At 37.0% G+C, this 115,152-nt stretch overlaps 1 protein-coding gene across 13 annotated transcripts; it reads right to left on the bottom strand.

The window, feature by feature from the left end:
• Nucleotides 1–5,945: 5,945 nt before the first annotated feature.
• PUM2 (pumilio RNA binding family member 2) lies at nt 5,946–104,529 on the bottom strand. Of its 13 annotated transcripts, XM_053201200.1 has the most exons (23): nt 104,163–104,232; nt 81,670–81,738; nt 80,613–80,737; nt 79,654–79,727; nt 73,897–74,018; nt 68,618–68,805; nt 67,889–68,058; nt 64,469–64,739; nt 64,136–64,229; nt 57,595–57,720; nt 54,659–54,801; nt 53,334–53,463; nt 42,559–42,702; nt 42,152–42,442; nt 37,754–37,990; nt 21,651–21,918; nt 20,456–20,585; nt 18,154–18,288; nt 12,879–13,016; nt 11,951–12,076; nt 11,590–11,711; nt 10,863–11,055; nt 5,946–9,203 (listed from the first exon to the last, which is right to left on the bottom strand). In XM_053201200.1, exons 5-23 carry the CDS (start codon nt 73,985–73,987, stop codon nt 9,072–9,074), a joined length of 3,129 nt encoding a protein of 1,042 aa, XP_053057175.1. In that variant the 5' UTR covers nt 73,988–74,018; nt 79,654–79,727; nt 80,613–80,737; nt 81,670–81,738; nt 104,163–104,232; the 3' UTR covers nt 5,946–9,071. The 13 variants fall into 13 exon arrangements, with proteins under 13 accessions (XP_053057175.1, XP_053057170.1, XP_053057172.1 ...); XM_053201195.1 differs by lacking the exon at nt 80,613–80,737 and having other exon boundaries at nt 104,163–104,301; XM_053201197.1 differs by lacking the exon at nt 80,613–80,737 and having other exon boundaries at nt 18,160–18,288; nt 104,163–104,301.
• Between the last annotated feature and the right edge of the window lie 10,623 nt (nt 104,530–115,152).

Here is a 115,152-nt window from a genome sequence, read left to right as displayed (position 1 = left end):
GGTAAACCCTGTACTCATCAGAGGTTGCACACCAAACAGCCCCCAGGGCTGCATTTGGCCTGTAGAAATGTTTTGCCCTTACAGTGCTTTTCTAAAAAGAGACATCTCCATAAGGAAATCACACGTACGAATCCAGATTTCGGATTTTCTAAAAGAATCAGAAGAGCTAGTAACACTGGACCCCCATCCCGTTGTGGCAAGGACCAGCTAAAGCCACGACTCATGACATGTATGCATTTCTAGCACATTCACCACCTCCTGGGCCCTGCGGGAGTCGACTTCCAAGAGGATCTGGCATGAGACTTCAGTTGACCTCTGGCCCTGCCTCCCTGGGCAAGTCACACAAGCCCTCTAAGCCTTAGCTTTGTCATCTGTAAAAGGCATCTAAGACTAGTCCCTTCCTCACACCGTTGTGAGGGGGGATGGGATAATATATGTAGAGCACCTGACGCCTGGCACATAGCAAGTATTTTATACTTTCCAGCTATTGCTACTGTTGCCTCTGGTACCAGCTCATGATTTCAGGATCAAAATTGACCTCCGTGGAGACTGGAAAGGACCTTCCTTAACTTGGACAGCTTGTTTTCTCCCCAGGTGAAACCGCTGCCAGCTGGAAATGACCACACTGGGGGGAAATTTTTAAAAATCCCCTCTGTTCCATCTACTGATCCCCTCCTCCCACCCGCCCCATCCCCACAACTCTTAGCAACCTTTTACCTTCTTACGGTCTCCATAGTTTTGCCTTTTCCAGAACATCATATGGTTGGCATCTGGTATGCAGCCTTTTCCGATGGGCTTCTTTTCACTGAGCGATATGCATTTCAGTTTCCTCCATGTCCTTTCACGGTTTGATAGCTCATTTCTTTTTATTGCTAATATTCCATTGTCTGAATGTATCCATTTGTTTATCCACTCACCTACCGAAGGACATCTTGTTTGCTTCAAAATTTGGGCAGTTATGAATAAAGCTGCTGTAAACATCTGTGTCCCATCTTTCGTGTGGGCCTAAGTTTTCAACTCATTTTTGGGTAAATAGCTAGGTGCATAGGTCATATGGTAAGACTTCCTTACACATGACTTAGGAATTCTGCATAAATGAATATAGTTCATGGTTATAGCTTGTGTGCACTATAGTTCTGTTTTGTCTCCAAGGTTGTTTTAGTTTTGTAGAATAACCTGGGAAATTTTCACTGTTGTCCACACTCTGTAAAATTTTACATAAACTAGGAATTATATGTTCCTTAAAGATTTACAGAACTTGCCCTTTAAACAGTCTGGGCTCATGCCTTTATTTTAAGAGTGTATCTTTTTTTTTTTTTAATCTTTATTTTTATTTTTGAGAGAGACGGAGTGTGAGCAGGGAAGGGGCAGAAAGAGGGAGCCACAGAATCCGAAGCAGGCCCCCGATGTGGGCCTCGAACTCAGGAACTGTGAGATCATGACCTGAACTGAAGTTGGACACCCAACTGACTGAGCCACCCAGGTGCACCTAAGGTTATATCTTTGACTCTCCTCTTTTTCCTTTGATCCCCCCAACCTTTTTTTTTTTTTTTTTTGCCATCTTGACATTTTTAGGTGTACAGTTCAGTAGTAAGTATACTCACTCATTGTTATGCAACAGATCTCCAGAACTTTTTCATCATGCAAAGCTAAAATTCTACCCCCATTAAACAGTAGCTCTTCGTTTACTTCTCCCCCAGTCCCTGGAAACCACTGTTCTGTTTTTATAAACTACTTTAAATAACTTCATATGAGGGGAATCAGACAGTATATCTTTTTGTGGTGTCACATACTATCATGTCAAGTTCATTCATGTTGCAGCCTGTGCCAAAACCTCCTTCCTGGGGCGCCTGGGTGGCTTCGTCAGTTGAGTGCGGGCTCTTGATTTTGGCTCAGGTCATGATCCCAGGGTTGTGGGATCCATGCCCTACATGGGCATGGAGCCTGCTTGAGATTCTCTTTCCCTCTGCTCCTCTCCCTTGCGTGCGCTCCCTCTCTCTTTCCTTCTTAAGGCTGAACAATATTCCATTGTATGTATACACCACATTTTGTTTATTCATCCGTCCATTGATAGACACTTAGATTGTTTCTACCTTTTGGTCGTTGTGAATAATGCTACTATGAACACAGGCATACAAATCTCTCTTCAAAATCCTACTTCAATTTTCTTTTAATGTTTATTTTTGAGAGGGGAGAGGCAGAGAGGGGGCGAGAGGATCTGAAGCGGGTTCTGTGCTGACAGCAGCAACCCCAATGTGGGGCTTGAACTCATGAACTGTGAGATCATGACCTGAGCCAAAGTTGTACGCTTTGAGCCACCCAGGCACCCCCTACTTTCAATTCTTTTAAACATATAGACCCAGAAGAAGGATTGCTGAGTCATATGGTAATTTTTAATATTTTGAGTAATCGCCAAACTGTTTACAATAGCAGCTGCACCCTTTGACATTCCCAACAGGGCACAAGGCTTCCAGTTTATGCACATCCTAAGACTTGCTATTTTCTGTTTGACAGTAGCGATGATCAGTGATATCCCATTGTGGCTTTGATTTGTGGTTACCTAATGATTAGTGATATTCAGCATCTTTTTTCATAAACTTGTTGGACATTTGTACATCATCTTTGGAGAAATTCACTTCCTTTGCTGAGTTTTTAATCCGGTTGGGTTTTTTTTCTTCTTGGCTTGTAGTTCTTTGTATGTTCTGGATATTAACCCCTTATCAGATACATGATTTGCAAACGTTTTCCCCCATTCAGTGCCTTTCCACTTGGATTATTCCCTTTGCTGCACAGATGATTTTAAGTTTGATGCAGCCTCACTTATCTATTTTTGCTTTGTTGTTTGCACTTTTAGTGTCATATGCAAAAAATGATTGCCAACCCCAAAGCCATGAAGCTTTTCTCATGTTTTCTTCTAGGAGTTTTATAGTTTTAGGCCTTTCATTTGGGGCTTTAACCCATTTTGAGCTTTAATCCAATTTTTGTGTTTGGTGTAAGTAAGGGTCCAACTTCATTCTTTTGCAAGAGGCTATCCTTATTTTCCCAACACTATTTCCTTTCCCTATTGCATGTTCTTGGCATTCAATGTTGAAGATCATTTGACCATATATGCAAGGGTTTACTTCTGGGCTCTTTATTCTTTCCTATAGATCTGTATGTTTGTCTTTAGTACCACAAATTTCTGTGAAAAATTGAGGTATAATTGACATATAACAGTATATTAGTTTCAGGTGTATAACATGCAGTATTTGTATATATTGCAAAATGATCAATCACAATGTGTAGTTAACATCCAAACACTGTTTTGATTACTGTAGGATTTGATATCAGGCCATTGTGAGACCTTCCTTCAACTTTGTGGTTTTTGTTTTTTAAGAGTTCTTTTTAATGTTTATTTTGAGAGAGCGAGCGAGTGAACACACAAGCAGGGGAGGGTCAGAGAGAGAGAATCCCAAGCAGGCTCCGTGTCATCAGTGCAGAGCCCCTTGGCAGGGCTTGAACTCAAACCTTGAGATCACAACCTGAGCTTAGATCAAGAGTCTGACGCTTAACCGACTGGGCCACCCAGACGTCCCAAGCATGTCTCATTTTTAACCAAATCTATTCCTTTTTTGTGAAGTTTATTATTAATCCCTTCTACCATTTTTGGTAATTTTGTTATTTTACTAGCTTCTTAAATTATCTTCAGACTTTCTTGGCTATTTTTTCTCTGGTCTTTGGCCCAAATCTCCCAAGTTTTGATATATAGCACTATTACTCATTTTGAAGTTGGCCCAAATGGTTTATTCCAAATTAGTTTAGTTCTTTAACCTAGGAGTTAAGAAGTGTGTTTTAAACGTGTCTAAGATATATGTCTAAATAGATGCATTTCTAAGATACATTTTTGGCCTTTTCGAATTCTCTTCAGTGAAACCTCGTACATTCCATTCAACTGAACGTGTCCTGGAGGTCACAATGGGACTTTCAAAGTCGGGGCAGGGAAGGCTCCCAAAGATCCCCCTTCTCCTCCAGGGCGGTCCACACACTTTCCTCCTAGCCCCTGCTGTACCAGGGACCCACCAGGTGTTGAGACCCATCTTTTCAGGGCTTCTTCCTATAAAAGGCCTCAGGCGAGACTTAGGTGTGGTGGGAGCTGGCCGTGTGATGGAACTCCTAACTGGAATTCCCACTGCCGACTTTGGCCTCTCTCCAGTTTCCCACTACTTCCACAGCTTTGCCCAACTTGTGGGCAAGTCCTCTATAGCAACTGCACCTGTCACTCCACTGCTCAAGGATGTGACAACTCCTTATTATCATCCTGGAAGCTGGACCTATCAGGGCAAAGCTACTTTTAAATCAATTAGGGCACATGGGTGGCTCAGTTGGTTAAGCGATCAACTCTTGATCTCTGTTGAGGTCGTGATTTCACAGTTCCTGGGATCAAGCCCCGTGACGGGCTCAGCACCGACAGTGCAGACCCTGTTTGGGATTCTATCCCTCTACCTCGTACCTGTTTGCACTCTGAAAATAAACTTAAAAAAATTTTTTTAAATATTCCCCCAGCCCCCAACAGTTTTGTTAACTCACTAGGAGTCACTCACTGCCTCTGCACAGAACCTATCTTATCCAATTCTCACAATTTTAGGAGGGAGGTCTCACTTCTGTTACCTACACATCAGGAAACTGAGGTTTAAAAGATGAAGTCATTTGCCTAACTACGTAAAGCTAAAGATTTGGAATCTGGGAAACCTAATTCCAGAGTCCAGGCCCTGAACCATTACACTTGGATGCCCAAGAAAACTTGAATTAATCTCAACCTAGCCAATTTCTTCCTTCAACTACCAAATGGAATACAGGGTTTAAGTTCCTGGTAAATATTTAGAGAAAAACAAGTTCTGTGATTGAAACCTAGAAGAAATGAGAAATTGTCTACAGGATATGGAGGAAATGACATTCAATAAAACTTCCACCCAGTTCTGAGCTTCCTGTAGGATCTGTCCTACAGTTCTCATAGGTTCTTACCATCAAGTACTCCTCAGATTCAAGGTTCTGTGGGCAATCAGGACAGTATTCCTACTTTACAGATGGTAACACAGAAGCCTAAAGGGTTAAGTTTGCCCAAGATTACACAACCTACACTCACCCTAGGGACCGGAAAATGGAGACCCCCTTGTGCCCTGCAGCCTCCTAGAAGTGAGCTTTGGTGACACCATGCTCCCGGCCTTCTCACTTGTGTTCACAGAGGAATTTACCGTCTGGAGCATCCAAATCACATCAGCTAGGCCCTTTAAAGTTAGCTAGATAAGACAGACTGTGAACACTGCTCCTCTGGGGTTCCTCTGCCCTTCTCCCCCCGAACCCCAACCTTCCTGAAAAAAATCACTGTCAGGAGGGCAAATAGAACGACTACTGCCAAGGTCAATTTAGGAAACTTTTCTTTGGTCAGTAAGCTAGTGTGGGAGGATGTAATATTTATTTCTTCAAGGGTCTTTTAATTTCAACACTACGATGTGGGACAGGCCAACAATTCCAGAAGGATTGCTTTCAGCTCAGAACAGAACCAGACGAAGATACAATTAAAACTGGCACAATGTGCATGATGAAAATTCCTTTTCCCATGTATTTTTATGTAGACCTCCGCTCTGGATTCTATCAAATTATCTGCATGGCTTAAAATAAACAGCTATAGAAGGGAGAGGGGAATGGAAACAGTAGTAGCATTAGTTGAGAATTGGGTTCTATGTATCTATCTAAGATATTCTCAATTCTTAAAATCAGTGACCTAAGTAGTACTACCCATGGTACAGATGTGGCATTGAGTCTTAGATCAGTTAACACACACACAAGTTCACAAAGTTTATGAATCACCAGGTAAATTCCAACTCCATGCCTGAACGCAAACTGCACTTCTCCTTTAAACAACACTGTTTCTAAAAGTTCATGTGGAAAGGAAACAAACACCTATGGGTAAAGATAAGTGATTTAATTTAATCCTGAAAACAACCTTGAAGAAGTATCATTTTATCAAGTAAACAGGCTAAAAGTTTCATCCTATGAAGTGTGTAATCACTCTATGTAATTAGAGATCCTGAATACTAATCAAAGACACGAATATCATCAGAGTAATCAGTAGCCCCAGATTAGCATCCATGGGATAAAAATATTTTCTTTTCCTTAAATCAGAGTAAACTTGAATGGGCAATCTGAATTATAATTGAGGTACAGAAGGGTATTTTATCTAGAGAAAAACACAAGACCAGGTTTATTTCATACAATGTTATTCACACATTTTTCATTTTCTAATTTATACATAATATACAAAGTGAAGATAACATTATTTCATATGAACCAAGAAGAGCCAGGACTTAGACAAACTGGTCCAGAAACAATCCATTATCAAAAGGAGACACTCAAGAGTGAAGTCTAAGTGGTTCTGCCCAATTAAAGTTTCTTTATTCTGAAATGTCAGAGTTTAGCAAAACTCCATGCCAACTTATTGAATGGTGGAATCAGAGAGGTGGGCACCAAAATGGCAGACTGTAAAATTTCTAGAATAACAGATATTTTTCTAGAATAGGCCCCAAAGTATTGGGAAGATTGGGTTGTCAACCCTGGGATACATGGGAACATCAAAACCCCAAGAAGAAGGTTCAGTTTCCCAGCTATCCCCAAGACTTTCTAAGTTTGCAGGACAAAGGAAAGCCAGGAATTCAACTGTGCAAATCCAGGAAAGTCACTATCAATCTCCAACAAGGACGATTTGGATCATGATCAGCTCACGACTGTGAGTGGATACTGGGAGCAAAAGTTCGACACAGGGCCAAGACACTCTGAGGCTGGCAAAACAAAGTAGGACGGGAAAAGAGCAGCTTCGTATGGGGGGGCGGGGGGGGGAAGCACTGCCACTGTTGACTGGGACATGCTGATGAACCAGAAGGACTATGAGAGGGGACAGTGACAAGTGGTTGGATTTAATGGACTCAACATGGAATGTTGGGTTAGAAAACTAGAATAACTCAAAGTCAAACATGAAAAAGTATGCCTGGCACCCCAAACTTTATGCCATTATTTTTAGGTTCATGATAAGAACAGCTAAGTGATAAAACCTTTATATTCAATATTGTGCTCAGAAGAATGCTTTTCTTCTGCAGACTTCTAATAAAAAAATCCTTTACATGTTCAATCAAAAGAGATAGCATGGTTCATTAGTTGTTAGCACTAAACAGAAGTGGGTCAACATAAATGGTTTTATACAAAATACTGACTTCAACAAAATACAAAGCACTTTCTTTATCTTTCAGAAACTGAATATACAAAGCAAGTTTTTTTTCCAAAATATTTTCATAGGCAAAGGATTAAAAACGATTTTAATTATACACATATGGTCACAATTTTGCCTTAAAAAGATTGTTGGGAAATGTACATAAGGCCGCTTGTAAATGTACATCATGTTACTGTTATGTCCTATGTCCAGAGAAAAAAATGTTATCATACAGATTTGCTCTTACTTGGGAATAGGCTATTCAAAAATACAGTACTCTTCTGTACAAAGAAAAAAGTCACATCACATTTAATAAGATGGAAAAAGCATTGGCCTCCATGGTAACCAAAAATCTCAGTCCAATACTTTCTATTATGCACAATACCCTGACTTCTTGAAAGTGATCCAAATCCTAGTATGTCCATATTAACAGAGTCAACAACTATGTTATAAAAGAAAATGTTTCCCACAATAATAAAAAGAAAGCTGGTTCATACTTCTGAAACCATATAAAGATAAAAAATTTTTAAAAAATCACTCTCGATTTGGAGAAATAAATTTACATTATACAACACTATATGCCAGGTCAAATAGGGCAGGGACATAAATGTACACTAAAATGCAAATGTTTCCCAAAGAGATAAAACAAATTCCATTTACAGCATGAAGGTTTACAAATGTACACCTGTACAACCAAGGAAAGCATCACTACTAAATTAGCAAGGCTTTTGTAATAAACATTGAAACAAGATTTGCTTTTAAAGTGTAAACTTACATCTATTACTACACACACAATGCATATATTTATAGGAAGCAAAAAAAGCTATCTGAATATGTAGTCATGCTTAAATGTTGAGCTATCAAATTCACTTTTCAGTGGCCCCTTTTCACCTCTATCTGGTTCCTACTTTTGCAAAGTCTACTATGAAAAAGCAAAATAAAGCTCAACACTTCCTCAACATGTCCTTGTAATCCTATAAGCAAAACAATATACAAATTTCTACTCTTTCTCAGATTGCAAACCAAACTGAAAAGTTAAAATGGGACTTAACTTTTCATTTAGTGCACTTAACTGAATGGAAGTGTCACCATGATTTTTTTTCTTACCTCTTACAACAATTACATATGTAAGTATATACAATACTTCTGTACATTGCCAGAGACATTTTAGGGCAGTATTTGTATTAAAACCATATCCATTGTAAATAATGTAAGTTCTTTCATCTCAAATCATTTAATTCTTAACTTACTTGCGGAGATTTTATTTGCATGATAGTTTGTGAATTACCAAAATACAACTTAACTTTCTTTTTAAAATATTAATAATATTTATGCAGTTGATTGTTAATTGGTTATAAAAGGCTTCACACAAAGGACAAAAAAAAAAAAATAAGGACTATATTTCTATATACATCTCTATAAACCTGTTGTGCTATGGGGTCCGTAGACCTACCAGACTGCAAGCCAGTTTATTAAAAGAATACTGTACTTTTTCCTTTAAAAACTATTTTTTGTGACTTTACAAGGTAAAAATTTACAAAATATGTGACAGCTTTTTTTTTTGATAGTTACATCATATACAGGCATTCTGTGCTTTGCCAGCAATCCAATCTGATAGGTCTCCACTCAGGGCTGAATATAATTTATAATTCACCACCCCCACCCCCCAAATATACACAAGAACCTTAAAAAATTTACAAATGGATGAATAAAGTCAATAAATAGTTTTGCTTTAAAAAAAAATTTGAAGATTCATAGTTGAGTTGTGTTTTGATAATTCACAAAAGAAACATTCTTTTCACATGGTTACATCATCTTCTTTCTCTTTCCTTTACAGCATTCCATTTGGTGGTCCTCCAATAGGCCCTAGATCTGGGCTATTTTTCAAATAATATTTTTCCAACTTGGCCAGTATATGCTTCCCATATGTGTATTTGCGCAAAGTAGTAATGTGAGGTCGAATCTGAAAAATAAATAATCTGCTTAGTAAATCTAAGTGACTTTGGTTTCTGGCTTCTTAAAAAAGCACTCCTAAATCTGGGTGACTTAGAAAGAATAACTGGAATTTTAATATACAAATCCTTTAAAGAAAAGTTGTTTTCAAAAGTAGTTCATCCTACTCAATCTCTCCAATTATACTCTCAAAACTGTCCAATGAATAAACAAACCACTACTTCTAAACTGTTACATATGCAAATAGTAGACGGGGCTCCAAACATAGCAGGGAAGCATCACTAGTGAGTTATTGAGTTCTTTAAAAGTTGATGAAGGCAGAATTTTCTAGCTTAAGTTGGAGACAAAAATTCAATAGGGAAAATAGAGCAAAAGACATAAATGAGCAATCAGATGTGTGATGTGTGATTTTAAATTGTTCAAAATCTCACTAATAGTTTTTAAAATGTAAATGAAACTACTCATTAGAATCATATCATTATCTTCCACACAGACTGGCAAAAACTTTATAAATAACAACTGGTATTGATGAGATGATGGCAAAACAGGCATTCTTATTATATCTTGGATAGATGTGCAAACATGTACAGATTTTTTTAAAGCAAAACCTGGCTGTGTCTATCAACATGTAAAATGTTTACATACTTTGCCCCACAATTCCACATCTAGGAATTTATCCTACAAAACAGTTAATCACGCAAAGACATTCACATACAGCACTGCTTATGACAGTTAAAAACCTGGAAACAATCCAAATGTCATAAAGATGATAGTGGTTAATGTAATTGTTAAAAAGAAGACTGACAATTTTTCTATGTATATACTTTTAAGCAGAAATATTAAATTTTAAAAAGGTAAAAAAAAATTATGATCTACTTCTCTCTATACGACAAGAGGTCCAAAGAACTTATGTATCTGTCCCCGGTTTCTTAATGAATAAATTTACAAAAACGTGGAGTATATATATAGTATTTCTTCCAGTGGGTTTTTTTTTTTTTTTTTTTTTGTTTTGTTTTGTTTTCTTTTAAGTTTCTCTTTGGAGTGAGTGAGCAAGCGAGCACATGTATGACCAGGGAAGGGGCAGAGGGAGAGGGATAATCCCAAGCAGGCTCTGTGCTGTTACCACAGAGCCCAATGCAGGGCTGGATCCCATGAACTGTGACATCATGACCACAGCCAGAATCAAGTTTCCGAATGAGCCACACAGAACCCCCACATCTAGTGTTCATTTTAACAGTAAGTTTTCCTATGGAAATTTATGAGCTAGATTCTAGAGAGAAGACAGAGATAAAAAAACAAAACAAAACAAAAAAAAAAACCCAAATTCACTTTAGAAAACTGCATTACATTAGTGAGAAAACCTAATTAGATTTTAAAATCAATGTTCAACCCATGTATCATGGCAAATCAAATATATCTCAATAAGATGGGGATGGGCAATGCTAAAGGCATTAAATAGATGAGAAATAAATTTGATTTTATTGAGATTACTTTAAGAATTTTAATAAAAGGGTACACCATACCTACATTTGTCAAAGGTTATCCATTGATTTTAGATTTTTTTCTCCAGTTACATCACATGAGGAAATTAAAACCTAGGAAGTTAAAATTGTATCCTGAAAGTCACACAAATTGAATCATCTATTTTAAATGCTATAAGCTGTATTACCTTATGCATAATTATCTTTCTCTGGGCAGGTTCAGCCATATCAATCATCTTCTGAACCACGTAATTGGCATACTGGTCCTTCATCATGGTGTATAAGGCACTGTGAGCACCATCATTCTGGCAGCAAACTTCATCAATCAGTAAAGCTCTCTCGGCACGGGAGGCATGGGTAACACACTTTTCTACTACATTGCTAAAAATTCAAGTATATACACAAAAAATTTTGTTACTTTTTCCTTTATAGTAAATTTCCCTTGGTTTTAAAAGAACTTGCTTAACACATTGGAAGACAAAAGAGTGAAGATGGTATTCTCTTACCCTTTACTTTCAAAAACAAACAAACAAAAAAGAACTAGTATTATAGAGGAACCCATACTGGATATTCACAAGTGTAATTACATGCCTCTTAAAATTAAAATTACAAAGAGGAAACTAGAGACTAAGCCATTAGTAAGGTCTGAGACTTTCATTAACAAGCACTAAACTAATTTGCATTTATAGGTTTGGGGAGACCAATCATTTTCTGAATACAGACTTCAAAAATGGAATATACATAGGCAGATGGATTTGTCATGAGGAGTCTTCAAGAATAAAAGGAATAGTCTGTATGTGCTTTTTCCCTCTACTAAAAGAAACATTATATTTGAATGTCATATTCTACATGCATTTGTTTACTAATAAAAGAGCTGAAAGAACTGACCCTTGGAATTAGAAAATATTGCAATACCTGGCAAATTTGTGTTGACTCAGGGCTAAGACTTTTCCTCGGATTTCAGAAACAATTTTGCTTTTGTCTTCAGGTCGACCGTGTTCCAAGACATGCTGAATAACGTAATTGCCATACTGATCCTAAGTACAGATGTTTAAAAATTACTTTCCTTAAGTCACCCCTTAAAAATAATGACTATTCTTTAAAAAGATACTATTTTTCTAAAGATCCAGTAGTATATAGTCAGGAGAATACACCAAGCTTTTTTGTCTTACTGTGTGTTTTTACAGTGTGTCAATTTAGGAAAAATTACATTTTCCTATATTCTGAACCACTGTCAGAAACACATAAACATTGACAACTATTACGGAGTTCATACCTGTACCAACTGCTCTGTATGTTGGTGGAGTTCCTCTAAGATAGGTAAAGTCTGCTCTGCAGTGCAATGCTCGAGGATGCGCTGGATCACTCTGCAGCCGTAAGGATGAGTTGAAAGTACAAACACCTTAAGACAAGTGCAAGAAATACATTTACTTTATCTGGCATTTCTGGAAAGTTCTATGAGGCAGACAGGTTTTTGATGACATGCTGAATTAATCTAAAATAGAAGGGTGGGGAGTCACCTCTAATATGACTACCATCCTATTGGTAAAGACTGGAAAGTGAGGTGCTCAATTCAGGAGCTAACAGATATTTTGATCAAAAGGAACCTACCAGATATGTATTAGTTACTAATTGATATTTATTTTCTGTGTTTTACTGTACAGTCTTAAGTCTTCTTCCCTCCTTTACTTCTCCCCGAAAATCTGGAGAACACTGTTGGGTTTCTAATTCTAATAGCTGTGATCCCAAAGTAATACAATTGATGGGGTGCCTGGGTGGCTCAGTTGGTTAAGGGTGTGACTTCAGGTCACGATTTCACGGATAATGAGTGCAAGCCCTGCATTGGCCTCTGTGATGACAGCTCCAAGCCTGAAGCCTGCTTTGAATTCTGTGTCTCCCTCTCTCTGCCCCTCCCTTGCTAACACTCTCTCTCTTGCTCAGAAATAAAGATTAAAAAAAAAAAATTAAAAACAAAACAAAGTAATACAACTGAACTCTTATTTCCACATATTTCAGCTTCAAAAAAATGAAGCTATCTATTGACGCACTCTATTAAAGAGGCAGAAATCACTGTACATTCAGTTTTGTCTCCTATTTTTGTCTGTCATTACTGGGTATTATAATCTTGTGACTTAGGAAAAATGTGTTAACACTCCAATGCTAAAAGAATGCCCTGCTAATTAGAAGACAAAAATAAACCTTACTTGTCCTTTGAAAGCATCAATGATGAACTGTAGTGACTGTGGCTGAACACATTCAATACATTTTTGTACAACATGGTTTCCATTCTGATCTTTCACACATTTGAGTACATGACCATCTAGCTCCTTTACCATTTCACTCTGCAAAGAGAAGATGACATTTAAAAAATTACCTCATCAAGAAATGTTAACAGGATTAGAAAGAGTACAAAAGTATACTCAAAAATGTGTCGGCAATATTTTAGATATCAAAGTTTAAAATCCATACTCCCTGCCCCTCCAAACAGAAATTGAGATGGTTACCAAAACATTTCGTAGGACTGCAATGTAAATGACACTTGTTAAAAAATAACCTAGGGATCCTGAACCTGCCATATTTAAATGACTTTCTTCACTTTGTATACCTTCCACACAACTTTCTCAGCTGACTATAATATACATATACAAATAATTCCAAATTCTATACTTTTTCTCTGCTTAGCACTCCCTTTCCTTCAAATAATTTTTAATACCTACATGAGTCTATTAAGTGCATGGGAAAGGGTAAGGAATTGAGCACTTAAGGGCTATGTGACTTTCACATATTATCTCAATGATAGGAAGAAATCAGACATTTTAATTCTTTTTTTAATGAGCTTATATTAAAGAACTCATTTAATATAACTTTTCTTTATTATGTGATACTTTCTTCAGGGACAAATCTTTGGGAAATTTTAGATTTTTGTTCATTTAACCAGGAAAAATGACCCTTTCATGTGTATTTCTTTGCTTACTCGTAAGGTTTTCACATTTACAATCTTTCTCACCCAAAGAACTCCCAGCTACCTACTACTCCCAGTTACCTACTACCTACTGAATAACTGTAGAGAAATTCTGTTAAGCCAAAATACAACACAGATGTTTAACTATAAACTAAATAACAAAATAAAATGTTACTTAGTTTACAATCCAAACAATACCATTAATAGGTTTCTCTAAGGCTTATTCCCAGTGCTTTATATTTTTAAGTATTAAAGACATTTAAAGTCTTTATTATTTACTTATTAAGTGTAACCAACAATGTTATATTAGTTTCAGGTGTGCAACAGTGATTAAACAATCATACACATTGCACAATGTGCACCACAATAAGGTATAGTCACCATACAACGTTATTACATTATTGACTATAATCCCTATGGTGCACTTTTCATCTCTGTGACTTAAATTTTATAACCGGAAGTTTACACTTCTTAATCCCTTTCACCTATTGCCTCCCCATCCTGCTATCCACACAAGAACTTGTTCTCTGTAGTTGAGAGTCTGTTGTTCTGTTTATCAGATTCCACATATAACTGGAATCATAGGTACAGTATTTGTCCTTTCTCTGACTGATTTCACTTAGTATAATACCCTCTAGGTTGATCCATGTTACTGCAATTGACAAGATCTCATTCTTTAAAATATCTTTATTTAAAAAAAAAATTTTTTTTTTTAACGTTTATTCATTTCTGAGAGAGAGAAAGAAAGACAGAGCATGAGCAAGGGAGGGGGAGAGAAAGGGAGAGGGAGACACAGAATCCGAAGCAGGCTCCAGGCTCTGAGCTGTCATAATAGAGCCCATCACAGGGCACAGCGAGATCATGACCTGAGCAGAAGTTGAAAGCTCAACCAACTGAGCCACCCTGGCATGCCCAAAATATCTTTATCTATACCAGTTTGAGACTTAGGATCAAGCATTTGTGTAAGCATCTACAATAATCAAAATCTGTTCATCTTGTTCCATTGTGACATATCTTCAATTATTCTAAAACTCAGGATTTCCTCCAGAGTAATGCTATTTTCTCACAAATTTTCAATGGTGTGATTAATGCACACATACAAACATATTCATCCATACATGTTATGACTGTTTTTAATTCTGGGATTTATTATACAATAATATATGTGGGTGGAGAATCAAAGCTGATCTCTTTCCAAATTTACTAATTACTGATACCTTTAAAGAAACAATTATTTCCTTTACTCTATGTGTCATTGTAATACATAAGCTAGTTATATAGAAAATAGTGATCTATTTAGGGTTATAAATTTAATTCCTAAGGTCTGCTTAATTTCACGTGAAACCCACACTAATTAGTGATGCTTCACAATTTATTTTAAAAAATCTAGCAGATCAGCATTTACTCTCAAACTCTTAATATTCTTGTCTATTTCAAATAATTTTAAAAATTATTTTGATGAATTACCAAAAGATTCCCAGAGTATGACTGGAATTACATCAGTCCTTTTTTGATTTAAAATAAGACTTCTTCCATCCAAAAATTTGATATATTCCCATTTACAGGTGTTCTCTTTTCTCTTTAAAGAATCGTGAATCTTGTTAACAGAATTCTTAGGTTAATTTCCTATTGAATGAAAGTTTTAAGAACTTTATGTGTATAATTTCTAATTGGCATATAGAATGCAACTGGCTTTAAATTTTTTATCCTTTGAAGAAACTGATGTCTGGTTACAGGAAGCAGATAAGAAGGAAAAGATTGTTTTAAGGTCACAGAAATAAATTTTTAAATAAAACTGGTTTTGTTTCTGTACTTTCATATTTGCTGCTACAGTAGCTCAATATTTTACAGAGCTAACATATAAATCTGGCTCCATTTAAAAACTGGAGTACTTTCTAGTACAACCAGAATGGAAGGAAACCGTGCACCACAGTTTTCCAGATGGGTGGGTTGACTGCTTTGTTTAGCTGATGCATGCTTAATATTCTCCTATAGGCCAACATCAAAGAAGTCTGGGAAAACTCTTACCTTGTAGCATTATGATTCCTGCTGGGCACTGGCATTTTGTGAAACCTTATGGGGGAGAGTAATGCTGGGGCAGAAATGTGAATTATGTAGATGGGTGGTTTCACGTCCTCAGACCTCTCCTAGACCCCGTACAGTTCTCTTAACTGTGCCAGTCCCCAGTTGACAAGCTTTGTATCCACTTGTCCGCTCAATTTAAATATAGCTGTACATAGTTGACAGTGGCCATAGCTAAGTTACTTATTAGCAATATCTGACTTTCAACAGTAATGAAAATGGTTTTGGATTTTCTTTTATTTCCTAAAAATGAATACAATGTCAGAACTTCACATTTTATTTTATTTTTTAATTTTTTTTAATGTTTATTTATTTTTGAGACAGAGAGAGACAGAGCATGGATGGGGGAGGGGCAGAGAGAGACGGAGACACAGAATCTGAAGCGGGCTTCAGGCTCCAAGCTGTCAGCACAGAGCCCGACGCGGGGCTTGAACTCACGGACCATGAGATCATGACCTGAGCCGAAGTTGGATGCTTAACCGACTGAGCCACCCTGGAACCCCAGAACTTCAAATTTATACACTAGTACCTGGCTATTAGTATTTTACAGGAACCATAGTTCTTGGGGACTTTATATATATACATATGTACATATACATATATATTTTGTGTGTGTGTGTGACTTTTTTGTAAACTAAGTCCGATTCAACATTACAATCATTTTAGAGTTACTATAACCAATGAGAATAGCATGTTTTTTCAAATCTGTTCTGAGCCTATAGTGTTTCCTTTGTGAACATATCTCTATTTTATACATTTTGTGTAGTTACACTGTACTAAAATATTAGCTTGTTTGATATAAGGAAAGTATGTATTGAGTACCTTTTTGCTAGCCTGGCTGTTTAACCTTTTAAAAAAAAAAAGGTTTACGCTTTAAAAAAAAAAATCTTTAAACTGGTCTTTCTTGCATGTTATAAATAAAGTTGCAGCTAAAAGGGACAGGCAGAGGGGTGCCTGGGTGGCTCAGTCGGTTAAATGTCCAACTTCGGCTCAGGTCATGATCTCACAGTTCGTGAGTTCAAGCCCCGGGTTGGGCTCTGTGCTGACAGCTCGGAGACTGAAGCCTGCTTTGGATTCTGTGACTCCCTCTCTCCCTGCCCCTTCCCCGCTCATGCTCTGTCCCTCTCTGTCTCTCAAAAAATAAATAAACGTTAAAAAAAAAAAAAGTAAAAAAAAAACAAAAAAACAAAAAAAGGATAGGCAGGGAAAACTAGTTTTGAGTGTCTTAGAATAGAAACATAAGATTAAGATTTTTTTTTCTCATTAAAATGTCTTATTCATGATTTATGGAAAAAATAAAACAAAATTTTTTTACCTGTGCTTGCTTCAGCAGCATGTACACTAAAAGTGGAATGGTGGGGCACCTGGGTGGCTCAATCAGTTAAGCATTCAACTCCGGCTCAGGTCATGATCTCACAGCTTCTAAATTTGAGCCCCGTGTCGGGCTCTATGCTGACAGCTCAGAGCCTGGAGCCCAGTTCAGATTCTGTGTCTGCCTCTCCCCTGTGCTCACTTTCACACTCTCTCTCTCTCAAATATGAATAAACATTAAAATAAAAAAAAAAAAAAGTGGAATGGTACAGGGGCACCTGAGTGGCTCAGTTGGTTAAGCATCCAACTTCAGCTCAGGTCATGACCTCATGATTCATGAGTTCGAACCCCACATCAGGCTCTATGCTGACAGCTCAGAGTTTGGAGCTGGCTTCAGATTCTGTGTCTCCCTTTCTCTCTGATCCTGCCCAACTCATGCTCTCTCTCAAACACAAACATTTAAAAAAAAAAAAAAAAAGTGGAATGGTACAACGACTAGTATAGCCTCTGTGCAAGGATGACACACAAATTGTGAAGCGTTATGTTTTTATGTGAACTGGAATTAAAAAAAAAAAAGCACTGTATTGAAAAAAGAAAATTTTATTCTTGTGGTTATAAATGTAGTACAATCTGGGGCGCCTGGGTGGCACAGTTGGTTAAGTGTCCGACTTCAGCTCAGGTCATGATCTCCCAGTTCATAGGTTTGAGCCCTGCGACGGGCTCGGACAGCTCAGAGACTGGAGCCTGCTTTGGATTCTGTGTCTGTCTCTGTCTCTCTCTCAAAAATAAACAAACATTTAAAAAAAGTTAAAAAAAAAAAAAAGAAGTGGTACAATCCAAATACATTTTGGAAACAATAAAGGTATTCCTGATACTACAGGGAATCAAATAAGCAAGTGTAGCATTTTGCTTCCCACACAGCAGGCCCTCAAATTATCTTCATTTAAAGACGAAGAGATGTTGAAGAGAATGAAGAGGACAGACAGATCAAAGATCTATAGTATAATATGTAATTAAAACGTACTGTTTGAGACAGGTTATTTAAAGTATTTTATTCTAATTGGGGAAATATAAAGTAATAATTTAAAAACTGAATAAAATACAAAAAGTTTGTCTTAACTTACAATTACCTGCTGGTCAGATGAAATAGACTCCAGAGCTTTCTGGATAACACGACAGCCATACATCTGCAAGGCTAAAGGCAGAACATGCCCACGAATACGAGTGGCGAGAGCTAATTTTTGATCCAAACTCCCAAACTGATAGAAAAGAAATCAGTATTAATAAAAATAACCATTATATTAATTTTGCTAAACCTGAATAACCCACTGTTTGCGGCCTATTCATTCTATTTTTAAAATATCACAATTTGTAATCATGTAGGGAAGAGGACTTAGGTAAAAGCTAATTAAGATAAATCCAGAACTGCCTGAAACAACTGCACTACTTTTATGGGGGGGTTAAATCTCATTATCTAAAATTTCCTTTTTACTAATATATTAATCACCTGTAATTCTTTTAAAGTAAACAGCATTACATTTCATTTTAAACAAATAAAATCCCCTCATCTTTAACGTAATGAACTTCTGACCATGCATTCAGACCAAATTACATTCAGACAAACTATATTCTGATGTAACTATGAAGCAAACTTAAGTAAAACTAAAACAGAGATACTTAGTTGTAAACTGAAAATTAGATAAAATACAAAATACATGACACATCTAACAAGTGTAAATAAAGACTATACTATTACCACTAATTTCTTCATCTAAGATTTACTCTCAATGCTTTATATTTTCAAATATTAATCAGATTACTACTAAACTTCTCATTTAAAGTAGGCCCATATATTTTAAAAATATTTTTGTGATAAAATATATAGCATAAAATGTCATTTTAACCATTTTTAAGTGCATAATTCAATGGCATTAATTCATAATGTTGTGCAATTATCACTACAAACTGTTTCCAAATCATTCCCGTTGCCTCAAACAGAAACACTGCATACATTAAGCAGTAACCCCCCCCCACTCCCCCACCCCCCCCTCAGCACCTGGAAAACCCTAATCTACTTTATGCCCCTATCAATTTGGCTGTTCTAGCTATCTCCTATAAGAAAAACACTATGATGTTTGTCCTTTTACATCTGGTTTATTTTACTTAGCTTCATCCATGATGTAGCACGTAACAGAACTTTATTCCTCATGGCTGAATAACATTCTTATTGTATGCATATACCACATTTATCGATTCATCTGTTGGACATATAGGTTGTTCCCACCTTTTGGCTACTGTGAATAATGCGGAAACAAATGGTGTTTGAGTCCTTGTTTTCAATTCTTTTGGGTATACAGGAGTGGAATTGCTGGGTTGTAAGATAATTTTTATGTTTAGTTTTTTTTTTTTTTTTAAGGAACTGCCGAGGTGCCTGGGTGGCTCAGGTGGGTAAGTGTCCAGCTCTTCATTTGGGCTCAAGTCATGATCTCAAGGTCATGAGACTGAGCCTCATGCCACCTCCACTGGGCATGGAGCCTGCATGGGATTCTCTCTCTCCCCTCTGTCCCTTTCCCTGCTCACACGTGCTCTCTCTCAAAAAAAGAAAAGTTTGAAGGAACTGCCAAACTTTTTCACAACAGCTGCACCATTTTACATTACTACCAACAACGTATGAGGTTCCAATTTCTCCAAATCTCCACCAACATTTGTTATTCCCCTCGGCCCTCTAAAGCCATCCTAGTAGATGTAGCGTAGAATCTCACTGTGGTTTTGATCTGCGTTTCCCTAATGACTAAGGATGCTGAGCTTCTTTTCATGTGCTTCTTGGCTACATGTATATCTTCTGAGGAGAAATGTCTATTCAGGTCCTCTGTCCATTTTTCTTTTTTGTTTTTTCTTTTCTTTTTTGTTTTCTTTTTGAAAGTAATCTCTATACATGGGGCTCAAACCCACAACCCTGAGATCAAGAGTCACATGCTCCACCAACTGAGCCAGCCAGGTGCTCCTCCTGTCTGTTACATTATTTTAATGTTTATCTTTGAGAGAGTACAAGCTCTCTCTGTACGGGCAGAGGAAGGGGGACAGAGGATCCAAAGCGGGAACGAAGTTAACAGCATGGAGCCCAATGTGGGGCTCAAACTCACAAACCGCGAGATTATGACCTGAGCCCAAGTCAGATGCTCAACCAACTGGGCAACCCAGGTACCCCTCTCCTGTCCATTTTTTAATAGAGTTGTCTTCCTCTTGTTGAGTTTTAGGAGTTCTTTATATATTCTGGATATGAAATCTTTGTCAGATACATACTTTGCAAAATATTTTTTCCCAAGTGCATATATTTTTATATGAAAATGACTCTTACCCAACTTTCTGAACTTTTCTACACATTCAGCAATACAGTTGGATGTACAAATATGTATATGTGCTTACCTCAAAAAATTTCTGTATAACATAGTTTCCAAAAACATCTGTCATTAATTGATAGGCTGCTTGTAGAATTTCATTAAATACCATCTGTCGCTCAGCTGGAGTAGCTCTCTCTAGTTTTTGTTGTATGAATCTGTATAGGAAACATTTTATATGTCATCACAGCACATTGAAAATAAGCTCCTGCAAAATCTGTATCTGACTTGAGTATCACACACCCCCACGTATATACACATAAAATTACTTCCAGGAATAGTACTAACACATTTAATACTGTGAACAGCAAATTTAAAGCAAAAAAGGCAAAAGCTATGAAGCATTTCTTTATAATGCCTTAATTTAAACTAACTATTAGACAGACATTTGGATATATTATAATCTGCATTATAATCAATGAAGAAAACTAGATTTTACTGGTTATTCACACATTTTTCATAATAGTATTAAATATTTAAGTTTAGAGCCTAATGAAAGAAACCCTTAGAAATAAATTCATCAAACACAAATGAATTCCTAGCCATTGTGAATGACACAAGGTTCATGTGCTACTCTTAAGGAATTTTCAACTTTAGGGAGATAAAATAAAACTATAAAAGGAAATAATAATTAAATTTAATAAATGTGTTACAATTCTATTTTCCTTTTTGTGTTCTATCTTGAGAACACTAATTTACATGTACCTTAAGTACTATAAGAGAACATTATGTTTAATGTACAAAGTCACCAAATTCTTCTAAAAGAAAAGTGAAATGTTTCAACTTAAGACATATCACATCAAATACAAATCTATACAAATACAAACACAAAAGCATTTAACCTTCTTTTAAAAATTTTTTTTTAGACAAGTCTACATCAGGGACATTTACATCCACAAATGTAATTCAGAGCATTCTTTTCAAAGGAAAATTAAAGTTGAGTGTTTTCAGAATCAATGTAATAAAAATAACCCAAAAAAAGAGCACTCCTATATTTTCATTATAAAAGTATTCTCATTATAGAAAACTGGGAAACCATAAATAATTAAAAAACCTTTATTTTTATCATATGTCCTAATAGCGAAGAAGAAATCCATTACTGGGCCTTTATTCTGTAAAAATTTCCTTAAATGATCCCAGTCAAGAAAATTTTAGACTCCTCTAAGGCAGTAATTTTCAAAGCAAAAATACAGTGTTCAGTATCCTAAACCATAATCACTTACCTAGAACCGTGCTGGTCTTGAGAAAACTCAACTATGTGCCCAATCAAGTCTCTAAGTTGAAGGTTTGGGAAGCGGTTGTTTCTGAAATCTTCCAATAATCTACTTCGGCCGGAAGGCATAATATCAGACCTATTATACCGAAGCCGGGAAGGAGGAAAGAGCTGGCTGCTGGAGCTGAACAGACTGGAAGTGCTTGAAGCACTCCGGTATTTTGCTTCTGCTCCAGGCGCTGCAGAGATATATCGACCACTACCATTTGTCAGGCCTCCTACAACAAAGCAGCTGTGGTCAGCAAATATTTTTGACAAGGCCATTCCCCAAATAAGAGTTACTTACACTAAAATTCAATCAATAAAGAAATAACCACTCCACTGACCACTAATTCCTATATGTTTTAACAGGAAATTGAAACTGGAGGGAAAATCTCACACATTTACTTATTGTGTGTGACTACAGGATCTGGGGGATAAAAAAGACTAGAAAAGATGAGAAAAATAAACCTGTATTTTTTCTTGGCAGTTTAGTTTCAATCATAATCATAACACCTAATATCATATTTAAAAGTTGTATTTGTTCTTGGAAGCTTAGTTTAAAACATAATTATAGCAAGTAATGTCACACATACTAATATCAATACCAGAATACTAAAACTACCAACAAAATTTCCAGTTTATTAACAAGGTTACAAATAGCTAAGCAAACTCAGATTTGAAGCCACTGAAATACAGTTGGGCTGAAATTTACTTGCAGTGTTCATGGAACACTGAGGGCTAAATTTGTACTTTTTTGGACTGTATTTTTAAAAATGCATTAGGTAATACATATACCTCTATGTAAAGAAAAACGGATTTTTAAAAAAGTAAACTCTACACACAACATGGGGCTCAAACTCATGACCCTGAGATCAAGAGTTGCATGCTCTACTGACTGAGCCAGCCAGAAGCCACAAAAAAACCATTTCTTAAAGAAAATAAATCCATTACATCTTAAAGTATTTTAAAAATTTTAAAGCAATACTCTCCATAAAATGCTATTATTTTACTGACAAGAACTAGAAATAAAATGTATTTTTCCTAGAGCTTTAATGTTGATCATTTGAGACACATAAAAAGCCTCTTTAACTTATTATATCCCATTCCAAACAAGAAAATTAAAGGGCAGTCAATAGAAACAAACAAAAAATACAAGCAGGAAATTGTTATTACAAAAGTTCATTTAAAAGTACTTGACAGTGTCCTTTTAAAAAAGAAAAATGTATAGAAAACCGTAACGTGCAAATATAGTTGCTCAGATAAACAGAATCTACCATCAGCTTTAAGCTATTATATACCATCTCTAAGTAGAGGAGTGCTATATATACAATCCAGACCACAGGGCAGAGATGATGCCAAGGACACACTGTCAGTGCAAAGTTGTGAAGTTATACAGAGGCACTGAATGGCAAAAAGAGTTACAGGCACAAGGAAAAAAGACAACTGTAATCCTGGAGAGTGAACTGCTTTAAAACGTTCCTCTTTTACTTTCAGTCCCCAATGCCCTAGCTTTTGTTGTGATTCCCACCACCCAGAGTATTATACATATAATTCATAGGACTCTCCAGTCCCCTTTCCAGTGTAAGTGCCACAACATTATGTTCACCTACAAGCTAGATCCCTGGTACCTAAAAGAATGTCTGACAGATAGTGGGTACACATTAATATTCATGAATATTTTATATAACATTAACTGCCTAAGGTTCAATTCTAGACTATCTTTCTTAAAAATGTGTAACTTAACAGAACATTTTATACACTAAAACCACTAACATCAAATTCACATATTCATGCCAGGTCTATATAACTATACCAGTGTTCCTGTACAAAGAATCCAAAATGTGAAAGAATTCAGTGTTTTAATACTGTCTTGATTTCCTTGATACTCTTAACCCTCTAGCCCCTACTATTAGTTCTAATTATACAATTCTATCAACTGTTCACTAGCCCATTCAACTCTCTAACAATTCTTTAACCTTTATGTAGGGTAGGGATACTCTGCATATCATTCCAGTCTGTTTTTACAAACAATTATAAAGTCTCATTCAAAGGCCACTTGGAGGTCACTTTACACTAAAGCATCCTGCTAGAGTACATCCTCTCAATTCCTCAGCCTAATATTGAGTCCTTATTCTGAATCTATTACTCACACAAATTTCCTAGAAGAACCCTAATTTAATTGTTCACTTCTCCTCTTGTTCATTATTGTCTCTGCACCACTGCTTACCTTACCTCAAACATAAGGCCCAATCCTACACCTCTTTACCCTTAATGCGCTAAAGATTTTCAACACCAAATTCAAAATATATACTTACCCCCAGAAATGACTATGCCAATTTTATTTCATACCTTCTAATACCTAAAAGGAATCTCTCCCATATCTAGATATTCTTTGATTATATTCTATCAGCTCCCTAACACCAAACTCCTGATGCACTCATTGCCGACTTAAAATGCCTCATGATGTGTAACTGCCTTTAGTTTTAAGGAAACCTCAAAATTTCAGTTCTGGAAGTCTACTTAGTATTTTCATTTACAAAACAAAAAAATTCACTCAGGGCAGGGTACCTTTCTTTCTTTACAAATTAAATAAGCATTTAAAACCCAATTGTAATATACACTGAACATTTTAAATCTGGTTATCTAAATATTGAAAGCATGCCATCCAAACCTATTTTGGAATTGAGGGACATTTTACAAAACTGGCTTATGCTCTTCACAAATGTTTAAGTCATAAAAGACAGAAACAGTGCAAGATTAAAGAAAATTAAAGAGTCATGACAAATAAGCGTCATGTGAGTCCCCATATCAATCTCTTTCCTAATCCTTACTCTCTCCAGTCTCTCTCTGGCAAAGTTTGAATAAGTTGGCTAATTTATTTTTTATTGTGGTATGATATCATTGTTTCCTGACTTTGATCATTGTAGTTATATAAAAGAGTATTTCCTTATTTTCAGAAAACATACATGGATATATTTAATGGGTAACGGACAGACAGTATGTCTGCAACTTCCTTTCAAAAGTATCAAGGAAAAAAAAACTGGATATGAAGGGGAATGAATATGCAGAGAGGGGGAGAGGAAGAGAGGAAATGAACGATAAAGCAAACATGGTAAAATAACATTTTGAAAATGTGGATAAAGGGTGTGCTGTAATTTTTTTTTCCTGTATCAGTGTTACAACTTCCCCATTAAGTCTCAAATTATTCCAAAATTAATGAAAAACAACACACATATAGGCTATCTAGGTCATACCATTGCTAATGGTAGTCCATAAGCAGAGGTGTCTCTGCACCAAATGTGTTAAAGGGATAACCGTCTTCAATTCATCACTGACATCCACCCTTAGCATTTACACTTCTTAATCACTACTTGGCTAGGAATGTATTTTGGACAGGGAGATCTGTGCTATAATGTCACAGACCACTGGTCCAAATGCAGTATGCAGCTAGTCAGCCAGGACTCTTGGACAGAGCTCTTCACACAATAGTGTGCTGCCTTTTACATACTATTTGTGTAAGGATTTTTCAAGTTCACTCATGACAAGCGAGTGAAGGCAAGCATCTTACAATAATCCTAGTAGAAATAATATGATTTTATAAGTTTTCATTAATTTCCTCGAGAAGTCTATTGCGTTAGAATCCTTCCTATTATTAATCAAAAACAAAAAAGATTATAAAATTACTGGGAAAAACACAGGGCAAGAAAAACAATGGTAACAACTGTAACAATCACAAAATAAATAAACCTGATTAATCTTTTCATTCTTTTCTAAGTCCAGAAAATTTGGAATGGCAGCTGCTTAACCTATCAGACCTGTGTATTCTTTTGAAAATACAGATTCCCGGAGACTTACTCAAAACCTACTGAATTACCCTCAGTGGATAATTTTTATTAAAAAAAAAAAATATTCTGAAGGTTATTCTGAAGAAGAGTTTAGAGGCTAATGAATTAGAATTCAAGATTATTCAGGGATTCATTTTACAGCAGGTTGTTAACTACCAATTTCAAATAGAAATGGTAATCCTAGTAGATTTGGGGTCCTGAAAAGGGTACGACTACATATAGGCTACTAGACAGTGCTGGTTTCAGAAGACAAGGCTCTAGAAAACTCAGGAAATGGTAAGATGATAACCGAAGATGGCCAGTTAGTTGCAGTAGGCAAAGAATCAATGATACAGAGTGGTAGGAAAAAAGTCTAAAATGACAATCTAATTCCTCAAAGGATAATATTGGTCAGACCTTTTTGTCCTGAGTTCTGGCACCTCATTTTAAATAGGGTTTATGTGTTCAAAATAATCAGTTTTTTCCACCTACCTGAGAAAGTGCATTTAATTACTTAATATTCGTAAATAATACTGTATGCTAGACACCGAGGGTCCTTTAAAAAAGGCAGGAAACATTTATTGGGCATTCTTTATTAGACACTGAGAAGTGAACTCTGCACAAAATGCTATATACTGTGTTGAATTGTGCCTCCCCCCAAATTTGTCATTTTAAGTGACTCAGCTGGGGTAATCTGCCACAGCAACCCTGGGAAACTAACACAGATTTTGGTACTCATAGTGATGTGCTACTATAAAAAATGACTAAAAATGAAGAAATGACTTTGCAGTTGGGCAATGGGTACAGTTTGAAAGAATTTGGAGGTGTTCACAAAAAGCCTAAATTGCCTTGAAGACAGGGTTGGTAGAAACGTGGATATTAAAGGCAATTCTGATGAGGGCTCAGACAGATATAAGGCACGTATCAAAAGCGGCTACCGTCTTAGAGAATACGTATGTTGTCATGAACAATGTTTGTAGAAATATGAATGCTATAAAGATGTTCCAAGTGAGGTCTCAGAATAAAATGAGAAACATGTTATTGGAAACGGGGAAACCCAACTGAAATGTGTTAAAAAAGGAAAACTGGGTGGAAAGCAAAACTGGTGTGGAGATTTAGCTGAGATTTCCAAACAATGTGCTAAAGGTGTGGTCTGGTGTCTGGGCTGCTTATGGTGAAATAAGATTAAGATAATTTGAAGAAGGAACTGTTTTGTTTTGTTTTTTTAAGTTTATTGATTTATTTTCAGAGACAGCATGTGTGCAGAAGTAGGGGAGGGACAAAGAGAGAGAATCCCAAGCAGGGTCCACGCTGTCAGCACAGAGCCTGACACGGGGCTTGATGCCACGAACCCAGAGATGCTGACTTGAGCTGTAATCAAGAGCTGGACGCTCAACCAACTGAGCAACCCAGGCACCCCTGAAAATGGAACTGCTAAGCAAAAGAAAACCAGCACTTGATGATCTGGAAAAGTCTTAGCTTATCTAGACAGAATGCTGAGAATGCAGAGTCAATGGGTGTAGATATTCAGCCCCTTGACATTAGTGGGAGACCAACAATGTTTTCAAGAATTTCCTATCTACAGAAACACTGGCAGCCTGGCCTGAAAGCGTTAGAGATGGGATGAATTAAGAACTACTCTGAAAGCAGAGCCACAGATGCAAAGGCTACAGCGGTTGGGCAGCAGTAGATGCGAAGTACAGAGCATCATGCCACAGGTGATTATTCTCAGGCCTTGAAACAAATGGAATTTGCCCTGCTGGCTTTCAGACCTGCTTGGCACTGTAAGTCCTTCATTCCTTCCAATTTCTCCCTTTTGCAGTGGGTATGTCTATCCTATGCCAGTGCTACTACTATATTCTAGAAGCAGATGATTTATTTCTTAAGTTTCATAGGTCTATAGATGCAGAAGAATTTTGTCCCAGGATGGACCACATTAGGCATCTCACCTGACAGAGAAGATGAGATTTAGACTTGAGTCATTTAGATGAGATTTTAGACATTCAACTGACGACAGGATGGGTTACAATTCTTGGGGATGCTGGCTTGGAATTAATGTATTCTGCACGTGGGCCAAAGAGGAATTTGGGGTAACCAAAAGGCAGCCTATACTGGGTTGAACTGAGTCTCCCAAAAAAGTTTTCAATTCTTAACTCCTGGTACCTGTAATTTGATTTTATTTGGAAACAGGGTCTTTGCAAATGTAACCAAGTTCAAATGAGGTCATACTGGATTAGGTTGGGCTCCTACCCAATGAGTGGTGTCCTTGTAAGAGAAGGAAAATTAGGACACAGACACACAGAGAGAATGCCATGTAATTATGTAGGCGGCCATGGGAGTGATGCATCTATAGGCAAGGAATGCCAAGGACTGCCAGCAACCACCAGAAGCTAGGAAGGAAGGACTGCCTCTTCGGTCTTCAAAATGACATGGCCCTAAAAACACCTTAATTTTATTTCTAGCCTCAAAGTATGAGACAATAAATTTGTGTTTTAAACCACCTAGTTGTAGTTTGTTACAGGAGCCCTAGAAAACTAATACATATGCTATACTCTTAACAACAGGACAAGGGACAAGGCTATTATCTCCATTTCACATGTGACACAATAGGCTTAGCGAAGCTACCTTATTGAAAGATGAATAAATAATAATTAGACTGAGTTTTTTGGAAAACAATTATACCTGGATAATTCACTTAAAGCTTTTAATTATACCCCACTATACCTCATGAAGAACAGTATGACATTACATTCTTTTTTTTTAACTTTTAAACAATGTTTTATTTTATATTGAGAGAGTGAGAGAGAGAGAGAGAGAGAGAGAGAGAGAGAGAGAGAGAAAGAGAGGGAGAGCGTGCATGCGCCCGCGCAAGAGAAGGGCAGAGAGACAGAGACAGAATCTGAAGAAGGCTCCAGGCTCTTAGCTGTCAGCACAGAGCCTGAAGTGGGGCTTGAACTCACAACAGTGAAATCATGAACTGAGCTGAAGTCAGATGCTTAACCAACTGAGCCACCCAGGTGCCCGTCATATGACATTCTGAAATCTGGGATACACTTGACGTAAGTGACACGGGGAATAAATCACATAAAATTTTTCTAGTGATTATTAGCTATATATTTGCAATATAAAGACACAAAATTTTACTGGAAAAAGATTGAGGCTTCAATGAGTTTAAAAACTAATGAGATTCTAATTAAGAGTGTATTCTCCCAGGGTGCCTGGGTGGCTCAGTCAGTTAAGCGTCCAACTTTGGCTCAGATCATGGTCTCATGGTTGGTGAGTTCGAGCCCAGTGTTGGGTTCTGTGCTGACAGCTCAGAGCCTGGAGCCTGCTTCGGATTCCGTGTCTCTCTCTCTCTTCCCCTCCCTCATTCAAGCTCTCCTTCTCTCAAAAATAAACATTTAAAAAAAAGTGTAGTCTTCCACACCATTTTAATAGGCTAATATAAAAAGCAAACAGCATGAAAATGTCAGGTGTTACCTTAAAGTTGTACATCTTACGACCACACATAAAGCAAACATTAGATGTAAACTATAAACCAAAATAAAAATCTGTTGTTTCCATTTCTATTGCTTGCAATTTTTTCTCTAAATGCAATTAAGTAACCTGACCTTTTAGCCTCTACTTAAGCTTAACCTTCCTAAAAATATAAAGAGGGAGACCATCACAACAGAAGATATTTAATAATCTTCCCTCATTCATCAAAGAGCATTTAAACAGACTGAGGGGCACCTGGGTGGCTCAGTCGTTGAGCATCTTGACTTTGGCTCAGGTCATGATCTCATGGTTCTGGAGTTCAAGCCCTGTATCAGGCTTGCTGCAGTCAGTGCAGAGCCTGCTCCAAATCCTGCCCCCCTCTCTCTGTGCTCCCCACCCCCACTTGTACTCTCTCAAAAATAAGCCTTCAAAAAATAAATAACCAGACTGAGCTCTTAACATATGAACTATAGTCTTCAGACTAGTATTACATCATTTCTATTACTAACTCATCTTGTTGATTCCCATTATTCTAACAAAAAGGCTAGTTTCTGTTTGGTTCTAAAAATTGCCTGAACTTTAATCTTTAGTGAAAACTACTTCTGTAACTGAACATGAGGACTCTTTAAAAACTATGCCCCCAAAATCATAAGTAGCGGGGTGAATTTCACTCACTGCCTCATATGGACATGTGGGTGCTAAGTATCTTCCCCGCACATCTCAAACCACCCTCACAGATATGACCTCATTTCCTCTCTGGTTAATACTTTTGGTGACAGTTAAGAAACCAATGGATTACATCTGCATTTCTTGTAAAATATTCCTGTTGCAATTTCATGACCAGCTGACCTGAATGGGGTAAATGGAAACTGTAGGACCTGGGATTTTTCTCTTAAAATCAGGATCACTCAGTGAGTTTATGCAATGTTAAGGTTTGCTTAATAAACTTGAGTATCAGGAAGAATAACTCTGATCCTAGACAAACATTATAGGCACACTGGTTTTCTGTCTTGATGGGGCTGTTACTGTGGTGGGAAGAGGGCTGAACTGCAAACGGACTGTGAAAGATTTAACCCAGACAAAAACAAACCTAACCTAATGTCCAAAAACCAAACCAAATGTACACACACAAAAATAAAAACTCTACAACTGTCATAAGCCCTTTCAAAGTGCAGTATTCTAAACAGTATGATCCTATTAACACACTGAACAGAGAACACACTGACTGGAACAGCTAAATAATGCTTTAATAATAGAAATCCAAGTAGAATGTAAAATAATTTTTTAAACAAGTAGCAAGTGTCCCAGAATACATTCACCAATAAAACACAAAGAAACAAAACTCCTCAAATTCAATTACCCAAACATCTGTTGAGATTTCAACATTCTTATAGTTGTGGAGAAAGGTCTGGCCTTTCTTGCTTCTAATCCAAAATAGCCCAGAAGTAACCCTAATATAAAGTGTGGTAAATTTGGTACAAAAAAACCCTGAAGGAAAGATGGTAATTCTAATGGAGAGAATCATCATATTTCTATAAAACAGAATTAAAATGCAATAAGGCAACAGAATTACAATCATTACATTGTAACCTCTGGTAGCCAGGTCTACATTCAACACAAAACTACTACCTCCATGATGGTGGGTAGTTTGACTTGATGATGGGTAGTTTGACTTAACAAGTGGTTTTTTGACTTAATACAATTATCTCCAGTCAAGAAGGGTCTGGCATGTAGGTAGTCATTGTTGTCTGAATAAATTAATAGGTAAAAATTCTGATCAGACACAAAAATTATAAAAGTAGGTCAATGAGGGGGCGCCTGGGTGGCTCAGTTGATTGGGTGTCAGACTTCAGCTCAGGTCATGATCCTGTAGTCTATGAGTTCAAGCCCCACATCGGGCTCTGTGCTGACAGCTCAGAGTCTGGAGCTTGCTTCAGATTCTGTCTCCATCTCTCTCTGCTCCTCCCCCACTCTCACTGTGTGTGTGTGTGTGTGTGTGTGTGTGTGTGTGTGTGTGTCTCTCTAAAATACACACACACACAATTGTGGGGTACCTGGGTGGCTCAGTTGGTAAAGTGTCCAACTTTGGCTCAGGTCATGATCTCGCGGTTTGTGAGTTCAAGCCCTGCATCAGGCTCTGTGCTGACAGCTCAGAGCCTGGAGCCTGCTTCGGATTCTGTGTTTCCCCCTCTCTGCCCCTCCCATGCTCATGCTCTGTCTCTCTCTTTCTCAGTAAATAAAAGTTAAAAAAAAAAAAAAAAGTAGGTCAATGAAACTACTCACAAAACATAAACATTAAAAAAAAGGATTATCTCCGCATAAATTAAGTTTATTACTATCCTATTTAAAATATCACATAAAGACTTTTATCTGTTTTAATTTAAAAACCAGTAATAAAATACTTGAAGAGACTACCAAAGTAAAAATTTAATTTGGATTAAAGGCCAATTGTTAGCAAGTAAAAATGTATAAAGCAACCAATATAGTGACATTCAAACTCAGTTTTCCCATCAACTCACAACAGGCTAAGTTATATTTTACCAAAATTTTATAAATAAAGTTCACAAAAATTCTAAAGTTAGGGAGTAGGAAAAGACCCGTTATTTATTCAGAGAGACATTAGACAGAAATAGAAGCATTCTTTGAGAAGCAGTGCAACATCCTGTAATAAGCCAGAAAAATCTTGGGCTCAAGATTTTTGTTCTTTACTAACTTCATGACTATAAGCCAATTACTTAATTTCTTTGATGATAAAATTTGTATGTGTGTATTGCGTGAAAGAGAAAGAAGTCAAAGTTCACTTTACTCTATTTGGATATTTAATTGCTCCAGTCCCATTTACTGAAAAGACCACCCTTCCCCAAATATACCAGAGCGGCCCACTGGTCACAAATCAGGTAAACCTAAAGAAGTAGGTCTATTTCTGGATCCTCTGTTCTATTCCACTGGCTTATTTATCCTTGTGGCAATACCACAACTTTAGTTGCCGTAAGTTTATAATATATTTTGACATTAACTTGGATCTGTAAGATTGTCTGGACTACTCTCAGCTCTATCTTCCCATTTACGTTATTTAACGTAAATAAATTGTCAATTTCTTTAAAAAGCCTGAAAAATTATTGAGGCTGTGCTAAATCTAATCATCAACTAGAAGAAAAGTGGTTTCTTTATAATACTGAGTCTTTCCACCCCCATACAAGGTATATCCATCCATTTATTTGTCTGCTTTAACTTCTCCAGTGTTTTACAGTTTGTAAAGATCTTGACCTTTTCACATTAGATTTGTTCCTAGGCACACTGTAAGAAAACAATCACACATGAAAATATTTTCAATAACAGTCAATTTTCAATGTCACCCCATGAGACGTGTGCTTTCATTTTCAAAGATTATTTGGCTAAAGCTATAAATCTCTAGTGAAGCACATCTGCATATATCTCAAAGGTTATATTTTTGATCCTATCTTTACTTAATGGACATTGTTTGGTGTATAAACAATGCAATGATGTAAATTCTAGGTGACACCTTGGTAGATTAAAATGTTTAAGGTGCATGAAGACTTATTTGCTACCTCAGTAATAAGAAAACAAGGTAAAAACTAATTGAGTGGGGAGCTGAAATGCAAATGTGAAGGCCGACAAAAAGGAAAGCTTTAAAAGGACAGTAAACAATGATACACAATCAGCAAAATTAAAGAAAAGGCTCAATTTGGAAAACATCAAGAGGAAAAGAGTATATAAAAACATATACAAAAAGAAATCTGACTTTTCTACTTTGTCTCTCATCTATAAGCTTTTATCCCCCTCCCCCAAACTTTACACAATAGCAAGCAGAGTTGAGATAAATGGAAGGCAAGAAGGTAGGAAGGAAAAAAGGCATTAATTAGGGAGATGACAGAGGACAAAGTCAAAGGTTCATGGGAAGCCCCCAGGGATCCAGGAACTAAGAGTTAAAAAGGAAGTGTGAACTAGAATAAGGTCATGTGTAAATTATGAATTATTTCTTTTCAAGGTGCCTCTCTCCCTGTGGGTACTATTGGAAATTTCAGTGGGATAAAACTCCCCCCACCTTTTTTGTTATGGTAAGATTGGCTTCTGCATATTTAATGTCAACAGAATTCCTACAATCATTGTGATAAGTAAAAACTGTTGCCACATATTTCCAAATTGTTCACCTCCTCAAACCTGGTACTTTAAAGAAGCACTCCCAAATTACTCTGATGCTGAACCATGGACTCAGATCAAGTATTTGCTAGCTCTAATCCGGAGATTATCTTAACTGAACTAACTGGTCATAATATTCTCACTCATTAGAACCACAAAGTCAAAGATAATGTTATTAAAGGATAATGAATAAAATATAAGGGCAACAATTAATCACTGTGATCCCAAATTAGACCTAAGATCAATAAATTTGTATACAGAAATGAAACAAAATAAATTCTTCCATACAAGTAATAATTTTGGAATTTCTTCATAGAATAGTTTATACCCATCAATGAATAAAAATGACTTTTAGACACACCAGAGGGTTTGAAGCAATGCTTTAATTTACATCGCCATGAGCACCTGTAAATGTTCTGCTGCAAGCTGTATATACTGCTCTAAAGCCAGTTCCTGAGATGCCTGCCTTATGATTAACACATATTCTTATTTCATGAAGTAGATAATATATTTGGACATTCTCAAGAATAACTAATAAGAAAGAAAGGATCTAGAAGTTTAGTAATCTTATATACAACTTTAAAAGTACATAACCGACGCCACTGTGAGGTACACAGTTTCAAAGACTGATTAGAATACTGTTGTTTATATACTTTGTGTAAAACTGTTCAGTTTATTTTAGAATAGCATAACAGAAAAAGCAAGGATAGTATCAGGAGTCAGAATGGTGTTCTAGCCTCAAATCCATCATTCGCTGGTTTGGGCAAGTCTCTTGGGCTCATAAGACCTATACTTTTCTTATCTCTAATGAGCGTATCGCTCAGCCAACCTGAGTCTACCTTAACAATTAAGTCTACCTTAACAATTAAGTCTACCTTAACAATTAAGATGAAATGAAATAATGAATATGAAAGTGCTTTAGAAAACTATTCAAATGCTACTGAGTTACAGGCAACTTATTACTTAAAAGATAACAGTACTTTCAGTAAAAGCTTCAAAATAACTTACATTGTTTTCTGCTTTAAGGACCACATGCAAAACTCAGAAAAATTGCACACAGCCTTAAAACCGATTGGGTGACACTTGTTTTAATTTTTATTTAAACATTTCATTCTAAGAGAAGGAGCTGACAAAGTCTACCAAAGTTTGGCAATTTTAAGAGAGGCTGACATCTACTTAATAGGAAAAACGATCCTAACAATTTTATTCTGTTTTTAATATAAAAATATTCTGTGATTAGAAAACAGGTTATAAAATTTTCTAATCCATAACAAGCTAAAGCACTGAATTTGATTGCTGAATACATGACATTAATGAATTTTCAGAACTGACAGTCCCCTTTCAATAAACTGAATTTCATATAGTTCAAAGCTTGAATTACACTTATTCATACCCTTAAGAAAAACATCAGCTCAAAAATGAAGAGGTACAAGGAATAAGCCATTATTTTGTCAAGTCATAAATTAAATAAAAATACAGAATGTTGCTTTATATGCAGGAAGTTCCATATCAATCTAATAATGATGAGCATAAAGAGGAGAGTATCAGAAATCACTAACATGTTTTAGATCAATGTAATAGGAGAAAATAATTCACTTAATCTTGAACACTTAACTTGAAGTCCAGAATGACACTACTCTTTCCATTTCAAGATAAAAACCATTAATTTAAAATTTCTTCTTTTTCTTTGCTCTTTCCCACTTGTTTCTGACTCCCTATATTTTAAGTGCTGCTTTTAAAAAGTTGCCCTTAAGAAATAATAATAATAGTAACAAAAAGTTGTAGTCAAATGGAGCCAATCTGAAGGGTGCCAAATGGCCAAATATGGTAAAATTTTTGGATTAAAAAAAACGTATAAAATTGATGTCTCCCAGACCACAATGGACTGAAATCCCAAAAGCTATTAATTTACAGGTAACGATGATTAAAAGAACACAAGTAAGCTGTTAGTGTATCAACTCATTCTCAAAGTTAGAAAATAAAGATTCCAAGCATTATCCTGACTCCTATATGAACTATGTATTTTCAGTGTAACCTCACAACTCATGAGGGAAAATTTTTTTAGATAAAAGTTCCAGCTCATAAATGCAGAAGGTATGACAGAATTAGAGAATCACCATTTTTGCAAACTCATAAAATAGGCAACTATCGAAGGCTGCTAAGCCCATCAAATGGATCAGGCTGACAAGCTCACAATCAATGGAGACAACCAGATACATATCTCCTGATAACGTGCAACACTAAGAATACAGAACGCTATCTTGCCCAAACTAGCAAACAACCAGACCATGCCTCTAGATTTGTTTTCTAGAAACAGACATGCAAATTCATTTCCACAGGCATTTCCTAAATCAGCTGCCTTGATAACTTGATTCATGAAGAAATCCATCTGAAGGATATACAATTTAAGTATTTTCTTAGACCAGAAAGCATGTAAGTCTTGCATTGTGATTCAATCAGATGAAAGCAAAGGATAGATTACTTCTGTGAACACTATGTAAAGAGCCAATTTATGAAATCTATTAAATTATTTCACCCTGGCATGGTCTATACAGTCCTTGTTAACAACACTGCCAGTCACACTACAACTAAAACTAAAGGAAACTGGGAGATCACAAAAGAAAATCACCTACAGATAATTCCAATCAGAAGTGCGTTAAAATACCAGATTTCCAGCTGAAGCTAAACCTATGGAGTTTTAACTCTGGGTACAAAAGTATCAGGCTATAATACAGGAATGCTGGCCCAAGTGATGATTATTTCTCATAACTGATGAGAATTTCTTCCCTAAGCATCTACACAGCTGGGTTCTTTATAGTCTAAAGAAAAATATCTTGATTGCTGTTTAATTATAGAGACAGATCTAAAAATTTTATTTTTTTTAATATATTTTTTTATTTTTTGGAAGAGCACAAGCAGGGGAGGGGCAGAGAGAGGGGGACAGAAGATCTGAAGCAGGCTCTTCGGTGACAGGCTGACAGCAGCAAGCCCGATGTGGGGCTCCAACTCACGAACCACAAGATCACGACCTGAGCCAAAGTCGGACACTCAACCAACTGAGCCACCCAAGTGCCCCGAAAAATTATGTTCTAATTTTTAAGCAAGTTATGTAGAATAACTAATGCCATTTTTACAAGCTCTAAAGCACAACATAAGCAGTAACAGTTGACAGGAATCTGATCTGAAACTTACCTATAAAAAAATGACAGGACATGACAAATATAATCTTAACAAATAAAACACAAAACTATTATGAAAGTCCTATTCTTAGGTTTGTTATGTTCCAAATATTTGTGTCCATTTCAAAGTTTCAAAGGCATATCTTACATGGGGGTGGTGGAAGTGAGTGGGTCTGAGTAGAAATAACAGAAATCAGGAACTGAGCAGCCTTATGACCAAGAAGAGATGATAAATGAAGGTGTCAGGCTAAAAACTGGTAAATTTACACAAATAGTGTACAGCAGATCTTAGGACACCTCCCAAATAAATTAATCAATTGTATATATTTAATATCCACAAAAGAGCAAAGAACCAGAATTTGGGGCACAGGACCAGTCTTTCAAAATCTAGGCCACGTCACACTGACATATATTTATACGATGATCACTACAAAAGATCCCTTTGTTACGTGGACATGTATGTATTAATGAGCTGTAGGAAAAAATAGCTATACCTTAATGATGGGGGAGTCAAATATAATCACTAACTTATATTTGCTAACAACAGCAACATTACTTTTTAAATTGCAAGCTGATTTAAATCTTTCCAAGCACATAAAAAAACAAAAAAAGGAATCTGTTTTAATTAAGGCAACTAAAATTATAAAAATCCAAAATCTACTTTCAATGAAATACTTTCCTTGAAGAGATAAGGATTCATACACAGCCTGATATTCAAAATCTCTTCAAATATATGCTGCTAACTACATGAATAAATACTTCCTGGAGAGGAAAAGGGGTAACCACCAACTCAATAATCTTGGGGTGGGGGCAATTTTAATATAAAGATATAAACAAAAGTCCTAAATACTCCAAATTCAAGGATATAACAAACCTAAAACATTTTTTTCTTAAACTAACGACATATTCAAAAGTATATGGACCAAACCGATAAGATTCTCTAACTCACAACCATACTAAATTCATATACCCTGATACACCCTTTGGTAAAATGGCCAGGCATTCAAAGGCCAAAGCAAAAACCATTGTAGTAAACTATCTCAAGTTTGAGAACTATGTGACTAATGTTTTCCTTTAGATGTGCAAAAACTTTCGGTAGTGAAATTTCTTTTACTAACATGTTTCAACAGTTGACTTTTCAGATGATCTAAAACACACACAAATCAAAAGCACAGACAAGAAAAAACACACCACTGTATTTCATAAAAGGAACATAAGATACAATAGGGGTCTTTACCTTACTGTACATTAGACCCTCACTTTGAATTTTCACGAAAGTAGAACTTTTTCAAAAGGCTAGTATCTAAAAGCAAAAGCAATTTGGCATGTTTTATCCAACATTAAATATTTTACACATATTATAAACACACACACAAACACACTTACATGTATACATACAAATAAAAAGGGTTTTGTTTTTTTTTTTTTACCTAAATGCAAACTGGATGAGGATCCATGTGATGAAAGTGATGGCGGTGGCGTAAGTGAATGTCCTGGAGTTTGGCTTGGCAGAGGCATGCCTATTGGACTTGGAGAGGAGGAAAATCCCAGACTATTGTAAAATGGTTGCCCTATGGGTGCTAGGCTGCTACTAGATCTTTTGTACAAGTCAGAGCTAGTAGATAGAGACTCTCTCCTTGTGGCACTACTACTTGCAGAACTGCCAACTGAAGAAGAAATAAAAAAAACCCTAATTACATACAGTGTTAACTGAATAAAACCTATCCCCAACTCTTGCTGGGAAATAACAGAAGTGATCACAATAATTACTTTTAGAAACATTACGGGGAAGATAATTACTGTGATAACTACATAAACTAACTTTCATTAATCATAAAAGGGTATAAATGCACCCCAATAAAGTAACCAAATACTTAACAGAGCACTCATATGTTTATTATTTCACACATATTTACCATTGACACATATGATTACTGTGCTTTAATACCCTGGTATGATTTATAAACCCTACAATTGTAAGGTGTCTGCTTTAGGAGACGCTAGAGATTAAATTCCAATAACGTTAAATTTTGGTAGTGTCCTAATCTCTGGAATCAGTTTCTTAGACTTCAACTCAATGCCAAGAAAGTATTACACTGATAAATAGATTATTAATACATTTCCCTCACCATTCACATTTAATTTGGCTTCTACCTTGTGTTCAAACCATAGTCCTTTAAGTCCATATTGGCCCGAATATTAGTCAGTTGTGAAATACAGATGGTAACTAACTTCTCAGCACTTTTCAAATTACACATTCTCCCTATCCATCAGCAACTAAGTTACAAAATATATATGAAAAAGTAAACTTCCTTTTAGACAATTGATGGCTTTCATTACTGTTGTCACAACCAAAGACATGCTTTCACTTACCCCTCAGGATCTCCATCTCCCATTCCAGAGATTCTACTACTGGTCTTATGAGCCCTTGACTCAAGTGAAGACAAATCAGCCTTTTTTCCCCCCTCAAATACACAATTATCTCATATCACATACCTTCCTAAACTACATACTGAATTCCTTTTACTTAATCCCAAATTCAACCCTCTAGTCCTTTTTTTCCTTAAGCACTCTACAAAATCATTTTTAAAAAATGGCAGAACCACATTACCATGCAGCCATGCATGCTCAAAAAAGTAATCAACATATCCGGATAATCAGTCTTTACCAAGTGTTTAAAAGGGCTGTCCAAAACTCCCACATCTTAAGTCTCACTTATAGCCCACATTTTCAAGTGCTTCTTTCCTATTTCTAAACACTAGCCTTTTCTTGGTTTGTTTTTTAACTGAATATCTTTTATAGCGAAGGGAATTTCATATTAGATTTCTTAACCTGTCAGGTTTTTAAAGAACAAGCTCTATATTCGGACCAATATGGCAACATTTTTAAAGAGAATTTTAAAGTTTCTATTAGGTCTTGGTTTTCTAATCTCAAGTCAATTATAAATAGGTCATTAGAGCACAATGAAAAATTAAGAGAAAAATTAAGCAGAGAACATAATGGGTAGACCAAGTTAAGCTTATAATGCAGATAGCAAACAATTACATTGGTTTTCCCAAATTCAAGACTCTTATAAAGGAAAAACACAAGGCTCACACTACTGGATGAGGCAAAATATTAAAACACTAGTAAACCTTTAATACCAGCCAGTGTGGTTTCTGAAAGACTGATATGTTTTATAGAAAACTGCATATTTTAAGGTATCATCTAATAAGAGAACACTATGTAACTATATGCATTTTAGTAGCAAAACCAAACAAACACTCACGTGATAAGCACCTCTTCTAGAGTTGCTTTTGGCAAAATTGTAAATACATGCTACGTTAACTATGCTAATTTAAAAGGACACTGTCAAAGTGATTGTTCTAAATACAGGGCTACACTTAAAATTCCTATTTATTTCAGAAAACAATTTGACTGACAAGGAAAAAAACAACAGCTCTCTAATAAGAGCAGTAGCACTGTCATTTCCCTGGCAAATAACCAAAGAAACCATAGTTTTGACACATGAAATAGTATCTTCCTCCAAAAAGGAAAGGTCAAGCCAAACGTTTAAAAGTAATTCAGAAATAGCTTTATTTTAATCCTAAACAAGCTGGCTCCTTAACTTTTACTATATGCCTAAATTATCTGCAACAGTGCAACTGTGAAATATGAAAACAAAGGATACCTAAAAGATCTAAAAGGCTAGACCAACAGCGGAGTCACTAATCATTTATCAACTATATATAACATGTTAAATTTCAAACTTTCAATTGTAACAACACTTTCTAAGTAATGGGTCGTAGAAGGGTTGATTTAATTACCGTATTACAATGGCTAAGCTTCCTAACTGTGTTATATAAGGTGGGGTATAACACTGGTAAGTGTTAATAATTGCATCATATAGGTAAGAGAATGACAGTGTACAGGATTCTGTATGTGTATATGTGCACATAACCGTACTATCATTTTAGATTTCATACAGGTATGGAATTGCCATCATGTGAAACGGCAATGCGTAGGCTTCTTTTAAGAGTACCCTTGTGTAGCACTTGAATGAACTCTCACAAAATGTCCAAGAGGAAGGGGAAGATGATAAGACTTTTACTGGCATCCAGGGGTGGCAACTGCTAATGTCCTCTGAAGCAAGGTAAAACAGAGGTATATACAGATTGGTAGTCAAAATTAAGTAAGCAATGTTTATAAATAAGGGAGGCATGAAGAAGACCAGTTTTGGGGAAGGAGGCATCTGCAGGAAACATTTGTAGGGAACAACATGCTCATGCCAACCAGTTCCTGAATGCTGGGGGGAATGATCCTAACAACTGAGAGACAAATGAGAATTTGAAAGAAGTGGATAAGGGGGTCTACAAATCCATCCCAGACCATCAGTGACCATATATATTATTACAAAAGGGGAAATGAGGTTTATCAAAGCTCTTCTCTATTTTTCCTGGATTATTTAGAGTCTATAATCTCTAGTTTAGAAACTAGTCATTCCTACAAAGTTTATCTTTTAAGTTATATGTTCTTACAATTTTCTTCAGCATGTTGGATATTTGGAGAAAATGCTTGTCAACTGTATTAGGAACAAAAAATGAGTCCGATGGGAGTGCCTAGGTAGAGGTAAAAATACCGAACTCCAAAAGGAATGAAAAATTCAAGTAGGAAAATTAAAAGATTGAAGACTCTCCAAGTTCATTAGATTTTTCCCTCAGAAGTTCTTGTGCCCATTCTTTAGGTAGTTTGGTGTTAGGCAAGTATGGTATTTCCCTATTGCATTTCATTGTAGCACAAAAGGATTCTGCTTCTACAAGTTTATAGCAATTTTAGATCATTCCTCTTACAAATATGAATGTTGAAAGTTCAGAAGTCACTTCCTTAGAAAACCAGCAAACATACTTAATAACAACTGGCCCATGTTAGTTTTGCCATTTTCCACACCAGAAAAGAAAATAATTTAATGTGGTGGGAAAACAGACGAGAAGCAGGTATTAAAAGATTCCATGACTTTACTAAAAATAGAAAACCTCTTAAGATCTGAATACTACCCCTCATGAAGAAAAGGCTGCCAATTAATTGTACCAACAGAACTAGGGTTTCCTGAATACTCTGGAACCTTCAGAGACTGATAACACAGGTATGTCAACAGGAAGTCAATGTGGGCCTCTTCTGATTTCACCTGGTCATTTCTCAGTTACAAAATCAGTTTGTGTGGGTATTTATTTTGTGAAGCTATTTTAAATTTAAAAATTTTAAGTATTATGTATATAACTAGGCTATGGAAGAAATATTCTTTTAGAAGAATTTTTAATGATAAAGGCTAAATTATTTAGTGTAGAAGATAAGCGTATTGGTAGTTTCTTAGGGCCTCTGACCAGAATATTTCACTGTATTTTAACTTTATATATTATACCTACTAAAACCATAATGAATGACTAGCATTTAATAAGAATAAAACATCTGATAAAAACAAAAAGACTATTATTTTAAAACACTAGAAATTTAAGGTGGCAAAATATTTACTTCCTCAAACATTATTTTGTACATAAAAAGGAAGAACTAGTAATCAGCAAACAAATCTTAATAAAACAAAAATTATAATTCTTAAAGCCAGGGGAAAATGTATTATATCTGAGTAAAAGATGGGCTGCTTGAAGTGAGCTAAACATTCATAAATGCTCAAAGATTTGCAGCCGGTAGTTTTCTTCCTACAAAATTAAATAAACCGGTATTTTATTCCTGTCCTTTCTACACTATAAGCTATTACTTATCTTCATATTAAAAACAAACATATACCTCATGTCCACTTAGCAGAGTACACTCATCTTAAAAAGGCAACTTACCTGACGAACCAAATCCACTGAGGGCTGAGCCTATAGCAGCACCCAAAGAGCTACTGCTTCCAAAGCCAAGCGATGTACTTCCAGGTTGGCCAGGTCCGTGAGAAAATAAAGAACTGCTCTGGGAGCTACTAGTCAAAGAAGTGCTCCCGTAAAATGAATTGGACTGCAGATTCGTGCTCGGCGGCTGCTGCTGCTGCTGCTGCTGCGGTGGCTGAGTGCCAATTGGCCGAAAGAGACCGTTTGTGCTGCCGGTAAGACTATTTGCAGTTCCTCCAGCTGCTGCTGCTGCTGCTGGAAAATAAATTTCAGATACTTCTTGAAACCACCAAAAAGACTACTCTCTATTTTTGAAATATCTCAAACAACAGCAGAAAAATATTATCCCTGAAAACATCAGTTACACTTACCAGCTTGTGCTGCTGCTGAACTAATTAAAACGGGTGTCGGAGCCATTAAACGAACTGGAGCTCCAAGGCCAGTTCTTGCTCCGGGGCCAACCACTAAGGCACCAGTCTGATCATAATAGGCAGTTGGAGCTAGTACTTGATAGCCTAGATAATATTAAAATAAATGTTTACTAATGAAAACATTTGCTATAGAAAACATGCATATTTATTTCCCCCACATTTGTCTTTATCAACCACAAAATATAATTATATACAATATGAAATCCTTAAATAATCATATGAGAAGTTAACACATTTGAGAAGGTATTACTTACTAAATGTATGAAACTGTAATAGTGTGTAAGTAAAACTGTTTTCTCTAAATTTTAAGAGATGCCTTCCATTTACAAACCACAAAATAACAAGGTACATTCTTTGATATGTAACTATAGGCCATCAAGCACTGATATTTGAAAAATATTACCTATTAGTTCTGAGAAGAGGATGGAAAGACTAAGGGATGTGAGGTAGTTAGAACACTAGAAGAATGGTTTATTATGCAATTTTAATAAAGTTCTAAACCAAGGGACTCATTAACAGCATTCCCTCAGCTTTTCATTTGTAAGCATCCATTTAAAAATCATGATATAAAGATACCTTAAAATCATAAGGTTACACTTTTTGTAAAGGTTCTCAAGTGAAAATCTGAATAAAAATCATACCGGAATTAGTTTTATAGCCTTAAGCACAAGTCAGGTGATAATCTGCACTATTCACAACTACAGAAGCTTTTCTCAGGGGAGATTCCTTATCTTAACTACAGAACAAAAAATAACTATTTTGAAGAGAAAAGTGACTATTTTGCCAATTCTTCCAGGGATAATATATAACAAGTACCACTCCAGATGCACAGGAGAGAATTTAACTACACACAGGAGATACTTTTAAGACAGAAAAGCTTACTCCTCTCCCAGAAGTCATGTTAAGAAAGTCTATCTTACACAGGACAAGGACTCAGGTTCAACATTCAGACAACCATTTGCAAAAAGGTACTGATAATTTTAAGTTTAAATACTACCTTCACCGCCAAGACTAACAACACTTTCACATGCAAAGGTTGTTTTTAATTAAATATGGTAATTCTGACTGTTTTTGCAATTAGTTTCATTATAAATGGATATAAATTAGAAGAACCAGCTGAACAGACATATAAGGCAAAATCTAGGGGCGGGGAATACAGCGCTTCCAAGCTGACTCCTCACGGAATGAATGGGATAAATCTTGAGAAGAGATTATGAATATCCAACTGGAGATGTCAAATAGGATATACAAGTCTCAAGTTTAGGGGAGAGGGTCCAGGCTGGAGTTACAAACAATGAAATCACCAAGAAAAATTAAAAAGGGATCTATGGACAGAGTACTTCACATTAAGAGGCTGGAGACAGAAGGAACCAGGGAAGAGATGAAGAAGGAACAGTCAGGGCGGGCGCCTGGGGTGGCTCAGGTGGTTGAACATCTGACTTTGGTTCAGACCAGAATCTCGCGGTCCGGGAGTTCAAGGCCCATGTTGGTCTAAATGCTGACAGCGTAGAGCCTGGAGCCTACTTCGAATTCTGCGGCTCCCTCTTTCTCTCTCTCTCTCTCTCTCTCTCTGTCCCTCCCCTGCTCTCTCTCTCTCTCAAAAGTAAAAATTAAACAAATAAATAAATAAATAAATAGAACAGCTGTAACACTGTAGTCTCCTGCAGGCCAAAGAAAAAATAATTCCAATGAAGACTGAGTGATCAACAATGTTAAATGATGCTAAAAGCTATTAGAGGCTGAGAACTGACAAATGGCTTAGACACATGAAGTCATTATGATGAGGGATGAAAGCCAAACTGTAGTGAGTTCAGTCAAGAATGGAAGAACCACAAGCAAGTACAGACAATGCTTCTGAGGAGTTTAGATGTAAGGAGGGCCAGAGGGGAGCTAAAGAAAAGGGGATGCTGAGACTAATTTTTTCTTAATCAGAAAACGTACTTTATTAGCAAAGCACAACACTTTGTGCTTAAAATTTGTTGCTGTAAAATAAAACACATAAACACACAGAGAATGTAAACCCAAAGGTACAGTATAATGACTACAATAACAAAAATTTAACCACAATCCAAGTTAAGAAATAGAAAACTGCCCAGCACCCTACCTCTCATACGTCTCTGCTCCTCCACAATCTTCTCTTTCTCTTAGAGTTATACACTACTCTACTACCCATAAATGCCTCCCTAAGACTCATGTGGTTGGAATGATTTAAAAATTTTCATGTAGGATTCACTAGCAGTTGTATGCAGATATACATGCCCATTATTCCATTATCGTATAACAGCTCGTTGGATGGATACGAAAATGCATTTATGTGTTCTACATTTACACTGCTTCCCCCATTTAGGGACACTGCCATCAGTACTGCTTATAAACATTTTGGTACATGTATCCTGGTGTATAACGTGTGGATTTATCTCTCTACTGCAAGGTATGTATCTAAGTAGTTGATGCACTGATTATGTAAATTCACACTCCTTCTACCTTGCTATTAGAGTTCTCACTTGCATGTAACTTTAATAACACTTTATATTCTCAGACTTTTAAATCTGGCTGATCTGGAAGATATGCAGAAATATTTTGTTGTGGTTTTGAGTTTCATTTTCCCATATTAAATAGGCTGAGCATCTCTTCATATGCTACTCTTGGAAGAGGCTTTTTCAAGTCTTTTACTCATTTTCCTACCAGGCTGCCTTTTCTTAACTGGCTTATAAATATGTATGTGTATCCAAAGGTTTTCACTGTTTTAATATATTGCAATTATCTTTCTCCATCCCTAGCCTGACAATCTATTCTCTTTATGGTGAATTTTGGGGTAATAATGTCAAATATTATTTCATTTTTATAACAAAATTTCCCTGTATTTTCTAATGCCTTAAAATTCCACTTTTCACATTTCTGCCTAAAATCCAAACGAAGTTGGTTATTGAACACAAGATAGGGCAGGGGTTCAATTTCGTTTCCAAAACAACCAATTTTATTTCATCTTATTTGTAAAACAAGTCATTCCTCCCTAGTGCTTTGTTCTGTTTCTTTGTAATTAGGTGTTCGTTTCTTTGGGGATTTCATCTTTGGGGTCTCTATTGGGTCCCACTGGTTTGTCTCTCCAGGCAAGAATTTAACTGTAGCTTTAGAATTAGTCTTCCTCCGGAGTAAGTCAGAACAGAGCAAGTCTTTTTACTTATTTTTGTCCTTTAAGAGTATTGTGGCTTAACCTTGATGGACCCTTTGCATTTTCACTAAATTTTTTTCTCACCTATCAAAATATCATAGAAAGAACTTATTAGAAATTTTAGTTGGGTATGTACTGAAACTATAGGGAGAACGGACATATTTAAAATGCTGACCTGTCAAGGGGAGCCTGGGTGGTCTAGCTAGTTGGGCATCCGACTTCAGCTCAGGTCATGATGTTGCAGTTTATGAGTTCCAGCCCACACTGGGCTCTGTGCTGAAAACTCAAGAGGCTGGAGCCTGCTTCAGATTCTGTGTCTCCCTCTCTCTCTGCCCCTACTCGCGCGCTGTCTCTCTCTCTCTCTCTCTCTCTCTCTCTCTCAAAAATGAAAACATTAAAAAACATTAAACATAAAAACATTTTTAAAAAATTTCAATGCTGAGTGGACCAAAGGTAGTTATATCTCTTCAGGTCTCCTTTATACTTTTAAAAAGTTAGATTTAGTCCTAAGTACTTGCTACTACTACAAGTATCTTTAAAATTTTTCATTTTCAAACAGTATGCTGTTAAAAAATATTTCATATTTTTTTTAATGTTTACTTTTGAAGGAGAGAGAGAACGAGCAAGTGAGCAGGGAAGGGGCAGGGAGACATAGACACAACCCACAGCCCAGAGCCTGACAGGGGGCTCAAACTCACAAACTGCGAGATCATGACCTGAGCTGAAGTCGGACGCTTAACCGACTTAGCCACTCAGGCGCCCCCCTGAAAAGATTTTTAAATTGATTTTCATATCCAAAAACCTTAACAAGAACGTTAATTCTAATACTTGATCTAAAGATTCATTGACAGTTTTAGTTCTTCCTTTACAGAATTTTCTCATTTCTCTCTCATGTTATAGTACTAGCTAGGATCTCTAACATGCTAAACTGTTAATAGGAATCATTGTCTTCTTCCCCGTCTTAAAAAAAATCCAATTATTTCCCATAAAGCAGAAGTGTGTTATCCATTTGGGGGCACGGGGGGGGTGTCAATTTCCACCTTAGCATATTAAGGAAACTATCTTTGAATCCTAATTTGTTGAAGTGGCTTGTTATTAGAGTCAGTATATAAATTTGTTATGCTTTTCTTGCCTCTCTTGAGAAGTTCTTGTGATTGCTTTCTTTTAATCTTTGAACGTGCCAATGACCTCATATGACTTCCTAAACTTCTTGAATTCCTGGGATAAAACCAACTTGTTCATCATATATTATTATCCTGCTTATTATATACTGCTATATCTGGCTGTTAATATTTTAGAATTTAGTAATTAACCTGTAATTTTCCTTTTCTGTATAGTCTGACAGGTTTCATTATTTTTTCTTAAATGCTTATTCTTGAGAGAGAGAGAACCCTCGAGGGAGGGTCAGAGAGAGGCTGAGCCAGAGGATCCGAAGCAGCCTCTGTGCTGACAGCAGACAGCCCAGACATGGGGCTCGAACTCATAAACTGTGAGATCATGACCTGAGCCAAAGTTGGACACTTAACCAACTGACCCATTCAGGCGCCCCAGATGTGATTTTTAATATTTAAGTTTCTTTTTTTAATGTTTCAAGGTTTTTTTTTTAATTCTAGTTAACGTATAGTGTAATACTGGTTTTAGGAGTAAAATTTAGTGATTCATCACTTACATACAACACCCAGTGCTCATCACAAGTGTCCTCCTTAATCCCCATCACCCATTTAACCCATCCTCCCACCCACCGCCCCCCTCCAGCAAATTTGTTTTCTGTAGTTAAAATCTCTTTTATGGTTTGCTCCCTTCTTTTATGTTTCTTTCATCTATGTTCATCTGTTTTGTTTCTTACATCTACATATGCGTAAAATCATATGGTATTTGTCTTTCTCTGACTTATTTCGCTTAGCATAACACACTCTAGCTCCATCTACGTCATTGTAAATGGGAAGACTCCATCCTTTTTGATGGTTGAGTAACATTCCAGTGTGTGTGTGTGTGTGTGTATACATATATATACATACACATATATACATACACATATACACACACACATCTTCTTTACCCATTTGTCAGTCGGTGGACATTTGGGCTCTTTTCAACATTTGGCTATTGTTAATAATGCTGCTATAAACATTGGGGTGCATGTGCCACTTTGAATCTGTATTTTTTGTATCCTTTGGGTAAATAACCTAGTAGTGCAACTGCTGGATTGTAGGGTAGTTCTATTTTATTATTATTATTATATTATTATTATTATTTGAGGGAGGGGAGGGAGGAGGGAAGGAGGGAACACGCATGAGCTGGGGAGAGGGGGAAAGGAGGAGAGGTAAAATCTTAAGCAGGCTCCATACTCAGCACAAGCGCCATGCAAAGATCAATCCCATGACCCTGGGACCATGATCTGAGCCAAAGTCAAGAGTTGGATGCTGGACTGACTGACACCCCGGGGTAGTTCTATTTTTAATTTTCTGAGGAACCTCCATACTGTTCTCGAGTAGCTGCACCAGTTTGCATACCCACCAACAGTGCAAGAGGGTTCCCCTTTCTCTGCATCCTGACATCTGTTGTTTCCTGTGTTGTTAGTTTTAGCCATTCTGACAGGTGTGAGGTGATACCTCATTGTGGTTCCGCTTTGTATTTTCTTGATGATGAGTGATGTTAAGCATCTTTTCGTGTTATCTGATAGACATCTGGATGTCTTCTTTGGGAAAATGTCTATTCATGTCTTCTGCCCATTTCTTCACTGGCTTATTTGCTTTTTGGGTGTAAGGTTTGATAAGTTCTTGATAGATTTTGGATACTAACCCTTTATCAGATATATCACTTGCAAATGTCTTCTTCCATTCCAAAGGTTTTTAGTTTTGTTGACAGCTTCCTATGCTGTACAGAAGCTTTTATCCTGATGAGGTCCCAATAGTTCATTTTTACTTATGTTTCCCATGCCTTTAGAGACATGTCTAGTAACAAGTTGCTACAGCTGATGTCAAAGAGGTTGCTACCTGTGTTCTCTAGGATTTTGATGGGGTCCTATCTCACATTTAGTCTCTCATTGATTTTGAATTTCTTTTTGTGATGGTATAACAAAGTGGTCCATTTTCATTCTTCGGCAGGTTTCCCAACACCATTTGTTGAAGAGACTGTCTTTTTTCCACTAAATATTCTTTCCTGCTTTGTTGAGGATTAACTGGCCATATAATTTCGGGGTTTTCTATTGTGTTCCACTGATCTATGTGTCTGTTTTTGCCAGTACTATACTGTCTTCATGACTGCAGCTTTGTAAGATAGCTTAAAGTCTGGAATTCTGATGCCTCCAGCTTTCCTTTTCTTTTTCAAGACTGCTTTGGCTACTTGGGGTCTTTTCTGATTCCATATATACTTTAGGATTCTTTGTCCTAGCTCTGTGAAAAATATTAGTGGTATTTTGATAGGGATAGTATTAAATGTGACAGGTGTTAGTATTTAGATTATACTAGTATCATAAAATGACCTGGGAAGCATACCTTCTTTTCCTATTTTCTAGGATCTTAAAAATTGGAATTATTTCCTCCTTGAATACCTGGTATTCACCACTGAAGTTTTATGTTGGCCTAAAATCTTAAGGGAGAAATTTTGATTACTTAATTCACTTCTTTAATGTTAGCAGACCTCAGATGTTTTATATATACTCAAGTCTGTTTGGTTACATTTTTCTAGTTATTTGTCCATTTTATCTACACTAATTTGCTAATGTGAGATTGTTCCTAATAGCCACCAATGATTATTTAATTTTTCTATATTGGTATTTCTGCCTTCTTGTTTTAAATCTTTTTTGGATGAGTCTCTCAGAGGTTTATCAATTTTATTAGTATTTTCAAAGAAATAACTTTTGGGATAATTTAAATCTTTGAATTGTATGTTTGCCACCTATTTCATTCACATCAGCTCCCATCTTTATTATTTGGTTTCCTTTTACAAATTCTTTGGGTTTATTCTCTTCCTTTTATAGTTCCTAGATAGAAACTTACTTTCCAATGTATGCATTTGAGCCTATTATATTCTCCTCCTATGTTGTTTTAGGTGTAGGTGACAAGCTTAAATTTGTAGCATTTTCATAATCATTTAGTTCAAAAGCTTCTAATTTCTACTGTGTTATCTTTCTTTACTGAGAGTCTGGTAAGACACAGGGGCTTTAAAAAAAAAACAAAAAAAGACATGGTCCCTACACGCAAGGACTATACAATCTAGTAGAGGAGGTAATGTACTACGTCCTTAAATTTAAATGTTTATTTTTGTGAGAGAGAGCAAGCATGCAAGCAGGAGAGGGACAAAGTGGGGGGATGGGACATAGTATCCAAAGCGGGCTCTGCCGACAGCAGAGAGCCTGATACAGGGTTTGAACTTCTAAACCATGAGATCACCACCTGAGCCAAAGTCAAACACCTAACTGACAGAGCCACCCAGGCACCCCTCCTTAATTCTAAGATGCCACTTTGTTTTGAGACAAGACACTGATCTACTAACTTCCGTTCAAAGAGAAATAGAAAATGTTGTTCTACTTGAAGACATCTTCTAACTTTAACATGGTAAAGCAAGGGCAGAATTGAGAAATCAAATAACTAAATGAAATGCAAGGCAGACAGAAGAACTAAAGAAAGGTGCAAGAAGAGTAATTACTGATGAAGACACTGGGAAAGAAAGATCAGGAAGGCTTTATGCAAAGAATACCGAAGGATGAGAAGGAAAGCTAATTACAAAATGTTTATAAACCAGAGTTAAAAAAAATAATAATGTTAAACTCTATCTATCCCAATTTCCCTTAAAATGTGTAAAAGCGTATTTTAAGCTAAAAACCATTAGCTAGGGCTAGAGGCATAAAAAGTACAAGTATCTCTGACTGGTAGTATATGGTCTAGTGTGTTAAAGCACAGGACTATGGAAGGATACTATCAATTAAGTAGTTTGGGACTAGATCATTGAAAATACTAAGGGGCACCTCAGTGGCTCAGTCGGTTGGGTGTCCAACTTGGCTCAAGTCATGATCTCGCTGTTTCTAAGTTTGAGCCCCACATTGGAGCCTTGCCTTGAGACTGTTTTGGATCCTGTGTCTCCCTCTCTCTGCCCCTCCCCCACTTGCACTCTCAAAAATAAACATTAAAAAATTTTTTTAAGCAAAATATTAAGAACCAGAATGGTATAAAACTAACTTATATTTTTGAAAGGTTAACTGAAAGAAGAATAACAAGATGAAATGGGGGCGCCTGGGTGGCTCAGTCGGTTAAGTGTTTGACTCTGGATTTCCGCTCAGGTCATGATCTCATGGTTTGTAAGATTCAGCCCCCCTCCCCCCATGTCAGGCTTTGTACTGACAGTGCAGGGCCTGTTTAGGATTCCCTCTCTCAAGATAATCTCAAGATAAATAAAAAAAGATAAATGAACAGAAGAGATTGGAGGCAGAGTTAGTGGGAGGTTAACAAAGAGGCTGAACAAGAATAGCACAGATGAAAAAGAAAGGGAACATGAGATAGAATCAACAAGAACTGACAAATTATTGAATGCGAAGCACAGAAGAAAATCAAGAGTTGAAGAGGATTCTGAGACTGAAGCCAAAAGTTTCTAGTTCAAGAGTACAGTGAAATTAATACTAAAATAAACAGTAAGATAAGCAAATCTGGGAGAGAGTTCATTTTTTTTTTTGACACTATGAGTTTTGAGGACTGCTGGAACATACACATGGTAATGTCCAATACAAAGGCAGAAATATGTTAGATGTTCAAAAAAGAGTCCAAGATGTAGATGTAAACTCATTAGTTTACTGGAATAGGAATGATAGCTGAAATGATGAAAGCAGACGGTCTCCACCCACCCACCCACACACAAAAGAGCATCTATTGTTCCAATACTGAAACTGAAGTTCAAAGAGAAAAGTTGGCCAACATGACTCAACTAGGTTGTACGGAAATATGGCACATCTGATTCCAAAGTATCTAGTCCAAAGTAACTGTCTTCCACGTTTAAGGATTTAGACAGAGGAAAGGGAAACTGATCAAAGCAATGAAAAAGATAGGAAATCCAGGAAAACAAATTATCACAGAGGCTAGTGTCACGACAGAGAAACGTTGTAGAGAGTTGGACTTAGTCAATATGGTGAAATACACCAAAGAATTGAGAAAAATAAGGATGGAGAAGAGGAGGTCTTACTTTGCAATTGTTACTGAGTTAATATTAGAGTTACTGAAAGGAATCACGGAGGCAGGCTTAAAAGAAGTGTGAGACAAATAGAAGAACCCAGAGCCGTCTTAGTACTATCTTTCATAAACTTTCAGTTCAGTTCCCTTTTAGCCCTGCCTCCATGTCCTTCCATGCGTCTACAACTTCAGCTTCACGGCTTCAGGTAAGCAGCTTCCCCGAAGCAAGTACATAGCTGGGGTAAAAAAAGAAAATAATGAGAACACTCCCATTCTATTATCATTTGTACTTCAGAGACTATAATATTAACATGTTCTCTTTAGCCACTGGGCTAGACAAGATGATGAAATCAGACCTTAGAATCTCAGAGATAACAGAATGAATGCAATCAATATAGAAATTCTCAAAGTAACATACAGAAGCATTCAGCCACATGTAACACATACAAGAAACCCTCAATCACATATATTTTCCGATACATTAAATACGATTCCTAAATGATCTGAAAATTTAACTAAATTACAATTAAGTGGAAACTGAAACTCACATTTCATTAATAAGTAATCTATATAGTTACAGGAATAATTACTCATATACTAAGAGTGAAAAAAACGGATACTTAAGAGAGAAAGTGAGTCTTCAGGAGAGAACAGAATAGGAAATGGCGCACTATCTACTGATATTCAAATGTAGCTTTAAATTTCACTTTAAAAACATAAGTGCTTTTCTTGGTTTAGGAAAATTATTGTCCTTGCATTATTCTTAAAGTTGTAATTTTGTATCTAGTTTCATGAAAATCTACTTTACAACAAAAATCTGCTTTTTTTGGCTCCTTCTAAAAGTTGTACTGTGGTAATGGGAATAAAGTTTTATCATTTTCTTTGCATTAGGCTTTCATAGGTGTATTTTAGTATACACTTGCTATCAGGTTATAGATACCAATAGTTCATAATACTATAAATTGACTAAACACAATGAAACAGTGGAAAATTTTAGCTGCAAACTTCTCATATTAACTAAATGACCTTCTTATTCAGCAGCAACAGCACATAGAGGTTTTGTCTTAACATGACAACTCTAACCAACTGATTTTACTTCTTGAAGCATGCTTCAAGAGTTCTGGACTATGTTGAGAAAATGCTATAGTTTATGCCATATACAGAGTAAGAAAAAATGGATGTACGGAGAATTCCAGTACATGTTCACGATCGCGGTCTCACAGAAAATACAGATTTCAACTATTGGCCCCTGAGTTCTAAATAACTTATTGCAAGGTAGGCAAGACTTTAAAGATAGTTCTGATTTTTTCACTCTTCAATGTGAGCGATTACATTTAACATTTCAAACCTATGCAAATTTCTACAATTAACTAACTGTATACCTGGCATGCCGGTAGCAAGACCCTGACCAAAAGCCAAAGTTGGATTTGCTGCTGCAAGTGATTCTGCCTGCTGCCCTTGCTGGCCCTGATTGGGAGTAAGAGGGCGCTGACCTGCTCCAGCTCGGAGAACCTACAAAGGACAAATGATTTCCTTAAAAATGAAATTATAAAATAACAGATAAATAAATTTATCCCAGAGTAAATTGCCTTTGGATATTCTTCGAACATATTTATATGCAACAAAACGATGATTTGGCATGAAAAAATACAAAATACTTAAAATCAAAAACACAATCACTGGCTCATGACAACTAGAACAATCTATTAAGTAACATCTAGAGATTCTTGAAGGCCTTAACGAAAAGTTATTTTTAGTATTTGTGCTCTTTTTCTTACCAAAGAAATTTATTGGGGGGGGGGGGCGGAGGATGGCAAAATTTTAGATCATATTAATTTCACAAAGATAGATGAACAATTCAGGACAAGCAGTATTCACTGTAAATAAGCCTCACATATAGGTGTATTGGTCAAGTAGTATATTTTCATGTTTGCCCAAAGAAGATATAGATTGAAAAATAATTTATTAAATGGTGCCATGGTCTAATCTACAAGGACTGAGCCACAGGACAGCTTCAACAGAACACCAATACAGTAATAAACCACATAAAGGAAATTTAGAATAAAATTTAACTGCCAAGTAACACTACACTTGTCATTAAGTTGCTTCTTTGGTATAAATATGAAGAATTTGACAATCAGAAGTCAGAAATCACCAATAGTGTTTCTACATTTATCAAAACAGTTTATCAAAACATGAAAGCAGCAGAAATTTCAAAAACCCAAAACCAACCAAAACCATTGTAATAAACATTTTCTTTTTGAAGAAGTTAACTTTAACCAGTAGTGAAAATATTTCCTCTTTTCAATTTTCTCCAGCTTGCTTAAAAATATAAAGTACTCTGTAATCATTTTCTAGTCAGAAATGTATTAAGTTAATATTTAAAATAGTAACTTAAATACCCAGAAGAAAATGAAGTGACAATTACTTTGATAGGAACATGAGCACACCTGAAAAGGTGATGAAAAGAAAATTAAAATCTGCTAGAGATTTCAACAGTTTCTATAACAAAAATGTAGAAATGGAATACACCTAAATCTAAATTCATGTAATACCAGTTAGAAAAAAAAACCACCATGTAATCAATACTTGTATATAGGTACTACATTACATGCTGAGGAGATGAAAAGACACACATCTTGAAAACAAGGAACTCATTGAATTGCAAGGACTCTTCAGGTATGATTTAATGAAGGCAGGCCTATACCTGTTGCTGTCCAGGCTGAGCTTGTGATGCTGCTTGCTGATTTGCTGTGTTGTTTGCCGCAGCTGCAGCTTGTTGCTGAAATAAATTGGCTGGATACACCCCCCATGGAACACCATAATACTGAGGTGGAACCACTGCTGGACCTAAACCCCACACCCCACCCCGCCCCCCCAAAAAAAAAGTTACTTACATTTTATAGATAAATCAGTTACCATTAGATCATAAAAAGGAACACTGTATATGAGTTAAAGCAAATGTCCTTATAATCCCCAACCCACTTACACCTGCTATATCCTTTCTTTTTTTTCCTGATTCTAGTAGGAAAAAGTCTCGTTCAGGTTATGATTACTTCAAGAGAAACAGGAGTGACAGCAGTGGCCTCAATGGAGATGGTAAAGCTAAAGTCAAAAGGACCAATGAACTAACAGGATACTTTAACCATCTATGCAAGTTACTGAATGCCAGATTATGGGTTTGATACTGGCAAACACAGATAATATACTCAGGGAACATTAGACTTCATAAAACTGTAAGATTTACTATGTTCAATTCAAATTCTCTTAAAAGGCTATTTTCTGAATATTGAAAAAAATTACCAAAATATTACAAAACACTTTTATCTTTTTATTTGCAATCTACAACATAAAACTTTGGAACATTCTTGTACCAAGCTTGCGACAACTGTATTTGAATTGTAAACCTTGAATTTAAAAATATTTTTTAGTTAAAGTTTTTATTAAAAATATTCTTCATATTTGAAACAATTAGTCACAATTCTCACAAAGCAACTGAAAATTGCATGAAAACAAATGAAACATCACTGCTTATGTGGTTAGGAAAATGGAACTAGTGAGTAAAGACAAGAAAGAACCAGGTAATATAAAGGCACAGAGGGACATAGACATGTGAAAGCAAACTAGGAAAAACAGGATGAACTGTTCTTGCTCTAGTCTATGTTATTCAAGGTAACATCAGCTTCTATGGGAGTAAACAGCATTATGCACAATAATTTCCACGTTAAGTTGATGAGCAAGATGTCATGATTATTAATTGATAAAATAAAGATGGCCTAAAATTCCACAGATACAATTTTAATATATCTAGTATTTTAAAAAGTTAAACTCTTGGATTCACTTTGTTTTGGAGGAAAATAAAGCCCAGTACAATTGACTGAATCACTAAAGTGAAAAGCAATAAAAAACTTAAAGGTAAAGTATTATTTCTGAAAATAGTTTAAGCACCATCTACAATGAAAACTGTTCACAGGATTTATGAAGAATACATTATCAAAACAAGAGTCAAATATCTACCTAGAACCTCTCTGCCCAAAACAATAGCCAGAAGCCACCTGTGACTACTGAAGAATTAAAAAGTTAGACAGCCCGAACTGAGATGTGGTCTTAAGTATGATATACACAGGATTTAAGACTTTGCATGAAAAAAAAAGTAAAATATCTATTAATTAAAAAAATATTAATTATATTAAAATAATATTTGGTTGTGTTGGGATAAATCAAACATTTAAATTAATATCATCTGTTTTTTGCTTTTATAATGTAGATACTAGAAAATTTTAATTGCATTATCTGGCTCACATTATATTTCTATTGGACACCACTGGTCTTAGAAAGCCTGAATCCAAAATGCCTAGAATGCTTAATCTGAAAACTAACCATTTCTTAAGGTTTCCTTAAAGTCCATAGATTGTATGATACACCAGAATTTTACATACTAACATCCAGTTAAATGGCACCAAGAAAGCTCATCCCCTCCTTATGGAATTACGTTCAGATCTATACTAATACTAAAATCTACTGAATGTGATAGGTTGGTTTCAGTCTCCTAAATAAGCTATCAAACTAGAATTTGAAATTAACATTTATTTTTTCACTTCTTAAAACAGTCTTGAGTATAAAAAACAAGTCCCCTAACTCCCAGGAAAAGACTGACTGTTCTACAGTCAGGATAATAACTGCCAGAAGTGGAGTTTAAAATTGTCAAATTCATCAGTGACAATTCATATCATTGAACAAAGTTTAAAAATCATGATAGTCTAGAGTTATGAAAGTCAGTCAGTTGGCAGGCTCACTCCAGTGAACACACATTTATGGCTGACATGACCCTGTTCCTGCCTCTGTAACCAACATTAACCCATGCCTAAGACTAATTCATTTGTCTCTATAACCAACTCAACCTAAAACAACCTCTTCTTCAAAACCCTACACAGAAGATCAGCAAATTGTTTGCTTGGCTCAATAGGATGGTGCCTGACCAGCACACAACTCTCCTTACTACTTAAATAAGCAAGAAATACAGCCTTGGGTTTAAAAACATTTTTCCCCAGTATTATTGCAATATTACTGATACGTAACATTTGTATAGTTTTGGTTTTCATTGTAGACTTTGAGTGGCAGTTTCTGGTTTTGACAGTTAGTGCTTTCCAACTCCATGCCACCTTTTTGCCCCTCAGTCGGCTTGCATATTTTAACACTGCTAAATAAACTTTACTTTTTAGATACTCATTCTCTCAAGACTGCTGAAGCTCCTTACCTCATACTCTCCCTGACCTGGGTATCTATGGTACCTACCCCAGTTTACTGCATTAGAAGTAACTTTACTTTTGCACTGTCTCTGTGGGTGATGGAATTGGTCAGAAAAAAGATCTGTGGTTGGCAATGTAAGATTTCTGAAACTACAAAATTGAATTGGAAACCAACCATGTACAAAAGGAAAAAGTTCTCAAGCTTCGGCTTTTTCCTACAGCATTAAAACTGGACAAATAGTAAACTAACTCTCTGGAAACATCACTTGATTCTAGATAAGTGTTTCAGATTTTCTTAGGAACTTCAAATTGCCCACCAAATAGACAAAAATACAACTTGTAAGAAAATTAAAACTAAATCCATAATAAGCAACGAGGATGAACAATAAGTTACCTGCTAATGTTGCTGCTGCAGCCAACCCTGCTGCAGTATATGGATCAGTCCCTGGAGGAGCAGCACTAATAATATACGGATTTGGCACAAATGCAGCTGGAGCAAGGCCTGCTGAGAATACACCAGCTGTATTTTAAAAAGGGGAGAAATAATGAATGAAGATGTAAGGTATAATTTTCTTCATTAAGTAAAATAATTTCTACACTGAATTTGGAGTGGGGAAGCAGAGTGCGTATAGTGGTTCAAACTCTGATTAACTGAGTGACTTTGGGCATGTGACATCACCTGACTCTAAGATTCTTCATTTAGGAAATAGGTGTATCACCACTTATCTTAGAGGATTTTTGTGAGAGTTAAAACATGATACCAAATATGAAAGGACTGTGTAGAACTAGCAAAACAGGCACACAATAAATGTTTAGAGTTAGAACTACTATTGTTCAACAGTAGTTTCTTTTGTTTTTCTAATGCTTATTACTTATTTTTGAGAAACAGAGCACAGGCAGGGGAGGGGCAGAGAGAGGAGGAGACACAGAATCAGAAGTAGGCTCCAGGCTCAAGCTGTCAGCACAGAGCCTGAAGCCAGGCTCAAACTGATCAACTGCGAGATCATGGCCTGAGACAAAGTCGGATGGATGCCCAACTGACCCACCCACGCGCCCCAGTATTTTTTAATTTAATCTTTATTAAGCTATACTGTCAGCTAAGAATTCAATAGTGAGGAAGGCATGATCTGCCCTAACAAATCAATCCATCTAATGAGAAAAACAAATTGACAATTAGAATACAGTATAGTGGGAGCTATAGGCACAGAGAGAAGGGGTACCTAGTGAGCTTCAGAAAGTGTGGGTAGGATGATGTGGGGTTGTAGGGCAGGGCAAGACAAGACAAAATTGGAGTTACAATCAGAATGAAGACCTGTGAAGACCTTCCTGGGTCATGTTAAGAAGTTTGGACTTTACCCAGAAAGCAACAGAGTAACAATGAAGAGCTTTAGGCAGAACTGTGACTTTAAGGCCACTTCTGCATCTAATGACTGCTAACGTGAATTCGGTAAAAGGCAGGGAAGAAGATTTTTTAAATATTCGTTTGCAGTACTTATTAAAGAAAATGCTGGTATCAAGAAAGTACTGTGTATACAAGTCACTGTAAGGTATGGACTTGCTTGAGTTGTCTCTTCTGGAAAACAAGTGGAAGGTGAGGAAATAATGGGAAAGGAGGTGTTTTAAAAGTTACAAGAGCTCAGAAAAATTCAATTTACAAGATGATTAATAGGGCGCCTGGCTGGTTATGTCAGTAGAGCACATGACTTCTTGATTTCGGGGTTGAAAGTTCAAGCCCCACATGGGTGTAGAGGTTACTTAAAAATATTTAAAAATAAATGAAAACATGATTAAGGGGGAGAATAGGAGAATAAAAGCATGTGGGTATAAATGACTTAAAAGAAAGGATTCAAAAGGAACACTTACTCTAAACCTTAAAATCAAGGTTCAGAAACTCCATTCTAACTATATTATAGCAGTTTTTAAATGTTTTGAATGTGACCCATAATATGAAATATATTTCATATCAACCTAGTGACCATATATACATATACATGCCACAAACAAAAATATCAAAAAAAATTTATCTTTATAAAGTTCCATGTAACTTAGTATTTTCTACTATATTTATTAATTTCTATAATCTATTTAATTTCTAAAACTAGTGGCCATACCCCATAACACTGATTTCATGTACAGGCACAACCATTTGAAAAATGAGTTTTTAAAACTTTTATTTGAGAAAGAAAAGAATACACACATGCACACGCACAAGTGGGAGAGGGGCAGAGAGAGGATCTTAAGCAGGCTCCACACTCAGCATGGACCCCAACATGGGGCTTGATACTAGGATCATGAACCGATCCAAAATCAATAGTCAGACACTCTACAGACTAAGCTCCCCAGGAGCTCCCAAAACTCTGCTTTTAATAAAGGAAGACTAAAAGAGGGTTCAGGGGCACCTGAGTGGCCCATTAGATTAAGCATCTGACTCTTGATTTCAGTTCAGGCTATGATCTCACGGTTCGTAGGGCTCTGTCTGGGCTCTGTGCTGAAAGCGGGGAGTCGGCTTGGGATTCTCTCTCTCCTCCCTACCTCTGTGCCCCTCCCCTGCTTAGGCTCTCTCTCAAAATAAATACACTGAAAAAAAAAAAAGAGAGTTGAATAATATCCTTGCACTATTTAAAAAATCATTTGCTCAGAGTTGCATTCTTAACTAAGCCCTAGGGGAAAGGTTTCAAGATTTCCCTGTTTCCTCTATCATAAATTGTCTTTGTCACAAAGAAAATGATGGATGTTGTGGTATTCATGTCCTACTCATACCCCTACAAAATCTCAAAGCCAGGATATAATTTTTTTATATTCCATATTTTATGATTTAAATAGCTTGCTTTTAAGATCTCCAATACTAGTGGAGTTTACAAAACGGAAAGTCAAAGTCCTCATGTAATTTTCACTGATTGTTGGCTTATATTCTACTGAATTATTCAATTTTAGAGAGGATTTTAATATAGTTTTCTCCATATTTGTTATAAAACAAATATGAAATATAAAGCAGATATGAAGTAAAGTTTCAGGTATGTGGGGGAAAAAGGAATTAGTTTAGCCTAATGGATACATACTGAAACTTATTGAAAAAATGTTTTTCATGTGTTTTTATTAAGTTCATAATTTAGAAATATTTACAACTTACTAGACAGCAAACAATACACTGTGTTTACATATATATGTATATTTATGTTTGCACGTGTATACAAATGTGTGTATATATTTATGTTTATACATACACGTAGGTATATACATCATTTTCAATTTTGAAATGAACACACACACAGTCACACATTTTATATACTGTAGGCCATAATGGCACTTTAATATGTATTTTTCACTTTCCAATTAACCATAGGTCCTTTTCTATGTCAACAGGTAACCTATCAAGTCATTCTTTCTAATATACAGAAGGAACATACATGATTTAACCAGTCTATTAAGGATATATAGTCAGATGGTCCACAATCTTTTGTTATAATAATCTTATTATTCTATTAGTACGCAAGGTCTCTGCATTATCATCCTATCTTTATAAAAATTCAGTTAAGGTTCAAGCACCATGTCAAGCTCTAGGCTGGCAGATTAGAGCCTGGAGCCTGCTTTGAATTCTGTCTCCCTCTCTCACTGCCCCACCCCCACTGTGTGTGTGTGTGTGTGTCTGTGTGTGTGTGTGTGTGTGTGTGTGTGTGTGTGTGTGTGTGTCTCTCAAAAGTAAATAAACATTTAAAAATTCACTTAAATGAGGGGCGCCTAGGCGGCTCAGTCGGTTGACTGTCTGACTTCCTTCAGGTCTTGATCTCACAGTTCATGAGTTCGAGGCCTGCATCAGCCTCTGTGCTGACAGCTCATGGGCTGGAGCCTGCTTCAGATTCTGGGTCTCCCTCTCTCTCTACCCCTTCCCTGCTCAAGCACGTTCTCGTTCTCTCTCCCTCTCTCTCTCTCAAAAATAAATAAAGATTAAAAAAAAATTTTTTTAATTCACTTAAATGGGAAAATATACATCAATTCTTGGCCACTATGTCCATATTACTCCCCAGGAAAGTTGTGCCAATTTACATTCCCATCAGGAATATATGAATATGCCATTCACACTCCTGTCAAATTTGGACATTACCCAACCATTAAAAAAATTTTTTTAAGTTTATTTATTTTGAGGGGGTGGTGGGCAAGCACAAGTGGGAGAGGGGCAGGGGCATGAGAGAATCCCAAGCAGACTTCCCACTGTCACCCCAGAGCCCAACATGGGGCTTAAACTCATGAACCATGAGATCATAACCTCAGGTGAAATCAGGAGTTGGATACTTAACAGACTGAACTGCCCAGGTGCCCCTAGTAAACTGTTAAAGAGTTGTCAATCTGACAGGTAAAATAAAGCATTAAAAATATTTTGTTTTAATCTATGGTTCTTTGTCTATCAAAGAGGCAAAATGTCTTGCAAAACTTTTTCTCATTTAAAATTTTGATACATTAGGAATAGGACCCAATTATCTCGGAGCTATTTTCCAAATACATGCTTTTATCGTTAATTTGAAATCCCAATTAAGGTTAGAACCCACTCCACCGCTGCACCGCCTGGGTGGCTCAGTCAGTTGGGTGGCTGACTTCGGCTCAGGTCATGATCTCACAGTCTGTGGGTTTGAGCCCCTCGATGGGCTATGTGCTGGCAGCTCGGAGCCTGGAGCCTGCTTCCAATTCTGTGTCTCCCTGTCTCTCTCTTCCCCTCCCCTGTTTGCTCTCTGTCTCTCAAATAATAAACATTTAAAAAATTTTTTTCTTAAAATGTGGCTACAAAAGAATTTAAAACTCTATGTGGCACATATTATATTTCTGTTGTAAAGTGCTGTTCTAAAGTAGGCTATCAGACACCCAAGAAATTACTAGTCAAACCTGGATAAAAAGAGTGATGGTCAACAATAAATACATTTAACTGTGGAACAAAGGTTAAAAGGTAGGATTCTTATATCTGGGTGGCTCAGTGCATTAAGCATCTGGCTCTTGTCAGCTCACGTCATGATCTGGTTTGCGAGTCTGAGCCCTGTGTCAGGCTCTGTGCTGTGTTGAGCCTGCTTGGGATTCTCTCCCCCACCCCCACTCTCTCTCTGCCCCTCCCTTGCTCATGTGCTTCTCTTTCGCAAAATAAGTATTTTTAAAAGATGGGATCAATTTTGGTAAATTATGCTTAGAAATATTTCCATTTTATTCAGGTTTTCAAATTTAATTGCATACTCTTCCAGATGGCTTCACAAAGAAATTCTGCCTTATGGTCTCTTAAAAGACCACATAAGTCCAATGTTATTTGAAATACTCCAGGGTACTAAAAAGGGAGATATTTCTAAATTCTTTTTATGACAAATCTGACCAAAAAGATGAAAAAACAAACATACATACAAACGTAAACACTAATTTCATATACACATTATTGATGCAAATACCCTAAATAAAACACTAGCCAACTGAAAGAGCTCATTAAGAGAATTATACATTTTTATTCCATGAACACAAGAACGATTCAATTATTAGAAAATATTCATAGAAGTTAGCATTTACAAATCAAGAGCTTTCACAGATACCAATTAAAAGATATATAAAAGCCATTTACAATGATAGTAAAAGATAAAATATCTAAGAATATACTTATTAAGAAATATGCAAACTTATATGATAAAAACTTTAAAGCACTCATAAACAACACATAAGCAGATGTCAACAAAAATAAAAATACAACATGTCCTGATTAGAATACTTAATATCATAAAGATGTCAATTTTCCCAAAGTTAATTTAAAATTTTAACCCAATATTCTGGTAGTAAATAAATGAAGTCTAAAGTTTATATAAAAAAGCTTATAAGAAGAGAAAACTTCAAAAAGGAAGAGCAATAATGGGTATACTATTAGCCTGTCATATATTAAACCATACCATAAAGAAATAAATAAAAGCGTTACACCAGTCCATTAGTAGACAGGAAATCACTATGTTTCTAACAATGAGAAGGAAGGATAAAGTATTAGGAATAAAGAAAGTTGGAGGCAAAGAATGCATGCTGCTATTAGAAGTCACCTAGAAATGTGTGGTCATCTTGGATAAAAACCAAAAATAAAATTTGGGACCTAGGTGTCCTTCTTGGATTGACAAAGAACAATACAAATGTAAGGGAAGAGAAACAACTTAATAAATATCTCCCCCTTCCACTGATTATGACGTTGAGAATATTCACAACTTTTCCAACCAAGAAATAAATCAAGGTTAGCTAAAACCAGGCATAAACGTGGTTATATAAATCTACACATGTGATACAATGATGTAATACTATACATATACATTTACCAATATCATATTCTGGATTGTGGTAGTGTACTATGATTATGTAAGATGTAACCATTTAGAGAAAGCTGTGTGGGGAACCTCTCTGTACTCTCTTTGCAACTCCATGTAAATTTAGAATTACTTCAAATTGAAAAGTTAAAAATAAAAAACCCCAACATGGACAACATGTACCAATGCTTTGACTCTAGCAATAACAAAGGTATAATAATTCATGTTAAAGGCTAAAGGTCAAAGTCCAAATAACTTAATGAAGTGAAGAAAATATTTTAAGGAATTTTCTTGGAATTGATTCCCAAACCATTTTTTTAAATAAGCATTTTTACTTGACAAAAGACACAAATAACTACATTTGAATTTCCAAGTGTTTGACTCTCTTAACTTTACACTGACCTTATGTGCTGGCAGCTTTCATCATATTATACATTTTTATTTAATGATACAAAAATCAGAAACAGTTCTTCCCTAGTTAATCTTTACTCCTGCCATGTAATCTATTACTCTTTTAAGAAGACGTTTTAAAACAAGAACCCCATACAATTATAGAAAAATAAAACATTCTAATAAACACTAACACAAGAGTTGCTAACAGTCTAATCAAAATGGTAACTTATAAAGACTCACCTATATGTGGCTGCTGAGCTGCAGCTAATGCATATTGCTGCTGTTGAGCTGCAGTTAACTGCTGAACTGTTAGTGCATTAGTCCTCTGAAAGAGCTATTAGGGAAAATATTTAAAACAAAGATTAGTCTCAAAGCGTTTAATTTCTATTTAGAAAGCTGAGAATAGATTATTTTAAACACATATTTCAATCACTTTCTCAACTACAAAAACATTTTATTTATAAAACATTAAGTATTTAAGAACACTCCTATTATTCATGTCCATGCCTCACAGCACCAGAGGCTACACCGGTACATAGTTCAGAGAAGCTTCACTGAAGGGGCACGCTTTACCTGCTGCTGGGGATTGTAGTCAAAAAGGCCTACAGTAGCTCCTGAAGAGTCCATGGGTACCTGATTACCAGGATAGTCAAACTGCAAGGAATCCAGACCAACTTGTTCCATGGCATCCAGATTCTGGGTTTCAGGATTTGAAAACTCTTCAACAAGTGGTTTATTAGCTGTAGGATTAGGAAGAGGCCCCAATCCTTCTGAGGGATTAGTATTGGGGCCCAGGCGCTCAACTACTTCAGTTGGTGAGGCTTGACGACTTCCAGGAGTACGACTACATAAAGAAAACAGAAAGGCATTATGAGTAAAAGTAGTAAGTCAAATCTGAATGGAAAGTAGGAAAATCATGAAAAACAAATGGCGGCAAAATACAGAAGGCAAATCAGGCACCCCAGGTCACTAATTATTCCACTTTATTACAACCCCCCCCCCCAGTTTAATGTCTTAAGAACTGACACAGTTTCATTTTTTCATATTACTAATGATCATTTTCTCCACGGTGAATAGCATAAAGATAACTCAATTTTACAGATAAGAAATTGCCCAATATCACAATTTAGGCTCAGACTACCTGAAGCTTTTGTCTCAAATCACAGACAAAATGAGTAAGTATGAATAGCAGCCTATCAAGTGACAAACATGGGAAGTCTCAAAACCAAAATCCACCTACCATATTCCCGTCTTGCCCAAGAGTACAGAATTTTCCTGTAAAATCTTGCTTGCTATTTGGGGGAGGGCGAGGAGAGGGGACTGGACAGAAAGGATGGCCTTCATGACTTCAGAGTGTAAAATGTGGGATATAACAAAAAAGGACATGAACCAAGACAAAGGCTGACTCCGGACTCCGACTTTAAATATGATTTTGAGCAAATCACTTCATCTTCCAGGCCTCAATTCCTTAAGTGAGGAGACCAAAGACATAATCTTCTTGTACTTATTTTTCCAAATGAGGACAAAAAAGGAATTATGAAAAGCCTCTATGACCGCTCTCAAAAACCCATCTTTATCACACTAAATTGCTTCAGTTTAAGTCATCAGAAAGAAATGGAAACGTGTAACATATTTACCAAAAACTAAATGTGCCCTTCAATGAAAAGTAAACTTCCACATACAAAGAAGCAACTTCCTCTACTAACTAGTGTCTTCAATTTTCCCAAAAAATGTATTAAGATTAAATATTAAGGATCGACTCTTTTATCAACATCTTTCATGGTCTAAACTTTATTTCTATATATAATCTATTCTCATTTACCAATGTCTTTTCTTCTACAGAATTATTTTACGCAAGATCCTTTCCCACACAAGAAGTAAGTTTGTTCTTAGGAAGCTTGAGTTCATAGTATATTCAACCATAAGTACATTAAATAAATGGTAGTAACTATTTTACCTGGCTTTCATTGCCAGTTGTTAACATCTATGTAACTCTGCCCCCAACTTCAGGAGCTTCACACTGAGATAAATTTGCTAACATATACAGAGCATTTTACAAGTAATTACTTATAAGAATTTGTTTCCAGATACTTAGGTGAACTTGCATTTTATTTAAAATTCAATCACTATCCTTGCAACATTTAGAAGAAATTTCTAACTCCTTTAACCATACATAATTTTTCATGTGAATATTCCACAAAGGTTTGCTTTTCTTTCAGAATATATGGGAAGAAAAAACTAAAACTGAAAGGGTCTTCTTTAAAATCAGCTAGAAAGGGGCGCTTTGGGTGGTTCAGTCAGTTGAGCGTCCGACTTCGGCTGGGTCACGATCCCACGGTTTGTGGGTTCAAGCCCTGCATCGGTCTCTCTGCCGATAGCTCAGAGCCTGGAGCCTGCTTCGGATTCTGCACCTCCCTCTCTCTCTGCCCCGCCCCTCTCGCTCTGTCTCTCTCAAAAATGAATAAACTTAAAAAAAAATTTTTTTTTCTTTAAAGAATATTTTTTTAAAAATCAGCTGGAAAAAAAATAATAAAGCCTGGTATAGTTCTCTCCCTCCTTTCAGTTCTACACTCTAGTGGTTATATACTGATGATGTATCAATTAATGTACATATTAATGATGTGTGAGCATAGTGACTGTATGGCCACAGCCATATGTCTGACACATTTTTATACTATCAAATACAATACTGTATCTAAAATATTTTGTAAGCAATTTTAAATACATACCCCAACCTTAATGGAATAAAATTATAATTTTAATAAATGTACAAGTCCGTATTAATATGGAGAAGCATAGCCGTTCATACACACAACTCTAATATAGTGATAGATAGAGGATATAATAGAAAAGGGAATTACGCTATCAAGTGGTGCTATTTTCTTGCTATAGTTAATGGTGTATTAACACTTCAATTATAAATGCATACTCTGAAGGGCTCATAATCAACTCAGTTTTAAATATACACCCTTGCTAAATCGCAGATTAGGTAATTGCAGAAAAGCACAATCAGGATAAGGCTCTAAAACAAACTGAAAAGCATGAAATGTATTTCTCGTCAAAGAGGTTTACTGGTTTTGGATGCTTTTTTGCACTTAGAACAGATACAAATGGCACTGTTTTTAGGAAACATTGTTACTCTGCGTTTGACAATTAAAGGCAATAATAAATGTAAATGCATACCACCCACATATATGATTACACTCAGTTAAGGGAGATTCTGTGGCTCACAAGACCTCAAAGAAAACAGCTCATTTTCGGCATCTCATTAGTGAAATATAAAGTTATAGGAATTCAGTATGAAGAAACAACTCTCTAATATCTAGGTAAAGGTACACTAGCTAATTTGAGACAGGCCAGAAGAAAATATTTAATTGCCATCAAGAAACAACTAAGTTACAACTTAAAGACTTCTAAGCTTAAAACTTTCTGAGATCTCTAATATGTTCCCTACTTCCTAATTTCAGAAATATTAAGTATTAGCACAAATTCGTATTTATGAACAAGAAAGGTCACAGCTCCTAAGCTAATTATGTTTTCTCATTTCCAAGATTAAGAGTTAAATGGGGGGTGGGGGATACAATACAGGGATAGAAGAAAGAGAAAACTCCACAAAAAAGGTGCTCAAGAGCAACCCCAAGGAGTTTGCCAAGAAAAATCACAGATTAAACCTAAAATTCAGTAAATTTTAGCAGGCAGGAAAAAGTTAAAATTTAGACTACCATATTAGCAGAAAGGTAACAGCAATGTCTAACATTACTCCTTTAATGGAAGGCATGGTTTTAGAGACTATTCTATTGAATTATTTTTTTAAAAAATGGTTCATAATCAATATTCCTTATAAAAAAATTAAATCTTTTTCTGGATTAACGCAAGGTACAAAGGGAAATAAAGTAAACCAAAATTGGAAAAGTGTCTAAATCAACCACATCAGCTAACAGTAATCATCCCTAAAGAGATATGTTTTTCTTCTTGAGAAAGTTAAAGTCTTACTTAAAATCTTTGCAATCGGCATCCATTCCATTTGGCAAACCTCTGCCATTTATTTTAGAATCATCATCATCTCCTTGTTTAAGATCTCTGTTTTGGTCCTCCTCAAATGGAGAAGCCTTGCCTTTTTGATCTCCTTTCTCAGGTCCATCTGTTTCAGCATCTCTAGTGCCCTGAAGAAAAAGAATCTGTTTGATTCTGAATATGTAATAAAACACAAAAAAAGGCACCATAAGGTGACCTAAAACTACACTATAGCGCACATACACAATAAAAGCATTGAACCTTATTTTACTTTCATAATCAACTAATTTATCAAAGGCCAAAAAACTGAGCACAAAGCAGTGATTTATAACAGAAGAGCTAAGGCAACCTTAACTATAGCGGGGCTGGAAGAGCAGTAACACCACAGAAGAAGTAATATTTTACTTAATGCATAATTTTGTTCGGTTACATTCACATCAAGCACTACCATAAGTAAGCAATTTTAATCTTGCAAATTATGTTTTTTAATTCATATAATTTGATTTTTGTAACATGGCTAAGATTATATTCCCAGTGGTTCTACTATTTCATGTATTTCAAGAAGTGGCCAAAAAAAGAAAACAAGAGCTCCAATAAGTTATAAAATTTCCTTTAGCTCTTGGGAAAAAACAGAAAAATAAACTGACTTAAAGATAACCAAAAAACCACTGAGTAATTATTAAATATTTCTTTATTCAAAATACTTACAAAAGTTCCCTTCCTAAATCGAGAATCCAATTTATCAGCAGGAGAAGAACTTAATACATATTCTACCATGCTCACACCAAGGCCTCCACTTTCTGATCGCGGAGACAGTATTGCATTTACTTCACTGTTTCCATGAAAACCCTGTCCAGATCTTCTCTGTACCATAATAGGCTGGGACATTGAATGGTCTGTTTGGAAGAAAGAACACAATTACACGTTTGTACTTTTAAGCTAACCAAAATGTATTTACATTAATATACTGAAGTACAAAAACTCAGCATACCATTTGCAACTATGTGGATGGAACTGGAGGGTTATTATGCTAAGTGAAGTTAGCCAAAGACAAAAATCATGACTTCACTCATATGAGGACTTTAACAGACAAAACAGATGAACATAAGGGAAGGGAAACAAAAACAATTTAAAAACAGGGAGGGGGACAAAGCATGAGGGACTCATAAATATGGAGAACAAACAGAGGGTTACTGGAAGGGGTGCAGGAGGCGGGATGGGCTAAATGTGTAGGGGGCATTAAGGAATCTATTCCTGAAATCATTGTTGCACTGTATGTTAACTAATTTGGATGTAAATTTAAAAAATAAAATTAAATTAAAAAATAACCCAGGAAAAATAAATAAATAAAAGGTTATTGGCTCTACCTTAAAAAACAAAACAAGGGGTGCCTGGGTGGCTCGGTCGGTTAAGCGTCCGACTTCGGCTCAGGTCACGATCTCACAGTCCGTGAGTTCGAGCCCTGCGTCGGGCTCTGTGCTGACAGGTCGGAGCCTGGAGCCTGTTTCAGATTCTGTGTCTCCCTCTCTCTCTGCCCCTCCCCTGTACATGCTCTGCCTCTCTCTGTCTCAAAAATAAACGTTAAAAAAAAATTAAAAAACAAAACAAAACCCCTCAGCATATTATTTTTATAATCTTTACAAAAAGCTCTTCAGGGGTGCCTAGGTGCCTCAGGTCATGATCTCTAGTTTTTGAGTTCGAGCCCCTCGTTGGGCTCTGTGCTGACAGCTCAGAGCCTGGGGCCTGCTTCAGATTCTATGTCTCCCTCTCATGGTCTCTCTCTGCCCCTCCTCACTCCCACTCACACTCTGTCTCGCTCCCCTAAAATTAAACAAACATTAAAAAAAATTTTTTTTTTAAAGGCTCTTCATATTCACTGGCCTAGGCACATTTCTTGGGAATACAGATAGAAAGCCATTTGGTAAAAAATAAAAATAAAATAAGTAAAAGCTGATGTGAAGCCAGTCAAACCAGAAAGGTCAAGGGAGACAAACACTGACCTGAAGGCTCAGCTATCTGTAAGCATCTCACTAAAATGTTAAAGCTCTCTTTGTGATTCACACTAATTCAAAACAAAAACCTTTAAAAGTAAAACCTAGAAGAATAAAAATAACTCCTAAATTGGCAGAGGCACTCCTCAAGCTCAGTTATATACTGGACAGATTTCAGACCACAAGGCTGTACCACTATAAACACAAACAAGTAAGTTTGAAAAAATCAGTTCTGGGGCCCCTGGGTGGCTCAGTCGGTCTCTTGGTTTCAGCTCAGGTCATGATCTCATGGTTTCGTGGGTTTAAGCCCTGTATCCAACTCTGCCCTGACAGTACAGAGTCTCCTTGGGATTCTCTCTCTTCCTCTCTAACTCTCTCCTGCTCACACTGTCTCTGTCTCTCTCAAATAAATAAAACTTAAAAAAAAGAAAAAAATCAGTTAATATCACAGAATTTTCTCTTGGTGTAAAACCTGTCACCTGAAGATTATTTTTAAAAATCCCTGCTAATTTAAAACTTTCCCATTTATTTTTAACAAAAAAATATTCACCTGATATGAGTGCCCTTTCTACATTGTTTTTAGGACAAAAAGGAAAAGCAGTATTTAAGATTAGAGAACAAATAGGATACAACTATAATTAAACATTTGAGGCAACTTCTTAGATCTGCTAAAAAAAATTGTATAAGGAACCAGTGAGCTGCCTCTGGTTCATTTGTGATCATATACAATATTCAGTATTAGGTCTAGTCCTTAAAGGGCTGAACTGTAATGGAGGAACTCAGTCATCACTTCATTAACTGTATGTTTGATTGCTACTTTTGTTAAAGCATATAAAAACACTTCCATTACAGTATCTTTATCCACAAGAGATTAGTCATTATATTTTTTTCATTCAATCATTCACCCATTCATTCACTAGTTCTAATGTTGATTTACGGCCTCTTGCATATTAGGCATTGTGCTTAGAACAAACATGGCAGTACCTGCCCTCAAAGAGATTATAGGTTTAATAGAAGGTAATCATAATAGAGTAAAAGAGCAGCAGTAAAAATAATCAAGGATACTATGCAAAAATAAAGGGCATCAATCCTTCTCAATCTTAGAGTGAATCCCAGAAGAAGTGATATGAAGAGTAAAGAGTTAAAGTGAGCAAAAATATAGGAAAACATGAAGGTGGAAAAGACAGTTTCAGTTAGAGAAACCAAGCATATGGTAAAGTCTCCTACAGTCATGGAAAGAATCTTTAGATTGACAATTCCTTTAGCACATTATTCCTACAATTCCTTTATTCATATTTGTACATACTTGGCATTCAATAAATGTTTTTTTATTTTTTTTTTCAATGTTTGTTTATTTTTGAGAGACAGAAACAGAACGTGAGCGAGGGGAGGGGCAGAGAGAGAGGGAGACACAGAATCTGAAGCAGGCTCCAGGCTCTGAGCTGCCAGCACAGAGCCAGAAGCAGACTCAAACTCAGGAACCATGAGATCATGACCTGAGCTGAAGTTGGATGCTTAACCGGCTGAGACACCTGAGCGCCCCCCAATAAATGTTCTATAAACAAAATAATTTCTACATTTTTCATTCATTTCTAATATTCACATGTCTCCAGGTAAAGACTAATATTCATCTTCAGAATTTTATCCATACAGCGTAAAAAAAAATTTCAAGAGGAAATGATATAAGAAATTCAAAATATAAATCTGACACTAAAAGAAATATATAAATTTGTGGCTTAAATGTTTTACTTCTGGTACAAGCTATCCTCCAAATATAACATACCAAAAATATTTCCCAACCATCCATCTTGAAAATAATCTTTCATTACCATGTTGTGCTCAAGATGTTTTCCTTTGGAATGCTTTAAAAAAATATTTGGTTCTGGTAACTAAAGTAATTAACCACTCAACCTTTAAAACAAAAATCAAAACATGTCTACCATTCAACTTTTCGAGCACATGTAATTTTAGCAAGGAAAGTGTCTTTTGTGGGAAAAATGTGCCCCAGTCTAAATAATGGAATACTTTAAATTATGAGACCCATGTAATATGGGTTAATTCAAATCCAGAAAAAAAAAAATCCTTTGAGGGCAATTATCTTATTTACCTTCATATTCTCCAAACCTGGCATATTATATTACATACCGACGGACTTCAAAGAAAATTCCCAGTATTTTAAGAAAATTTCACTATAAATTAATAGCTAAAGTTTTCAAACTTTCTCAATTTTTACTATAAGAGTATTTATTAATCACTAAAATTATCTAGTACTACCTAACTTTTCAGCAATTATTTTAGTTGAATAAACAAATTTAAATATAAAAGACTTTTTTTTCAACATAATACTTAATTTTTTTTTAAATCTACATCCAAATTAGTTAGCATACAGTGCAACAATGATTTCAAGGGTAGATTCCTTAATGCCCCTTACCCATTTAGCCCATCCTCCATCCTACACCCCTCCAGTAACCCTGTTTGTTCTCCATATTTATGAGTCTCTTCTGTTTTGTCCCCCTCCCTGTTTTTATATTATTTTTGTTTCCTTTCCCTTGGGTTCATCTGTTTTGCTCTTAAAGTCCTCATATGAGTGAAGTCATATGATTTTTGTCTTTCTCTGACTAATTTCACTTAGCATAATACCCTCCAGTTCCATCCATGTAGCTGCAAATGGCAAGATTTCATTCTTTTTGATTGCCGAGTAATACTCCACTGTGTGTGTGTGTATATATAATATACATACTATATATGTATGTATATTTTATATACACACACACACACACACACACACACACACACACCCCACATCGTCTTTATCCATTCATCCATCAATGGACATTTGGGCCCTTCCATACTTTGGCTATTGTTGATAGTGCTGCTATAAACACTGGGGTGCATGTGTCCCTTCGAAACAGCTAGCCTGTATCCCTTGGATAAATACCTAGTAGTGCAATTGCTAGGGTAGTTCTATTTTTAATTTTTTGAGGAACCTCCATACTGTTTCCCAGAGTGGCTGCACCAGCTTGCATTCCCAATATAAAAGACTTTAAACCTTTTAATGTATTTTAATGATTTGTAGAATAAAGAAACACCTGGTAATTTACACTCAAAATTTAAGGTTAATTTGATAATTATCCAGAAATTTGTTCAGAAATTTGTTTTGATCTTAATTTGGTAATTTTGTGTAGCTTTCACAAGCTGCAATGAATTGTTATAAAAAGAGAAAACTTACTTGTAAAATACATGTTGACAGTTGCATGTGTATATATCTCAAATTTTACTAATGAGAAACATTTCAAAATATAATCAGTACTACTTTAAGAATAAGGCCATGCTCTTTAATTTACCTATCAATACAGTTACTTCCGTGAACTGTACTCCTTCATACCAGTTCCTTCTCCCTTAACAGTTTCTTGGTTTCTAAGTCTCTCTCCATTACTTGTGGATATCAAAAACATTCAAAGTCTGCTTCCTTTCTGTGGATTTACCTCACTCAGGGAGTTTACTTCCCTTCTGGGTATGGCAAACGTCTAATAAAGCTAGACTGAGCTGCAATGAGATAAATCAGTCGCTGTCCTCTAATACAATTTAAAATTGAAAATCCCCATTGTTAATGTGCCCTCTTTTAATGGAAACTCAGAATTTTATAATCAGAGTTAACTTCATTTTTTTTAAAGATTTCATCTTTAAGCAATCTCTATACCCAACAAACTCAGAACCCTGAGATCATGAGTTGCACATTCCACAGACTAAGCCAACCAGGCACCCCAGAGTTAACTTCAAATAAAACTTTGTAATATACTTCACCGTGACAAACACTTCTAATTGTTAAGTAGATCATTAGATAAGGGCTAATAAAAAAATGCGCATTAACAAAAAATGTGCATTACAATGACTTACAAAATCTTCAACAAAGACTTCACAAATTTGCTCCAAATATTGTCTGGGGGTTAACAGGGTTTTGAAAATTTCAAGTAAACTCGTAATTCTTACACATACACCAATAACTTACGAGAAGTTCCCCATGCAGTCTCTCTCCATTCATCATCCCCAAGAAATATGCCTTTTTGTCCATCTTTTGTTGAATCATCAGGTTCCCAAAACTTTTTGGTAGGCAAAAGCTATTTGGGAGGGAAAAAATGATTAATTTAAGTATCATTCTGATTACAAACTTATTCTAATTCTACATGGGTGAAAGCAAACTTACCACTGGTATGTACAAGTTAGTTTTCAATGCTAAGGAAAATTCAGGGTGAACTATTTTCTAATTTGTATTGTTAATGATAAAATAACTCCTCACTTATGTTTGGGTACTGGCTCTAATAATTCTAGACCTGAACACTAATCAAAATCCACTTTGGACTTTTCTATACTTTTTTAAAAGGTTTTACCATCATGTGATTTTCTTTACAAATTTTTTCAAAAAACTTACTAAATTTCTTATTCAATATAGATAATACAATAAAAACATCTATACAAAAAAGGAAAACTTTTCCTTTACTTCCAAATACTGCCCTTGGATCACCTCTTATCCCACAGCTTCCATGGCAGAAAATATATTTTCACTTTTACTTCACTTATGCAATGGAAGTATGTGACATATATAGCACATAAAAACTGTGTTGACACAGTGATTCACAAATTATTCAATATGTACATTTTGGCTAATTCCTAATGATACTTTATTACTCATCCAAGCCTCTCCTCTCTACTTTCCCTGACACTCAGAGAAGATGGACTGGGGAGATGTTTGAAAAGTACAGACTGTTTTGTTTTTCTGAGACACGTACGTGGCATTTTAAGTTAAGTACTCCTAAGATCTCCTCCCTCTCAGCCCATAATTAGGTACCAAGTCTTCCAGGGCTCATAATTAAACCTGTATATACTTCTATCACTAAGCTTTTACCTGTGTTTGTCTCCTTAAGGCATAGCAACCTTATTTTTAGAGAGTTCACAAACATACACACTAAATGTAATAAAATGAACGTAGTAAAACCTGAATTGAGTCTGAGAAATAAAACGGTGGGGGGGGGGGGTGAGAGGGTTGAAAGTGTGAGTAGAAGGGGAGGAAGATACAGTAAATCATGAACAAAGGCACAACCTGATAAACTGCACTGTGTGTACAACAAGGTATGAGATGGATGAACAGATGTGGGAATGTCAAAGCTAATGCTGGTAAAACTTTCTAGGTCAGATTCTCAGGAGCCTTAAAGATAAGCTAAGAAATTGCACATTTCACGAACGTAAAGGGAATTCAGAGAGGTTAAGACATTATGTTTTAGAAAACAACTCAAGTTATAAGCTTTAAGAATAATGGATAGTCTAGACTACAGGCAAGGAAATCGGTTTAACAAATTCCAACAGGGCCAAGATGGTAGAACTAAAACAGGTGGTACTAACCCAAAGAACTGAAAAAACAAAATGGTTTGAGAGACGTTTAGGACAGTCAAAATGAGTATGATTACAAGTGGGGAAGGGATTAATAAAAAGGATACAATTTTTAAATTTGGATAATAAGCTAAATGGTAGCACTATTAACTAAAACAAAAAGCCAGAAGCAGCTTTGAAGGCAGTGGGAAAAGTCCAATTTGGCATGTTCCCAATCTACAGATTTTTTTGCTAAATTAAACATATTTAATTTTAAAGGAAACCAGCTTCTACTAATTTTAGAAAGAAAAGTTTTTCCATGTTAGGATCACCCTGGGCTGCAAATGATTTTTATTTAAAGCACATTTTAAACAATAATCTGCTCTAACGAAGATCCCAGCAAAATGCAACCTCTGTTCCTTCATAAGCTTTTTTTAAAAATCACTATAAAAGGTTCATGTAAATATTCAAACAAAATGTAAAGCTGCTAATACTAAAACACTGCACTTGATATATTTAAGTAATTGAACATGTATGCATAGTAAAACCCAAGTTAATACTTTAAAATACCATTAAAAATTGGTTTCTGAGAGAATGTTTTATCCATACATCATGAAAAAAAGTTTCAATATCAAAATAATAGTAACAAAGAAACTGAGGGTAAAGTTTTAGAAACTTAATAGAAACAGTCACAGAAATGGCTGAAACTAACCTAAAGTAACAGAAATAACAATCCCTTTGACGAAGTCTTTGTGATAAAGTTCCGTGTAGTGCTTTAGTAGAGAAGCTCATAAATTACTGCTTTAAAACACAACTAGAGGGGGTGCCCGGGTGGCTCAGTCGGTTGGGCATCCAACTTCACCTCAGGTCATGATATCACAGCTCCTGAGTTTGAGCCCCACGTCAGATTCTGTGCCAACACTTGGGAGGTGGAGCCTGCTTCAGATTTTATGTCTTCCCCCTCTCTCTCTGCCCCTCCCCTGCTCGTGCTTGGTCTCTCTCAAATATAAACATTTAAAAAAAATTAAAAACAAAAACTGTATTAAGCACTTATCCAATGTGCCTACTTTTTGCCAAACACTGTGCTATGAATATCTTCATTTTGCAAACATTTATTAAGTTATCATGCACAGGAGTTAGTAAAATTAATACCTCTCCTAACAAAGGCCTATACCAACATTCTACAAACAACGTTCTGTGACAGTTTAGACACTGATTTGAAATACTTTCAGAGAAACTACTAGCTTGTGACCAAGAAAAGTTAAAATGAACTGAATACAGGGAAAGGCAACAATTCAAGATAGACCATTTAGGGAAAAAAAAAAATGTAGGCAGTACACTGGCTGGAATAGCAATAAAATTAGAGATTTGCCCCTGGAGACTCTTTTACGGTAGTAGAAAGGGGGAAGCATATTATAGAAAACAAGGGTTAAGAGATCTTAAAGATCTGCAAAATATATTATCCAGTACTACTTCATATTCGTTCCCAATTTCACAAAAACTTTAAACCAAGGTCAAGCAACTCAGTATATCTTGTTAACCTACACCTCTGTCTTTCCAACTCAGAAATGATTGGGTGAACATACAAATTCATCCCCCCAACTGTCCACCATTTTACTAGTTCTTTCCTTCAAGAAGCATTTATGGCTTGCCCTCTCCATCTTCAAAAATAGCAGTACGGGGAGCCTGGGTGGCTCAGTCGGTTGAGCGTCCGACTTCAGCCCAGGTCACAATCTTGCGGTTTGTCAGTTCGAGCCCCGTGTCAGGCTCTGTGCTTGGAGCCTAGAGCCTTCTTCATAAAAATCACAAAACCAACCAAATTAACATAATCCCAAGAAATAACAGGATGTAAAGGCTTTATGTCTACAATATGGTGTCTTAAATTAAGATGTTCATGTAAGGGGCGCCTGGGTGGCTCAGTCGGTTAAGCGGCCAACTTCAGCTCAGGTCATGATCTCGCTGTCCGTGAGTTCGAGCCCCGCGTTGGGCTCTGTGCTGACAGCTCAGAGCCTGGAGCCTGTTTCAGATTCTGTGTCTCCCTCTCTCTGACCCTCCCCCATTCATGCTCTGTCTCTCTCTGTCTCAAAAATAAATAAACGCTAAAAAACAAAAACTAAAAGAAAAAGAAAAAAGATGTTCATGTAATATCCAAACTGGGACACTTCTGAGGAAGGGGGTGCTATTAATAATTATGCCATGACACCAGATATGTATCTGGACTATCTGGTCAAATTACGATGTTAAGGTGACTCTCTTCATAATGGAAGTTCACAAAAGACAGGCATAGATGCTAATAACTAAATGTGTATGTAGAAAACAAAAGACAGGGTAATTCCCTTGAACCCCACAATGGCGCTTTTCCAGACTTTAATTTTTTCTATTAATAAAAGATATCAATACTTCTTCATTTTTTCAAATCATACCACTTCCCCCAGATCTTCTCCATTTCTAACACTTTAATCACCAGAACCATTAGATGTCATCACTTCCAATAGGAAGCAGTACTGTAAATAGTCAAGGCGCTCATCAGTTCATGCTATTCAATCACTACTATATACCATCTTGGGCCAGTTAACCATTCTGAGCTTCAATCTTCTCATCTGTAAGCATAATAATAACGATACTTTTATAGTTTCTATGAGGCTAAAATGAAATAGCATTAAGTAAACTGCTTAGAATAGTACCAAGCATATAGCAGACATAAATTAGATCTCTTTGCTACAAAAATAGGAACCTTTTAATATTTATTATAAAACATAACAAACTGGCCAGCAACATTTAACTGGCTGATTATTTTAAAGGACTATGATATTACTATTCAATACAAAAGTCTTATCTATAGTTATTTGCCTTCTTTTTCCAATTCATTTGAGAATCATAGGAGGGACATGAAACAAAGAATAGATGCCTAATACCGTCCCATCCTGCACAAGGAATCAGAACCAAAGTTACACACATGGCTAATAAATGGCAGCAATAGGATTTGAACACATCGTCTGTATAATTCTAAAGCCCATTCTCTTTACACCTACCATGGAAGATGGTTCTTTTCAATCATAGTCTAATTCATCAATATTTCTGAAAATTACCAGCATTAGACCACCACTAGATATAATAAAAAAGCTTAGGGGTGCCTGGGTGGCTCATTGGTTAACTGCCCGAATCCTGATATCAGCTCAGGTCATGATCTCACAGTTCATGGGATCGAGCCTGCATTGGGCTCTGCACTAACACTGCAGAGCCTACTTGGGATTCTCTCTCCCCCTCTCTCTGCCCCTCCCCCGCAGGCACATGCATGGCATGCTCTCTCTCAAAAATAAGTAAACATTTTAAAAAGTTTATATTATCATGATATTCACCCCATATAACGTGGGCATTCATTATGGTGGATAAAGTTTAAGAATTAAGGTAAAGATTTCTGTAGATAAAACTATGATCGTTAAACACTATTTCAAATAGCTGGCTTCTATTCCAGTTATCCCTAACAGCTCAGATCAGAGCTAGAACATTTGAGAGATATATGTAACTCATACAAAGGTTATTCCTAACACTGTCTTCAAAGAAGTCAATCTTACTCAGAGTCATAGTGATAGTGATAGATTGGAGAGAAAACAGAAGTCTCTCCCGTATCCAGCATTCCACTTCACCATACCACCTGGGATCTTAGTGCATAACATTCTTTAAATATTACTGTGTCGGAAAAGAAAGGAGGGGGCATAATTTATCATACTAAGCTTTAACTATTCCCTAAATAATATACATTAACGCAGGGATTTAAAAATTCTAGGGTTCCCTAAAGAATTTCAGGCAGGGGTATCTTTCCCCCTTTTTAAAAAATAAACAGGAACATACTGTGTGTGTATATAATAGATTTGTGCCTTTGCGCTGTAGTTTTAAAACACTATATTAATATTAATGAAGCTGAGTCCAACCGCCTATGAATTAGCTTTGTTCTTTTTAAGCCATATGACACAATACAAATCAGTAAGTCTTTTGACAAAAACATGCTATGGAAAAATATGGAAAGAATGAGTTTATGAATGGATGAATACAGATCTGTTCCCATTTCTGGATGACCAAATAGAAAAGACTGCCCTTCTGATGGTGGGTCAGTAAAGACATCATGACCTACAAAATGCAGTACATTTGAAAATAGTCCTATATGTAATGCAATATTTGTACATGAGAAATTTACAACAACTTAAGACATAATAAAGAAAATTTGATTTTTGAAGAAAAAGTCAAGAATAGGGCAATCCATTAAAAAAGGATGTCACATTAAAAAATAAACAAGCAATTTTAGAAAACTCAAGAGCCAAAAACTCAGGGCTACTTTTAATTTATTAAAATGAATGAATTCTGGGATAAAACAAAAACAAAAAACCTCACCTGTCAGGAAAGGAGGAGAAGACTGGTGAGAGAGAGACAGGCAAAGAAGGAAATCCCAGAAGGTTCCCTGCTGCCTGTGAGATGAGGAAAGATAGAAAGGCTTGTGGGAGAGAGAACCCAGAGGCAGAAACCTGAGTAGGTTTCTTAGCTATCTCTTAGAGGTAACAGAATTAGTTGGTAAACTGTTAAGAAAAAAACTTAATTAGTGAGTAACAGCTTATTTAAAAATACATTTCTACTGAATGAAGGTCATAGAAGCACTGACCTACTGTTATCTGCCCAAAAGAGCAGGCAGTCTAAACCCTAGCCACTTTCATTCTGCGTTATCTAAAATTTCCATTAAGAAGGCCTAGATTTAAGTTTAGATTAACATACTGTTCAACCCAGCTTGTCTCTTTTCCAAAAACCTCAACTATACCTCCTCCACCCCCAAATAACTAACCAAACTCTTCCAACTACTGTTTCTGATCATGACATTTTTAACTGCAAAGATGTCTTTGCATTTATCAAGTGTTATTTAGAAGGGGAGTGGGGAAATGAGCCAATCTGTAAACATATATACAATGTAGATCTAGGAAGTAAAGTGCTGGGGGTCTAAAGAGAATTAAGTTAATGGTGTGGCTTTACTTGCCCTTAAAGAAATTACTGAGTTCAAGTTTGTCACAGATCAGGCTGAAACAATGTTCAAACCTGGATTATTTTGCTTTCTAAAGACCAAAGAAAACAAGTAGCAGGGAACAAAACAGAAGCCTTTTTCAACTATTTCTTTTTATTCACCCACAGTGTAAATAATGCCTAATTAGCCACTGCAGTGAAGGTATAGGGGTTTTTTTGTTGTTGTTGTTTAACTAAAAAATTATTCCTTCTTTCAAACCTTTCTTAGGGACCAGAATTTTACCTTATACACTAGACTAACAAGTGTACTTTGGCAATACTTATGCTTAAGCACCTTAACTCACCCTTAAATCAGTCCTCTGAAAATGACAAACTCTTTGGAAAACGCTGTTCTGGAGAAGGGAAGGGTTAGCTAGCTGCAGGGTGCCCTCTTGTGGCCCAGAGGAGTGACTGGACTCTTTTTCTGCATCTGAAGAGCACAGCATTGGATGGAGTGAGTCTCATGAAGGTCGCTAATCTACCAAAGTAAAATAATCTCCGGGAGCAAGCAGTTAATTACACATCTCATGTCTGTTCACTGTTATGTTCTATTACCAAAGTCCACACTATGTTAGTACTACAGAACATGACAAAATAAAGATGTGACCACAAGGGTTTTCATAATCAATTAGTTTTCTAAATAGTCTTTAGGTATATGGAAAACTCAAGCATTTTTTTATTCCTTAATTTATGTGATGGTGTAGTTAAATGGGATGCCCCAACAAAAATCATATATTAACAGGACTGATAAATTCTATTAAATTCAGAGTGCTGTGTGCCACTTATTCAAAGCTAACAATCTACAGAAAAGATTAATATAAAACAAATTGTAACAAGTAATAAAGTATGTATAAAGATCTAGGAGAAGTCAGAAGAGGAAGTAATTAATTTTACTGCAGATAGCAATGGGACAACAGATAAGAATCTTTCTCAGTACAGTCTTGTACAGAATTAGAAGTTTATTAAGCAGTGAACAAGGAGAGATTTTTGGAAGAGAGAATAGTGAACAATCAAGTGTGGCTAAAGCAAACGTCATACATATATAAAACAGCAGGACAAGGATCAAGAAAGGTTCTTTTCTAAGCAAAGTAATTATGGTTCATTATCAAAATATAAAACATTATCTAAACCAAGTCAATCAAATCAATTAGATACAATCTCACTAAAAATTACTACTAGAGGTTTAAAAAAAAAAGGTGAAAATCACCACAACTACAGAATTGTATCATCTGAGATTTAAAAAACCCACATCATGTGGAAGACATAAACACTATTTTCAAGAATATTTATGGTTTAAAAAAAAAATCTTAAGGGCTCAAATAAAGTGAGGTATATACATTCTTAGTATTCGTAAGTATTTACCTCTCCCATTCCCCGAGATTCTAATGCAAGAGCTTGAAAATCATGATTCATTTCATCCACAGATCAAACCTGTTGAACAAAAACAAATATCAGTAGAAAGAAAAATTTAAATAGACTGTATCAAGTATTTTTATATTATATTGCTGCTATTACTGCAATTAGCATGAGCAGAGATAGACAAAAACCGATTTCTCTATGAAGATAGATTTCCCTAAATAGAGCACATAACAGCAATCTACATTAAAATTAAAGCCCTGGGGTCAAAGGTTCGTGGGTTATTCTGTGTGCCAAGAAAAACCACTAATGGCTGAGCAAAATAGAAGGTAACAAACAAAGGAAGCAAGCTCAAATACTAAAGTATATTAGCCTGTTTTTTATGTTGTTCCAATTATAACATTACTATTTTACGTTACTTTAGTTAATATTTTTCAAAATTTCTCAACACTTCCTTATTTGTAGATCTTCTACCACTGATTTAAAACTTTCCCTCAAAATATGTAAGTGATGATCCAGTTCAATCTCAAAGAAACACATAAATTAATCAGCTGTGAGAGCGATTAAATATTGAAATTTCCTTAAGAGTAACTCCTTTCACTTCGCCTTCTACTAAAACTAAAGTGTATGTTTCTTATCTTTTCATTTCTAACATTTTAAATTATCATTCATGTGACAATGTGTTGAGTCAGAAGGTCCTTTGCCTTCGAATGTTAAGTACTGCTGGAGAACACCATTCAACACTGAAGCCACTACAAATTCACAGCCTTCAGCTCTTAGGCCTTGCAATACAATCCTATTAATTTCCCCAATAGGTTCTCTCTCTTTAAGACTCCATAGTATTGGACATTACAAAGCACCCCTCCCTTGCTGTAATAATGTTCTCCGTTGCCACTTTCTCTCTCATCATTTTTCCTTCTACTTTCCAACGTGTCCAGTTGCTTTTTCTCAGCCTTCACAGATCCCCTTGTCTCTTCAACTCTAGTGTTCCTTTAGTCCTCTATCCAAGGTAGTGTCCTCTCTACCCCTTATCCTGAGCAATCTCATCCACTCTCATCGCTTTGAAAACTATATATATGCTTAGGACTCTCACTCAAACATTTGTATTTATAAGCCAAATTTCTCTCTTAAAAATGTCCAAATATCTCCTTCCCATTCCCTGGGCAAAATTCCAACTTTATTCTTCTTCCCCATTTACAGCTTAATTCTTTCCTTTCTTACACCAATATCCAATCACTAATGTCAACCTCCTACCTCACTTAAATCTAACCATTTTCCAGCTGTTTGGTTGTTTACACTACCACCATCTCTTACCTAAATGACTGTAATTGTCTTCCCATCATACACTCTAATCTCCAAATGTAATCAGTCATCTTTCTGAACTGTACTTTGTCCATGTGATTCCTACATCTTAATCCTTGACTTAAAGATAAAGCTCAAACTCCTTAAGGTGGTTTACAAGGAAATAGAATTAGATTCAAATTATAGTCTGGCAGCTTAGTAAGTAGCTCTATAACTCTGAACAAGTACCCTAAACTGTTTTCTCTCAATTTCTTCATGGGATGGTAACTGGAGCATCTGCCACATGGCTTACTGTGAATTAGAGAACAGGGTACGTAAGTATTCAAAACTTAGCTAATAAAAGGGCACCTGGCTGGTTCAGTTGGTAAAGTATGCAATTTTTTGTTAAATATTTTTCTTTATTTTGAGAGAGCACAAGTGGGGGAGGGATAGAGAGAGGGGGATAATCTGAAGTGGCCTCTACTCTGACAGCAGCTACCCCAATGTGGGGCTTGAACTCATGAATCACAAGATCATGATCTGAGGTGAAGTCAGATGCTCAACAGACTGAGTTACCCAGGTGCCCTGAGCATGCAACTCTTGATCTCAGGGTTGTAAGTTTGAGCCCCACACTGAGTGTAGACCTTACTTAAAAATAAAATCTTTAAAAAAGTCAGCTATTAAAAAAGCTCTTCAATCTTTTCATCAAATGATACTTGAAAAATAAGATATCCATAGGCAAAAAAGTGAACCTCAACACATACCTTACACTTTAATAAAAAAACTAATGGATCATACAGCTAAATGCAGTTATCTATTATTATAAGGCTTCTAGGAAAACAGAACAGCTATGTCACCTAGTGTTTATGAGGTAAGACCAACATCAAAAGCAGAGTCCATAAAAGAAAAACCAATGTGTAAAAAATCTGACTTCGTCAATAAAACAGGCTGAACAAAAGACACTGATAATAATGAAAAGACCACAGACTAGGAGAAAAATATTTGGAAATCACAGATCCAATACAGGACTTGTATCCAAATATATTAAAAAACTCTAACAAAATAACAAAAGAACAAACAACCCAATCTAAAAATGAGCAACAAATCTGAACAGATACTATTATCAAAAAACTATATGGATAGCAAATAAGCTATTTCTCTTAACCTGTTAGAAAAGCTGGATTCATTAACAGTTCTCACAAAGCGAACAGGTCGTTTCATCCTTTCATTAACTTAGGAACCTTTTACTAGATATCTTCAATGTGTTGGATTTTGTTGAGGAAAAAACGAGTTAAAATACAGTCACTGTTCTCAAAGAGTTTAAATGAGTCACAGGCACTTCCTGGTAATTAGAGGTATAGTTCTTATTAACCTAAACACTCTGGCAGATAACTACAAACTCTGGGCAAATACAAAACAATTTGAAGGCAATGGAAACCAAAAACCCAAACTGGAACATCATCTACACTTAAAAGACTGGCAAAGAGTGAGTTTTTAAATTTTTTTTTTTCAACGTTTTATTTTTTTTATTTTTGGAACAGAGAGAGACAGAGCATGAATGGGGGAGGGGCAGAGAGAGAGGGAGACATAGAATCAGAAACAGGCTCCAGGCTCTGAGCCATCAGCCCAGAGCCTGATGCGGGGGCTCGAACTCCCGGACCGCGAGATCGTGACCTGGCTGAAGTCGGACGCTTAACTGACTGCGCCACCCAGGCGCCCCGAGAGTGAGTTTTTTAAATGGCTTTTTCTCCTGAGAACAGGCCTGGGGTTGGAGGTGGGCACCAAAATTCCTACAGAGAATCTAGTCTTAAAAGCTTGAAGAACCAAAGGACAGTTTGGAGCAACCAGAGATGCTGGAAACTGAAGATGGAAGTCTCAGAAAAGAGAGAACCAAATTCCGTATATAAATTCTACTCAGATTTTTAGACAATCCCTGAACTATACATCTGTGGAGCAGACTTTGAGCAGCCTGATTAAGGCTACAGACTTATGTCTGTAATGTCTGCTACAGACTACCACAGAAGTCACAGGAATTTGGAGTTTGAGCCCCATTAAACAAAAACAAAAAACTTTCTCAACAGGAACATAACAGAACCGAGAGTACTTTCAATGTATCAATCATAAAGTCTGGAACACAATCTAAAAGTACTAGACATGTACAAACAGGAAAATGAGACCTAGACTAAAGGGAAAAATCAATTAATAAAGACCAAGCCCAAGCTAACCCAACGGTTAGAATTAGCAAGGATCTTAAAGCAACTATTGTAACTGTACACAAACAGGAAAGAAAAAATATGCTAACAAATTAAAAAATACAAAATTACAACAAAGAAAGCAAACTATAAAAATAACCAAATGGAAATTCTATAACTAAAAAATATCTTTAGGGGTGCCTGGGTGGCTCAGTTGGCTAAGCATCTGACTTCAGCTCAGGTCGTGACCTCACGGTTCAGGAGTTTGAGCCCCGCCGTCAGGCTCTGTGGTGACAGATCAGAGCCTGGACCCTGCTTCAGATTCTGTGTCTCACTCTCTGCCCCTCCCCCACTCATGCTCTGTCTCTGTTTCTCTCTCTCAAAAAATGAACATTTAAGAATATATATATTTAAAATTTTTTCACTGGATGCATCTAGTAACAGATTGGAGATAAAAGGTCAGTGAATTTCAAGACAGATCAACCGAGATTTCCAATCTAGAGAGAGGGGGAAAAAAATAATAAAGGAGAAAATGAGGTGGGAAAATTACTTGCAGAAACAACGGCCAGAAAGAAATTCTTTCAAGTTTGATGAAAGCAAAATTCATAGATTTAAGATGTTCAGTGAACCCAAGGCAAAACGAGAAAAAAGAAAATAAAACCCATACCCATAATAAAAATCAAAGAGAAAATCCTGAAAACAGCTAGAAGAAAAAGGTTACCTAAAGGGGAAAAGATAATATGAGTGCCCACTGATTTTGCACTTCAAACAATGGGGACCAGAATACAAAGGAAGAGACTGTAAAGTGCTGAAACAAGAAATAAAAATGCCAACTTAGAAATTTTTACCTGGTAGAAATATGCTTTGGCTTAAAAAAAAAAAAAAAAGATATTTTTAGATAAAAACATTTGTTAGGAACAGACTTCCACCTCAAGAAATACTTAAAAAAAATTTTTTCAAGCTAAAAGGAAATAACAGATGGAAACTCAGATCTTCAAAGAATGAAGGGCACCAGAAATGGTAAGTATGTGCTTAAGTATAAAGGACTGTTTTTTCCTCTTAATTTCTCTCAAATTCATATGCCCATTTAAAGTAAAAATGTCAACATTATAGGTTTTATTACATATGTAGATGAACCAATTTACCTGTACCTATAAGAACTCTAGCCCTATCATCAAGACACTGATTTTTTTTTTTAAGTTTATTTATTTTGAGAGAGTGAATGAGTGGGGGAAGGACATAGAGCGGAGGAGAGAGAATCCCAAGCAGGCTGTGCACTGGTGCAGTGATGCAGGGCTTGAACCCACAAACTGCAAGATGATGACCTGAGCCAAAACCGACTGAGCCACCCAGTTGCCCCCATGGCTCTTGGTTTTAAAGCAAACTCACTGAGATCAAAATATTGTTTTACACATAACATATATACATAGACATATAAAATTCTGTAGCCATATATATAATACGGATGTTACATATACTTATATACATTTTGCACATGTATATAATTATCAAGACAAATAAAGGAATCTTGGTTCAAATGTGTTCCACACTTCTCATTCACACAAAGTTCTCCATCTTAACACAAAACAATTTGTTCTAATGTCTAGTATAGTCTGCTTAAATCATCTTTGATTTCTAAATGTTTCTTTAAAATTCCCTAAATTTAGATATAGTCAATTTCATTATTCTATAAATATTTCATAGGATTTCACATATTGCTCTAAATATGTCCTTTATATTCTCTTAGATTCACATGTGATCCTTCTCTTAAACCTTGTATTTTATATTGTATCTTCTAGATCTCTCATTCCATTACAGCTTCAACTTCTTCCAAGCATTAACTGTTTCCCAAGTCTAATGGCCAATCATCTGGAAGCTACAGAATATTGCCAACATGTTATTAGGAATCATTTTCAATCATCTAAAGTGGCTTCCTAATATTATGCAGCTAAGTTTTTAAGTATGCTTCAAATTTAAATCAATATATGCTTTACAAGCTTAACAATATGTGCCTTTTAAATCAACTTATACATTAAATGCATTAAACGATATTAAGCGCTGAAGGGCTCAACGTACAAAGATCATACCAACTGCAGTCATTAAAACACTTCCAGGGGTGCCTGGGTGGCTCAGTTGGTTAAGCATCCGACTCCGGCTCAGGTCATGATCTCACAGTTTGAGTTCGAGCCCCGCGTTGGGCTCTGTGCTGGCAGCTCAGAACCTGGGCCTGCTTTGGATTCCATGTCTCCCTCTCTCTCTGCCCCTCCCCCACTGCGCGCGCTCTCTCTCTCTCCCAAAAAAAAAAATAAAATGTAAAAAAAAAAAAATTTTTTTTTAAACACTCTTCCATGGAACATCTTATTTATCTGTATCCTCTGAGAACACACTGTCCTTATTAAAGTAATTATTCCATTAGGGCCAAAACCTTAAAATTCTTACTATTTAGGATATGGAAATGGCCTTAAAGTTGATTCTTTCTTATTCTGCTTTCCTAAAGAAAGCACAATGGACACATTTTATATCAGACAATATGGTACAATAGAAATAGTATGTGATTAGGTACAGAATGTGAGTTCACATTTTGACTTTTGCAAGTTGTCTAACCTCTAAGCCTTAGCTTACTTAATCTATTGTGAAGATCAAATGAGATAATGTATCCAAAAATGTTTTGTAAACTATTAATAAAAAGTACTCAACAAATATCCATTACCAGCACCACAACAGACTACTCTAGAAAGAAATAATACTTTCTGAGGCTCTTGTGGCTGCTTTTGTTAGCATTTCCTGCCTTGCTGTCAGTTTAAGTATTACTTGACTTGAGGGGCACCTGGGTGGCCTCAGTTGGTTAAGCATCTGAGTTAGGCTCAGGTCATGATCCGCATCAGGCTCTGTGCCGACAGCTCAACAACGTGGAGCCTGGAGCCTGCTTCAGATTCTGTATCTCCCTCTCTCTCTGACTCTCCCCTGCTCATGCTCTGTCGCTCTGTCTTTCAAAAATAAATAACCTTTAAAAAAATTAAAATAACTAAATAAATATCACTTGACTTGAACATAGTGGTGCTATTTCCGACCTTTTTAATTAGGTTGCTTTTAATTTGCAGTGATCCGTAGCCTCAGATATCCAGGTATGGTAGACTAACAACAGTAAAAACATGCTTTAAGAAGGAAACTACCTGTGACACACACGCACAAAAAAACGTATTCTAAAAAGTTTCAATGAGCTCCTGGGTGGCTCAGTCTGTTAAGCATCCGACTTCGATTCAGGTCATGATGTCACAGTTTGTGAGTTGAAGTCACATATGGGGCTCTGTACTGACAGCTCGGAACCTGGAGCCTGCTTCAGAGTCTGTGTCACCCTCTCCCTTTGCCCTTCCCTACTCGCAGTGTCTCTGTGTCAAAAATGAACAAACATAAAAAAAATTTTAATTAAAAAAATAGTTACAATCCTTTTTTAGGAAAGCAATTTAACATCATACAAACAGATTCATAGCTTTTTAAAAAATTTTTTAAAACTTATTGTTGAGAGACAGAGCACAAGCAGGGGAGGGGCAGAGAGAGAGGAAGACACAGAATCCAAAGCAGGCTCCAGGTTCTGAGCTGTCAGCAAAGAGCCCCATGTTGGGCTCCAACCCATGAGTCATGAGATCATGACCTGAGCTGAAGTTGATCCGCTCAACCGAGCCACCCAGGTGTCCGAGATTCATATCTCTTGAACCAGTTTCCCCAACTTTGGGAATCAATCCTAAGAATAAATATAAATATATAAAAGCTATGTATAAACATTCTTGCAGTATTGTTGCTTGCAGATTACTGACTTCCAAAATTATAAACTGCATAATTGCCCTACAATAGTTAAGTAACACATCTATAAAATGAAATAACACATAACTATTAAAAATATTTGAGTTTGCAATTAAGAAAATGCTTAGAGAGGGGCGCCTGGGTGGCTCAGTCGAGCGTCTGTCTGACTTTGGCTCAAGTCATGATCTCACGGTCTGTGAGTTCGGGCCCCACGACGGGCTCTGTGCTGACAGCTCAGAGCCTGGAGAGTACTTCAGATTCTGTGTCTCCTTCTCTCTCTCTGCCCCTCCTCCGCTCATCTGTCTGTCCCTCTCTCTCTCAAAAATAAACATTAAAAATTTGGCGGGGGGGGGGGGGCGCCTGGGTGGCTCAGTTGGTTAAGCGTCCGACTTTGGCTCAGGTCATGATCTTGCAGTCAGTGAGCTCTAGGCCCACGTCAGGCTGTATGCTGACAGCTCTGAGCCTGGAGCCTGCTTCGGATTCTGTGTTTCCCCCTCTCTCTCAAAAATAAACATTAAAAAAAACTTTTTTAATGAAAAAAGACTGAAAGGAAATCACCTAAAATTCATACCATCCTTAAGTGATCAGAATACACCATTTTCCCCATCTATTTATCTATTTAATTACCTTTCTACAATATATCTGTATAATCTATGAATAAAAAGGGAGATTTTTATTAAGAAAAATAAAAGGAACATAGAAGCAATGTTCTCAAGACTAAAGCACTGAAGCTTTACTGAAGCCCTTCTTTGCTTACTTCCAGGCTTTATTTGTCGTCCAAATACATGAGGTCATAAGTTAAAGAACCTCCAGATAAATGTGAGAAGTCTCTTGGATCCATTCTTACTTTTGTGGTGAATTATGCCCCAGTGCAGAGGTCAATAAATTTTTTTAGTAAAAAGCCAGATGGTAAACATTTTATGCTTTGCAGGTCATATGGTCTCTGTTCTCAAATATGCCTTTGTAGCACAAGAAGCAGCCATAGATGATATCAAAGTAAATAAGCATGAATGTGTCCTAATAAAACTTTATTTATGAACAGTGAAACCTGAATTTCAAGTATTTGTGTTATATTATTCTTTTAATTTTTCTCCAACCATTTACAAATCTAAATACCAATCCTGGAGAGTGAGCCAAACAAACATAGGCAGTGGGCTAGATCTGGAGTGTAGGCCAGTTTGCCGACCTCTGCTCTAGTGGATTTACTTTCTTGACTGCTCCACAAAAAAATCAAATGCAGATAATTCACTCTAAAATATGAGCAAGCCAAAAGTTAAGCATCAGAGCTTTGCCTTCAACCTTTTCATTCATACTATTTCCCAGGCATATTTTGTTCTTAAAATGAATGGTATTTCAGGTTACATTTAAATGAAGGGAATTAGATAGGGGAAGAGGAAAAGCCTTTAAAAAAAAAACAAAAAAAAAAAATCAAACTCAGCTTTTCAGTTTAGGGTGTTACCATTTATCTCAATCACGAAGAGAGGACAAAGTGGGCAAAACAACAGAACAGAAACACTGTTAAATTCTCAAACCAATAATCTCCATTTTAATAATAATAAAGTTGAGGGGGCAGGGGTCACATGTATACCAGTAAGTGGGACTCCAAAATTTTTGCAAAATGCCAATCTACTATGTCCTACACATAGTTACAAATGCTGATACCATCTGGTGGCAAGGGAAAAGAATTTGGACATAAATTTAACAATTTTATCCAGAACGGTTAGATCATAGGAGAAAAAAACAGTATTTTCTTCTAACAAGCAACAGAGTATCTAGCATGCATTTACAGAATATTGAATTGACTATGTTAACTTGAAGAAAGTGCATCCAAGAGTTATGGTACACAGTACTGCTTGGGGTTCTTCAAATTTTGTTTGCATTATTAAGCCATGAAATTCTCCCAAAACTGTTTCCTTTAATAAACAACTGGAATCAGCTCATATAGAAGATACATAATAGAAACTTCTCTATGGCCAAGACCTTGCGAAATACTGAGGTAAGTGTGAACTAAAGTTTTTGAGGTTCTTTTGTTTCCTAACAAAAGGAAACAACAGTGTCATCAAATTCTAAAATTTAACAGCATTAGGAGGACCTGAGTAGCTCAGTTGGTTAAGGGTCTGACTCTTGATTTTGGCTCAGATCATGATCTCATGGCTCATGAGCCCAGCACTGGGCTGGCACTGTCAGTGAGGACCTGGGATTCTCACATTCTCCCTCTCTCTGTCCCTCCCCCAATGCGTGCACACGCATGCGAGCTCTCAAAATAAACTTAAACAAACAAAAAAAAATTAACAGCATTAACCAACTTTTTGTAGGCAACATTACTGCTAATTACGTGAGAAAAACAGATAAAGAACCTCAATATACTGGTTAAGTTCTAAGTTTTTATATTTACTAACACATAACTCAAAAGTTTAACAAGTTTGTGTAAAGAACCAAGAATATGCATTGATAAGTACATTTATGTCATTAAGAATATTAATTTTTCAGGGTGCCTGGGTGGCTCAGTCAGTTAAGTGTCTGACTTCAGCTCAGGTCATGATCTCACGGTTCATAGGATCGAGCCCTACATTGGGCTCTGTGCTGACAGCTCAGAGCCTGGAGCCTGCTTTGGATTCTGTGTGTGTGTCTCTCTCTCTGCCCCTTCCCCACTTGTGCTCTCTCTCAAAAATAAACATTAAAAAAATATATACTAATTTTTCTCAGACATCTGATCCAATTCCTCACCATATGCCTACTATAAAAAATAAGTTGGAGGAAAACCATTTAGAGCCACAATAAATGGTACTAAAGCACTTTCTACTATGAGATGACACTAATTCATAGTATCATAACTAGTTCTATTTAAAGGCCATAGTAGAAATTAAGCTCTGGGGTCTAAGGGACCAGGAACTGTGTCTTAGCTGTCTGAATGCTCAATATATATTGAATGAAAAAGATTTTGTATTGTATGAAATATAAATTCAAATCACGAAATCAACTAATATCTGGATAGTAACTGTATATAAATGCCTTCATACATATTAATACATAATGCTAATTTTAATGGAGAGACAGAGAACAAGAACTTCCTCAGATTTTCTATACCACTGAAGACATTCAACATAAAATAACTGATAGCAACTTCCCACTGGCACTACTTTTCCATATTAGTCCTATAACACCTGATGGCTATTGTGATCTTGTGCACCAATTACAAAAAAAAAAAAAAACCTGAAAACCAAATTAAATATAAGCCAATATAAAAAGTAACTTAGGCTGTTGATGAAATATTCTTGGTAGTCATCCTCCTTGGATAGTTTGGTTTTTTTTTTCCTTTTCCTCCTTGGATAGTTTTTAATGAACATAATCACTGAACATTAGTGGTATCTACTGCAAACACACAGGAGCTAAAGTCCTTAAGAATATCTTCATTTTGGGGCACCTGTGTGGTTGAGTGTCTGACTTCAGTTCAGGTCATGCATGATCTTGCAGTTCCTAAGTTCCAGCTCCACATTGGGCTTGCTGCTGTCAGTCAGCTCAGAGCCCACTTTCCAATCCTCTTTTCCCCCTCTCTATACCCTTCCCATGCTTAGGCAGGCAGAGTCCAATGCTAGATCATGACCTGAGCCAAAATCAAGAGTTGGATGTTTAACCAACTGAGCCACCCAAGCACTCCAGTAATGGCTTTTCTTATCCATGACAAAGGTAAACCTAAATCCAGGCTAAAGTATTTGTAGTAGACCATTAGCCTTCAAAGATTGAACATTACAAATTTCTACTATTCACTGTCAACACCTAGTAATTTATTTTTCCTGGGGGCATAAATTTAATCATATACTTTTCTAGTGATGTTGGACAAGTCACTTAGCTAGCAGTTGAGCCAAGAACCACAAGAACCTTTTTGGATATTTAATACTTATTTGTCCACATACTTCATGGGATAACTATATGTGCTTGTTTTACCAGCATCAAGAACAGCATTTCTCACTCAACTATACTAAGGAAAAGTCAAGTTTTAGTTTTGCATGAAACTTGGCCAAAAAAAAAAAAAATCAATATAGATTCCCAGAAACCAGAAATCTTCAAAGACCCTACCTCGAATCTTCTAATAAGTTTAGAAATTAAATTACAGCAGTTAGACATTAAATACAAATTTACCAAATATTTCTGTGCAAGACTGCTTTCACTCTTTGAGGATAAATCTCACAAAGGGGCAAAATAGGATAAATATTTAACTTACAAATATGCAAATATGAGGCAAGATATTTTTTCCTTAAAATTCTCTCACAGGAGAATCACCATATATTTGAGTCCTTATGAAGTCTTCTCAATTCATTTGGGAAATAAAATACTGCTTAAGGAAATTCTTTTATTTTGAAAAACAAAATATTGCCTACAGAAGATCTTCACAATCAACCTCAATCAATCCTACTTTCTGTTACTTTTACATAACACTTGAGAGGTCAAATAACTTAGATGGAAATGAAAATGACATACTTGAATAAAAACAGACAATGCAAAGTGACTAATGAATCTGAGACATGTGAAATATCAAAGATACATTAAGGAATGAGCCCCCTCCAAAAGGAGTATTTATAAATTAACATTAATTTGTGATTTAATATGCTATCACCTTAAAAGTAGAACAAGCAAACATTATATGCCCCATAATAAAATGAAATATGAAAAAGCACCACCCTATGAAATTTTATTGCCTCAAAAACAAAAACCATTAAACTTCAATTTAATAAAGGTGATAGATCCAAATACTAGTTTATCAGAAATATGCACAACATAAAAGAACAGTCAATAGATAACACAAGAAAGTAATTGTCTAATACAGAATATGGAAAAAAGGAAAACCACCTGGTTTCACTAACATTATCTATGATGTGAAATGTTAAAGGGGAGGACAAAAGGAAGAATATTATTCAGAAGAAGCTTAAAGGTCAAATATATTGTGTAAACCCTGTCTGAATCATGATTTTAACAAACCAACTATAAAAAAGGCTTTTTTGAGAAAATCAGGGAAATCTAAATATGGAATGAGTATTATATGATACACAGGAATTTTGTTAGTGATAATACAAGAGGACTGTGTGTGCGTGTGTGTACTTAAATGTTTACTTTTTTTATATTTTTAAATGTTAACTTATTTTTGGGGAGAGAGAGAGAGAGAGAGAGAGAGACACACAAAGGGTGAGACAAAGGGTGAGTGGGGGAAGGGCAGAGAGAGGGAGACACAGAATCTGAAGCAGGCTCCAGGCTCTGAGCTGTCAGCACAGAGCCCGACGTGGGGCTTGAACCACACACTGTGAGATCATGACCTGAGCCAAAGTCAGATGCTTCACTGACTGAGCCACCCAGGCAACCCGAGAGGATTGTATATTTTAATAAGTCCTCATCAGTAAGAGAATTTATGCTTGAACTGGTCTGCTGTCTGGGATTTGCCTTGAAATATTCGTTTAAAAGTTAAATTTCAGGGGCACCTGGGGGACTCAGTTGGTTAAGCATCCACTTCAGCTCAGGTCATGATCTCATGGTCCGTGGGTTCGAGCCCCGCGTTGGGCTCTGTGCTGACAGCTAAGAGCCTGGAGCCTGCTTCAGATTCTGTGTCTCCCCCTCTCTCCCTGCCCCTCCCCTGCTCATGCTCTGTCTCTGTCTCAAAACTAAATAAAAATATTTTTAAAAATTAATAAAAGTTAAATTTCACCCAAGGTTGAATATGGATGACAGATACCTGAGGATACAATGCATTATTCTACTTCTGTGTTTGAAAATCTCCATAATAAAGTTTAATATACATAACAACATGACAGAAGGCCATGGGAAGCAGGTAGTATTCAAGCTGGGCCTGAAGGATTGGTACAATTTGAATCCATCCGCCTTTAAAAAAAAAAAGTTTATAAACTGCAGCTTGTAAAGGGAGTTACCCTACACAAGGCTAACTGACTCAGGGTCCAAGCTACTGTATAAACTTAGTATAACTTATTACTTCCTCAACCATATTTTTGACAAAGGACACATAAAAATTTTTTCCCAAAAAAATGGATTTCCAAATAAGCATAAATGTCTTTGGCCTTATTTTTATCAGACACCACCCCCTAAAGAGAACAAAATTTACTTAACACTCAATGTCATGCCACAGATCATACTAGGCACACTGTATCTAATTCTTACTACAATCCAGAAAAGCAGGATTCTTTACAAATAAGGAAACTGTACCAATTTCCATATCGTAATAGACAAAAAACTACTAAAATGGCAGAGGATTTGATACTGTCAAGACTCCAAAGGCTCCATGCTGCTCTTTTCCATACCAACCAAGCATAAACCGTCAGTCAGCTTGTATGTAAATTATACAACTAAAAGCTTTCCCCAATCATCCTTTTGCTTATACTATTCCAGTCCCCTGGACAGCTCTTTGCCATCTAACTCTTCACATGCAAATTCTATAAACTCAAAATTTGGCTCAAATGCCACTTTCTTCATCAAAACCTATCCCCAAGCAATCTTTTTCTTAATTTCCATCGCATTTAATTGGTATTTTCAGTGTATTAATATCACATTAACTGTTAGACTTGAAAACTTCTCTAAATCATAACTAGGACAGAAAAAACACATAACACAGTCATGCAAGCTATTCTGGTTACACCAGTGTTCCATGAAATGTTAACAGTTATGAGGGAGAGGATCAGGATAATGTAATAAGGAGAGAGGTAAACTCGTAACATTATCAAGTATGAATCCATTCAAAAGCATGAGATAAATGCATTTATGCATATATCGAAAAAAATCCAAGGGGTACTTGGGTGGCTCTGTCAGTTAAGCATCTGACTTTGGCTCAGGTCATGATCTCACGGTTCGTGGGTTGAAGCCCCACATCAGGCTCTGTACTGACAGCTTGGAGCCTGGAGCCTGCTTCAGATTCTGTCTGTCTTTCTGTCTGTCTGTCTCTCTCTCTGCCCCTCCCCTGCTCATGCTCCATCTGTCTGTTTCTCTCTTTCTCAGTTCCCACTTATCTAAAACTTAAATTAGTCTGGGCAGAGAAAACAGGGATAGATTGTTATTAGTATTTTTGCAAGTTCTCCAGATGATGTTTCCCTGTGCAGATACAACTGGGACCCTTACACGTCACCATATCACCTATAGCTAAGGAATACACCTACAAACACCCTAATGGTTTTCCAAATAAAAAATAAAAAAATAAAAAATTTGGATCATTCATCATGATGTAACAGATAAATATGAATTAAAAGATCTAGAATATAGCTCCACGTTTGTCCCGAACTAGGTGAATGAACTCAGAACACTTGAATACTCTGGTCCTGTTTCCCCATTTGCAAATGAGAATATGCCCCCCTCACAGGATTATTGTGAAAAATAAATGAGATAATATATAAAATTAAAATATAAGTGTTTTCTAGAGTATTAATGACCTAGTATAATGAGTGGATGATTTTCTTACTTAAAAAAATCAATATAAAATCCTCTAATACAAGAATTTTTCTGGGAATTTACCTTACATAAACAGAACCAACAAGAAAAAAATAAACTGCATAACATTTACTGCAGCACCACTTCTAGTGGTTCAAAAATAAGAATTAAACAACATAAACTCAACAACAGAAAAATGGTATAGCAAATTAAAATCTATGCACTGAATGTTACAAGTTGATAAGTAATATAGTCAAATGTCCATATTAAGTAAAAATACCAAGTTGGCTAAGGTGTATCACACAATCCCATTTTTGTTTAAAATAGAGGAGTAATATATACATGACCATATATTTGTGTGCAGTATGACCAAATAAACACTTAACTCTGGTAGGAGAGGAGGTACTACTACTGGCTTTATCTTTGCTTTTTTGGTTTGTGTTCTAAGGCTCACTGAAGCTAGCAAAATTGTTTTTTCTTTAAAGGTGTGTGTGCGTGCTCATATACATGCACGTATAGATATATATGTATACGTGCATGTATACACACACGTATTTATACATGCACTATATACAAATATATGCTTCACACACTGTGCAGAGCCCTATACGGGGCTTGAACTTATGACTCTAAGATCAAGACCTGAGATGACATCAAGAGTTGGATGCTTAATCAAATGAGCCACCCAGGCACCCTAAAAGGTCCTATGTTAACATAGTTTAAATGCATTAGTTTAGAGACTTTATCACAGAATATAGTACAAGTGATCCTGTGCTATTTTCAGTTCATTTTAGTACTAGGTTGAATGCCCAACTGAAGACTTGTCTCAAATGATTATCTAGTAATTTTCAATTGTTACACATAATCAATTGGAATCAATATAGCACCAAGGAGAAATAACTTAAATGTTAGGTTGTAACAGAACTAAAGGAAGTCATTTCAATGCATGGTCTGAGACAACTGAGGAAAAATAAAAACCATTTTAAGCAGCAAACTCTAATGCAATTTTAAAAGGATTTTTTTTCTTTAGAATTTTCCAAAGTGTTTTCCTTAACCACCAACTCACAGTGTTATTTGAAATAAGAGGTTCCCTGTCCATTACATTTAGGATATGCTGCTCCCTGGTACTCATTTATTCTTTTGCAAGCTGAGCATACAGTCAATCCAGAATTCATTGTCACATAGTAAGTCCTACAGTTAAAACTGCTTAGCTTTACGCCAGTATTATAACTTTTTTCTGGAAATATGTTAACACAAAATAAGTTATTTTAAGCAGTATTTCTAGTAATTTCCAAGAAAAGAAAGCTTAGCCAATTATACAACATATTTCAACTTTTTAAACTTTTGTCTAAGAAAAGCCACAACTTATGACAGTTAAGTTTTAAAACGTTTGGTTTACTATGACTACTCTGAATAGTATAAGACAAAATATATGAGCTGTACAAACCTTTCAAATAAATAGGAATCTCTTAGGTGATTAAGTATGAATTGTGATTTTTTAAATTCCTCAAATATTCAAGAACAAGCTTTGAATGGATGATCACTTGTATCTCAATAACTTTAAGTGAAATGACCCAACCAATTTCTTAAAGATGTTGTAAAAAACCTTCTGTAAGTTGCTTAGAAAAAAACAACAAAAAAACAACTGCCTATGGTGCCCCTGGGCAGCTCCGAACAGCATGGGACTCTTCATCTCTGGGTTGGGAGTTCGAGCCCCACATTAGGTGTAGAGATTACTAAAAAAAATAATTAAAAACTTCAAACACACACACACACCACCACCACCACCACCACCACCACCACAATGCCTACACTGCAGTGGCTGAAAAGAGAAACCAAATCTGTTAGTTTCCAGGACTATTAAGTTACATACCAAAAAAGGGTCTGTATAGAAATATTCTTGAGCATAATTTAAATGAAATTTGCTCTGTAGCTAGGTAAATAAAAATGTGTTGAAAGCTGCATGAAGTATCTCATAGGAAGAAATATAGACAATAAAGCAAAAATTAATCTTAGGAAAATAAAGCAAATATTAGTAGCGAATTAGTAAGTAAAATGTAACTTCTGAAGATACAAAGATTAAAGGGGAGAAAACACAATAAATTACATACAATTCTCATTATCCATGAAAAAAAAATCATACCAATTCCTCATTGACAACCTTATTTCTAGCACTAAGTTTTCAAAGAAATTTCTTATATGGAACATTATATCAAGGACACAGAACTGTAACAGAAAATCTCAACAACATTCTCTTAACAGATGCAGGTTTCATAATCTCATTTTTTATAGTCAGCTTTCCTCCAGGAAAACCATGTACCTAACTTGTAACACAATCCAGGGAATGCAATTCCACAGCAATACTTTAAAGGTTCCAAACAATAAGGTCTAAATCTTCCCAGTTTACCATCTTGGATTTCCAAAGTCTTTCAGGAATGACCAAATTTAAAAAAGTTAAATCTGATGAGCCCCTATTTATCTCTCCAGGTCCTATCTTTTCAATGTTCCCTACCTCCACTTTAAGTTCTGCTACTCTCCCCTATCAGGGTCACTACCCATACTAATCCCTCTGGCTGAATGCCATTTACCCATCTCTTGACTAATTTCTCCAGGTCTTTTTTTCATTTTTAAATTTTAAGTGGGCTCCAAGCCCAACATGGGGCTTGAACTCATGACCCTGAGATCCAGAATTGCATGCCCTACTGACTGACTGACTCAGCCAGGTGCCCCTCTCCAATTTTTTTTTAAACTCAACTTAACCTCGCATAGAAAGCTATTCCTGACCCCTGTGTCAGCTATTCCTGACCTATGTAAGCCCATTACACTTTTGTGACATCACTCGCGTGTGTTACTCAGTACACTTAGTATACTGCACTGTAATCACAAGTTTAATCAACTTCCTCTTCACTTTATTTTTAAAATTTATTTACTTTGAGAGAGAGAGAGAGAGAGAGAGAGAGAGAGAGAGGAGGGGAGGAGGAGGGCGCGCAAGCAAAAGCACACATGCGAGTAGGAGCAGAGTGAGGGAGAGAGAATCCCAAGCAGGCCTCATTCTGTCAGCAGGGAGCCTGAGGCAGTGTTCAAAACCCATGAACCTTGAGATGATGTGAGCCAAAATCAAGAGTCAGACACTTTAACCAACTGAGTCACGCAGGCGCCCCCCTCTTCACTGTATTATAAACTCCCTAATAACAAGGATCTGATACCACCAATGTCTAAATAAAGTCTGGCATTATCAGAGGCCTGCAAGTCTCAAAATGTATTCAGGTTTCTGGTAGTCTAGCTTGATGACAGGATACAACCTAGAATATTCAGAGTAACAAATGGGATTGAATGTTCCTCAAATAATACTCCATGAGTATCTTCTCAAGCAGACTCAAAATAAAAATTAGCAAACAATTTATCTTTGGCAAGTTCCTAGAGTACTCCCATTCCTACTAGTATAGGAACCACATAATTTAGAGATTAAATGAAGGTACCAAAGACATTCCCTTTGATCCCTTTTCAGCAATTACACTTCAACTGTAGGGAGGTCCAAGAAAACATCTACAGACAAAACTGACAGCTATCATCTTCTCAAAACTTCAAATCTTAATGTTGCTTATGTTAAATCAGTCTTAAAGACTTAGATATTACTACAGAAAACTTATTACATTTAGTCAAGCTAAAAGTGTTGATAAAATACTGCATAGATGTTAATAAATGACCTGGTCACGAAAATGGAAGACATAAATAGCTCCTATGTGTATATAATTCTTGGTATTTGACAAAACCAGACAATACTATACATATTTTTCTCTACCTACAATTTGCCTTATTTGACTACCTAGCAAAGACCTATACTTAGGGTCAGCTTGACTCTACCACTCATTTACCCTAATGTCTGAATGCATACAACCAGTTGCATCTTACACAATCAAAACAATATTCCACTGATCCATAAGTCTTTCAGCAATAGTGCTTAAAACCACAGATCACCACTTTTAGATCTAAAACTGACACTCTTGGTATGAGATGTCCACTCTAACAGAAATTATAAAGATCTATCCTCAAATTACGTTCTCTATATTTATAGGTATTTTAACGACTACAAAAAAGTGTGAAAAAAAATGCCTTCTCTCCCCCCTTCCCCTGCCACACACCATTTTTTATGTACTCTGGCAGTCAGTTGCAGGTTTTATTCTCCTAAGCAGGTATTGAATAGGTGGTTTTGCAGTGTCATTTTATAGTCAATTTCACCAAATCCCTTCCAGGAAACAGATTTTTGGAGGCTTTGTGGTTCAAATACTTGCCTCAGGTAGCTGATAATGGCTGCTTTTTTTTTTTTTCTGTTCCATTTATAGTCAAAAGTATTCTTACATTCCAACTACCCATTCTCCCTTTACACTTTCCCTTTAGTGAAATGCTGGGATATGTACATAAGGTGTACACACTTGTATGTTTTCCAGTACTCTACCCCAACGTCTTTTCTCTACAAAGTGAGTAAGTGAATAAGTGAAAATCTGTGAACTAAAAATGGATGGGATTACAGCAGCTAAATCTGCAGAGGTGAAATACACTAAACTATGATTTTGCCAACATGCTTGAATAACCAATACTTTTTCAATTCTTTAAAGCACTTTAGAATTCTAAAGTACAGAAAGAAGCCAGGCAAAGATCAAATAAAATTTTTCTTTTAAGAAAAAGGTTAACAAAAGACAAAAATTTCCACAATTTTATTAAGAATTAAAATGACTCTCTGGAAGGTAATACTGTGTTTAATTAGGCAAGTCTTAATTTTTTCATTTATAAAGTTGGATCTTTTGAGTTGTTGGACGAAAAAGTCACCAAGACAAAAATACATTAACCTTACGTATATAAACATACTGCTACCTGAAACTAAAAAGAAAGAAGAACCTACCTATATAATAGTTTCATTGGAAAGGCTCAAAAATAACAGCTCTGAAAATTCACTTTTCCCACTACAAAAGTAATACATTTTAAGTGATAAATGTCTTCTATCTATATTGCTAAATATAAAAATTATTATTAAAATATTAGCTTCTAAATGAAGGTTTAGGTTTTTGAAGGAAAGGTTTTTGAAGGAAACCTTTTTCCACCACATCAGAATTCAGAAGTGAGACACAGGAACTAGACTGATAGCAATCCAATATCTGATCAAGCTACAATGGAAAGCATAATTTAGACCTAAGCCAGTGGGGCTTCTACCACCACACCCCTTAATTATCCTGACCCAGTTACAGGCAGCACTGGACAACTGATGGTCCTCCAAAAAGATGCAGAGTCTATCATGGTCACCTCAAGAAGCAGCAGAATAAAGAGCTTTCTGCAGGGGGCAGACTTCCAAAGAGAGAGGAAGGAGACTACAAGCCATACTTGATCAGTTCCTTCTTATAAGTTCATCAAAAGCAACAGTGAAGAATTAGGACAACAGAAGCAAGTCAGACTGTTTTTATGCCTTCGTAAAAACAGGAAGAAATCTAATACATCACCAACCAATTTACCCAGTTACAAGTACAATTTTTATACTAATCACACACCTATCAGTAAAACAGCCACAACCTGAATGCAAGTCAAAGGCATATGAGATACATTCAAATATTTAAAATAGTCATAAACTTAAGAACATGAAAAAAATAGAGTATTTCCCTATGTTAGAAACCGACAAGTTTAAAGGTCATTGAATTATGAAATAATTCAGGAGACAGGAACCAACTTCCACTTAATATTATGAAGATCTTGGGGGCGCATGGGTGGCTCAATTGGTTAAGTGTCTGACTCTTGATTTCGACTCCAATCATGATCTCAAAAGGTTCCTGAGCTGGAGGCCTCAACTGGGCTCTGCTCTGAGAGCGAGGAGCCTGCTTGGGGATTTTCTCTCTCTCTGCCCCTCCCTCACTTGTGCATGCAAGCTTGCTCTCTCTCAAAAATAAACTTAAAAAAATTATGAAGATCTTATCAATGTCTATAAAAAGCAGACACAGTCTGGTCACTGACCAGGACTGGCTTTGGAGGTCACACCTGGCCCAAAGCTCTGATCATAGTTACTTTTGTTAACTAGGATAAGTACCTACACAGGAAGACAAGTTATATTTCAATACCAGAAAGATTTATAAAGTATGGAAGGTTTAGGAGAAACAAAATCATAATATTACCTTTAAGACTGCATAGTTTGGTTTGTATACTTGTAACACTTAAGATTATTGGCCTATTAAAGCAGACAGCCTTGCATGACCAAATTAAATATGGTAGTAATTTAGACTTTTAAGTTGAAATTTTACTAAATATGGAAACATCTAAAAGAACCTTGCACTCAAATCTTTTCAAACGTATAAAAATTAAGGTTTAAATTCTCTTGAAGATGTTTAATAGCAAATCTAACCTGAAGATTAGTCAGACTTGTACAAACAGGAAAAAAGAACTTAAAAGCTGAAGACCCAAGATTCTGAAATACTAACTTTTTAAAATCCGTGTAAACCTTTAGTAGGTACTAAAACTGTCCTTGGGACACCAAAAGACAATCCTAAATAACTTATTTCACCAAAAATGTGACTTGAAACGACATTCATGCAAAAAGGAAATCACTATGATGCCTATGCAGATGAAGCAAATTATCTTTAAAAAGCAGGATATTAAAAGACTAAGGACAGAAACTTAAGCCAATTAAAAATATCTGTCCTTGTGTTTTAAACAGGATTCCTAGCCAGAATTCCTTAAATCATCCTCTGATACTCCCAGTCACATGGTGAAGAGTCACCTATTAAACATGAAATCTAAGCAGTAAACAAGCCTTTAAAATCCTTAGGTAACTTCCTTTATTATAATTGTTTCGATATACCTTTACAGATATTACATTTCTCTTAAGCGTTTAAAACATTCATCTAATAAAGCTTTCCCTAAAAAACTTTACCAAAAAAACCCTGTCACCAGTTTTAAGTTAAAAATCTCACAAAGTCCTAAGACCTGACTTTAACACGCTTGTCCTATTACACCTAATGTGTCCGTAATACTAACCCACAAAATGTTTAAATATGTGTCTTAATAAAAGACTAAGTTAAGGAAATTGGGTTTTCCCTAGGTATGTTTTCGGAAGTAGCATAACTTTTACACGCGTTTGGGAACAATTCATTTTCCCAAAATCTGGCCCAATTCAGACACAAAACTATTGCTAAAATGTCTGAAGCATCTAATCTTTCCTTTCGTTTTAATGTATGTATCTTTTTGAGTGTCGAAATCTGTTTCAGTAACAAAAACATAACATTCCTTAATAATGGCACCTAACCAGCCTAACCCAAGTCGCTCTTTCATACCCACACCTGTCTGCTGCAAGGTTTTCCTGGATACACTCGGGCCCACGAGAATTCCCACACTTGTTTTTATAAACCCACTCCTTCCTCTTCGCCCACTTCCAACTCGCACACTTCTCTGGATCCACCGGCCTCTGCCCTCTTTCCGAATCCAAGGGCTGAGAGGACAGCTCGGTCCTTAACCCCAAACGCCGAGAAACCGAAGACACCAGCACCCCAGCGCCGCGAGGCTGCTGCGTGGGGAAGGAAAGGAAGCGGGAGAGCCGAGCCCCCCCCACCCCCCCGCCGCCGCCGCCGCCGGGCGCACACCCCCTTCCGGCACCCCTCCCCCCGCATTGTGCGAGCGGGCCTCAGGCCGCTGCCATCCCGGGCTGCCCGCAGGCCCCGTCCGCCCTCCCGCCTGCGGGCTGCCCCAGCCGAGGCCGCCACATAAAGCCCGGGGAGCCAGCCCCTGCGGTGCCAGAGCACGGGGAGAAGAAGCAAGCGCGGGCTGACTTACGGGGCTGCTGCGGCCGCGCTGCCTCAGCCGGGGACACCGACCGTTGGGCACACGGCGGTGTCGCTCTTGGCCGTCCTTCCCTCCTCCGCCTTCGGTGGCGGCAATATCTTCTTTCTCCACCTACCTCCCTCCCCCCCACCCCACCTCCTCCTTCTCCTCCCCCTCCTCCTCCGAACCACCGAAGTACCGAGGGTGAGACACAGAGACTCACAACAACATGGCTGCCACCGCCGCCTCCCCTCCCCTCCCCCCCCCGCCCACCGGGCGAGCGCAAGGCACTCCGGGAGAAAGGGGAGGGGGAGCACTCACCGAGGTGCGCCTCCTTTCTGTGGCTTCCGTCGCTTCTCCCGCGCTCTGGGCGCCGGCCGGCGGGAGCTCTGCGCGTGCGCACGCTCTCAGCGCTCGCGCGTTTCGGTCGTCCCTCAGGCGTGCACTCCCCCGCCCTCACCTTGCGAGCTCGCAACTGGTTCTGGACTCAGAGGTGGCACCAGGCGGGGACGCGCTCCCAACCTCCGGCGGCGCAGGCGTGTTGCCCAGCGCCGCGTTCGCGTCTGTCTTCCCGCGTGGGGCCTCGACTTCCGAATTCGCTTACCCTCCGCTTCCTCCCCGGTAGCTCATTGTTCTCCGCCAACCGCCTGTGCGGGTGTTAGAGCTTCCGACCGCGCGGTACTCCCCGCACTTAGCTTCTGGGGTGCTGACACCCACAGGAGCTGGACAGTAACCCAGGCCCTTGGGTTCCATCCTCACCCTCTCCCCGCAACAAGACGACGGAGACGCAGTTTGGATGGAAAAGTGAACCCCTTACGTGGACTGTCATTCTAGTCGTTTCCTCTTGGGCAAGTGGAACCAGCTCAGCACATTGCCGGCCTGCAACGCTTGGCCGGAGAAAACACAAAAGAGACTCAGGTCGTTCTGCTGGGGCAGTGATTCTCACTTATCGCCAGTTTTCATCAACCGCGCTCTCCAAGCGCACCTCCCGCCCTCTCACAGTTAGAGACCAAACCCGTGCCATCGTCCTGGCTCCTGGCTTTGGTAGTGGTGATCCCAGGCCTGAAACCCACCCGGAGTCTGCCCCTGGCACACAGTTGTAATGTGGTAGAGGCACGGGCACTGTGTCCAATTTGTTCTCCATTGTTTGCACAACCCTCTGACGTTCTGTACTTCGGAAACGGAGCGCCTTGTAAGAACTTTATCTTCCTGGACGACTGTAAGCTACCCGAGAGGCTGCAAGGACCATGGGTATCTTGTCCATGCAGGTGTGTTGTGTCCCCCGGTGCCTGGGCCATGGGAGACTGTTTAACAGCCATGTACTGAATGCATGAGCTTTTCAGTTTTTTAATTACCAACAAGGTGTGACATTTAAATCCGTCTCAAGCCTTCGCCTGTGGCCCAAATTTCAGGCTTCTAGATATTTCCACCTGAATATTCTTCCTGGCACCAAACGTATCAAAAACAATTCACACCCACCTGCCACCTCCAATTCGTATATTATCTCCATAGATGGCGGTGCCACGACCTATTCAGTATCCCTAAGTTCATCCTTTGAACCATTCTTGTCTCTCATACACCTCCCCCTATATAGGTAACTTGCCAATCCTTTCAGATTTTCACTGCCCAAATATTTCTGGAGACAGTTTTTCCCCGTTTCCCCGTTAATACTAGCCTTGCTTCCCAGGTCTGAATTTCTGTAGCAGGGTCTTAATTAGCCTTCTTGTGTTCAGTCTTGTTCCCTGCAGTCAGTTCTGCTCCCTGCCATCTGCAATGAAAATCTGATTCCTGGCTCTCATGCCTCTCCTTTAGCCATTTCATTGCTTCATGTTACCCACAACTGCAATCCTCAAGTATGTTGTCACTACTAACAAGCATTCCTTCAAGAAATGTCTCATGATCAATTAAGTATGGGAGACACTGGGATGGACATATGTTGCCTTCTTCCCCCCCTCCATTGAGCCAATACTAGTTGAAGAGTTGTTATATATAGTTGCTTAATCCAGGCAAAACTAGATGGACTCATCAGAAGCCCTTCCTCGGAATGCGGAATTCCGGCTAAGAGACCCCAATCTCCCTCTGGGAAGTCTCTTGAACCTGTAAATCTGGGCTGATTTGTCCCACGGTGTGGACAGGGAACCCACAGAGAAGACGAGTTGAGAGAGAAAAAGAGAGTCCTGATAATGCTTCTCTTCCCCTTTGTTCCTGTACCTTGCTGGCTGCTTCTCCCCTTGGATTCTGAAACACCTGCCTGGATCCTTACAATAAAGTCTGCTTTTTTTTTTTTTTTTTTTTTTTTTTTTTTTGCTTAAGTTAGATAAAGTGAGTTTCTGTTACAACCAAGGGTTTTAACTAAAAGCTGTGTGTTCACCATAGTTATTATTTATTTAGTGCATACAGGATGCAAGCATTAAACCACTTTTCATTCCTTGTTTCATTTAATGCTCCCAATATCTCTATGAGTAGGGCAACTTCATGGGCATGTGAACTGCATAGTCACAAAAGGTCTGAAGATTTCCACAATTGGTTTAATGCTCTGTCACTGCCATCTAGAAAATCTTAACAGTTCTTGGAAAAGACAAATTTTCATTTCGCACTGGGCTCCACAAATTATATAACCAGTACTGCCTATGAGGTATTATCTCTATTTGACAAAGGCTTCTTAGCATCTTTAAAATCAAATTATGCGCTGTAAATAACAAAGTGAGGGGCATAGAGTGCAATGCTTCCCCAAAGTGATTGACTCTAGAAGACTTTTTTTTTCCCCATGGAAAATCTTGTAGAGGCTTTGTGCTCAGCAGAACACAGATCAAAGCCCAGCCCTTTAGTGATCTGACTCCGCCCACCTCCAGCTCCTGATTCACCATGCACGTGAGCAGTTTCTTGCTTCTGTGCCTTCACATATGCTTTGCAATCTGGCTTTGCTCATTAAGCACCTTCTGATTATAATTGGCTTCTCCTGTATATTCACCTACAAGGAAAGAATGCACTCCTCGGCTACTGTAAATATCAGGTGTGTTTGATAGTTAAGGTGGACGATGTAATTGATGCCTGACAGCCATTCTAATCACCTGGAATCTTGTTAGAGATGCAGAATCTTGGCCCCACTCCAGACCTACTGAATCAGAATCTGCATTTTAACATGGTTCCAGGGCAATTCCTCTATATAATAAAGTTTAAAAAGCATTGGTAAACCAATCACAATAATTCCATCTCACTTGTTAGGAACTGGTTCTATAGGGGGTGTGTCATTCATTTAAAACCTGTGAGACACCAAGAGGTGCCAACTCAGCATCTGGGGGGGGGGGGGGGGAATCCAGGCTCTCTCTCCTGGAGGTAAACAAGAAAGCATCTTGCCGCCTGTTCCTGCCAACAGGCTTCCTATGCCACTAGTAGCCTACCCAGAGTATTCATTCTTCCTGTCTTCTTCAGTAGCAGATCCTCTGAATGTACCTATGGTTCTGGAAGAGGCATAGGGTGGAATGAGTGGCCGGACTTTTCAGCAACATGCATTACATCTTAGGAATGTGCTGTCTGGCCTGTTGAAACCAGTGGTTCTCAGCCAGAGTTGCACATCAGAATCACCTGGGGGAACATTTGAACCATATCATTCTCAGTCCCCATCCCAGAGATTTTAATTGAATGGCTCTGGTCTGGCTGAAGCCTAGATATTGAAATTTTTTAAAATGTTCCTCGGCGGTTATAGTGTGTAGCCATTGAGAACCACCAGTTTAGATACACCACATCTAGAGCATAATGCCATTTTAATATTCCCTATGAAAATGCCCCTTTCCACTGGGACTGCTAACGAAACTTCTTATAAAGTCTGTTTACAACTTTGTTGTTCTTATAAAAATATAAACCCTTTATAAAAAGTCCAAGAAATAAAGAAAAGTTCAAACCATCCCAATTTTAATATCACAGAATACTAACATCCATATGTGAATATTGTTATTACAAGCATGAATACATATAGAAGGATGGATAGAGAGCTACATAGAGTAATGGACAGGAATAGACTCAATCTGGACATGCCATTTTTCTTAAAATACAGTGTTGAACCTGGTCTTACTTGAATTTAACAAAAGAACTGAAGGAACTGCTCAGATGCATGTTTCCTCATTGTAAGAAAGATTGATTCATACAAGGTTTCTCAAAGGGTAAACAAAATGATAAAAAATCATAATAGGACAGAGCAACTTTTTAAAACTATGTGCTTCATTATTGGCCATACTGAGTTCCCTGCTATGAGAGATAGATTAACACTCTTTGACTTCCTCCCATCTCTTCCCCATACTTCCTAAATTTTGGTGCACAGTATTTTTCACTTTGTCAGGGTTTATAATATTTATATTCCATTTTTATCCATCATTTCCTATCGATTTTTCTTAACCAGTATTTAAATGTATTTATCGTGCACTGCTTCATTTCCAGCTTCATTTTGGTTTGGTTGTGTAGATTTCATCATGTCTCAGTTAGCCTTTGTTTATGTGGCTTACAAACCACCCGCAGTGATCATTTCCTAGCTCCCAGTTCTGTGGGTTGGTCAGTTGGGCTGGGTTTAACTGGGAGGTTCAGCTGATCTCTCCTGGACTTACCTGTGCAAATTGGCCAATCTGTATTGAGCCTAGGGCTGCATCTGTCAGTCCTGGTGGTCAGCCTAGGCACTCGCAGCCCCTCCAGCAGGTTTGCTTTGTCTTGTTCACAGGTGGCAGCGTGAGAATGGAAGCTGCAGGCTTGGAATTCAAGTAATGTCCCTTCTGCTGCAAGTCATTGGCCAAAGCGAGTCAGAAGGCCAGCCCTTATTTAAAAGATGAAGAAACAGACTTTATCTTTTGATGGCAGAAGGTACGAAGAATCTGTGTGTATCCTCAGTCTTTCAACAGCCTCATATTCCTTAAGTTTTGAAAATGTCTTCCTATTTTATTTAAACTTAAACAAGTGTTCTTGAGTCTTGCCATCCTGCACCCCTGCCATGTCCCAGGACTTTGTGGATACTGCTCATAGGAAAGAGTCTGGAAAAGTCTGAGACTGATTTGACTTTAACCTACTTAAGAATTTTTTCTTGCCTTTTGAAGTTTGAGATCTTAACCACAATATATCTCACTGTCCATCAGTTTCTAACAGATTTTCCTGGTATTACAATATAATATTTGAAATTAAGTTCTTTAATCATTTTGGGAAATTTTTCTGTATAACAGCCCTGAATATTTTTTCTGTGACCATTTTTTAAAAATGTTTATTTATTTTTGAGAGAGAGAGAGAGGGCCACCCAGGTGCCCCTTTTTCTGTGACCTTGAATAGATTTTCTACTTCAGGGGCAAGAATTATTCTTATTTGAAACATCTTGCACAACTTAAAGCTAATGAGAAGATCACTATTAAAAAGAAGTTTTTGGGGAACGTCTGGGTGGCTCAGTTGATTAAGCATCTGACTTCAGCTCAGGTCATGATCTCACGGTTCGTGAGTTTGAATCCTGGGCTCTCTGACATCAGCACAGAGCTGGCTTCAGATCCTTTGTCTGCTGTTCTCTCTCTCTCTCTCTCTCTGTCTCAAAAGTAAACATTCAAAAATAAATAAATTTTTGAAAAAAAAGAAAGAGACATCTTTGTCCTTCACATGTACCCTCTCCTTGTTAATTGCTTTAATATCTTTGTCTTTTTCTTCTGAATTCATGATGATGAAATCAAGCCTTTTCTACATGTTATTAATTCAGTTTTCAGCCAAATTGCCAATGGTGCAGTGTCACCGTTAGTTTCGATGATTCCTTAGCTCTTCAATCATCCTTTTCATCTCATTTTGATGTTTTCTCACCAGCAGTGCTATTAATCTATTGTGTCCCAACTCCAAACTTTGTGGTGCTGAGATTGGGACCCTGCAAATGATACTTCCTCACCAGTGGGCTACCTGCTAGACATTGTCAGTAGTGGGCACCTGGAAAGAGACGGGAAGGTGGGAGAGAGGAGAAGCCCCTTGGTCTTTCCACTTGTTACTCCTGTCAGAATGATCCCGAGGCAGCACTTCAGCTCGACGGTAGCAGTGGTTCCAGTTTCTAACTTCTTGCACACTCCAAGAATCAGCCTGCTTGAAGGAATAAGCAGTGGCTGGACAGCACCCCGCCTCAGAGAAGTAAGACCTTGTTCCTCTGGAGACTCTTCTCCAAACCCCTGAGGTCATAAGAGCAACCAGGGTGCCCCTCCCCCAGACGGCCAAGTTCCAATTCTGTGGGGCTCTTCCTTTGCTTCTAAGTTTGGCTGATGTCCCCCTCTTTTCTTTATTTCCCCAGGGGTGGTACCTGCAGTTACTAACTATACTGCCTCATCATGTTTCTCCTTCAGTCAGCTTAACCAATTCCCCCACATTCTCTCCATTTAAATAACCAATATTTTCCTGACTAGTCCTGAACCGATGCATCATCTTCTAGAACTTATTGAAGTTATGTTATTAAATATTATAGCATAAGTATTTGCAGAAAATGTGACTTAAAAAAATATTTTCCCATACCTTTATTGTCATTTTTTCTATGTCTATTGTTTTGTTTTGTTTAAATGAGTCTCTTAGACAACATTGCTGGCTTTTATTTTTTAAACAGATTTATTAAGCTATAATTCACATGCCATACAACTTACCCATTTAAATTTTTTTGTTTTTATATTTATTTGTTTTTGAGAGACAGAGACAGAGCACAAGTCGGGGAGGGGCAGAGACAGAAGGAGACACAGAATCCGAAGCAGGTTCCAGACTCTGAGCTGTCAGCACAGAGCCTGACACGGGGCTCCAACTCACAAACTGTGAGATCATGACCTGAGCCAAAGTCGGACGCTTAACCAACTGAGCCACCCGGTACCCCACAACTTACCCATTTAACGTGTACAGTTCAGTGGGTTTTAGGATATCCAGAGATGTGTACAACCATCAGCACAGTCAATTTTAGAATATTTTCGTCATTTCAAAAAAAGATCACATTCCCTTAGGGTAGTACTCTGCTGTCATCCTACCCCTAAACAGCCACTAGTCCACTTAAAAAAATGTTTGTTTATTTATTTGTTTTGAGAGAGGGAAGGGGCAGAGAGAGAGGGAGAGAGAGAAAAAGAGAGAGGGAGAGAAAATCCCAAGCAGGCTCTGCACTGACAGTGCAGAGCCCAACTTGGAGCTCAGTCTCATGGCCATGAGATTATGACCTTAGCTGAAATCAAGAGTTGGACCCTTAACCCGCTGAGCCACCCGGGAGCCCCACTAATAGACTTTTTGTCTGTATAGATGGTTTGCCTATTCTGGACATTTCATATAAATGGAATCATATAACATGTGTCTTTTGTGATGGCTTCTTGCACCTAGCATAATGCTTTCAAGTTCCATCTATGCTATAGCATGCATTGGTCCCTCATTGCTTTTTATGGCCAAATATATTCCATTGCATGTATATACTGCATTTTGTTTACCCATTCATCAAATAATGGGCATTTGGGATGTTTCCACCTTTTACCTATTATGAATAATGCTGCTGTGAACATTGGTGGTCAAGTTTTTGGGTAGAATATCTTTTTGACTGTGGTTTTCCTCAGACTGGGTTCTCTGTCTTTTGTATGAGGTGTGGTTTGTTTGTTTGTTTGTTTTATTTGACCCTTGTAGTTTGTTTGCCTAATTGCCTAGTGGAAAGGCCTTTTTTTTTTTTTTTCCTTGTTCCTCAAGGTTACCACAGGCAGAGCTGGCACACTTTCTTTTGCTATGAGCAAGTGTGACCTTTCTCTCTTATCTGGGACCAATGTGTCTTCCCTTCAGAGCTATTGTGTGAGTATGAGGTATAGTTTTAAGCCACTTTTCTGTAGCCCGAGAAAACCCTGGTGGAGGAGGCAACAAGCATATCCGGCACTAAATTAGATGCTTGCTGGAGGACCTAGGTTCTGGTCGCTCAGTAGAGATCCTCCTGAACATTCTTTGCCAGGGCTCATGCTACCCACTCAAGGATTTATTCCACTCTCATAGGGTTCAGCTTGTTCTGTCAACTAAGAGTGTCCTGGAAGGTGGCTAACCATGGTGACATCCACTTTGCTTCCTGTCCTGTTCCATCCTAGCAGTCTGGTCTGTGAGAGCCCTATCTCAGTACTAAAGCCAGGCAGGAGCCCTGACCAGCTTGTGCATAGCTACGGTAAGCTTCCTTTCCTTCCTTTTCCCTTTCCAGGACAGAGCCCAATTTCTTTCTTTTTCTTTTTTTTTTTTTTAGTGTTTATTTATTTTGAGAAAGACACACACACACACACACACACAGCGTGAGCAGGGTAGGGGCAGAGAGAGGGAGACACAGAATCCAAGCAGGTTCTAGGCTCTGACTGTCAGCACAGAGCCCATTGTGGGACTCAAACCCACAAACCACGAGATCATGACCTGAGCCGAAGTCGGACACTTAACTGACTGAGCCACCCAGGCACCCCTAGACATAGCCCAATTTCTTAAATTATAAATTTGTAGAAGATTGGTTTATATCAATTGTGCATTTTCAAAATCATGAGGAAGGTTTTCTTAGATATTCTTAGCTGATACCTTGCAAAACATGAAAGAATCTCTTGTTCTCCAAATGAGGCATCCAGTCTCAAGTAGAGCATTTCTCCAAAGCTTCTATTTCTCATCTCAAAATAGTTTCCAAATGTACTTTCTGTCATTCTGGTGGTATTGTCATAAACAACACTGCTAGTGCAGGCTTGAATCCCCACCTTTTTCCTAAAGCCTATACAAAATAAGGCCCCCGCTGTTAGTTAAACCTTAACTACTTATTGTTGTCCCATGATAGGCAATAAAACAGTGGGGATCTGAATTACGGTATATTTTGGGTTTTATTCTAGGAAGCTGTGGTAGCTGTGGGTTTGTTTGCTTATATTCTCTGAATGTTTGTGCATGAGGCCAGTGCTGTCACAGCCTTGTATGTCCTATTCCCCCTGAAGGAGAAGCCTACTGAATAGTAGCAGAAGAGCCAAAGGCATTTCCCTGAACGGGAATGGGGTTTTCCCAGCTTGTTACAGTTTCTCAGGGGGGGAAACCTGAGTAGTTCTTCCATTTGGGCATAGGAGGCAGTAAGTAGGACTTTCCTTGACTTAAAATAAGAAGGGTAGGTCCTGGACACAGGGAAATCTAGGACTTTGTCCTGTGTCTGTTAGGCGAGAGCAGAACTGGACCAGGAGACTTGGTATTATCACAAACATGCCACACCTCCATAATTCCCAGAGAATGATTTGCATGCCATTGGGGTGATTCTGAGGCTGCGCGATGAGTCAGAGAGCCAAATGATGCTCATAAATTCAAAAATAAATTACCACCAGTCCATGATGTCAAGGAAAATCTACTGGTATCTTCTGCTTTATAGATTGCCAGGAATAGAGATTTTGAAAGTAGATTATAGTTTCTCATTCGTTCTTAAACTAGAGATGCATTCCCACAGGAGAAATATCTGCAAAATATTATTGAAAACCTGGTGGTACAGCAGGCTTAGTGCAATACAGTGATTTATGATAAGACATTTATTTTTGGTCTTCATCTGCATTCCTGGCACAGAGCTCCTAAAATCCTTGGAATTTCAGAAGAGATGAGAGATAGAAGTATCTTTTGTTATTCATAACAAGTCCCATTCGACCCTATCTAAGTTTATGTTAATGAGGTGACTTTGGGAAAGCCTCTAACCTGGGAGCTGGTTGCCAGGAGAACCATCCAGGTAATTAGAGGGTTGGAACTTTCAGCCCATCCCCCGACTTCTGGGGGAGGGGACAGGGAGAGGGGTTGGAGGCCGATCTAATCACCAGTGGCCAATGATTTAATCAATCATGCCTACATAATGAAGCCTTCATAAGCACCCTAGACAATGGGATTCAGAGAGCTTCTCAGCTGGTGAACACGTGGAGGTGTTTGAGAGAGGAGAGAAACTCCACATCTCATCTCCCATACCTTGTCTTGTGCATCACTTCCATCTGGCTATTCTGAATTGTAAACTTTTGTTTTGTTGTTGTTGTTAAGTAGGTTCCATGTTCAACGTGGGGCTTGAACTCATGACTCTGGGATCAAGAGTCAGATACTCTACCGACTGAGCCAGCCACATGCCCCTAAGTTGTGTCCTTTTATAATAAACCAGTAATCTAGTATGTAAACTATTGTCATGAATTCTGTGAGCTGCTCTAGCAAATTATCTCATGCGAGGTGGGTGTCGTAGGAACCTGGGAACCTCTGAGTTATATCCAGTAGATCACAAGCACATGTGACAGCTTGGACTTGTAATTGGTGTCTGAAGTGGGAGAGGGGGTGAAGTCTTGTAGGACTAGTCCTTAACCAGTGGGGTCTGTCTAATCCCAGGTAGATCGTGTCAAAATTGAATTGTAAGACACCCAGTTGTTGTCTACAGAGAATTGGTGTGGGAACCCCTCTCCCCTCACATTTGGTGTGGGAACCCCTCTCCCCTCACATTTGGTGACCAGAATGAAATATTGAGAGCAGTAGATGAAGAAACAGAGTTTTTTCCTCTAGCTGATGTAGAAGAGGAAATGAATATTTCCTACTCACTCATCCTGGTGTTCATGGTCTCTGGTATGCTGCGTGTGTCAAAGGGCTTTAAAATACCCCTCCCATTGCAGAAGTTCACAGAGAAAGTTGATTCTAGACAGAAAATACAGCATGACAGAGAAAAGAGAGCTGCCCCATCACGTAGCCTTCTTGGGTTGACAAGTAAAGCCAACATTTAGCATTTTATAGAGCATATTAGAGAGAAGCAAATCCTCCCTTGAAATACAGACATAAGCAAAAACTATGAATCCTAGACCATGAATGGTAACAAATGTATGAAACAAGAAGTAAACATCCCAGAGCAAACTACACCATGTGGGACAATCTCAGTGTGGTTACCACAAAGGAAGATATGGAAGAATCCTTGGACAGGGGAAACCTGAGGGGAAGAGACTATTCTCCTGGCTATAGTAGTTATGGATCTTCACCAGCTTTTAAATGAGGAGAAACCTAGATCAGA

This window comes from Acinonyx jubatus, chromosome A3 (assembly GCF_027475565.1).
Source record: "Acinonyx jubatus isolate Ajub_Pintada_27869175 chromosome A3, VMU_Ajub_asm_v1.0, whole genome shotgun sequence".
Taxonomy (NCBI): Eukaryota; Metazoa; Chordata; class Mammalia; order Carnivora; family Felidae; genus Acinonyx; species Acinonyx jubatus.
This window is presented reverse-complemented; position numbering and strand designations above follow the sequence as displayed.

Excerpts from the sequence above, each read along its gene's own strand:
- PUM2 (XM_053201195.1), bottom strand. The coding sequence starts at position 81,720 with ATGAATCATGATTTTCAAGCTCTTGCATTAGAATCTCGGGGAATGGGA. Across the intron at positions 79,728-81,669 it reads AATCTCGGGGAATGGGAGAG|GCAGCAGGGAACCTTCTGGG; the intron begins GTAAATACTTAC and ends CTCATCTCACAG. Across the intron at positions 12,077-12,878 it reads TTGATGCTTTCAAAGGACAA|GTGTTTGTACTTTCAACTCA; the intron begins GTAAGGTTTATT and ends ACTTGTCTTAAG.